The 127,199-nt window shown below is 42.8% G+C and overlaps 4 protein-coding genes, 1 non-coding gene and 1 pseudogene across 6 annotated transcripts; all 6 read left to right on the top strand.

Annotated features, from left to right (window-relative positions):
• Positions 1-7,053: 7,053 nt before the first annotated feature.
• zswim8 (zinc finger, SWIM-type containing 8) lies at positions 7,054-41,584 on the top strand. Its single transcript, XM_054599837.1, is given in 31 exon segments — positions 7,054-7,559; positions 8,118-8,246; positions 8,628-8,869; positions 17,996-18,149; positions 21,375-21,469; positions 22,314-22,486; positions 23,122-23,229; positions 23,446-23,527; positions 24,094-24,214; positions 24,968-25,169; positions 25,957-26,132; positions 26,556-26,832; positions 26,834-27,242; positions 27,245-27,858; positions 28,339-28,470; positions 28,791-28,970; positions 30,195-30,378; positions 30,930-30,944; positions 30,947-31,027; positions 31,270-31,394; positions 32,293-32,608; positions 33,551-33,706; positions 33,860-34,082; positions 34,960-35,249; positions 35,347-35,570; positions 36,808-37,305; positions 37,924-38,101; positions 38,255-38,428; positions 38,528-38,647; positions 39,461-39,639; positions 40,939-41,584. Coding segments are annotated over 29 exon segments (5,868 nt in total). The 5' UTR covers positions 7,054-7,559; positions 8,118-8,246; positions 8,628-8,691; the 3' UTR covers positions 41,143-41,584.
• Positions 41,585-47,200: 5,616 nt separating this feature from the next.
• ndst2a (N-deacetylase/N-sulfotransferase (heparan glucosaminyl) 2a) lies at positions 47,201-80,454 on the top strand. Of its 2 annotated transcripts, none has more exons than XM_054599977.1 (15): positions 47,201-47,318; positions 61,771-61,824; positions 62,058-63,598; positions 64,741-64,828; positions 66,087-66,241; positions 67,184-67,369; positions 69,712-69,840; positions 72,174-72,356; positions 72,465-72,561; positions 72,651-72,774; positions 73,253-73,427; positions 74,219-74,389; positions 76,247-76,356; positions 77,500-77,602; positions 78,296-80,454. In XM_054599977.1, exons 3-15 carry the CDS (start codon positions 62,525-62,527, stop codon positions 78,419-78,421), a joined length of 2,721 nt encoding a protein of 906 aa, XP_054455952.1. In that variant the 5' UTR covers positions 47,201-47,318; positions 61,771-61,824; positions 62,058-62,524; the 3' UTR covers positions 78,422-80,454. The 2 variants fall into 2 exon arrangements, with proteins under 2 accessions (XP_054455952.1, XP_054455953.1); XM_054599978.1 differs by lacking the exon at positions 78,296-80,454 and adding an exon at positions 76,812-76,848 and having other exon boundaries at positions 77,500-77,547.
• On the top strand, positions 49,994-50,101 carry LOC129092831 (U6 spliceosomal RNA). The gene has a single exon (XR_008531271.1). It is a non-coding gene; the product is annotated as a U6 spliceosomal RNA (small nuclear RNA).
• A 15,565-nt stretch (positions 80,455-96,019) lies between the features above and the next one.
• polr1c (RNA polymerase I and III subunit C) lies at positions 96,020-103,821 on the top strand. The gene is made up of 9 exons (XM_054600331.1): positions 96,020-96,103; positions 97,695-97,766; positions 98,635-98,742; positions 99,486-99,618; positions 101,008-101,139; positions 101,352-101,504; positions 102,608-102,757; positions 103,170-103,286; positions 103,439-103,821. Exons 1-9 carry the CDS (start codon positions 96,032-96,034, stop codon positions 103,555-103,557), a joined length of 1,056 nt encoding a protein of 351 aa, XP_054456306.1. The 5' UTR covers positions 96,020-96,031; the 3' UTR covers positions 103,558-103,821.
• Positions 103,822-107,386: 3,565 nt separating this feature from the next.
• Positions 107,387-118,588, top strand: fbxo28 (F-box protein 28). The gene is given in 6 exon segments (XM_054600501.1): positions 107,387-107,634; positions 110,876-110,985; positions 112,328-112,466; positions 113,590-113,785; positions 114,986-115,426; positions 115,429-118,588. Coding segments are annotated over 6 exon segments (1,140 nt in total). The 5' UTR covers positions 107,387-107,451; the 3' UTR covers positions 115,500-118,588.
• A 462-nt stretch (positions 118,589-119,050) lies between these two features.
• LOC129092789 (NLR family CARD domain-containing protein 3-like) lies at positions 119,051-126,336 on the top strand (annotated as a pseudogene).
• The last annotated feature ends 863 nt before the right edge of the window (positions 126,337-127,199 follow it).

The raw sequence follows: 127,199 nt of genomic DNA, 5'->3' as shown, positions 1-127,199 counted from the left end.
TTGTTTTCTTTTTCCACATCATTTTTAAAAATCATGTGTATGCCACTTTTAAGTATTCTCACAGTGTGAAATATTGCCAAATTCCCACATAGCAGGTGAAACGTGTTGTGTCATACATTGAGGAACCATAATGATAGGCTTACAGCAAGTGTTAAACGGTTGCTTTATTTAATTACGTGTTGCAGATTTGACATTTGCCCAAATTGCAATATGGCTTGACAATACAGGTCTTCATGGGTCCACAATTCTGGACCTGATCCAAAGTGGACCATTGGAAAAACCTGTGTGAACCCAACATGCATAAACACATATTGATTTATTGATGGGTACTATTCCGGATAGAGAATAGAACCTGTCCAAACAGAAATGATGGAAAAGAGAAAGACATTGACACACAGGCCCAAGACCTGTGGCAATCCAGTTTGGGTCGGGGTACTAGGAACCAAGATAACCCATGAAGACCTCAGCTGAGTACAAATGGCACAGTAACATAATATAAATAGTGCTATACTAAGCCTGTCAGGGATAAAGTTGAATGACATTGCACTAAATGAATGCCTTATCATCACGTGTACATGTAGACATTTCATTTGTTTTATTAAGTGTGCATCTCTGAACAAAAAACACAGGTCAAACCATTATTCATATTATTTTTACCATTAATTACATCAAAATGTACTTCCGTTTGCTAAATTGTAAGCAGTTACTGTCAACTGACCTACAGTAAAAAGTGTAATAAGTGCAGGTCCATTAATAGGCTGTCTACACATGAATTTGGGAGACTTATAACCAAGGCCGAATTACCAATCAACCATTTAATTAACTGTGACCATGTGTGGGGATATGGGAATTTGTATATTAGCAACCGATATGATAAGGGCCTCCTGTCTTGGTGAGGGACACTGTGTCAAAAAAAAAAGATTTAAAACCACCATCATTTCAGCTGATATTGTGGTTATGTGCTGAATAATCTGAAATTAATTTGTATTTATTTTTGGAATACTGTACACATTGCCTGTAGTTTAAATGCGGTATACTTTTGTTCTGTTCTGCATTGGCAAATGCAATTTCCATCTTTTATTGTTTTAATTTATTTGACTTGTTAAGCAGTATTTATTTAAGTGGTGTTAATTTTAACCTGGTCAAATTCCACTATGAGGAAACCAGTATTCAACCTCAAGCCACTTAACAAAGACTAGCTGGCTAGTCTCTATTCAAAATTGAAGCCTTTTGTTAATTTTTCACTGGTTAATTTATTCTGACAATTATACTTTATTCCGTCTCAATATTAAGTTGCCCTTTATGACAATTAACACTTGCTGATGCTTCAAACGGCAGTTACAGGGAGGTGATTAATGCCTTAATAGCTGGAAAACTTTTAATGTGAAACGGGTTGAGGAACCGTTACGTTTCAATCACAGCGAACAGCAAATTCTGCAGCAAAATCTGTATTCCTTGCCTTTTCACACCCAACAATACAGAGCTGGACTGGTCAGACACAAAACAATTACCGTATTTTCCGCACTATAAGGCGCACTTAAAAGCCTTTAATTTTCTCAAAAAACGACAGTGCGCCTTATAATCCGGAGTGCTTTATATATGGATTAATTCTGGTTGTGCTTACTGACCTCGAAGCGATTTTGTGTGGTACACGGCGCTCTGTCAACATGTTTTAGTAGACTTAGTAAACTACAAAGCCGCACCGCAGCAGCATCACGGCCACCGTAGTCAGGAGCGTCGCGGAGTAATACATACTGTGCTTCACCATCATATTACAGTGTGTGTGTATAAGGACCCAACATGGCTCCTGTCAAGAGACACGCTTACGACGCGGACTTCAAACTCAAGGCTGTCAGTCACGCAGTAGAACATGGGAATAGAGCAGCTGCGAGAGAATTCAACATTAATGAATCAATGGTACGGAAGTGGAGGAAGTTTGACTGACTGACTGTTTTGTTTCGCTTAATGCGCCTTATAGTCCGGTGCGCCTTATATATGAAAAAAGATCGAAAATAGACCATTAATTGACAGTGCGCCTTATAATCCAGTGCGCCCTATAGTGCGGAAAATACGGTATTTAATTAACTAATATTACAAAAACATAATTTCGGAAACTAGGGCCCTCTTCACACACAATCCCAAAACACACAGTGAAAATACAAAATATCTTACATCTTTTGGAAAGCTATATCAATTCTTCTAAGAGTGGTATATTTGCATCGCAACTTTATAAAAAAATACCAAATAAATAGCTCTCTCCACATGCCAATTACACACTGACGTGCTAAGTAAAAAACACTGTTATCTGGAGTCTTTGTAGCATTCTGTAAATGTAGACTATGAACACAAATGCAATGTGTTTATTGTGTGTTTATCTGCTGTTTGCATGTTTAAGTATCTTTGAGTGATAAATAACTAGTCACCTGGATCCTTTGCAACATTCCACTGCTCCTAAATGACTTAAAATGGTTAAATGTGGGGTCATATCGACCTGTAAACGTTTTAAATAAAGTTTACCTTGCTTTTGAAAAGTTTTCCCTTCACATAGATACTGTATTGTACCTTTAACTAAATACAGTAAGCGTTGTGCAGACCAAAAGTCCTATTTATAGTGATCAATCTCTGATTTTTAAGTGATCTAATTGGTAACAGGTGTTTTCGCATTCTGGGTGTAGGGGATGGATAACTGAGTGTGCTATTTCAAACAACACACACAGGCTTCTAGTTTTGAATGATGTGTATATTGTAGATAACTGTTTGTAGTTATTTGGAAAAGTGTGTTTTGCTATTTCAAACTTAGTGTAAAGCTGACAATGTGCTTCTGGTTCAGCAGACCTGGTCAACAGATATGAGTTAGTGCTTTCAATAAAGCTCACATCGGCCAGAAAAGGGAAACCGGGGCCCCCTTTATGGAGACAGGTTTTTGAGGGGAGATTGCAGTCAATTGTGTCTGTTGGCCCAAAAAATCTTCATAGAGCCGCCGCCCTGTGGGCCCCCACTCGGAGGGATAGACGTTGGGGTGCGGTGCAATCTTAGCAGGGCGGCAGGTCAGGGCACGGACATAGGCTTGCTTCAAGTGGTGGAAAAAGCACTTTGAGGAACTCCAGTAAAAAAGACATCCTCCACGATTCACCAAACCTCAATGAATCGGACGATACAAGGTTGTGGCACCTCGCCCGGAATAGGGAAACCGGGGCACCCTCCTGGAGCCAGACCTGGTAGGGGAGCTCGCCGGCGAGCGTCTGGTGGCCGGGCCTTGGCACATGGGGCCCGGCCGGGCCCAGCCCGAAAAAGCTACATCGTGCCGCCATCCTGTGGGCCCACCACCCGCAGGGATAGGCATTGGGGTCGGGTGCAATGTGAGCTGGGCGGCAGGCTGGGGCGGAAACCTGGGCGTGCTGACCCCGGCATCACAGACTAGCTCTAGGGACGTGGAATGTCACCTCTCTGGCGGGGAAGGAACCGGAGCTGGTGCGGGAGGTGGAACGCTACCAGCTAGATATAGTTGGGCTCACCTCCACGCATAGCACCGGTTCTGGAACCAAACTCCTGGAGAGGGGCTGGACTTTTTCCTTTTCCGGAGTTGCCCAGGGTGAGAGGCGCCGGGCGGGTGTGGGGATACTCACAAGCCCCCGGCTGAGCGCCGCTGTTCTGGAGTTCTCACCGGAGAACGAGAGGGTTGCCTCTCTGCGACTGGGAATCGCAGGGGGAAAGTCTCTGACTGTTGTTTGTGCCTATGCACCAAACGGCAGTTCGGAGTACGCGGCCTTCTTGGAGTCCTTGGGTGGTGTTCTGGAAAGGGTGCCGACTGGGGACTCCATATTTCTTCTGGGAGACTTCAACGCTCACGTGGGTAATGACGGAGAAACCTGGAGGGGTGTGATTGGGAGGAACGGCCTGCCCGATCTGAACCCAAGTGGTGCTTTGTTGTTGGACTTCTGTGCTAGTCATGGACTGTCCATAACAAACACCATGTTTGAGCATAGGGAGGTTCATAAGTGTACTTGGTACCAGAACACCCTAGGCCAAAGGTCTATGATTGACTTTGTAGTTGTGTCTTGGACACTCGGGTGAAGAGAGGAGCAGAGCTGTCAACTGATCACCACGTGGTGGTGAGTTGGATCAGGTGGCGGGGGAGGCTGCCGGACAGACCCGGTAAACCCAAACGTGTAGTGAGGGTGAACTGGGAACGTCTGGCTGAGGATCCTGTCCGCAAGGTCTTCAACTCCCACCTCCGGAACAATTTCTCGTGCATCCCGGGGAGGCTGGGAACATGGAATCCGAGTGGGCCATGTTCAAATCCTCCATTGTGGAAGCTGCTGCTAGGAGTTGTGGTCGGAAGGCGATCGGTGCCTGTCGTGGCGGCAATCCAAGAACCCGCTGGTGGACACCAGCGGTGAAGGAGGCCGTCAAGCTGAAGAAGGAGGCCTTTCGGGCTTGGTTGGCCGAGGGGTCTCCTGAATCAGCAGGCAGGTACCGGTTGGCCAGAAGGGCTGCAGCTGCGGCGGTTGCTGAGGCAAAACCCGGGTGTGGGAGGAGTTTGGCGAGGCCATGGAGAAGGACTTTCGAATGGCCTCAAGGAAGTTCTGGCAAACCGTGAGACGACTCAGAAAGGGGAAACAGGGCTTTTCTCAGGCTGTGCTCAGCAGGGGGGGAGAACTGCAGACCCGGACTGGGGATATTGTCGAGCGGTGGAAAGAACACTTTGAGGAACTCCTGAACCCGACCAACACGTCCTCTGTGGAAGAGGCAGAGTCTGAAGACTCAGGGGAAGTCTCGTCCGGAGGTAGCTTGAGGTAGTTAAAAAGCTCTTCAGCGGCAAAGCGCCAGGAGTGGATGAGATTCGACCGGAGATGCTAAAGGCTCTGGACATTGTTGGGCTGTCTTGGTTGACGGAAGTCGGGTACAGTGCCTGTGGAGTGGCAGACCGGGGTGGTGGTTCCCATTTTCAAAAGGGGGACCGGAGAGTGTGCTCCAATTATAGGGGTATCACACTGCTCAGCCTCCCGGGAAAGTTTACTCCAGGGTGCTGGAAAGGAGGCTCCGTCCGATTGTCGAACCTCAGATTCAGGAGGAGCAATGCGGATTCCGTCCTGGACGTGGAACAGCGGACCAACTCTTTACCCTTGCAGGTCTGTTGGAGGGTGCATGGGAGTTTGCTCATCCAGTCTACATGTGTTTTGTGGACTTGGAGAAGGCCTTCGACCGTGTCCCTCGGGGAGTCCTGTGGGGGGTACTGCGGGAATATGGGGTACCTGGTTCGTTACTACGAGCCATTCGGTCCTTGTATGACCAAAGTGAGAGCTGTGTCCGGATACTCGGCACAAAGTCGAGCTTGTTCCCAGTGCGTGTTGGCCTCCGCCAGGGCTGCCCATTGTCACCAATCCTGTTTGTGATTTTCATGGACAGGATTTCAAGGCGCAGCCAGGGGGAGGAGAGTTTCCGGTTTGGGGACCTCAGAATCGCATCCCTGCTTTTTGCAGATGATGTGGTTCTGTTGGCTTCTTCAGAACGTGACCTTCAACACGCACTGGGGCGGTTCACAGCCGAGTGTGAAGCGGTCGGGATGAGAGTCAGTACCTCCAAGTCTGAGGCCATGGTTCTCTTCCGGAAAATGGTGGATTGCACCCTCTGGGTTGGGAGTGAGTCACTGCCCCAAGTGAGGGAGTTCAAGTATCTCGGGATCTTATTCACGAGTGAGGGTAAAATGGAGCGGGAGATGGACAGGCGGTTCGGTGCAGCGTCAGCAGTGATGCGGGCGTTGTACCGGACCGTTTTGGTGAAGAAGGAGCTGAGCCGAAAGGCAAAGCTCTCGATTTACCAGTCCATCTACGTTCCAACCCTCACCTATGGTCATGAGCTTTGGGTAGTGACCGAAAGAATGAGATCGTGAATACAAGCGGCCGAAATGAGCTTCCTTCGTAGGGTGGCTGGGCTCAGCCTTAGAGATAGGGTGAGGAGCTCAGACATCCGGAGGGAGCTCGGAGTAGAGCCGCTGCTCCTTCGCGTCGAAAGGGGCCAGCTGAGGTGGCTCGGGCATCTGATCAGGATGCCTCCTGGACGCCTCCCTTTAGAGGTTTTCCAGGCACGTCCAACTGGTAAGAGGCCCCGGGGTAGACCCAGAACACGCTGGAGAGATTATATATCTCGTCTGGCCTGGGAACGCCTCGGGGTTCCCCAGGAGGAGCTGGAAAGTGTTGCTGGGGAGAAGGACGTCTGGAGAACCCTCCTTAGCTTGCTGCCCCCGCGACCTGGCCCCGGATAAGCGGAAGGAGATGGATGGATGGATGGATGGTCCAATGCCTTGCATAGAAATAACGACTCCCCAGGCATTGGTGGGGGGAATAAAGTGTTGGGGCGGAAAAAAATGACGCCCTGACTTCACAGCGGTATCAAACATTTGTTTACTGTTGGCCACCACGGCTGAAGTGCAATATGGCAAGGATTTGGCAAGATACACTTAAAATCAATCGAATGCATCATGTTGATAGTGATGAATTATGTAGTGAGACTGCCGCCTGTACTGCTTAGGGTGTCATCACTGGGCATGCTCCTAAATACTAGCACTCGTTAGACTGCAATGGAAAGTAAGGACAGTTTCTCATGTATAAGTAAAGTTTTGAGGTACTAATTCTTTACTTGAGTGTTTTAATTTAATGGTTCTTTAGACTTCCACTCAAAAAAATTCAGATTAAACAATAAGAATTGACTAATGTATAACTAATACAGTTCTATATATTCATTAAAAATTCAGATGAGGTCCATTTTGCATAATCAACCTTTACTTTTCTTCCCTACATATAGTTAATACTTATATTATAATTTGTGGTATTGCTACTTTACATAGTTAGTTATTTAAATAATATAAGTTATTTAACTACTGTTCAGATAACTATGGGCCACAGTCACTCACCATGGCTGTAACAGGGTATGCAGTGCACCTCAGGTAAGCAATGTGGCCAGAAGCTCTTGAAGGAGGATGAGGAATATTTATGGAGTAAGGTCATATAAAAGTAATCAAAAGACAAGAACAGGTTTGTACTGTCGGTGTATTTGGTCTGGTGACACCTCCACCCGAGCCGTGCCGTCTGAAGGACTGCAACCGGAAGCTGTAATCAGCTGATGGAGGAGGAGCCGCAAGCGAGGTGAGCCATCTTCCCCCGGCAGAGTGAGACACGCTGATAGAGTGAGACACGCTAACAGAGCCAGAGTGAGACACGCTAATAGAGTGAGACACGCTAACAGAGCCAGAGTGAGACACGCTGAGAGCCAGCCTGGGTTACGGACACGGGGAGTCATCTGGGAATCCCGGAGTCATCTGGAGACAGAGACGTTTACGAGACGCCGGACAGCCGGTGTCAGTCTGGAGGAAGACATCTGAAGGAAGACATCTGAAGGAAGACATCTGGAGGAAGACATCTGAAGGAAGACATCTGGAGGAAGACATCTGGAGGAAGACATCTGGAGGAAGACATCAGAGCCGACTGAGGAATATATCAGCTCCCAACGTCAGAGAGGAGGTTCCTATACTAATACAAAGAAAGGCAAACATTGAGCTGGTACGGGGATTAATATCGAGATATGCAGCTTATGTAACCTATGCAGGTGAGGAGGTCCAGGTGATATGAACACAAGCATGTAGTTCACAGTACGAAGGCTGTGTCTCGTCACCGGTGAATGTAAACAAACAGCTATTTAAGCTAGCTCAGGTTAGCCGACTGAGAGGGGGGTGGGGGTTAGCTTGCTATTGCTAATGCATATAGCTTAGCTAATACACGGTTTTACCGAAGCAAAGACGAAGGTAAACCGACCCGAACAAACATGTCTTCGGGTCCGTAAACACATCTGACTCCAACAGTGTCGTCTGCATCGGATGACATGTGTCTGTGGTGCCGCGGAGGCTATTAGCATAGTTAGCCTCCAGCTAACGGCGGCTAACTAAACGCTGTGTGCATTAGCAGCCCGGCATTGTAACATGAAACGAGCACACTAAACACCAGAACAAAGGAGTCACTCGGCCTCCACAACGCTACGTCTGTCTGTGTCTTAGACTGTTTAAGTGTTTGTTGTTGTTAAATACTTTGGTTGGGTTTGTGTAACTGTTCCTCTCCCGTCAGCGTAGAGCAGCTGATTGGCTGAAAGCAGCACAACGTCGGGATGAACAACTTCATGACTTCCTAAAGACTTCACATCAACACCAGCCGGCGTTGTGCAGCTCTGGTCTGTCTCAGCCTCACACCAGCAGGGTAGGTGGACGTGTCAGGTTAGCCTCTGTTGTGCTCGGTGTGTGACAGTAACGACTCTGGGCTGGGACTCTGGCCCCTCGTACCATGGAGCTTGTCTGAGGGCCCCGCAGGAAGCCTCTCAGCTGTGTGTGAGGGCCTCTCAGCTGTGTCTGAGGGCCTCTCAGCTGTGTTTGAGGGCCTCTCAGCTGTGTCTGAGGGCCTCTCAGCTGTGTTTCAGGGCCTCTCAGCTGTGTCTGAGGGCCTCTCAGCTGTGTTCTGGGTGCTAGTAGCCTCCCCCCTCCCCCAGTCTTGAGACTCTTGAGTCTTGACTCCCCCCAGTGTTGGACACCGTCCGCCGGTTCTCCCTTGATTTTTTTTTTTTTTTTTCTTTTTTGATCGAAGAAAAAGGAAAAGGCCTGAGAGTCGCAGTCGTCCGGACTCGGAAGCGGTTTAAAAAGTGGATGTAATGGAACTGATGTTCGCCGAGTGGGAGGATGGGGAGAGGTTCTCCTTCGAAGACTCGGACCGGTTCGAGGAAGACTCCCTGTGCTCCTTCATCTCAGAGGCCGAGAGCCTCTGTCAGAACTGGAGGGGATGGAGGAAGCAGTCCGCTGGACCCAACTCCCCGACTGTCAAGATTAAAGGTTGGGGAAACTCACTTGCACACACACATTTTTCATTCATTTTAAATACTTTGAAATGTCGCGTGGATTTCTGTAAAGAGTGTAAAAAGGCTTTGATGAAGTTTATTACAACAGGGCAAAAGTACATGATCAGTATGACCTGTTGCTGGAACACCTATGGTATCTTATTATGAAATGTTTATTCATATTTTTTGATGTACAGATCAATTAGAATGTTAGTACTATTCCAATCACTGCTGCCTTAGCTGACATTATTGCAGCTCAGTAAAAAAAATAATAAAAAAAGTCCATGTATCACTGCATGTGTTTCAAAGCAGGACTGATATGTTAAGTCACGTTCGGAATCAGTCAGCACACAGTTCATCATGTGTGTGCTGATGCCTCCCAGCAACCTCCTCTCTAAGGTTGTTCTCCAGAGACCCCTATGTGTTCCTGTTTACCAGAACCCATCAACAGACAGACAGCCATGTGTTGTAGGACTGCTTTTACATGTGACTGTTTACACATGCATGCCCATGATATCTGCCCCACTGCGCTGCGTCCACGTGGAGCTTTGGTTGTGCACGTCCTTTAGAAATCAACACTCTGTGTTGACCAGGCAGTGACAAAAATGGCGTACGTTTTGAAGACCAGCAAATATACCAGGTCCGCAATTACCCATATTTGTACAATGTGTCGTTGTCGTTGCACAGTGAAAAATATGGTTGTCAAAGTAGAGACAGATCAGAACTATTTTAGAAATCAGCGATTTAGGAGCCTCGCATATCATCTTTGATGGCGCCACTATTGCTTTTTCTGCAATGACCTCAGAATTAACAATATAGTAACCTTTTCCAGTGTCAATTTTATTATTGTTTAGTTCTCTTGTGCGCCCTCAAGTAGAATACTCCACTAACACGCATAGAACATAGGCAGGTTCATGAACAATAACGTTCACAACGCAGCTGATGGACTACGCCAATGCGCGGATAAAAAGCAAGTAAATCTCCAGCTTTAGCCTGAGCAAATAAAGCCTCCAAACATGACAAAAGTAACAATGCATGCAAGTAAGAAGATCACTGGCCTTAGCTATCGGAGTAAAATCAGTCAGAATAAAAATGTCTCTTGGATATGCCTCAGTCGAAAGAAAAACGGATTCAGTTCCATTTGAAAAACTTTCATAAATGAAAATTTGTCTTGTTAACTTTTTTCTTACTTATGTTCGTTGCTCACCTACATGATTTTTAGTAGTTTCCAAAAGCTTCCAAATCAGGATGTTTGCTGCAAATGGTTTTCCCGCCTTCATTTCATAAGAAGGGCTAAGAGAGAGTTTCTTTGGTAGGACACAACACACAGCAGCACTCTAACCACAACAGTACCAGTATGCTCGAAGCAGCTTCTTCTTTGTCAGAGGTTTTGCTCTTTTCCAAGAGCTGGGTATAGTCTTTGGTGGTTAGTAGCTGTCATAGTAGAACTAATATTTTCTACTGACTGAGACTATAAAAGGAAACTTTAAACAATTTTTTTTATTAAGAAAGCCAGTAGGGGTGGGGGAAAAATCGATTCAGTATAGTATGGCGATATTTTGTTTGGTGATCTTGTATCGATTCATGAACTCCAAGTAATATTCTTTTTTTTATATAAACTATTCATTATGCAATGAGGGATTTGGCCATAAGTGCGGTTATATAAGTCATTACTGTTTCATTACCATAACAATTGCAGTAGCAAAGTTATCAATGGGGTCCTGATTCTTGCGTTGGTACATGTTGTTTGTGTGTGCGGTGAAACCTACTCTTGTGCAGGTCCTGTAACACGTGTGTTTGCGCTGGTTTGTTTTGTGTCTTTGAGAGAGTCTTGCTTGTCACCTGAAGCGGTGCTTTAACTTTTTATATGGAATCAACGCATTTTGGATATAGAAAATCCCCAGGGAGTCATGTGATCAGAGTATTAATTACACAGTTTAACCATCATAGTGTGAAATCAATATGCCAATCATTATCGGCCTAGATTCAGTAAAAATATTCGATCTGTAGATCAGCATTGATGCTTTCCAGTAGCTGTTCTGATAATGATACATGTGAACAACAAATATGTGTTGAAATCGACAGGAGAGCTAGTAGCGTTGGTTACTCTGACAACTGTTTTTATAAAGTGCGGCGCAGAGCTGTAAGGAGGTTTCATTGAGTTGCACTGTGGTGCGTTCGAGCTCCATTCAGAAAGATTTGTATTGGACCAAAGTAAATTATCATGTTGTGTTCAATTGTAATCTTGTAAAATGTAGTTTTGGTGAGCAACTATAAATCCAGTTGTTTGACGGAGATGTTTTCACAGCAACATAAATAGATATTAGAGATGAATGATGACCTGTTTAACTTACAAACACTAGCTATGAGCACTTTATAATACACCGTTAAAATGACTTAAGTAAAGATCATTTATCAATAAAAATACTCTGGTGATTCCCACCAAGCCAGACAGCCAATTGTTTCAAACCAGGGCTTGAAACACTACTCTATGTCCATGCTCATAAAAGATGATTTCTACTGCAACATTTGATGCATATGTCCTTCTTATTTGTCACTTCAGCTGCATCACACCGATGGAAATCAGTCATCCACCAATTCAACATTTTGAGGAAATCCTCAACGTGTAATGTAACTTTAGCAGACATTCCCTTTTTAATTTTCTTAAAGCTCTATAGTAAAATAACATGAGGTTATTACATGGTCAGTGTAGACCGTGTCATTATTCATTCATCTCACGATAAATGCTTGAGAGTTGGCAAGCCTGCACAACATGTTTTCTGTTCTGTGCACAGATGCATGTAGAGCTGAAAAGTCCATACACAGATACCTTTTTTTATGCACTTCCAAGCCTATGCATGTGGTATTTTGAGCCCTGCAAACTCATTCTGTGCAACCAAACATGGTTCAAACCCCCTGAACTTCATTTTAAATATGAGTAAAGATCCCAGAGTTTCCAAAGGTACAAAATATGTCTGGCTGAGTTTTTTAAGAAATATGTCTGAAATGATGCCAGGCACAAAGGGCTCAACGGTGGAATAGTTGTTAAAATATGGCAGCCTATTCAAAGCGCCAAAGTCCCTGAAAAACTGTTCTTGCTGCCTACTTCAGTGCTCATAGCTCATATGCATTAGTGTGTCTGCCTTAAAAGATGAATTGCCTGAAAATAACACTTACACTATATTGATCCAGAGAGAGAGAGAGAGAGAGAGAGAGAGAGAGAGAGAGAGAGAGAGAGAGAGAGAGAGAGAGAGAGAGAGAGAGAGAGAGAGAGAGAGAGAGAGAGAGAGAGAGAGAGAGAGAGAGAGAGAGAGAGAGAGAGAGAGAGAGAGAGAGAGAGAGAGAGAGAGAGAGAGAGAGAGAGAGAGAGAGAGAGAGACTTCTGAATAATAAGTATAGACCTTCATTGATTTTGAAATAGCCGTGTTGCTGGGGGACTGTGGCTCAGTAGTAGAGCTCCTTTCCTTGGCCATGACACTTAAGTCACTCCTGTAGTCTGTGCCAGCGGTGTATGAAGGCGTGTGAATGTTAGTTAGTTCTGATGGGCGGGTGGCACCATGCATGGTAGCCCCTGTCATCAGTGTATGAATGACATGTCGTGTGAAAGTGCATTGAGTGGTCCGAAGACCAAAAAAGAAAATGAAACTTTATCATTTTGGTAATGAATGTTTATAGTAAAATGTTCCAGGGTGTCGGGTCACCTGCAGTTCTGATTATGAACACTGCTCCAAAAAGTGTTGCACGGCACTTTGATGTTCCCGAGGCTTGCAGACATTTAGGAATTCCCATATGGACACCTGCTCCATGCCTTGCATAAGTAACTGTCACCATCAGAGCCGCCATGGTCACTGAGCGTTATCCTTTAAAGCTGTTCCTAATACTACATTCAGACAGACTCGGGCTACATCCACACTACTACGCTCAGTTTAAACATGCATACCTTTTGCTATGTTTTTGCCTAGCGTCTACACTATTCCGGCTTGCAGGACCCCTTAAATGGAGACTTTTGAAAACTCTTGATTGTTGTCAATAATAGCCACTGTGGTTCGGTTTAATTCTACATTTTATAATTCTACAACTGAAGACATGCAACATTTCTTGACCCATAATCTAGTAAAACTTTGATTGTAATTATTCATTTTCAAAGTAAATTTGATGTGTGGGAGGAAGAAATACTTTTATTATTGGTACAAGGAGTACAATGATACTCTTAATAGTACTGTTGTATTTTCTATTACTAAGCAACCAATTTACTTATTGTTTACACCGGCACCCGCATGCACAGTGTACATGAATGGTCATGTGATATTTGTTTCAGGCATGTTAGTATGGTTCTGCCATGGGAAGCCAATGTGGAAGTGCCTTAGAACTTGCATTGTCTCTACTGAACTTGGGAAATTCAATAGTTACAGAATATAAAAGTAGCTAAAGCAGAAAATCCCATTCTAACAGTGTTGAAGTATTCTTCCTTCACGATAATCTATCCTGTGTGAACTCAAAAATCATGAAGTCTACGTGTGAGCATGTCCAAGCCGCTTCTGCCGAGTGAAGCAGATGAGGATGTGTCTTTAAACCTGCATTCTCTCTATTGTCCATCAGGGGGCGACTCCTCTGGTTGTATCGAAGTCTATGATAAAATGACTCTACTTCTCTCTTGATTTTTTTCCTCAGTAAACATTGTAAACATGAGTTTATGGTCTCAATCTCTAGTTTCAAGTCTTCTTCAATACAACTCGATGTTCATTTAGTAAATGATGGTCCATTTAGAGTCAAATAGCCCATAAAGCAGGGTATGCTTTAGGGCGGGGCTACACTGTGATTGACAGGTTGCTGACCCTATCTGAGCCATATATGGGGTCTCTAGGTAACTTCTCTCTGTACAAATAAAGTAACTTCCGTCCATGGTTTGCAAAAATAACCTCTATTGTATGATCAGTAAACCAGGGAGAATGCATATGTACGGACGGAGAGATGAAACTTTACTTTTATCTGCTGATTATCCAGATGTAATTCTTGAAGTGAAGTTCATGACCTACACTGCTGACTGAAGGATAACAGTGTGAGGGAGGGTCCAGTAGACTGGAGTCATACACACATCTGCAGTCTGAAAGCAGTATATGTTGACATGCAGGCTTGAGGTTTACCCAAACTACAGTAAGTTTCTGTTGTACAAAAGAGTAGATAAGGGAGAATAGTCTCAGCCCATGCAATGTTTTTAATTCTTAAAAAGGAAAGGGAGCATAACATTTGCAACATAGAGACAGAGCACGTTGCATCTTAGTCTGAAAACCACGGCCATCAGAGGGGAAAACATGTCCATGGATTGTTTTAGCACTCTGTGTCTACTAAGGATGACAACCAGTTGATCACTAAAATGATGATGGAATTGGACAAGTTAGCTGTTAGCGAGCTAATGTTAGCCATGTGTTAGTGAGTTTCTGTGGTTAGGTGAGGCGCCTGCAGACATAATACGGCATAGCTTTTTGATGTATTCACATTCTGTTTTAACACAAGAAACTGTCAGAATTCAAGCATTACTTACAGAAATATAGATAGCTTAGCATAGTGTCATGATCCCACAGCCCCCCCATTCTTCCTGCTGTATCCTCACATCTTATTGGCTGTATCCTCTGGGTTCCCCTGGCTTCTTTACCCCGTTGGTAGTGCGTCCCACCACACAGCAGCTTTAAGCATTTTTTTCTGGTTTGCTAGATGAAAGTAACAAGGAGGCACTTTCACACAAAACAAAGTCAATGGAGAGCGATGAACTGTTTTCTTCCCCCGGTGTGGGCAGAACTCAATTGCTCTCTGTATTTATAAGAGGGGCAGGTGTGTGCAGAGCATGTTGACCATCTGCCTGGCAGCTGAAAAAACGGTTGGGGGAGGGGAACGGTAACCAGTATGGTATGGGCAGGTAAATGCTGTGGGTTTTCATCAGGTTATTTGTCGTTATTTGACTGAGGAAAAAGGTTAACTTCCTTCCCACAACTGAAATTAAAGCTGTACATACAACTGTGTGCAAGTGCAACTTAACAAAGTGTGAAGGGTCATACGTTGTTCATACTCTTGAATCATGCAGTTCCATATTTCTATGGGCCAATCAGAACTTTGAGCTTGTCTGTTACGAAACGTTCCCTTGAAGGCATGCTGTGTCTGTGTTTACCATGATATATGTTTTAAAATACCCTTTTAAAGCGCTCTACTAAATAAATGTACAATTGTTATTATTACTATTTGTTTTTGGTACCAGCCTATGGCGCACCATAGATGAGCGTCAGCGTACTAATGAAGTGTACCCTGTGGAGATAGATGGACAGGAAGTGAATGAGGAAGGCAGTGAGACGCTTAGTGAACCTGTGAACAGAGTGCATGAGTCCTCGGCTAGGAGCAGCTGTCGTAGTGGCTTCCCTCTGTGCTCGCAGCTGATTGGTGGACAGCTTGCGGTTATTCATCTGCATCAGGCAGTGTAGGCTGGCAACATGATAACTACCCTGCCATCCAGTCGACCCCTCTCTTCAGGTTTTACCCGGCGTTTCACTTGACCCTGGCAAGAGGTCAATCCCATTGTTGGTCCAAGTACTGCGTTGAAAGCATAGGCTGTATATGAGAAGTGGACGTAGTCATCATGGCTTCACCCATTGGTTTTTAGACTGCCGTTATGAAGCCTTGAGATTAAAGCCATAAGCATATGTTTACAATGTTTACTGAGGGAATAAATCAAGTGAGAAGTAGAGTCATTTTCTCAAAGACTTCTGTTTGCAACCGGAGGAGTTGCCCCCTGCTGGTCAGAAGAGAGAATGCACGGTTAAGACACTTCCTCGTCAGCTTCACTTGGCAGAACCAGAGGTTGCCGCCTGGTTGAAAGGGAGGGGGGGGAAACAAAAACATTGGCTTGGACACGCTCACACGTAGACTCTTGAGTTCACACAGGATAGATTATCGTGAAGCAAATGCTTCAATATTGTTACAATGTGAATTTCTGCTTCTGCTACTTTTATATTCTGTAACTAATGAATTTGACAAGTTCATACCATTGAAGGAATCGCTATTTCCATCATGAGGTTGCAAAGCTGCGGCCTGTTTTTTCATCTAATGCACCCGGAGCGAGCATCTGTTTTTAAACTGAGGAGTGTGGGAGTAAATCAGCCAAGCCATAGTGTGACAAAATGCACACACACAACACATGAGTGATGCTGAGAGTCTGCTTGTCTTGATGGGCTCCCCATGCCCTGTAACCATGAGACCCTGAGCCTTTACAGCCAGGATGGCGATATGTGAATAGAGTGCTCTCCTCCATATAAGGTAAAGCAGCACCAGTAGTGGCTTGGAAGTGAAGGCTGTAATCTGAGACCCTTCACTTTTCCTTCTCAGCAGAAGACCACTGTGCTCTCAGTAAGACTCCTGTCGCTGTGGGTATGCTGCCCATTCTTCAGTAGACACGCTATTTTATTTTATTTTTTTCACACTTTTTTTTTTACCTTTTTAAAAAAATATTCTATATTCATTACTCCAACTATAGTGACATTTTGGATACAAAGAACAACATACTGATCATTGTGCTGTTCTTGGGGCCTTGCTAGAACGGGACTAGTCAGTCTTAGCTTTAAGTCAGAATAGATCCGGTGACATCTGTGATTGACAAAGTTCTACACAGGCTTTTTCTAGTTTGTTGCAGTTATCCTGCATTCACACGGAATCAGGCGGATGGTCAACACCCTCTCAGGACGGAGAAGGTGTTACAAAAAATGTAATAAAATATATTAAATGCAATTATTTTGTGTCCACTGTTTTAAGATACAAATTAAATTGGCTCTCAACATGGCGACTCCTAAGCCGGCAGCTCATAGCCATGGATGTATGAGGAGAACTGGACGCGTGTTGGAGGCGGCGCTCCGGTCATTATTATGAAAGTTTCTAAGAGGGGTGACATCCAAGTATAAATATCTGATGAAAGTTCCCGGATCCTCCTCATTATTGTGCCCATAAAGCAAGAACACTGTTGTGCATTTTACAACTCTCAGAACCTAATGATTTAAATAAGGGCTATTTCAGTGTTTTTACTGAGAAAATGATTCACCTACAGACTCTTTTAGCAATGCAAGTCTTTTAGGAAAAGTCTTTGTGGGCCCAATGTTGTCATGTGATGGACCAGGAAGTTGTACTCCCACCGTTCCACCGGCCTTCAAATTTACTCCAAAGCCTGGAACTTTTCCTGGGGACTTGCTCATAGCTAACGCTAGCAGTGCTAACAGTACAAACTACCATGCTGAGAGAGCTAACGGTGTTAACCTGAGGGATGCTATGCTTCCAGGACAAAACCGTATATCAATAATAATCTCTACAAAAACACTAGGTTCCTGACACTGATGTGTTTTTGCATTAACACATTTTTTTAACAAAATTAATCCAGATTCATAATGGATCCGAAGACAGTTGTTCCCGATCTTAATAATCCTGTTAAAATAATGTGTTTCTATTTTTATTATTATTATTATTATTATTATTATTATTATTATTTGCTCAGGCTTCTTCTCTTTTCTGTGTCGCTTAAAAAAAATACCTGCACTAATACACATACACAGATATGCTCTGCTTTAGAAACAATAACAGCTTTACATTTATAATAAAATAATATTTTACCCATTGATTTATTTGGTTTCTGTTTTTTTGCGTTTCGTCTTATGCTTTGTTTTGTTTCATCTATACTCCTGTGTCGATCTATTTCTTTGTCTTGTTTGTCACTACCCCTGTTACGCTTGTGCACCAATGAAACAACAGTTAAGCTAGTAAGCTCATTTTCCAGTGGCTGGCTACAAGCCACGTGAAGACACAAGCCAGCGTTCTTCAGGCCATAGTTCCTGACAGCCATGGCTTGTAATTCATTACTTGGTTAAAATATACTGTCACATTTGGATTCTTATTCTCTCAAAGACGTTTCAGAGGATGTATGGTCATGAAAATGTGCCTAAAAGTCATGGAAATGTATCGCTGAAAATGTGTCGGAATCATTCAACTTACAGCTCGCAATAATGTGATACTAGAGTGAAGATCAGTGAACATCGGTGCATACACTACCTGAAGTCTTTCTTCTCATCTTCCTCTCTTCTGCGGTCTTCCTCAGACGGTCAGGTGATTCCACTGGTGGAGTTGTCAGCGAAGCAGGTAGCGTTCCACATCCCGTTTGAGGTGGTGGAAAAGGTCTACCCACCTGTCCCAGAACAGCTCCAGCTCCGCATCGCCTACTGGAGCTTCCCCGAGAACGAGGAGGACATCAGGTGAGAACACCAATGACCTGGATTTGTTTCTTCACCTTTTTGTTAGGGATGTGCCGATTGACAATCATGTCCAATGTTTACATCCAAGTATCATTTTCTGATGCCCTGCTAGATGTGACATGTTTTTTCCCCATTTACTAAGAGAAGGGAGCTCTCTGAAGATGTTTTAGTAAATTGTTTAAAACACAGTGTGATCGTTGATTAAAAGAAAATTCACACACACTGACTCAACAGCCACAAAATTGGGGTTGGAGTCAATCAACAATGCTGTTTATTATAGCCGTGCACATGCATGTGATGTCATTATATCTGTACCAGTGCAGAGCACTTGTTGAATGTTTGGCCTGTGGTGTTGCTGCTTGCAGCTTGCTTAACCACGCATACACAAAACTTCACACTCATCACTGCTCTTCTCCTCAGCAACACATCTGACATGACAGAGATCAGTCACATACAAGTCAGGGCTCCTCACGGTCAGGAACACCAGTGAAATACACTAACAGTAAAACCACCATGGCCAGATTTTTACTGTTAATTAACCTGAACCTGTGGCCCCAACTAAAAGGGCCCCAAACTGTTATAGATTTATTGTGTTGTTTACTTTAATATGTTACTATTCTATCTCTTTGTACCGCAAAATAATGCAATATTAAAAGGCCCCTAGAGCACTTATATGCAACTCAACTGTGTATTGCTGTATACTTGTACTTCAACTGTTTATGTGGCAGAGTCACATTTGACACTCAAAATTATAAAAACTTAAATTAAAGCTGCAAGCAGCGATGAACGGGCCCTCGGCTCTTGTGCACATCGGGGGGACTGGAGGGATACCTGTTGACTCTGCTGAGCTTTTCTGTGAGCATCCAGCACTGCACGTTGGAATTCCATGTTATTTCGTGTGCCAAATGTATTTTCACTATGTGGCCCTACAGAACACACAAACTAGGTATAAATCATGTTAATGTATATCATGTGTAATCACGCCTCGTCAATTTCCTGTAAATTGGGTGATCTTTGTCACATAATGCTGACTTCCTGTTGTCAGTAGGTGGCGTTATGACTATAACTCACCATGGGTGTGTAGGTGTTTTTAGGCCTGGACTCTTATCCAGCATGTGAAAATGTTTCATACATGTAAAAGGTTTAAAACGGTGTATTATCACACGACTTAGGACAGCATTGTTCATGGTTTGATGTGGCGCCAAGTTTCAGTAAACCAATGGCGTCAAAAATGTGTTCAACGGCTAACGATTTAAATAATTAGTACCTTGAACATGAGTGCAAAGTTTCATGAGTTTCTGTGCATCCAAAAGTCCTCAACCACATGTTTGTAAAAATGAAAGTAAATGCACAAAATCCCACATGGCTGACTTCCTGCCAGGCAAACACATTAAAGAAGAGCCTTGCTTTTCCTTCGGTGCTTTGTTCAGCAGCGCTGTATCCATCCAATGTTCAAGTTTTGTGTTGAACGTCGAGCCTTTTATTTATTTTGTTTGCTATGAGTTTATTGGTTGTTTTAATCACGGGTGCTCCAGTCAATTGGCCACTGAGGGTTAACAGCCAATATATTTCCAATAGTTTGATCGGTGGTCTCTATAAAGGTAGATAAGAAGAATTCTTCATTCTGAATTGAAACCTTCACAATACTCACTTTCTTTCTGGCCTGCTCTTTAATTCCCCTGAGAGCGCCACAGACACCAACCTGTTACTGCTGATGGCTTACGATATAAAAAACCCATTTAGATTGTACACTGCTTTTTTCTGATTAAAAACAGTTCAGAGAGTTAGATGTTAAAGCTAGGGTTGGTAATCTGGAGAAACTAGCAAGAGTTTGCTAGATTTAAAAAAAATGTTCCATTAAAAGTAGCTAGCAGCACTAGCTCTAAAACATGCCAAATCTATCAGGAAGGTCTCCAAGTAGTCTACACTGACACCCTGCCCCTTCAGTCCTCCAGAGACTCCCCTTAAATGATCATTATGAACGGAAACAACCAACATGGCTGCTGTTAGTACTCACAGCTGTTAAGATAGACGCTGGTGACGAGGTAGGAGGTCAGGGGCAGAATACACACAAGAAGTTAGACAGGTAGACAGGTAGGTAGACATGTAAGTATACATGTAGGTAGACATGTAAGTAGACATGTAGGTAGGTAGACATGTAGGTAGACAGACATGTAAGTAGACATGTAGGTAGGTAGACATGTAAGTAGACATGTAGGTAGGTAGACATGTAGGTAGGTAGACATGTAGGTAGACAGACATGTAAGTAGACATGTAGGTAGGTAGACATGTAGGTAGGTAGACATGTAGGTAGACAGACATGTAAGTAGACATGTAGGTAGGTAGACATGTAAGTAGACAGACATGTAAGTAGACATGTAGGTAGACAGACATGTAAGTAGACATGTAGGTAGACAGACATGTAAGTAGACATGTAGGTAGGTAGACATGTAAGTAGACATGTAGGTAGGTAGACATGTAGGTAGGTAGACAGGTAGGTAGGTAGACAGGTGGGTAGACATGTAAGTAGACATGTAGGTAGATAGACATGTAGGTAGGGAGATAGGTAGACATGTAGGAAGATAGACAGACAGGTAGGTAGACATGTAAGTAGACATGTAGACAGGTAGGTAGACATACAGGCAGGTAGACAGGAAGGTAGTACTCTTATTACACCGGATTTTGCCTTTCAGTGAGATAAGTAAACAACGAGCTGTGGGAACCCAACCTTCACTTTGCATGTTGTTTTTCACGCACACTGTGAAAAACCCAGACACATAGACTCAGTTCTAGACGTCCCCATAGGAAATGATTGTCCACAGCTACTCTAGCTTTGAAATGCTCTGAATAAAAGAGTCTCAGGAAAATACAGGTAGAATCTCTGGGGAGGAAGTTGACATTTTTAGATAGTGAGAATGTCCTGAAGGACACACAGCAAGGAGGACTTTACACAGCACCAACTAACAAGGGGAAGCACAACAACGCTACCCAGCATCCATGTTAACACTCTGGTTTCATCTAATGTCTTTAAGGAAAAAGTTATCCAGAAATGAATGTTGATTGACCTGACCTATCCCAGAGCAGAATGGATTTAAATAACAGACGCATGATGGATAAACAGGACTCACCAGTGTGGATATGCTTAGTCTTTGTGGTTCAATTAATCAGTGGGTTCTCTTGATCTTCATTGTCTCTCTCTCTCTCTCTGTCCTCCTTCTGCTGCAGGTTATATTCCTGCCTGGCTAACGGGAGTCCGGATGAATTCCAACGTGGAGAGCAGCTGTACAGGATCAGAGCTGTCAAAGACCCCCTGCAGATCGGTGGGTTGAGGTGTCACTTTGACCATACTTGGGCCCCGTTCAGACCTGACATAGATATGTGTCTTGGTTGATCACAAGTACGTCGGTTCACACCTGGCAAAAGAACGTGTCTCCACTGACCGCTTGTGAACTAGATCTCACCTCCCAGCTCTATATGCCAAAAAGCACATTAGCCTGATTAACTTATGGCTAAAACAGCAGACTTTGCAACGTGACCTTACAGGAATGTCCGTCACAATAGCCTACATGTTTGTGAATTAAGGTATATTTTAAGAACCTAAAAATATAGGGTCATGCTGCATTCATCCAGCAATGCACTTCAAGTGCCTAGTCTAGTAGTCTGTGTAGAAATTTCTTATAGACAACATTTAAATATGTTGCTATAGTCTATAAAGAAAATACAAAGAAGCTATGCATTAATAAGCACAGAGCGCCTGGCGTTTACTCACTGAGTCTTCCTGTCTAGTGTACCTCATTGGGACCTCATTGTGTCTCAGGTACATTCACACCTGTATTCAGAGCAGTCTACTTGTTAATGCTAAGTCTGAACATATGTTAAACCATAACTATATACAGTATAGTTTTCCCAGTATGGAGTACCAACCATTAGATTTAAGCTTATAACAATGACTCTCTTTATTTATTTATTTTACTCTATTGACTTCCACTGTATCAATACATTTGTACATTACAAATTCAGTAATAGAATACTTACTAAATATTTCCAGTTGAGCGAGTTCAATAAAATACAGTGAAGCTAAGATAGTTTTTATGTCTTTGTCAACCCATTCCTTCCTTAATTCTGTGTTTGTATGTCTCTCTGTGACCGTCTCTCTTTGACCAGGTTTCCATCTCAGTGCTACCGTGGTGACCAGTCAGTCCGGTCAGTCCAAAGGGGCCTACAATGTGGCGGTCATGTTTGATCGCTGCCGCATCACTTCCTGCAGCTGCACCTGTGGCGCCGGGGCTAAATGGTGCGCCCACGTGGTGGCTCTCTGCCTCTTCAGGATCCACAATGTGAGTTTCTGTCCACACAGACAAATTCTATTAAATCTGGTCAGTGTTGTCATCGAATGAAAAACCAAACAAAAGTGTTACTAGACCACAGGATGTATCAGGGCCCAGCAGCAGCAGCAGCATCAGATGAGAAGGAAGTGAGCAGTGTCGTCAGTCTCAACACAGAATGAACTGAAATGAATGAATGAACACACACTGTTGTTTTCAGAGGAAAATGCCATAACAGTTCTTAAATGCTGATGTTTTCTATTTAATATTTTATCTATTTATTTGTATTATTTGATATGGCTGTAAATAGGATAGTATAGGGTTTCAGGCTGTTGGTCACACAGGATGAGCAATTTGAAGACGCATCCTTAAGACTCATGGAATGTGTGATGAGCATTTATTATTACATTATTCAGGATTTTTTTAAACTTAATGATAATCAGTTATTTGAAAATAATCAATATGATAATGGACAATGAAACAAGTAGAGCTGAGCTTGAGAGAGCAAATGTAAATGTGCCTGTGACACTCGTTTTTTAATTTGAAGAATGCACACAGGTGTGCTACATAGTTCACTTGTTCATTTGGTCATTAGGTGTTGTTGCTCATTGCAGTAAGTTTGTGCGTGTGTGTGTGTGTGTGCGCAGGCATCAGCAGTGTGTCTGAGGGCTCCGGTCTCTGAGTCTTTGTCCAGGCTGCAGAGGGACCAGCTCCAGAAGTTCGCCCAGTACCTCATCAGTGAGCTGCCTCAGCAGGTAACATCTATGTCCAGAACCAGTTGTTAACTTTAGAGGTATGATGTCTTTATGGATTATATGTCATATCAGGTTGCAACTGGCAACAATTTCTGAGAAATTTGCAACAAATTCCATCAATGGCAACCACTTTTTAACATATAAATATAGGGACAGCACAAGTTTCACCCCAAAATATGTACATATTTTTTTATATTTATATGATCTGTGTCTCAGATCCTTCCCACAGCTCAGCGGCTGCTGGACGAGCTGCTGTCCTCTCAGTCTACTGCCATCAACACTGTGTGTGGAGCTCCAGGTACAGTAGCAGTGATGATCACACTTCTATTTCCTCATGTAAATCAAGAGAGCAAGCTTCAGCTGGCCCGATGTCTGATATCATCACCACAGGAAAGCATTTCATTCAAGCTTTTGTCTGAAAATAAGACCAGTGTCAGCCTTAATGATGGCATGTTTCTGCAGCTAGGTGGCAGTGATGTTTCAGAGATATTTCCTGTGCAAGAGAGTGTCTGCTTACATGACATAGTTGTGAATGGTATCCATTGAGAGAGGTGTGTTATTGTTGTCGATTATTTTTATTTTTTTTCTCAGAATTATTGTTCATCTACAAAATGTGGCTGTAGCTTGAGGAGAGATAAGTTTTTCTTTAAAACCACAGCCGCTCTACAGTCTCCTCACATGAAGCTCTGTGATACAAAAAACAATATAGTCATGAAATCAAAAACCTAAAAATTAACTGGGTTATTAAGCAGGACAGATTTTCTCCGGATTTGTTGCTCAGAGAAAGCTCAAGTAATCACTGTAGGGTGTGTGTGTGTGTGTGTCTGTGTGTGTGCGTGTGTGCGTGTGTGTGTGTGCGTGCAGATCCCACAGCAGGCCCTTCAGCTTCAGACCAGAGCACTTGGTATTTGGACGAGTCGACCCTCAGCGACAACATCAAAAAGACTCTGCACAAGTTCTGTGGGCCCTCACCTGTCGTCTTCAGGTACGCACTACTTTTCTCACATGATGGTCCTTCGGGCATTTGAAGGGCCAGTGTGTTCCATTTCGAGGAATATGTTAAAAAGGGAATATCATATTAATAATTATCTTGGACCTCCGTTTCTTACTTTTCTACTCGTCAGTCTAAACCTGGATGTTATTGTCCTCAGTTTGCTGTCATCCCCGTTGTTTTTGTCCCTGTCTTACTTTCTATCATTTCTTGGGTCGTATATGTGTTAATGTACTTTTCTACACAAAAAAAAGAAAAGAGTAATACTGTGATACCTCCAGCCACTGTCTGACTTTTGTTGCTCTTCAGAAGAGTTATTATGGTAATGGCTTACCACGGTTTTGCACTCGGCGGCTCATGTTACCAGATGAAAATAAAGAGAGAACGGAGGGTTTCAGGTGGTCGTTAATTGCAGCCACAGTGATAAATGAAACCAAATACTAGAAATGGTCCTTTAAAGGTTTAACAGGAATATTCTTAACTTCAGGGCTGTACTCAAACTAAGCTCTTATAAACATGTGTTGTCCAGAAATGATAAATAATACAAAAAACAGCTATACTCATACTGGCTGACACATTTCTTCATTTTGATCAGCATAGTGAGTGTAGTTGCTCCTAACTTTATTCCCGCTATAGTATTATTACTACTCTGTCTGATTGATGTACCTCAGTGTTTCATGACTAAAGTCAGTGTTTTATTTATATATATATATGTGTGTGTGGTGTGTGTGTGTGTGTTATCGACAGTGATGTGAACTCCATGTACCTGTCATCCACGGAGCCGCCAGCCGCCGCTGAATGGGCGTGTCTGCTGCGGCCCCTGAGGGGCCGAGAGCCGGAGGGCATCTGGAACCTCCTGTCTATCGTCAGGGAGATGTTCAAGAGACGAGACAGCAACGCCGCCCCGCTGCTGGAGATTCTCACTGAACAGTGCCTCACCTATGAACAGGTACATCTGAAACATGACACACATCAGCACGTTGGTGCAAAGGAGGAGTTGAAGTAAAAACTCTGTAGACATGAGACTTAACCCGTCATTTTAACAATGGTCACATTTATAACTGTAATACATTTAGAATTATTTTATTGAGATCATGCGTCAGGCTGTGGGAAAATATTGCTAATAAATCCTTTAAGTATTGACCCCCTCTATCTATTCACTCATTCTACACTCTCTCTCTCTCTCTCACTCACTCACTCACTCACTCACTCACTCACTCACTCACTTTCAATTACATCAATTACATGAAGAGTATACAAGATTTCAATATTTACAGAGCTTAAATACATAGGCAGGTCTGGATCTGGACTTAGTCACAATCAATATGGGCCAGACCATATGTAACTAATTTATGGGCGGGTCTGTGACATTATTATTAATTTTTTATGATTCTGTAGTTCCCAGTGGTGTTTTGTTATGTATTCAAACCGGAACATTCACATTTTGGTCGAAGTACGTATGTTTTATCGTCAAAACGACCTGACATGGGTTTCTGAACCCAGAAAGAAGATAGTGTCGACCTTTTAATTAAACCTTCTATTACAATGGGATGAGTGTGCATTATGTGTTTGTGACATTATGGACTACTTGATGACTTCTGTTTACGTCGGTGCATTGTGCTGGGCCTTTTTCATAGAACTCATGTTTGGACCTTTTAATAAAAAGTAATAATGTTATATTCTGTACATTCTTTGACACACACACCTCACTGAGTTGTCCGACTGTGTGTGTTCAGATCATCAGCTGGTGGTACAGCGTTCGGACCTCAGCGTCCCACAGCAGCGCCAGTGGCCACACGGGACGCAGCAACGGCCAGTCGGAGGTGGCGGCTCACGCCTGTGCCAGCATGTGTGATGAGATGGTGGTGCTGTGGAGGCTGGCGGTGCTCGACCCCACTATGAGCCCCTGCAGGTCAGACCTCTTTAACCGACAAAGAATTTGGTCATGATTGTGAATGTTCTCTAATATCAGTCACATTTATCACTTAGTGATTGCATTAGACAACATATTTAAAAAGGACAGCTCACCCTTAATCCTAAAATACATATGTTTCCTCTTACCTGTAGTGCTATTTACCATTCTAGATTGTTTTGGTGTGAGTTGTGTAGTGTTAGAGGTACCCGCCATAGAGGTGTGACATCCAGTCCCATTATGTGAGGGAAGACGGACATCTCTGCTGATATCTCCAACTTTAGGCAGCACACACCAAAACAATCTACTTAATAAATAGCACTACAGCTTTGAGGGAATTTTTTTTTTTTTCTTTTGGGGTTGGCTGTCCCTTTTTAAGATAGGAATAAATATTAAGTAGAGACTGTGCATGCTCTCTTCCAGGCGTCTGGAACTAGCAGGCCAGCTGAAGCAGTGGCACCTGAAAGTTATAGAGATAGTGAAGCGGGGACAACATCGCAAGTCCCTGGATAAACTGTTCCAGGGCTTCAAGCCCGCTGTGGAGTCCTGCTATTTCAACTGGGAGGTGGCCTACCCACTGGACGGCATCACCTACTGCAGCGCTGATAAGAAGAGCGCCACATTCTGCTGGTCCAGGGCAGTGCAGCACCAGAGGGGGGTCAAAGCTGCTGCAGGGGCAGGCGGGGAGCCTCCTGAACCGGGGGAGGGGGAGAGGTGAAGGCGGAGCTGGAGGAGATTATAAAGGAAGAGGTCACTCGTCCCAACAGGAGGTGGCAGTGCGACCCAAGGAGACCATACTGACCAAGAGGAAAGGTCTGTCAGTGAGCGGAGGGGGAGGGATGCTGGTCCGTCTGGGAGGGGGCGTCTCACTGTCCCTGGAAGACGGAGGAGGGAAGTGCATGTACAAAGGGCCGGGCTCCTCCTCGGGCGGGAAGCTGAAACTGACACAGGGAGGCGGGAAGGGGGCATCTGTAGGTGGTCCAGGAGGAAGTGGAGGGACAGGAGGTGGTAAGCATGCTGGTGCCAAGCGGAGAACCAGCAGTGAAGACAGCTCCCTGGAGCCGGATCTGGCCGAGCTCAGCCTGGACGATGGTTGCAGTCTGGCTCTCGGGCGGAGGCCAGCAACACCTTTGAGTTTCTCCCCCCGCCACCCGAGATGCTGCCCTCCCCGAGCCCGCTGCTCCGAGACTCCCGTAAGTACAGCAACAGCAACGGGGGGGGCAAAATGTTTGAGGCGAAGCGTGTCAGCCATGCCTCAACTGCACTTCCTGCTGCAGAGCCTGCTCCACCACACACAGTGCTGGTTGTTATGGACATGCCCAGCGCTGCAGAGAAGGAAGCGGAGCCGGAGGTGACGCCTGCCCAGAACAAAGATGAAGATGTAGACTCGGCTGGCAGTAACCAACCTTCCACCTCAACCACCACGGTAAAATCAGGCACCACTCAACCGTCTGTCAAGCCACTGAGGGCCCGCAGAGAGGCGTCCTCTGGTGGAGCAGTAGCAGGGAGCGGGGCAGCAGCTGCAGGAGGACTGGTCAACCAAGGAGCGGAGGCAGCGAGTGGAGCTGCAGGAGGAGAAGCTGTGGGTGAGGACGACTATCAAGCGTACTACCTGAGTGCTGCCTCAGAGGAGGGAGCAGATAGACAGCTGGCTGAAAACCACCAGGAGGAGGAGCCAGACATCTTTGCAGGGATGAATCCTCTGGAGCAGGAGGAGCACATGGAGGTAAGGAAGGAAGACCAAGTGTTGTTCACTGTCCAGGCTTTCCAGGGATGGTTGTAAAGATTCTAATATATCATATATATATATGTCATTGAACATAAAATCATTGAACATAACATTCGATTTAGCATTTTTTAACACGCATAACACAGCTTGATTCACCAATTTAAATTTTTTTAACTTTATTAGTCTTTCTGTGACAGTGTCACTTATATGGGTTAGACTGTTGGTACAAACCCACAACGTTCGTACTCTCTTAGAAATAAAGGTGGAAATAAAGCCAACCAAAAGCTGATTGGCAGCCTGGGAAACACTTTAACAGTTAGTTTTGAGCCGTGTTAAATCCACCATGCATACTGTTGGTGTCCACTGTCTGGTGGAAGGCCTGTCAAGAGCACAAAAACCAGAGTGAGCAGCACATCAGTGAAAAACATCAGCTGTTTCTTACTAACCTAAATACTGTTGTGGTGTGTGTATGTGCAGGTGCTGTTTGCGTGTGCCGAGGCCCTCCATGCTCATGGTTACAGTAATGAGGCGTGCCGGCTGGCCGTGGAGCTGGCCAGAGACCTGTTAGCCAACCCTCCAGACCTGAAAGTGGAGCAGCCACAGACTAAAGTAAGAACCCCGAAACACATCATCTTATGTCTTTTCAGTTTCTCCTCTCTGTGTCCGTTGTACACGCTCAAGCTTCCAAACTCACCAGTCAGCATCCTGAACTGTGTAGTGGGAAATTGAGCCTTTCTTGAGGACAGGATGCCACCAGATTCTTCCAATTTCTGTTTCATATTGTGATAGTTGCTGTGCCAATTTATAAATGAGCCACAGATAGTAACTATTCACAGAAAATAAGACTTTCAAAGTGTAAATCTACTTGTCAGAAGTAAAATGGTGTTTCATGTCCTGACATCACTATTACTTCCCTGGTTGCTGGGTAGGGTAAGAAGAGCAAGGTGTCAACCAGCCGTCAGACGCAGGTGGCCACTAACACGCTGTCAAAGGCCGCCTTCCTCCTCACTGTTCTCAGTGAACGACTGGAGCTCCACAACCTGGCCTTCAGCACCGGCATGTTCTCCCTGGAACTCCAGAGACCACCGGCATCTACCAAAGCTCTGGAGGTCTGTCATTGTCACACACACACACACACACACACACACACACACACACACACACACACACACACACACACACACACACACGTATGAGCACGGGTTCTCGAAAAAATGAGTTAACTACATTAAAGGGTTTGCAGAGTTACATCTATTGTTATTTGTGTTGGTTATCACTTAATAATGCTATAAAAACAAAATTAAATGATACAAAACCAAGTCATTGCCAAGCATTATGTAACAATTATATCAATAATCATTAGTGTTTGGATCTGCAGGCTGCTGTCATTTGTAGATTGTTTTCCCCCACGATGAAACCCTACTACCTCGAGACATTATGCTTAGGCCCTGAACGGTGTGTTGAATTTTTTTTGTCGTTTGTGTTATCATAACACAAACCCTAACCTAATAGCTATTAGTACAGTTTATATTGAAAAAAAACCAACTGAATTCACAAATTCTTATTGTATCTCCTGCTGTTTTATGTTCAGATCACAGTAGCTACTGCTGGTAAAGACATATAGCGCTGGGTTTCCTGAAAAACTCTCCACTATGGGGAAAAAAACACTCATGACGTTTGCCACCGTTCTGAGTATATTTTTCAACTCGAGGCGTTCAGGGCGCTCCTGTAAAAACGGGAGGTGCATAGCAGAGCAAAAGCAGTTTGCAAAGCACTTTACTCTCATTTAAAACTATACCCCCCCCCCCCCCAGACACAGGTCCTAATTGAATAATTGAATACTTTGCGAGACATGGTTCCAGGTCCAACACGTTAACATTGGTTCCCTAACCTCCAGCAGCAAGCTTTTTTACTTTGAACAAATATCCAAACCCCATTGGGAGACCGAAGTGGACGGACAATTGTTTTTCTGACGGCCTGTTAGGATTGATAATAAATGAGGCTTGTAAAGAATAACAATGGAAAGAAGACTGCAGCAAATCTTTAATATTTATCGTTGTCTTTCACTTAATTCACCCGTTAACTGCCCAACATCAAATACATTTTTCCCAACCCACTTATTAACATCTGTATTTTCATTTTAACCATTACAAGCTTTGATTATGACTTGATGGTTTCGTGTGAGTCCCTCTGAATACAATTCCACAAATGAAGAGGGGAACAGAGTTGTGTTTTTGGATAGCTTCCTTACTTCTGTATGAACTCCATGTATGTCTAATGTATATGGTGTATGTTTACCACGCATACTGACTATGTGTGTGTGGGTTGACCAGGTGAAGCTGGCCTACCAGGAGTCGGAGGTGGTGTCTCTGCTGAAGAAGATTCCTCTGGGCCTGGTGGAGATGTCGGCCATCAGAGAGAGAGGAGAGCAGCTCCGAGACGGAAACTTCTGTGATTACAGACCTGTGCTGCCTCTCATGTTGGCCAGCTTCATCTTCGATGTGCTGTGCACCCCAGGTGAGCACCGATTGTTTGTTTGTTGGAACTCTGCTTAGACTAAGACTCTGTTTAACCAATTATACAAATGAAGATACTTTCAGTGTTTTTGACTTGCCTAGTTTTGGGTTATGTACACAAAGTGTATTAACTAGAGAGGGCACCCTTATTAACTGTTGCTTGGCCGAACGGCATGCTGAGTACAGCTGGCTACAGTATTAACTGTTGCACCGCCAAACGTCACCTTTTGCACCCACATGATAGGTACACTACCAGGATTCCACCATGTCTGGGCAGGTGTATTGCTCAGGTTACAAAGACATGAATCGCAGGTCGTCCATCAGGATCAAAGTGATGACGTTGCGGTTTCAAGGAATGCATATGTATACACCCATGTGTGTTTGCCACCTGATTCACTTTTCTATGGAGTATATTGCCTGATATTGAGCAAGTGGCAACTGAGAAACCGAAGAAGTTACACTGTTGTTTTTTTCCCACCAAAATCAAGTCATTTTCAAAGGGAACCTCAAGAATTAACATCAGTTTCACTTTTCTCTATATTGTTTGTGCAGTTGTGTCCCCAACGGGTTCCGTCCGCCAAGCCGCAACCGTAACAACGAGATGCCCGGTGATGAGGAGCTGGGCTTTGAGGCTGCCGTTGCTGCTCTTGGTAAATTAATTCTGGTCCCGTTCCTTCATATCAATCCGGATTAAATTCTGCCACTCTTTTCTTATCAATGTTTGTTTTTCCTCTCTTGAACACTTCTCTGACGTCCCCCCCACCACACACACACACACACACACACACACACACACACACACACACACACACACACACACACACACACACACACACACACACACACACACACGCTTCCTGCTGTAACATCTCCTCTTGCTGTGTGTCTGAAGGTATGAAGACCACAGTAAGTGAGGCGGAGCATCCTCTGCTTTGTGAAGGAACCAGACGGGTGAAAGGGGACCTGGCTCTGGCTCTCATGATCACCTATAAGGACGACCAGAGTAAACTCAAGAAGGTAGCCATCACTACTGTTATTGTAACCATTTGATTAGCACATGGTGTGACTGCTAACTATAAGATGTGCTCTTCCAGTGAGACAGGCAGAGCAGTCTGATTGGTTGAGTTGTTTGTTGTTTGTCGAAGCTGTAGCAGAGGATGAGAGAACGGCTGTGACTGGAAAACTGGGTATTCTTAACTGTTTCTATGTCTTAATTGTTTATATATTTGGTGACTTGGCATGTGGGCAAGTACTACACACAAATAACAAGATAGTCCAGCACTCCTCCAGAATGCTTCTATATGCATCTATAAAGAATTTTAGCACAGACAACAGTCTGTGGGCTGCTTGCCAGCTTTTTTCTTATTCATACACCTTGTGCTGATGTGTCAAACTCAGAGTTCCTGTGCAAGCATACAGACACAACCAGAAACAATGAGAAATGCCATATATTGAATGCATTCTGCTGGGGAGAAATAGAGCAGTAGTGAAACATTTGATGGCTAAAGAGACAGATATTTGTCTTGGGAGCTATTGGTGACCAAACCAGAGCTAAAAGGATCTGCACATGTTTAGTAGAAAGAAAATACAACTCCTGATGAATGCTTACGTTGCTTGCTGTGTTGCTTACCTGAACAACCCATACCAAAGTGGTTCAACCATCCAGCTGTTAGATTCAGATGTTCTAAACACAAACTTTGAAATTCCTAAAAATCAGACGATCTCACTGCTAATCACATCAACAGATTACCAAGAGTTAAAGCCAGCTGTAGGAGTTCAAGAGAGTCCATAGAGAGTTCATAAATACGAATACAGGGTGAAGTACATATTAAGCAGACATGTTGAAGTAAAGTCTCTCCTGTTTATTTCTCCCTCCCTCCTTCCTGCATCTTTCCTTCTCTCTCCTCATACTCAGATACTGGATAAATTATTGGACAGGGAGAGTCAGACCCACAAGCCCCAGACTCTGAGCTCCTTCTACTCCAGCAAGCCGGCAGCTGGCAGCCAGCGCAGCCCGTCCAAGCACACTGCTGCCGGCCACGGCGGGGCCGCGGGGGGAGTCTCCAAACACGCGCCTGCGTCTTCGTCGGCGACCGCCATCGCCACCTCTTCTTCCGGCTCTCCCTCTGCCGCAGCAGTGGCGGGTGAAGAGGCAGCTCATCAGGCCGATCTGAACACAGTGCAGAACAACAGTACAGCAGGAGAGAGCACTGCTGAGACCAGGGAGCACGGTGAGACCCTCCCCCCCTACCACCCGCTCTCTGGGTGTAGAGCCTCCACAGCAGCTTCATATTTTAGGCAGGGTTATTGGATGCTCTGGCTCATTGGGGAGTAACGCTTCAGTAATAGAACTATGGCTGTGGTTACACTTTAATGTGAATGATCGGAACTCAACTGCGTCCACATGTGTGCGTCCACATGTGTGCGTCCACATGTGTGCGTCCACATGTGTGCGTCCAGCCTGATCAGATAATCAGCATAAATATTGCATGGTCAAGAGACACATCTGTAAAACAGCGATTGGATACCTTTCATTTCCGATAAATTCTTCACAATAAAAGTTATTTTTGCTGCTTACTCTTCCCTCCCTGCAGTATTAGTAGACTTGTTTTGTTGAAGAAAAACATTAACCAAGCTTCACTAATTCAGTGATAAACACATGTTTCTACAAATTATTCACAGTGAAAGTCCTGCATTTATATTTGTTATTTCAAAGCTTTTTGTTTAGAAGCAGCAGAACCAGGAAATGTTGTTTTGATCACCAGTAACTAAACAGGACTCAGACAGCAGGTCTCAGCTGGGCTTCAGCTTTGGTTGTCCTTTGCTCCTGTGTGGGAGGAATATGATTGAGACCTGCGTTTGATTGATTGTCTGGATTTTGTCCACCGGCTGTTCACGCCTCAATGAGATCCAAACTCAACACTAGCCAGACCACCACATGTGGTCCCAAAGAGAACAAGATCTGATTTTGAAGCATACGGACTTGACAGTTTATGCGTTCTGGAACTAACAGATGACAAAAGTCTCATTGAAAACACAAGTGTAACCACAGCCAAGGATCCAGCGCTTTAAAATAAATCTTCTTTATGTGCCACCATAAATTAGGTGCTCATACTGTGGAAACCCAGTCCTCTTTGATAGAAATAGACCCCTGTACATTTTCTTTCTTGCAGTGTCAGATGGGCCTCCTTTATCGAGTGACCAGCAGAATGAAACGGCTCCTTTCAAGCTGGAGGCCACGGTGCCCAGTCGGCTGGCACTGGGGGCACGCTGTGGCTACAACCAGCGCTGCTGGGGCTCTCCTGTCCGGCAGAAGAAGAAACACACCGGTAAGCTCAATAACGTTACAGAATCAACCTCACTTTCTTCCACATGATCAGACAGGCTCTGCAGATTTGTATCCCGGCTCACATTTGTGGTATTTCCCATAAAGAATGAAACAACAAGCATGCAATGGTGATGTGTATGTGATGTTTGGACAGGCATGGCGAGCATCGACAGCAGCGCTCCGGAGACCACCTCGGACAGCTCGCCCACTCTCAGCCGCCGGCCGCTCCGGGGAGGCTGGGCAGCCACATCTTGGGGGCGGGGCCAGGACAGCGACAGCATCAGCAGCTCTTCGTCTGATTCGCTGGGCTCCTCCTCCTCAAGCGGCTCTCGCAGGGCAGGGGGCGGGGCCAGGGCCAAGAGCACCGACACCAGCAGGTAAACAAAGGCCCAATCCCAGTCTCCACCCACAGCGTCCAACTGTCCCACTGTCAAATCGTCGAGTGTTTGAGGGCTCTCTCGCAGACATTTTGAGCACTGTATGAAAAACGAATCTAGTGCGAAAAAAGCCTAGAAGACGTTCAAATCGCGGAGTAAGAAGTATAAAATAAATATCCACAATTTTATTTAACGTGATATGATGACGTAATGGCGTTACTTCTTTCATTCACTGGTTGGCACTGAGAAGAAGTCGTGTGGTGAAAATGTGTTTGCTAGATGTGTTACTTAAAATATTACCGAGCATTTCTTCTACTTCCTCCGACGTTGTCTTCACTCTGAACAGTAATCCTCCAGCATCAGAAACTTTAGCAAACGCAAGCAACCCCAGCTGACTAGTCACAGCTCTTGTGGTGTAGTTGTAGGCCCGCCTCCGGCCACAGCATTCCATCGCTGCGTCACCACAAGCCCCTATCATACAACTCTAAATCCACCTGAATAAAAGTGATGCACATCGCCTCCAAGCCCGACCCAAGCCAAACAACCAAACTGGAAAAGGTTGATTACAAAGCTAATGCTATGAGGTGTAAATGTCAGGACGACATGTTCAGATCTTTGTTATACTGCATACATACAGTACTAGAGCATGAGGTATGTAAACATGAGGTCTCAGGGAACGTTACAGTAAAAAAGAAGATCAGAGGTGAGGTAAAGCTGGAGTCGCCGAATGGCATGCTGGGTACAGCTTGCTTCAATATTAACTTTTGCACCGCCGAACAGCATGCTGGGTACAGCTGGCTACAATATGAGCTGTTGGTGTCTTTATTCTGAAGAAGGAGGAAATCTCAGTCACATGTGGTGTGTTTCCTGTGTCCAGGTACAAAGGGCGACGACCGGAGTGCCATGCCCCCCACGTGCCCAACCAGCCATCGGAGGCAGCAGCCCATTTTTACTTCGAGCTGGCCAAGACAGTGCTGATCAAAGCCGGAGGAAACTCCTCCACCTCCATCTTCACCCAGCCCTCAGCCAGCGGGGGCCACCAGGGACCCCACAGAAACCTGCACCTGTGTGCCTTTGAAATCGGCCTGTACGCTCTTGGCCTCCACAACTTTGTCTCGCCCAACTGGCTGTCCAGGACCTACTCCTCCCATGTGTCCTGGATCACTGGTGAGGGGGGCATGCGTTTGTGACAGAAAGAAGTTAGAGCGAACCATTTCTTTATTTCCTTCCTGCTCACACACTCAATCCTCTCTCCTTCTCTCAGGCCAGGCCATGGAGATCGGCAGCGCCGCCCTCAACATTTTGGTGGAGTGTTGGGACGGCCACCTCACCCCTCCAGAGGTGGCGTCCCTCGCCGACCGAGCATCGCGGGCCCGGGACCCCAACATGGTTCGGGCGGCAGCGGAGCTGGCCCTGAGCTGCCTGCCTCACGCCCATGCCCTCAATCCTAATGAAATCCAGAGAGCCCTGGTGCAGTGCAAAGAGCAGGTACTGTGGGAGTGTGGTTACAGTTCACTAGTAGAGAGGTGTGAACTCCTCCAGGTGTGCCTGACACCACCACTGCTGTAGTATGTGATTGACTGAATGCAACGAATGCTGTTAAGCTACATCTAACACACTTCATTCAAAATTTAAATACTAATGGCGATGTAATGTTATACAAGCGATTGGCTAGAAGTTTGTAAAGACAATTCATACAATTTGGCTAAAACACAAAGGGAAACTCACCGAGCTGTCCGTCCGTTGCACTGGTGATACGTTAGCCGTTAGCGTTTAGCCAAACAAGCATTCCACAACAGTAACAGCGTGCAAACCGTTACCGCTCCACTGGGTCTCTGGCCTCAGAGTAGTGGCTGGGTGTCTGCGATGCCGTTAAGAGAAGTGAGCGATGAGTAGGTGGTCATGGCAGGATAGAACAGATGATAAAATGTGTTCTGAGAAAGTGTGAGTCCCAGCAACCTTGAGTGGTCATGGAGATTGCAGCCATAACTGGATGCTGCAGCAGGATGAGAGATTAGCTCTGGACCAACACAGAGGTGACCACTCACCTGGGCAACTGGTCATTTTGGAAGGAAAAGGGTGGAATGCAAAAAGATGCACACCGAAAATAAGCTTTGGTTCTGATCTGTACAAAGTATTAAATTAGTAGACTTAATATTTCTAAAAGAATTGTTCCAGTTTCCTGTAGATCAGTCATATAAAAAACTATCTGAAGATCATGTTACTATATTCTGACTACTGACACAAAGTTGAGTCATCACGTTTTGATGAAGTAAACCTCAAAGTTCAAATAGTGGTATCAGAATCTACTACATCTCCAGCTTACTGTAGGAAAGCAAATGGACGACATGTGAGCACCATGTGACGCGTGTTGCTTGTTTTCATTGGATGACTTTATTCAGAGAAAAGGAGACGGGTGATCTGTGAGTGTCTGAGTAAAATCTGATTTTGAAATGAGTTCTGGCACCCTATCACAAACTTAAATCTTATTCTAATTTTGAAATGTAAATGTGTATTGAACACAGCAGACAGTGAAACTGAACCCATCCTGGTACTAGCAGCAGCGCCTTCCCATCTACAAGTCCACACTCTGCAGCTTCAACCCAAATAGCAGCTAAATGCTGTTGCCATAGACACCTTTGATGTTAAACTGCTCTTCTTTAGCTTTCTCAAACATGCTGATAACAGAAGCTGTCTGTCCCTGTCCGTCCCCGTCTCCCTGCAGGACAACTTGATGCTGGAGAAGGCCTGCATGGCAGTAGAGGAAGCGGCCAAGGGCGGAGGAGTGTACCCCGAGGTTCTGTTTGAGGTGGCTCACCAGTGGTACTGGCTGTACGAGCAGTCTGTGGGTGGGGGCTCAGGCCAGCAGCGGGAGACCTCCGGGCGCTGCGGGGCCAACGGGGGCTCGGGCAGGAGGCCCCCGGAGACCAGCTGCGTTGTCCTCGACGCCGGCGCCAACATGGATTCGGTGGGGGTGGCGACGGTCACGGCCTCGGTCACCACAGCGGCCGTCGTGCCCGTCATCTCTGTGGGCTCCACCATCTATCAGTCCCACGCCATGCCGGGGCAGGCCATGGCTCACCCCCACAGCCAGGGCCTCCACCCCTACACCACCATTCAGGCCCACCTCCCCACCGTCTGCACCCCCCAGTACCTGGGACACCCTCTGCAGCACGTCCCCCGGCCCACCGTCTTCCCTGTAGCTGGGGCTGCATATCCACAGGTCAGAACTCCTCTTCATTCAAGCGTTGGGCTTTTTATGCAATATGATCAAATGGTTAATCTACAGAAAATTAACAGGCCATTTGGTCCACAAAACATCATATAGTCATTTTTCAACAAAAAGGCTTCTCAGTTGTTTTTATGTGCTGCCTTTCTCAGGACTGTAAGAGACTAAAGTGAGTATCTTTAGCTTTGAGACTGTTGGTCGAACAACACAATCAGGGAAATGGCTTCTGAAGTGTCTGAAATTGTTTTGAGAAACTGTTTCTTGACATTTCACAGACCTAAGGAATTAAAAAAATAAGCGGCAGATTAATCGATAGTCTATTGAAACGTGTCATGTGGTCCCAGCAGACCACGTGACACGTGCAATACAATACACTGCAATTACAGCTTTAATAGTTTTTCTGTCTGTACATATAATATTTCAGTTATTGTGGATTTTTTACTGTTTTCTATTGCTTATTTATAATATTTTTATCTTGTCTTTCTTTTACTATGTCTCTTGTGTGCACTTTACCCTATGCTGCTGTAATCCTGCAAATTTCCCCGCTGCGGGACTAATAAAGGATTATCTTATCTCTTATCTTATCTTATTTGTGCGTGTGTGCCTCCTCAGGGAATGCACCCAGCCTTCATTGGGGCCCAGTATCCGTTCGCCATGGCCACTGTCCCGCAGCCTCCGATGACAGCCACGGCTGTGACCTTCCCCGGTGTCCCCGTACCGTCCATGACTCAGATCGCCGTCCACCCGTACCACGCTGAGACGGGCCTGCCCCTCAGCACCACCGTAGCAGGTCAGGACGACCACACACGCACTGTGTTTGTATCCAGCAGCTATCAATGTTTTTCTGCATGTCTTCTCCCTTATTGTGCTTTGGCATGATGGGATGGACTCATGTGTGTCGCTCTATGTTAAACAATAAAGATGTGCCTGTGGTGTTTTACAGTAGGCAGCGTCCACTCTGGCCCCACCATCCAGGCCATACAGGGGACGGCCATGCCCTCCCTCTCCTCCCAGCCCGGCTCATTGGTCAGCACTCCTTTCCCAGCAGAGGACGAGCAGCATAGTCAGCCAATCAGCCAGCAGGGCCTGCACTACCTGCATTCTGCCTACAGAGTTGGTGAGCAGTTTGTGTCCTAGGATTCTGTTTTACTTTAACCAATGTGCATATAGTGCAAAGGTCCACTGAGCAACTCTCTATTGTCTTTGGTGTGTGAAGGCATGCTGGCATTGGAGATGCTGGGCAGGAGGGCTCACAATGACCACCCCAACAACTTCTCCAGGAGCCCGCCTTACACCGAGGACGTCAAATGGCTGCTGGGACTGGCTGCGAGGCTAGGTGAGCTCCACATACATGACTGGACTCTAATTAGAGGGATGGTTTGAGAGGCCGATGCAGGACTGTGTAGCTTAGTTAACTGGTTTAAGGATCATTAAGGCATCCGGTACATACTTGAGTACTGCTGGAAGCACACACCGATGACGCTCAGTATCACAGTAACAAAAGGTATCACTCTCTGTGGACCGGACACACTCTTTATGCTAGCAGAAAGTACCATGCGAACGGTGGAGACAAAAAGAGAGACATGTTTGATGTTGTTCACATATATTTCCAATGGATATCGCTGGCCCTCTTCATACAAACCAATACCAGTTTCAGCACAGTGATCTCAAACAGACAGGTGACCAGGAGTCCCTACACGACCAAACCGAGGAACCGTCTCAGTCCAACTGAACACCAGTAAATAAGCAATATAGACTATTTTACATGCAACGCCATCAGAAAAATGCATGCGCATGTTGGCAACTGAAGTGCCGTTTTTGCCCCGATCATTCAGACAAGTTAGCAAGCTTTGGACGTTGATTTAACACTGTTAACAACAGACTCCAGAGTCCCGACAGAGCAACGGGTGTTTCAGTTTAACCAGTGACCATGTTAACTGGTGACTTACATCGCAATGGGTCTTTAGATAATAATAATTCACCTTCATGTTATGTTGGTGTTTTCAACAGCGTTGTCACTATAAGCAATGATGACTCAAAATATATTTTAGAAGCTCCTCTCCCTTATATATGCCACTTCCTCTTTTCCCCCATCTTCATATCAATCCTCTTCTTTCTCCTTCCTCCCTCTACCTGTCTGCTCCGTCAGGAGTCAACTACGTGTACCAGTTCTGTGTCGGAGCAGCAAAAGGCGTCCTCAGTCCGTTCGTCCTGCAGGAGATCATCATGGAGGCTCTGCAGAGGCTGAACCCCGCCCACATCCACGCCCACCTCCGAACGCCTGCGTTCCACCAGCTCGTCCAGCGCTGCCAACAGGCCTACCTGCAGGTACGCTGCAGCCCCTAGCTGCTCTCTGAAAGGGGTAGATGGACAAGCGGGCATGTTTTACAAATGGACAGCAAACTACGATATTGGACATAGTCTTAAACTGTCAAATGCAGAAGGACAGCTGGCAAAAACGGGTGAAGCAGGATGGCTCTCTCATTAGCTCCATCAGCAGCTCCCTGAACGTTATTGATTAAGACTTTAAGAGTTCAACATATCCAGTATATCTTGTTGTTATCTGGTTTAACTAACCCTAACAACCACAGGATCCAGTGAGACTCTGGTGGCTGACCTCACCTGCTGCTGAAGTAAATGGAGTTCATTAGAGAGTGAAACACATCAATGTGGTTCACTCTGAGAGCAGCGTTAAGAGGCTGGATCTATGAAGACCTTTGTGATCTTCTTCAAGCAGTGCTGGAATGTAACTAAGTACATTTACTCAACTACTGTACTTAAGTACAAGTTTGAGGTACTGGTACTTTACTTGAGTATTTCAGTTATGTATCATTACATCCACTAGATCTCAGAGGAAAACATTGCTCTTTTAACTTCACTACATTTATCAGACAATATCAGCTACTAGTTACTTACTTTACAGACTCAAATTATGAATAAACTTATAAACTATGATGTATTATTAAGTAGTTTATAGCCTATTTATTAGTATATAAAGTAGTTAAAATGAGCTCCACCTTTACCTGCTGCAACATTTTAAATGTAGGACTTTTACTTGTAACAGAGTATTTTTAAACTGTGCTCTAGTGAATAATTCATCATAAACACATGCGTTGTTTAGATATGACTGTGATGACACGGGTCTGGTGGTTTTCATTGATGGTCACAGACCCCCGTTAACAGTGGCGCTGTAACAGGCTCACAGGCTTTGAGCTGCGTTCCTGCAAAGCCTGCAAGGGTTTAGGGCTGTCCCACTGTCAAGTGTTTGAGGACTCCTTTGAACACTTTTCATAAGTCTGCATTTCTGCCGACTTTGCCTGAGGGGAATACCCACAATTCATAGCGTTGTGACGTTTATACTGTTACCAGTGGAAGCCAGAGACATAAAAAATAATAAAGATAAACAAAGAGGATTGGACGTGTGTTTAGCTTGGCATATTACGTTTCACAGGAACAGGAATGCAAACAGAGATTATATCACACAGCTGGTTTATTCATCAACCATTTGTTAACTTCCACTCACACACAGCTCTCATTGGAGTGAGAGGGCTGCCATGTTAGGATGGTATAATCCACCTTTATGACTCACACCTGCCTCTCACCCTCCCTCTCTCTCTCTCTCTGCAGTACATCCACCACCGGCTCATCCACCTGACGCCGGCCGACTACGACGACTTTGTCAACATCATCCGCAGCGCGCGCGGCGCTTTCTGCCTGACGCCCGTGGGCATGATGCAGTTCAACGATGTGCTGCAGAACCTGAAGAGAGGCAAGCAGACCAAGGAGCTGTGGCAGCGCATCTCCCTAGAGATGGCCACCTTCTCCCCCTGAGCAGCAAGCCCCCGGGGGAGAGCGTGCTGGGCAGGGGCCCCTGAGGAGCCCCATCCAGCCTCCAGCACTGCTACTGCCACTGGCCGCGTTCACGCCGTCTGGTTCTGTTGGGGTCCACGCTCTCCACTATGTGGACTCAAACGAACACAGCACACAGGCAGCACAATCAGCTCCCCCCCCGACCCACAGAGACTTGTTATGTGTGTTGGTCCACCCAGAGCTCAGAGGAGGAGCCGGTGTCACTGACTCCTCCCTTCCCGTTTTATCATGGTTCATGTTTGTGTAACTGTGGAAATTAAAGTGTACTCCTTCCTTTCTTCATCTTACTCGTCTCTTCCATTCCCCGAAACTGAGGACACTATCGGGGAACTCTCACCCTCCATCCTCTCAAGTATTTTTGTTTTGTTTTGTTTTAAATGAAGCCGCCGTGTTTGGGTCATTTTCATGCTGCAACATTCCTGTCCAGAGTGCTAGGCCACCTTCACCTTCGCCTGTCACTACGGATCTGAATCTTTGCAGTGTGGGAGGAAAAAGAAAGATTTGCAAGGAAAAAAAAAGGTTTAATACAAGAAATTCTATTGCGAGTATGGGTGAGGATTTTTTCAGTATTTTGTTTAATCTTTTTGATACTTTGTATAGAATATAACATGTATGCAGAGAGGAACGGGAAGAGAGTGAGAGAATGTTAAAAGTGCTGTTGGTGTTGTCCATATTAACATTACAGCCTGCCTGAGGGGGGACATGAGAGCCGGACCAAAACCAGAGGCAGCCTAACCAGTGCAGGGCCAGCAGGGCCTTAACCCGTCCTCCAACAGTCCTTTGACTTGTCAGTAGGGCTGGGTATCATTTTAAAATGATAATACATTCTTTTTTCGTAGCTTCTAAAGGCCAATAATACATCACATCACCAATAATTTGGTGATGTGTTTTTTTCCAATAATCTCGGCAAACTGTCTTAACATAACAAACTGCAAAAGGTCAGCTAAAATAAAATAAGGTAAAAAGATCTACATCAAGTGAACACAGAATATTCTTACATGACAAGAAACCAGGCATTCGGTGCCAGCAGTTTTTGATTCTCAGTGATACAAACGCCCAAACATATTGTGATTCCTTACCCAGCCCTTCTAATCACTGACTAGTTCAAATGCATAGACGGACCCAGATGCTTCCCATTGAAAGGTGTAGAGGAGCCTCTGTGGCTCTTTACAAATGTTTCTGTCAAACGGAAAACATGGCTGATGATCACACTTTACTCTTACCTTTGTTTAGCTTGTCCACTTACATGTTTGGGTGCAGCGTCCTCTTCACCTCATTCTGGTTCATACAAACATGAAGCCCCCTCTAAGACTACCACCGGGTGTTTTGTCCCCCGTCAGTGAGGCAGGGCAGGGATGAGACACTCTGGCCTCAAACAAAGTTAAACAAGTCGCACAAAGATGAGGTTTGTGCTGATTCTTAGAGTTTGGTATAACCGGAGAGAAAAGATGGTTGCGATTTAAGTAGTCGGTTTGTACGTGTTCACTGAAGCATCTGGGACTGTCCCACACCGGAGAAGACGGTCCCATACAGGACTCTAAATCCTCTTCAAAGTTCACACTTCAAAACTGAATATGCACTTGTTTATTCAGTGCGGCTGACATTTGCATCTTCTTGAATTTGTCCCAAAAGTTCCCAGAGTGCGGCTCACTTGTCTGTGTGAGTCGGTCTCCTCTGCAGACGGGGGACGGTGCAGCTACAGCTCTCTGCTCCTCATTTATCAACACCGCTGTGGTTCGGCTCTGGAAAGCCATGCTTCACTGAGTCCAAACAGTCACCCAGACCCGCTGTGTGTTTGAGTGTGCAGTCAGCTCGTGGACTTGGTGCTGTTACTGTAGGACATGTGGACGGTCCATCTCTGTCCGGCAGCTGCTGCGGTTCTGATCACGACCCTCTGATTGGCTCTGGACCTCACAGGTGAAGGCGACCTAGTAGAAAATGTACTGTGATATTTTTGTATTCCTCAAAGTGTAGCTTGATTGAAAAAGTTCTATATGTGCTGATGGCAAAGGTTCTAATTTAGAGTGAAATAATAACAATAAAAAAATAAAATAAAGCAATACTTTAAGTGTAGAGTTTACTTAATAAAGGTGATCAAAACTGTGACTTGCTGTGACTGTGTTCGATTCAGAGGTCAACAGGTCACTGAGCCTGCACGCTCTCAGAGGTGGCCACTAGAGGGAGCAGGATCATTTTAATACATCATCAATCCTCTCTTTTTTATCTACTGACCAACTATGTCACAAATTTGTGTTCCACATTCCTATTACATGTTAGAGGAATACTTCACCCCCTAAAATGATCATTTGTGTGTCTCTGACTCATCCAGTTACCTTGAGTTTTCTCTCACGTCTCCATGCTCAACGAATAATCTAAAAACAGAAAAGTTCTGATGAATATAGGTAAATATGGGTTTAATGACATTTTACAAACCAAAGAAGTGATATACATGTGTTTTTCCTCTCAACTGCAGTGTGCACAAAGCCACTGGCAGTAATAAGAACAGCACTGTTCACATCCTGTCTCTCACAGGCCTGCTCATCATCATCATCATCATCATCATTATCATCATCATAATCAACAGCTTCACCCTCTTAAGGTGCTCTCCCAGTAAAGATGTTCCCGTCTCTGTTTTCTTTTTGGAAGTAGCTGAGGAGTGAGCCATCTGGCTTCTTCCTCACCTTTGTTGAGAGTTGCACATGTGCGGTAGTGATCACACAGGATGTACGGTATCGGATAGCAAGTGACGTGTTGCTGTTGCTCCTGTGTCATCCATATGATAGAAACTGTGATACACTGTGAACACTATGATAGTGTGTGTGCGTGTGCGTGTGCGTGCGTGCGTGCGTGACAGACAGACAGACAGACAGACAGACAGCACAATTAACATCACTAAGATCTGTTCCAACACACCTGGATGAGTACACACACAGTTCCTGTCCCATCCCATTGTCTGTATACCACAGGACATTCCCTCTGTTAGCATGTCTCACTTCAGGGCTTTATACGTCTATCTGTGCGGCTGATTGGACGCCACATTCCTTTTTCAAACACACGGTGAGAATCTGTCGGAATCGTTCAAAGTATAGAAGCAGACGAATCACATGGGTGGACAGTCTGGACTGCTGCTCCATGAAGATCCAGGGCTTCACGGAGGACTCTGCAGCCTCAGCATGTCAGGCTCCTCAGACACAGTTATTTGGTAGAGCGTCCTGACTGTTTGACTATGCAATAGACATTGCAGAGGTCAAAACATCAGTTTGGAATCAGCTGACCTGGTTAACACGACCTGGACTGAAGGAGCAAATCTATTGCAACTGCATTCCGAGACAGACGTGATTTCTACACAACACAGCTGTAGTCCGCATACCTTGATTCAGGACTCTCTTCAGATCAACTGTGAGCTCTGGCACAAATGTGCACGCCACAGTACCAAGTTCACTCACTCACTTCATTTTGATTGAAAGATCTCCGCCTGTGTGGTCAGAACCAAGAGTAAATCCGTACCTCAATAGACTAGAGTATCAAAGCTTTGACTGGGACCAGCTGATCGTTGACCAGTTGGCTCCTAATTTCCTCAAAGGGCCTGTCCATTCATTTAGTACTGCAATTCCATAAAATCCTGACTTTCATAATGCACCTCAGCAGCATTTTTTTTGTTTGACCCTGTTTGAACTTTGCTTGCCCCACTCATCCATTGACACAGACCCATATTTACCATATTATACACCGCATAACGGATCAGAGGTGAGCGTCCTGTTACACTGAGCTCAGCCTGTGTCCATGAGCACAGATAGAAGGGGTTACAGCATGTCTAAGGGGGCACTCTGGGCCAGGAGCTGCAAATAATGAATCATGAGCACTAATAAGTCAACAGGGACCACCAGAAGCATCCCGGTGGAAGTCCCTGAGGTGGCTGGATGGTCGGCCCTGTGTCCAGATGTGTGCTGGTCCAACATGCAGACAGATAGTCCTGCAGATCCTCGTAGTAGCTCCAGTGTTGTTTTTTTTTAAGATATCTGCTCCTGTCTGGAGTTTAAACATTACACATCCTGGATTCTATAACCTGTTCAGACATAAATTGCTAAACTCAATTGAAAATATTAACTGTAAATTAATTTTATTTTGTTTACCAACAAAGTTAGAGAAGCATATTTGAACATAAGGATAAAAACAAATTTCAAAAAAATATATAGAATTGACATCTGTGAATCCTGTGTATTCTGTAATAGCTGCAAAGAAACCATTATATATTTGATGAATGTCAGTGTAACATACAGTATATTGCATACATGTATATTTGATACATTGTGTAGGACTGAAGAGGAGACTTAATGAACAGTAGAAATAGAAAACATCTGTGAGAACCAGAAGAAAACCACTCACAGTGGCCACTGGGAGGAGGTCAAAGGTCATCGAACAGGAGTCAGTGGAAGACCAGAGAAGATTGAGGAGAACATTCACATCTGAATATGATGGCCCCTGAGCCAATTAGATTTGCTGATGAAGACAGTGAGACGTAGTTGAAAGCCCTGGCAGAACTGGTAGGTGGACCCCGCGTCCAAGCTAAGATTACCTCAAAACGATATCTGTTTATTTGTTTAAAAAAATGAAAAACACTTTCCAATAACAGATATCGCTTCAAGTTGTCAGGAAAGTTCAGTCAATATTTATGAGCCAGAAACCAGAGAAGGAAGTCTCAACTGGTGATGTCACAAAGTAAGAAGTCAGGAGCTGCTCCATAGACAATGAGAGGAAAGCTGATTGTGTTGTTTGTTCCCAAATGAACCTTACTCTATTGGAGGGTTGTCAGTTGCGAAACAGTAAATGTACCATTTACTCAGAACCTACCCCTCACTGCTCTTAACCAACCAATTAATTCTCTCTCTCTCTCTTGATCTCACTCAATCCAATTCAATTTAGCTTTATTGGCATGACCAAAAATATGTTGTTGCCAAAGCATTTTACAGAATACACATATTAAATATTAAATACACAGATGTCATATGCAGGTTACACTGATACAGTCCAAAATATTACAATACTGCACACTGCAGTTTTCAACAGTTTAATACAGTGACTTCATATTGTGACTCTTTTAGTGACTGTGCGTCCCTCAGGCTGTAGCAGGCAGATACATATTCAGCTGCCAGATGAGTTGCTGTCCCTTCACCTAGAAGTCAGTTCCTCTTCTGGCCTTAACATGAGAAAGCTTCAGATTGTCTTTGTTATTTCCCCAAAGTAGATATCTCTTAGTGCAGAAAACCTCAGACAGAGGAGGAGGAAGTGCATCTCAGTCTCTACCTGCCACATACCCACCGGTCTCTGGACAGCCATGTCCGTCTGTGTCTGCCTGTCTCTGAGGTCACTGAGCCTGTGTCTGGACAGTATCAGTCTCTGTTCAGGGTGAAGATATTCAGACAATTTATATTCTCTGTTTAGGGTCAAATAACTTTTGTTGTTTCATTTATCCAATGTGTACATATAGGGACTAATTTCATTTATTTTATTCTTTTGTTTTGTCTTGAATCAGTGCTGATGGGAAACTGCGTTAGAGTGTGTGTGTGTATATATATACAGTACCAGTCACCTTCTCATTCAACTACTTTGAACTGGTTTGTTGAGCATTTGTTTGTTTACCACATAATTCCATATGTGTTCCTTCATAGTTTGGATGTCTTCAATATTAATCTACAATGTAGAAAAAGGTGTGTCCAAACTTTTGACTGGTACTGTATATATATATATATATATATATATATATATATATATATATATATATATAAAATATACAAAAGAAAAGGTACATCTTATTCTCGCACAGCATACACCGCCTTCCTCTGGGTTGTGTTCCGTGTAGATGAACATTCTGTGTGTGTGTGTGTGTGTGTGTGTGTGTGTGTGTAGATGAACATTGTGTGTGTGTGTGTGTGTGTGTGTGTGTGTGTGTGTGTGTGTGTGTGTGTGTGTGTGTGTGTTGACCCCCCCCCCCGGTGAGCAGCTTGGTTGAGTCCAGGGTTCCAGTAGATCCAAGATGGCAGACAAGCGGCGATGTGCTGAAGTTCACTGTTAACTTATCGCTGGAGCTTCTTCTCTCCTCTCTGCTGTCTGTTGGTGTCTGCTGAGGACGAATACAGGTGAGTCCACAAACCACTGACACACTTCACTGCTGTGACTGCCTCGTTAAGGTGCAGCGTTAGGTAGCGTTAGCATCAGCAGCTAACGCTAGCTGCTCTCAGATCCCAGTGGTCCCAGCGGCTAACGCTGTGGGACTGGGGGGACTGGGAACCTGTCTCATCGGCTTGGCAACGTATGGACACGTCCGCTCAATGGACGGAGCAGAACGCGAAGAAGGTCCCGGTCCCGGGTTCGTCCACAGGTCCTGGTCCTCTGGAGGCTGGTAGCTGTGCTAGCGTTAGCGTTAGAGACTAACAGAGCTAGCCGTTAGCATCTCCCCATCAGAGACCTGGTCTGTGTGACGGCACCGAGCTATGACGACACCAGGTGTACGTCAACGTGTGTGCTTCAGTAGTAACAACGACGGTCCACCTGGTGTGTTGTCAGCAGTGTGACGGTAACGTCAACGTCTCAGGGACGTCTGCTGACCGATACAGTCTGCATACATCTACAGTCTGCATACACCTACAGTCTGCATACATCTACAGTCTGCATACATCTACAGTCTGCATACATCTACAGTCTGCTACACAGTCTGCATACATCTACAGTCTGCATACATCTACTGTCTGCATACATCTACAGTCTGCATACATCTACAGTCTGCATACATCTACAGTCTGCATACACATACATCTACAGTCTGCATACACCTACAGTCTGCATACACCTACAGTCTGCATACATCTACAGTCTGCATACATCTACAGTCTGCATACATCTACAGTCTGCATACACCTACAGTCTGCATACATCTACAGTCTGCATACACCTACAGTCTGCATACATCTACAGTCTGCATACATCTACAGTCTGCATACATCTACTACAGTCTGTCTGCATACACTACAGTCTGCATACATCTACAGTCTGCATACACCTACAGTCTGCATACATCTACAGTCTGCACAGTCTGCATACACTACAGTCTGCATACATCTACAGTCTGCATACATCTACAGTCTGCATACACCTACAGTCTGCATACATCCTACAGTCTGCATACATCTACAGTCTGCATACATCTACAGTCTGCATACATCTACAGTCTGCATACACCTACAGTCTGCATACACATCTACCTGAGAGGAAGCTCACATCTCACATCTACTGAGCAACTGTTGCTGCTCAGTGACGAGTTCAAGCACTGGATGAAGTCAAATACTTGTGTGTGTGTGTGTGTGTGTGTGTGTGTGTGTGTGTGTGTGTGTGTGTGTGTGTGTGTGTGTGTGTGTGTGTGTGTGTGTGTGTTTATGCGTGGTTTCTAGTGAATTATTTCGAATAACTGAAGAGCAGCTTGTTGAGTGAGGCCTGGGGTGTATTTCTGCATTTCCACACCAGATGAAGTGTTATGGCTGAGTTCAGTTGCATGTGTGTTACTGGTGAACATCACTCAGTTCTCCTGTAGTGAGCAGTACCATAGGTTCTTGGGTATGGAACCTCAATACTTAGTGCCTGAATTTAGACCTGCATGAGAACTGAAGAGATGAAATTGTAAAAGTGGGCACCATGTGCACGGCCAGATTCTGTTCTGTTTACCTAACCTTTGATCAAGTCTTGCGTGATTTTATCGATCATTTTGAAAATGCTGCCCTGTATTCTAGTAAAAAGGATTGAGATAAATAAATGCTGCTCTTAACCAACCCATTCATTCTGTCTCTCTCTCTCTCTCTCTCTCTCTCTCTCTCTCTCTCTCTCTCTTGATCTCACTCTAATCCAATTCAAAATATGTTGTTGCCAAAGCATTTTACAGAATACACATATTAAATATTAAATACACAGATGTCATATGCAGGTTATACTGATACAGTCCAAAATATTACAATACTGCACACTGCAGTTTAATACAGTGACTTCATATTGTGACTCTTGTGCATCTCAGTCTCTACCTCCCACATACCCACTGGTCTCTGGACAGCCATGTCATTCTGTGCAATAAAAAGTCCCAAATTCCAATGTGAATACGGCTCAAATGATTTGACTCTGTCTTAGAAGCAATTCTCCTCTGTGGTAGAGAGACATGGAGTGCTCTCTCTTACAATAATTTGGCCCAATTGGACAAACATCCAGTTGACATTATGCATTTAGAGTCCTGCGAAAGCATCGTGCAGGTGCACAGAAAAAAACATTATACATCCTAATCCAAAATATAGCAATCAAATATCATCTTTATCTAAAAAACAGTGACCCCAACACCCCAAGAAAGGAGTCCCCTCACTAAGCTGGTCCTGAGGCTTAGGCTACTTTCTAACCCTGTTCAGTCCCAGGACCAGTCTGACAACAGATCCATTAGAGTCTACCAAATTATAACACAGCAGAAACAAAACTTCACAACAATTAGAACGCATAACAAAAGCACAAAGCAAAATGCATTGCTATCTGTCCCTAAAAGACAGTAGAGTGTGGCAGGTAATCTAACCACAGTGACTGACCAAGAACTAACTTTACAAAGTACAGACTCAGTGTGCACAACCTGGCCATCGAGACAGAACAATACAAGAAGTCGTATCTCCCCAAGGAGCAGCACTTTTGCCAGATGTGCAAGGATTACAATGTGGAGACGGAGGTGGACCACAGAAGGCTCCAAACTCCAGCCAGTTCCAAGTCAATATTTCCCTAAATTTGAATACAAACAGTGCTTGCTAAGGCAACACATATAATAAATTGGAAACAATACAGAGAAGATTAGCATGGCCCCTGCGAAAGGATGACATGCAAATTCGTGAAGCATTTCCACATTTTTGGCTGCACGGTGGTGTAGTGGTTAGCACTGTCGCCTCACAGCAAGAGGGGCCCGGGTTCAATTCCCGGACTAGACAACCTTCTGTGTGGAGTTTGCATGTTCTCCCCGTGTCAGCGTGGGTTCTCTCCGGGTTCTCCGGCTTCCTCCCACAGTCCAAAGACATGCAGGTTAGGTTCATTGATGACTCTGAAATTGAGTGTGAATGTGAGTGTGAGTGGTTGTCTGTCTATATATGTCTGCCCTGTGACAGTCTAGGGTGTACCCTGCCTTCACCCAATGACAGCTGGGATCGCGACCCTTAACTGGATAAGCGGTTACGGAAGATGGATGGATGGATGGATGAATACAAACATCCCAAATTTGACCCTTTTACCAAAAAATACCAAAATCCCAGTCCTGTTGGGAGAGCACACAGAGAGCTGCAGGGTGTCCTTACCTGCCCCACTTTGATGAACAGTGACCCCTCCCCCCACCATGCTTTACCGTGTTTGTACGGCCTTGTACAGTACAATGTGCTTTGCCAACACTGTGTCATAATATGGTCATGACAGTAAAGTCTCATTGAATTGAAAGAGAGAGAGACATGGACAGAGACAGAGAGATTGAAAGCAGGACAGACACAGACAGAGAGAAGGAGCGAGAGAGTGAGACACAGAGAGACAGATGGAGACAGAGACAGACAGATAAAGACCAAGATAGAGACAGACAGAGTGAGAGCAATGTTCATCTTCCCCCTTTAACTCTGACATGAAACATGAGGGCAGGCAGCAGCAGCAGCTTCTAAATGCTGTAAAAGGTGTCCATGTCCTCTTGCTACATTGAGACCGTCACAGTCAGATTCCTTCTGATATGAAAAGCACAATTCTCAAATTTCCCTGGCGGTCTGGAGACAGAAGACACAATGTTCTCACAGGGAAAACCCTGCAGAGGGTATGAAACCCACTGTGCAGGGGGCTTTGGTCATAGACTGTAAATAAGAAGTGGACCTTGTCACCTTGACGCCACCCATTGGTTTGTGGACTGCCATTAGTTCGGCATTTTGGCCATCGCCATCTTGGATTGTTTTTTGGCTGTTGCCATCTTGTGTGTAGGGTAATAGGGTACCATGAGCCCTTTAACATCTGATGGGGCCTGACTATTTAATGCGTTGGTGAGTTTAATTTAGTTATTGTCAGTACATGCATCGCATGTACTAACGTTTCTGCATTGTTTTGAGACAGGATGTGCCAACTTTCTGCATTTGTTTTATCTGGGAGTTAAAGGACTGCTTTCTTAAGGATCTTAGAGAGGAAGGGAAGGTTAGATACAGGTCTATAGTTAGCCAACACCTCTGGATCAAGAGTGGGTTTCTTAAGAAGAGGTTTATTTACAGCTAGTTTGAAAGACTGTGGTACATGGCCCGCTAGTAAAGACAGATTGATAATATCTAATAAATCTATTTGAATTCAGCCAGAGTTATTGCAGGAAGATTCTTGAGGCTTGTGATTCCATGTTTAGGAAAATTGTCCTGGATCAACAGGCATAACTACCATATCATAACACTTATCTTTTTTTTTTAATGTGGAAGCAGCCAAACAGTTTGGCTTTGCATATTTTTTGAGTCCTAATAATTGTATTTCATTTTAATATTATATTCATCCTAACAATTGGTATCCCAGTAGAATTCAAACAAGTTTTCCCTCTCTGACTTATTCATTTTCCCTCCTGAATGGAGACCCAGTTAGTGCTGACCTGTGTAGGCCGGCTTCTGTCCTGAGAGCATCTTACGTCTGACACTTGATGATTAAGAGGAAGGCCCGGGGTGGTTTTCACCGAGAGATAGTGTTTTGGTATGAGGACGAGAGTATTAAAACCCTGCTGCCCTGGGGTTAGTGGAGGATTTCACTTTGAAAGATTCTAAACCACCTTGTTACAAGTCCACATGTGGACTTAAACCTGCTACTGACGATGGAAATACAATGCAAGATTGGTGCATCTCTAGGCTCTGCAGGTTAGTGGTGTAATGGACCACTGTTGATCCGTGATCCGTACTGATCCCCCCCCCTCACGGTTCGTCATGTAAACCGTGTAATTAATTACACAGTTTAACGTTAACCATCACAATTGTTTTCCCCTATATTCAGTAAGATATGAGAACAGAACCATTTATGCTTTTCTAGACGCCGATCTCTGATGATGTTACATTGTAGGGCTGTAAAGTCCTAGTCGACTGGTCGACTTATTGGTCGATACGTTCTGGGTCGACCAAAATTCTGATTGGTCGATTTTTTGCCGTGTTAATTTCATAAAGTCGTCATCAGGAGGAAAGTACCAAGTGCTAATGGGGGTGTTTTCAGAGCCCTGTTTCACAGAAAACAGCCTGTCTTCAGAGAACACCCCCCTTGTTTTCACTATTTTGGATTAGCCCAACCCACTAGAGACAGGTAGATTGAAGAAGGTCCATGTTATTCAACGTCCGGTGGTTTAATTGCTGAATATTTATTTTTATTTTGAGCGTTTTCATTTTTCATTTCATTTGAGTCCTCCTCCTCTACCATCCATGTCACAGACATCAGTGAGTCCTCCTCCTCTACATCCATGTCACAGACATCAGTGAGTCCTCCTCCTCTACATCCATGTCACAGACATCAGTGAGTCCTCCTCCTCTACATCCATGTCACAGACATCAGTGAGTCCTCCTCCTCTACCATCCATGTCACAGACATCAGTGAGTCCTCCTCCTCTACCATCCATGTCACAGACATCAGTGAGTCCTCCTCCTCTACATCCATGTCACAGACATCAGTGAGTCCTCCTCCTCTACATCCATGTCACAGAATCTTTCCAAAATAGATGGCGGGAAAAAAGTCGAATGTAAAATTTGCAAACAACAGTTTGCATATCACAGCTCGACTACAAACATGGCGTATCATCTAAAAACGGTAATATTTCAATATTATAGCCTATTAATATCATATTAAACATATTTCAATATTTTAGTCTAATAATCGTTTATTCGTTTTATAACTGCAGGATCCCTCCGATACACCCAGACCAGCTGATGTTAAGCCTCCTCTATCATCCAAACGCAAACATGAGATCACAGAAGGAATTGTCAATTTTATTGCTCAGGATATGAGGCCCATTGGTGTCGTGTTTAATAAAGATAATTTTCCCTGAATTGCCTTTTGTGTTTAATTGCCTTCTTGTGACCAGGGATCTAAAAGTTAAATTTGCTCTCTTTTTTCTTTTGTGCTGATCTGTGGCTCTGATCCGTGATACGATCCGAACCATGAGTTTTATGATCCTTTGCACCACTAAACACGGTATAGTCAAAATTCATACTGTAGGGCAAATAGATACCCAGTCAGGCATGTGTGGTAAATAGAACTGAGCTGGTGATGGAAGTAGCAAAGGAGAGAACCATCTTCTCTCCTTCCAATCTCTGTTCAGAGCTGCACATGCTCAGTAGCGATTGGGCAGGCGTGTGGAAATGACTGTGTGGCATGTAGGTCAACTCCAAATTCCTTTACTTAAATTAAGATTTAACGTCACAATAAACTTTTGTCTTATAAATAATAATAATAAATAAAATAAAATTTGTGTAGGGGCAGGTAAAAACTGACTGTGGGCGACTAGATTTAGGACCCACTTACCCGACTGGACATGTGGAAAAGAAACATTAAAGCTGAACCCTTTCCTTAATGTTCTTAAAAAAAAAAATGTATTATGCCTGCGTGCCGGCAGCAGCCGTGTTTCAGGTTGTCCCCCCACATCCGTCTGTCCATTCCATTCTCATGAACTCAATATCTCAGGATACGAATGGAGGCAATATCTGAGTTTGTCAAAAAAGTCTACCTCAAGGAAGAACCGTTTAGAATTTGGTGGTCAAATGTAACCATTATCTCACAAAACACCTTTTTGGCCATAACTCAAGATATCATATGCTAATTGCAAATTTCCCCGCTGCTGGACTAATAAAGGATTGTCTTATCTTATCTTAATCTTGACAATTTCCGTAATATCTAATAGCGTAAAATGATGAAGTGATGTAATTTTGGACAAACATGGATATAAAATGTAACTTGACTAGTTTTTGTCCTCCAGTGTTTGTTGCTTTGGTGGACTTTGCCTGAGATTTGAATACACATTGAAATTAAGTGGCTCTTTTGTGAGTTATTAATAAATTACTATTATTGGCCCCTATACCGGCGTGCCAATAATTATCTGATTTTATCAGAACTGAGTGGGTCTGTATGGACAACAGTGCACACTTTTTGACAGAAAGTTGTTAAGTTCATAACAGCAATCATAAGAGGGCCTGGGCTCTAGTGCTAATATAGTGAAGACCGACAGAATGTCGTCTCTTAAAAACACTTGTTTTAAGATTAATCCTAACTTTACACCACATTCTCACCTCATTGTATCATGCTGCTTATCACGTCTTTTCCATTTTCAGCAGACTGACGTCTGTCCAGTCTTTGATGCCTACGCTTCCTTTGAATGAGCGTTGAAGGATGCTCCTATAGGATCTAGCTATTTTTAGATGCCACAGCCAGGTGTGGGTGTTAAGGATGAAATCACCACCATTCACTGTATGTCATTCTATTCTATTTGTTATGAACAGTAGTCAGTCATTTTCTGGCATTCTATAGTCAAACATCAACCAAATGAGAACGTCTGCTTTTTGCAAATCCAGGGAAATAAAAAAACCTGATGAACCAAGGCATGTTTTCACAATGATGTTCCGTAAATGCTGGTTGATTTGCATCATTGAAAACTTGCAAAGACGACAAATGAAGATTGCCACTTCTGAAGTGACACAATCAGTGCAACACTGAGGACAATAATATGATGAAAGTGGCAAAGAATTGTAAAATGGCATCTGAAAACTGAACTTGGGAGAATGTATGATGATAGATAACAGTGCGATAGATAACAGTGGGATAGATAACGGATTATAGGGCCATAGATAACAGTAATAATAATAATAATACTTTAATTTTATATAGCGCTTTTCTAGGTACTCAAAGACGCTTTACATAGGGCGAAGACAAACAAAACAAAAAATAACACAAAGGAGCAAACAAAACAAACAAACAGAACATTTTAGTAAAAAAGAAAACTGGAGAAGCTGTGCGGAATGAGTCATGTAGTGGAGGGTAGGGAGGGAAAGGGAGCAGGGGTTAGCAGGCGAAGGCGGGTTTGAAGAGGTGGGTTTTGAGGGCTTGTTTGAATGATGATAGTGTGGGAGCCTGACGGATGTGGATGGGGAGGGCGTTCCAGAGGGAGGGTGCAACAACTGAGAAGGCCCTGTCACCCCAGGTCCGGCGCTTGGTCCTGATGGTCTTCAGAGTGTTTGCGCGGGCGGACCTGAGGCAACGGGTGGGGGCGTGGAGGAGGTCTGAAAGGTAGGGAGGGGCCAGGTTGTTTAGGGCTTTGTAGGTGGTGAGTAATATTTTAAAGTCTATCCTGTATTTGACCGGGAGCCAGTGGAGGTTGCGTAGGACCGGGGTCATGTGTTCATAGCGGCGGGTGGAGGTGAGCAGTCGAGCGGCAGAGTTCTGAACATATTGGAGTTTATTGAGGATTTTGTTGGGAGGGCCATAACAGTGCCATAGATAACAGATAACAGTGCCATAGATAACAGTGGGATAGATAAAGGATTATAGGGCCATAGTTAACAGATAACAGTGCCATAGTTAACAGATAACAGTGCCATATATAACAGTGCCATATATAACAGTGCCCTAGATAACAGTGCCTTAGATAACAGATAACAGTGCCATAGATAACAGACAATAGTGCCATAGATAACAGTGCCATATATAACAGATAACAGTGCCATAGATAACAGTACCATAGATAACAGTTCAATAGATAACAGATTACAGTGCTTGTATACACTGAATAGAAACTATACATTTGGGGAAAAGTGTACAGAATGCTGTATCTATATTATCCATCCACAAGTTTCATCTTTCTCCTTTAACCCTCTAACACAACAAATGTAAGCGTGCACTAAGAGCTTCTGAATGTGTCTCTAAAACAATGTCGTATGACCTCCTCATCTCAACTTCAAGATCATAATTACACTCAGTGGCTTTATACCTGCCAACCTTGGGTACTTACAATGACTTGACTTATATTGGCAGTATGTTTATCAGCCTCTGAATAAATGTTTCTTCTCTCATGAAGAAGAAACCAGGGCCGAGGAACAGCAGAAACCACTTTTCAATGTAGAACACTACTCCACAACTTTATATGACATGATTCCAACCATCTGTTGGTATAGTCCACTCTGTACGTGATAACATTATTTTAGGTGTAGAGGTGGTAGAACCACGACGTAATGATGGCTCAATAGAGCTGTCTCTGACAATGGTGCTACATCAAAGACATATTGGGAAGTTATATGTGTTTCAAATGAGCCCAGTGACTGAACTCGTGTAGGCCATCAGTCTGTGTTTGTTTCAACAGTTGTTTCAGGGCATTATTGGGGGTTTCTGTGGAAAGAGTACCTAGAGGGTGTAGTGGGAGGGTGTGTTAGAACATGTCGAGACACGGCAGGTAGGCTGTAATGAATAGTTTGCGCAAGAAGCATGGCTCGGCCCCGCTCCCCCCCACCCTGACTGTCCTCTCAGTGACTTGCTCTGGGAAGGTGTTGCACTTAAATTACTCATTTTAGAGGTTTGGAAGAATGTTTTCTTTAATTTCATGGAACTGGGGATGTGTTGTGTTGGAGCTCAAGTTGTGTGTTAACTAAGATGATGAAGTGATTATTTATGAATGATTACTTTAAATGGGTTGTAGAATGGTAATGCTACAGGAAGTTTATAAATTCAATTTTCTAGTAGTAGTAAAGTGTAGAATATCGATTCCTCCCTGTAACACTATATTTTTCATCCTTAGGGATGACTGCAATCTTTGTTTTCTTTATTAAATTCACAGAGGACATCAGGAATGTGCTCAGTGACCACAGTGAGTTACCATTTTGGCTGTTTGAGCTGCATGGTAAAAACAATTTCTATTCATTTGTTAAGTGGTTGTCATTTTATATTTTATATGGCACAGGGTTCCACATAATTCTTGTTTAAATGATTGATTAGTCTATGTAATAGCCAATTAGAAAGTTCTGTTTGTAAAACAACTCAATCAAGGCTTTTGAATGACGTATTTTCAGGGATTTGCCATATTATCAGGTCTCAACACTAACTGTTTAAGTGGTTGCCAGGCTACCAGTAATCAGCTTTTGGTTTCTGAAACAGAAAATATGATTACCTCATATTTTGAGTAATTAAGATACTATGCAGTTCTTAATCATGTCACGTGTCATAAAAGCTTTATTACAGTAAGAAAAAAGAATTCTTTGCAGTTTGTGTTTTTTATCTGAACCTTTACAGAATTAGAATCTTTAGTGTTATCAGTAATGTTTTTTGACCCTTCACCACTGAAGTCTTGGATTGTTGGTCCCTCAAGTGGACATGTTAGTGCATGTTAGTGCATATTAGTGCATGTTAGTGCATGTTAGTTAGTAACGTCAGGAATTGCAATCGATCCGTGAGCTGTATGGATCCCCCCTCAAGGTTTTGGTGTGTGAACTGCAGATTATTTCCACACTTTTACCATCACAGTGTGAAATAAAGGTTTATTGATGATCGTCATTGAACCATATTCAGTAAAAATATATACGATCAGGAGATCAGCATTAATGCTTTCTAGTGGATCCTCATAATGGAACGTTGTGGACAACAAATTAGTGTTTAAATCAACAGGAGGAGAGCTAGGAACGCTAACAGCACAGTTGATAACAGCTAACACACGGAGGTTCCATTCCGTTACATTTTGATGCGTTCAGGCTCTGCTCAGTGAAGTATTGGGCGTAGATAAATTATAACACTATCATGATGTGTTCCAAGTGTAATCATGTAAAATGTATTGATTTAACAAAATGGAACCCAAATTATATTTGTCTGCCAATTTGGATCATTGCCAATTGACAGGTGGCAGCAAAAATAACGTGATCGGGAGCTCTTGAAGTTATATTTGCTCCTTTTTACTGTTTTTGCTGATACAGTCCGGTTCTTGACTCAAAACCGTGATAAGATCCAAACCATGAATTTTATGACCCGTTGCAGCCCAAGGTTGTATATAAGTAGTAGACATAGTCATGGTAATGTCATACATTAGTTTGTGGACTAAAGACCACATCAGACTGTTTTGAAGCCTCAAGTTCGAAGATTTGACTTTCGCCAGCCTGACTTTTTGCCGTAGACTTCTAGACAATCCCATCAGTTGGGACTGAACCAGCTGATTATTAATTTGCACTGACAAGGGGCAGGATTGCTTTCTAATCACTGATAGATTTCAGCTGGTGTCTTGCCTTTCCATGCCTTTTTGCACCTCCCTTTCTTTATGTTCAATACCTTTTCCCTGTGTCATTCCATTTTATTACACATAACTTAATTTCTGAATTTATTTGTTTTGTTTTCTTTGTATGTATGGATTACTTTGGTTGTTAACACGAGGTTGTTCACAGTTTCACCACACAGTTTGAGTGCAAAATGTTGCTGCTGTTTGGTCACAAACGCACACCGTCACTAGATTCCTGTAATATACTGATGGTCTGTATTCTTACTGACTGTTTCATAACACTTCAGTTCATATAATTCATAATTCATAGTTCATATAATGTGAACTAAAAGGTGGCGCTGAATGTGGAAACGGAATGAAACAATGAAACGTAGCGACTAAAAAGTATTGTCTGTGTGTCTGTGTCATTCTTCAATTAGATGAAAAACAGCTGAACACTTTTTCAGTTCTAACACTCCAACGCTAGCACATGTTAACGTAGATCCAAACGCACACAGAACACATTGTAAACGGAATGTGACCCGATTGTTCAGACCACATCAGACAGATGACATTGTGACTGGATCTCAGCCATGCACTCATTCCATACAGTAGGACTGCCGCTGTATGGAGGTGAAAGGTCACCGGACTCAAACGCTATAAGGAGTGATTTAAAGAATATATTATATCTGCCCATGGCTTTACTTAGCCTCCCCACCTCACTAATTAGCAGGCAGAATCCAGGTGTAAAATCAAAGGGGGCTGGTTGAATGCCTGGATCTGAACCCACCCAACCTGCAGGCTGTGGGTCAACCCGCGGATGATTTTCAAGCTAATAGAAGTGACCCAGTTGACATTCTTTAGCTCATGTAAGTTTATTATAACCAAGCACATAGCCAATGTTACTGAAGGGTCCTGTTCTACGGTACCTTGAAGCTCTTTTTGCACTAGTTCCATTAGTGTGGATTAATAACTGGATGAGCAGTTAGTGTATGGCTGGAGTGTTAATGGACACTCGGTGGTCCCTCTGTGATTTGTTACCTTCAGCTGAGGTGAAAGCTTCCCCCTTTGTCCTCCTTTAAATCCCAGTCTGCACAGGTACAGCTTGACACACACTTAAATGAGGATGTCATTCACTAACTTTTTTCTGAGCTCACTGTCTTCTTTCACACGCTCGAGATAAACCTCATGTTAGCAGTTCAGGAGCACAGTTCACATAAATCTGGAGGACATTTTACCTCCCAGACTTTTATCGCTCCAAAAGTAGCTAATGGGTGTGAGAGCACGAGTCAGTCTGAGACTGTGATGGACCCTGTTTCAAAGGAAGCCATTCTTTTTACACATCCAATTTTCAATTTTCAATACTCATTGGCTCCATTTAGAGTGACCTTTGAATGAAAGGCTTTCTGTATCATACACAGAGTTGGATAAAGGTTACTTTCACTGAGTTCCTCTGAATATTAAGGCCATTGTTTAGGAATAATTCAGCTATCATAAAACCACTACCTTACCTGAGCAGTGAGCTCCTTTACAACAACACATAGTGACCAATAACATTAGTACTCCTGACATGAAACCTGTGAACACAGCTCAGTGTCCCTGTACTACTCCCCTCCTTTTAAAGGCTGAAGCTATAGGACTTTGAAACTGACGAGTGAATATTTTATAGCTTCATTTATTTCTCTACTCTGGTTTCTATTTTATCCCTCTTAATCCTCCTCCCTACCTCAGTATCAGTAAGCTGATGAAGATGATGATTCTGCAAAGATTGGTTGGAGATGGGTAGGTGGAGGGGTTCACACCGTCATATTCTAAAAAGAGACAGCAGCAAGATGATAGGCTAACGATTTCATGTGTCGCTGTGATATTGGATTGAGGAGATCCGCTGATCAGAACAGCTGATATCATGATTGACAGCCCCGAACAATGGCGGCAAAGACATTATGAGTGAGTATGCGTGAGAGGAGTGAATGGTAGATGTATGAGAAATAAACTACAAGCTTAAGCATACGAGAGTATCGTCTTCATGACTGAACTAACGCTAGAGCATATATATATATTTATACAACTATCAGAACCTGATGGGCAGATTACCTTGATAACTAATTGAACACTCCCCACAGGATGTGTCCATTTGCTCAGCACCACATTATCTGGTTCTGTTTGGTTCCCCCAGTGTTGCTGCTGCTGGCTGTTCTGTGTGGACCCAGAGGAGTGTTCAGCTCGGCTCAGTTATCCATCAAACAGCAGATCTCATTATGACCACAGTCTCTGGGACTCCCTTTATGATCTATTCCTCCCCCCATCCTCCTCACCTTGAACCCATCCGTCTGTCTCTGTCTAGCGTTTCATTATGCAGCACTGGTCCATGTTAAAATGGACTACCTGGGACTTGGGACTTGGTAGTATTTCGAGGCTGTGTGTGAGAGGACAGTGTGCTGTTCCAACTCTGCAGTAATTGATCTAATTGACCTATGTGAGTCTTGATGGACTCTGATGTGAGCAAAGCTCACACCAACTATATGTGAGTCCAATGAAGTTGCCATCTAGTGATTCAAATGGCTTGCCCAATTCCATGGTCTCCCATTGTTTGTGACTGATGCAGCAACAGTTCAGAAAGTGTCTCTTTGGGTTTTTGGACAACAAAAGGTGATGACAGATATGAAGTGTTGTATCAAATCAAAGATTTACTAGATTGTGGGTCAAGAAATTTGGTCAACACATGTCTCTCACTCGTTTCCTCGGTTTCATTGTTGTCTATGCCAGGTGGCAGAAGTCCCTGTCTCACTGGATAGGATTTATGCTTTTGTTCCTTTTCATCTCTTTGTGAACTTCACAATTGTTGTGCAGAACAAAATAAGCATTCATAATAAAAATAAGTCCTTCTTCAGGTCGTTTCACACCGCTGGAGTTTCAGCTCAAAGAATAAGGTTAAGACTGTCATACACGCCAATACAATACATCTAAGCAACACATTAACGGCTTCCACTCAATGCATCCTGGTAAATGTAGGCACAGCAAGGATCCCCGGCAGTACTGATTATTCAACCAGGAGGGTTTCAAGCCCATCTTATCCTTGAGCTGCTCCAACTGTCTGCCAGCTGTCTACTAAGAAAATGAATGTGACTTTTTCTCCAGGCCTCCCTGAATGACTCCTACGTTCTTCAAGTAGAGAAGAGACAGGGCCTCGCTTGTTCTCATGTTAAAAGTTCTGCTCCTATTATTCAAAACCTCTTGGATTTGTTACTTGAAATAAACTGAATGTAGCTTTATCAACATGTTTTCTTTTCTCTCTTTCTTCTCCGCCCTCCCCTTCTGCTCTCCATCTCTGTCTCTAGCAGGGGTCCCCCAGATCTGGATCACGGGGTTTTCAGATCTACAGTGTTTTCCAGGTGAGACTTGGAAACCTTTCCTAAATCTAACAGTCCAATAATTCTAACCAATGAATAACCCTTTTTTCCAGAGGGAGGGGGGGCATCTTGATTGAATAGTTTGCAATGCTTATCAAATATTATTTTTGCTTATTATGCTCATCCCTATTAAGAACCAGTTGTTGATTGAAAACTTACTTTTCCTTCTTGTTCTTCTACCCCTCCCCTAACTTTTCATTGTCTTCCTCCTCTAGGTGTCTTTCTGGGATGTCCAGGCTAGGTGCCCTGAGGGGGCTCAGCCCTGAAGCACAAACCACCAGCACGGACAATTTTACTGCTGAGAGATTACACAAGCCTCTACAGATGGACACATCCACATGTAGAGACACCTGCACAGCTGCTTGAGAGGGAGAACCCTTTTTCCCTCTTTGATCGCCCAATTTACATTCCGTCCATCCGACAATCATCCACCCTGCCCTCTTTCCATTCAGGCGTCTAGAGTGTACTATGCGCTGCAGAGCTAGTAGTGGAGAGCAGGTAATGGATGATGCTAGCCATGGTGACCTAGTGTAAATGGCTATTCCTCAGCACAGCTCAGTGCCGGTATCTACTGCTCAATCCTCCGCCCCCCCCTCTTCTCACCCCTACTCCACCTCTCTGCTCTCCTTCCTTGTTTACCGCTGCTGCTTGCCGTCCGGTCCCGCCTCTCCCCTCCAACACCATGGTCGGTGCAGGCTTTGGCGTGTGGAAGCTAATGCGAGGTGTCCGCCAGCTGGAGCTCCACCGCCTTATCCTGGCACTCATCATCTTCTGCTTGCTGTCCATGGCCTTCCTAGCTTACTACGTCTCCAACAGCCCCAAAATCAAGGAGGCCCCCCCTTTACCCTTCAGTGACTGCGGCGGAGGAGGGGGGATGTCGCTGGGAGCGAGCACCGGGGCAGCCGGAGGTGGACCGGGCGTCCAAAGGGCACCGCTTTTCCTCCCCCAGCGACAGGGCCGACTACGGCAGGTAAAGGCGATGGACAATTCCAGGACAGAGCCCGTCGTTCTGGTGTTCGTGGAGAGCATCTACTCCCAGCTGGGCCAGGAGATTGTAGCCATATTAGAGTCCAGCCGCTTCCACTACCGGACAGAGATTGCTCCTGGTAAAGGAGACATGCCCACGTTGACGGAGCATAACCGTGGGCGCTACACACTGATCATCTACGAAAATGTGTTGAAATACGTCAATCTGGATGCGTGGAACCGCGACTTGCTGGACAAGTACTGCGCCGAGTATGGAGTAGGCGTCATTGGATTTTTCAAAGCAAACGAAAACTCTCTCCTCAGTGCACAGCTCAAAGGTTTCCCCCTCTTTCTACACTCACACCTGGGACTCAGGGACTACCGTATCAACCCCAATGCTCCTCTACTCTACATCACCAAGCCCAACCAGGTGGAGCAGGGCTCTTTACCAGGGGATGACTGGACCATTTTCCAGTCCAACCACTCTACCTATGAACCAGTGCTTCTGGCCAGTACCAAGTCCACGGAGGCACTGGCACATTTTGGACCCAGCCCCTTGCGGGCCCTCCACGCCACCGTGGTCCAGGACTTGGGGCTCCACGATGGCATTCAAAGGGTTCTCTTTGGAAACAATCTCAACTACTGGCTTCACAAGCTGGTGTTTGTGGACTCCATTGCATACCTGACAGGGAAGAGACTGTGTTTGTCCTTGGACCGCCACATCCTTGTGGACGTTGATGATATATTCGTGGGCAAGGAGGGAACCCGTATGAAGGTGTCAGACGTGGAGGTGGGTGAGCCAGAGTCACACAAGAGACCACAGATGATCAGAAATTAGCTCTAGTTGCCTCTCACTTTGTGTGGTGGTTGAATGTGAGATGTTGACACATATACATGTCCATGTAAAGAAGAAAGAATGAAAGAAGTGGCACACTGAAAGAGTATTTAAAAGATCCTTTCAGTTTGTAGGATCAGCAATGACTATTGTTGAGTACAAGATCAACTTAAGAAGTGTTATCAAGGTTGTGTTCACTTGTCTGAGCAGAAACAAGTAGTGGCCTGAAGAAATCTGTGGTTGTAAGCTTTAAAGGATCGTACCAAATAACTGCTATCCGCCAACACCTTTCATCAGAGCCAGTCGTTTCAATTTGCAATATGACACGTTTAGGTGATACACGCACTTTACGATTCAGTGCTTCAGCTGCCTAAATACACGTGCGGATTTATATCTCACAGTTGTAATGATTTCACTCACAAAACAATCACATGACTCATGAGCTATTAAGTCTTAATAGCTTTTTGTCAGCTGTCTGTAAAAGTGAGAAGCTAGACCTATAACAATGACACTCTTGTAGTATATTAATTTGTCAATTGCTGAACTAAGATCGGAGAAATTTTCACCACATGGGTCTACATTAAAGGCTTCCACTGTCAAAAGACACCCCGGTCAGATGAATAGCAAGCTAAGTGTAAAAGTGTTCCTGTGATAGACCCGGCCTCGATGTAGCCCATTGCATGCATGTTTCACTCTTGGATTTTCAAAGACACCATGGTGAGGCCATATCTATCATAGGAGACGCCCCTGAAATAGGACACAGCTAGTGTGTCTCCATCTGAGAAATATGTACATAAACACGCGGTTATACTTGTGTGGATTTATCAGAATATTAACTCTTACACCTCCATGCTGATCTGTAGAATGATTATAGAAATGCTTCTCCTGTGAAATAACATATTGCAGAAAACGGCATTAATATATCTGTATCTGAAGAATTTGTTTAAAGTTTTTACCACATGTGCCTCTGAGCTTTTGGGATCATAGAGGTGAAGCAACAAAAGTTCTAAAAAAAAAAAAAAAAAAAAAAGATAATCTTTCACTAAGAATAATGCTGCCGCTGATTAAGAGAGGTGTGTTTTTTCACCCTTTCACAGGCATTGCTCAACACACAAAACAAGCTGAGAGCGCTGGTCCCTAATTTCACTTTCAATTTGGGATTTTCCGGAAAGTTCTATCACACAGGTAAGGATCATCTAACTTTGTGGTTCTTTGTGTTTGAAACTTGATGTTCTAGTACTGCTCTGGATCTTTGTCTTTATATCTGTAAAGAGCCAGTGTTAGGTTTGTCCGTTCTGGGCTGCCGTAGAAACACAGAGGTTCGAGATAGCCAGGGTTCATGGAAAACCTGGAGAACAGTTGACCACAATACCGGTCATTGAAAGCATGTGGAAAATGAGAGGAAAAAGTCAAATGTCCTGGAAAAGGATTTCAACATTCTATTTTCCTTTAGCTGAGAATGAACTTTCTGTCATAGCTAGATCACCACTGGAAACAATCTCTGAGAAAGAGAGGGAACCCTGAGATCAAACTCTGTGAATTAAACCCGCTCCCTATGTAGATATAAACAACAACACAACATTCTTAGTTTCAGGTTCTTATACACTAAAGAAAACAGTTATAAATAGTATACATTTCTGCCGATAGATCCCCCTAAATCCTACACACTGAAGCTTTGAGTATAAAAATGAAATAGTTGATATGGCTTTAGGACTTCCTTTCCCACAAATTGTCCTGGTAATAGAACTGTAGAGGCTCCTGGCTACTGTAGAAATACTCACCGCTGCCTCACATTGACTTGAAAAATTAAACCTCTCTCTAATAAAACTATTTCAAAAACTCTTTGACTCTGAGCTGAACAATGAACAAAATATATATATACTGATTGTGATATGTCATCTCAGGCTCTCTGCCCGTATTGAGTACCAATCTGAGTCTTTCACAAATAAAGATCTTTACCCAGGGTAGAAAGCATGCCAGTACAGTCCAGTAACCAGTAACACTAAGAGATTCAGTGCCAGTACGCAGTACCAGGAAGAAGGGACAGCAGCTATCTGCCAAAACCACATCAACCCGTCCTGATCGCATTTAAACAAGTAAACACACCTGCTAACGCTAAGTCAACATCCAGTTAGTTAGCTTCGACAAGGAGGTTATGTTTGCAGTTGGTTTGTCTATTTGACTGGGTGTACACACATTTCACTTACATTAACACTGTGAAATAGGGCATTTGTGCTGCAAACATGGTGGTGTGCGAACACTGACATAGATAGGATGTTTATTGTGGATCAGGCCACATTAGTCATCGTGTGTGTGTGTGTGTGTGTGTGTGTGTGTGTGTGTGTGTGTGTGTGTGTGTGTGTGTGTGTGTGTGTGTGTGTGTGTGTGTGTGTGTGTGTGTGTGTGTGTGTGTGTGTGTGTGTGTGTGTGTGTGTGTGTGTAGGAACCGATGAAGAGGATCAGGGAGACGACATGCTGCTGCAGCACAAGATGGACTTCTGGTGGTTCCCTCACATGTGGAGCCACATGCAGCCTCACCTCTTTCACAACGTCAGCGTCTTGGCAGAGCAGATGAGGCTAAACAAGTTCTTTGCTCAGGTTAGCGGCTCTGGTACTGCAGACACGGCCAGTGACACTGCATGGAAGGTGGAAGGAGCATGATAACAGAACATACATGTGTGGCACCGTATTCCTATAGTGCTATATGGCTACAGGAGTAGTGTCGGCTTTGACCTCTTACCACTAGCAGCTCAACAGTAGATACCACATTAAAGTGGTTTACACCATCAGAAAGCTGGGAAGCTGAAGATTAATTTGAGAAGCAGCTCTGCAGTGAGTGTTTATATATTGGAAATAAAAAAGAATAAATGAAGTAGTTAAAAAAATTTGTGAAAGTGTATAAAGCCTTAGAACATTATAATTGAAGGTTATGCTGTCCATTCCCATGCTCTATTATGTCACATAAGTTGTTGCAGCAATGTTTGAGTTATTAGTAATATCTGGGTTGATAGTGTCTGTTTCAAAGATTGGATGCTTAACTTAGTTTGTTTTTTTACCACTCGAGTATTGACAAGAACGATCAAAAGGACCTCCATGGAACGACCTCTAGCCCACCTGGAGCTTTTCTGGCGATTTGGATGGCGATAGCTTCTGTTGTGTAAACTACTCATAAACCCCCTTATTGACAATATATGTAGTAAAGCCAGTCATTGTCTGATGCTCTAGGTCTATAGTTTGTGGTTGTTAAGTTTCATGATGCTGTGATTATCCTAGAGGTCACAACAGGTCATTTGATACAGGGAAGTCAACTAGTCAATACAGTTGGACTCGTTGGATCCGCAAGAGTCTCAGCCTTCCAGTCAAACCCAATTTATTCTATTCAACTTTAAATTTCTAGTATCATATGACTATATCTTCACTCTAGCTTTAAAGCTGTTCCAGCCTCTGAAAGATAACGTGTTGTTGGGTTGTGGGCTCTCTAACCAGCTACCTCCTCATTTGCCAACACCCTGTCCTCCCTCCACATCTCCTTCTCTCCAGGAGCATGGCATCCCAACAGACATGGGCTATGCAGTGGCTCCGCACCACTCTGGAGTTTACCCAGTTCACAGCCAGCTCTATGAGGCCTGGAAGTCTGTGTGGGGCATCAAGGTGACCAGCACTGAGGAATACCCTCATCTGAGGCCAGCTCGATACCGCCGTGGCTTCATCCACAATGGGATCCAGGTCAGTCCACAGACTACTCGCATTGCAATAATGTTCCCATTTGTAAACCTTTCCCCACAAAGACCCACTAGGTAGATGTGGAAGTGATAATGGAACGTGTCCTTTTCTGTGCAGTGGAGACAGTTAAGCAGAAAATAGTTTTCACAGTTTATGGATTCACCTGATAAACAGCAACATTATTTCTGAAAGTCACTGAGAGTTATTCAAATGTACATTTTAGATGCATCGAGCACCACACATGAAATTCCATTAACCTCCATTCTATTAAGCCCAGTTCAGACCAAAGGAGAGACGAGTTGGAACTTGCAATTGCTTGCAATGCGGCAGTCTGCCATGTTCTGTCAGTTTACACCAATCAAGGGAGCCTGGCAACAAAATGACCATATGTACGTCTGGCACGCTCCCAACGCTCTCGGTCAGGATCATATGGATCATCTTGTTTATCCTGCTGTCATATGTTTTCCACACCAGTTTTAGATTTGGACAGATGGTTATTGTAAACATTAATATGCACTTATCCTGTCGCCTTGATAGTTATCAGTTACAAATTAGTTTATCTGTGGTTGAGAGCGCATGAAACGTGTCACGGCCAATGCGTGAGAGTTGGCAGAGAGAAAGGACATGATGGAGGAAGACGGTTCCTCTTCCTCAAATAACTTGATGAGGCGATCCTCTCTTTCCTCTGTCCAAAGATCTGCCAGTTCATACCGGATGACCTCGCTGCAAGCTCGTCGCTAATCTTTTGTCTGAACTGGGCGGAACTTCACTGGAATCATCACACAGACAAAGTCATAGGATAGCATCATAACAAGTTTACAGGGTCACATACTCAATCACTCAATATATAAAAAGAAAAATTCCTTCCACTCAGTTGGACAGAGATAGCTGCATACAGTGCTTAGATGCAGTCCTTGAAGCCGGATGTGGTGTTGGACACCAGCCAGAGGGCAGGACAGTTCAGTCATGGAGAACACATGAAAAATGAGAGAAACAGTGAAATGTCCTGGATAATCTTGGGCTGTCATTGAAATGTATTTCCACATTTCCCTTGAGAATGAACCACAAGGCTATCAACCAGCGCTCCGCTGATGCTGTTCAGGATCATATTAACGTTCATAGTAGTCTATGGGTTACGGTTAGGATTTCCTATTCATTACTGTGTCGGCCCACCAAAGTCTATTTTGTCCTGCCACAGTTTCATAATGAACTGAACATATTTTGACTCCTCTCTATGGTTGGGCTGGCCGGACCTCTCAAGGCACGTTTCAACCACAGCAGTACGCAGTGACCGGCTCTAGTACGGCTCAAAGTGTCCATTTAGAGATACTTATTTCACTCAATCAAATGCAAATCAATTTATAACTTTTATATGATGTGATCTTCTGGATTTATTTGTTGATATTCTGTCTCTCACTGTTAAAATAAATTAATAGACCGTTCATTTATTTGTCATTGGGCAAACTTACAAAATCGGCAAGGGATCAAATAATTATTTCCTTCACTGTATATATATAATATCATTATAATTATTGGTGCATTAATGTGTTCATCACTTAAAAGTTGCAGCAGCTAAAGGTGGAGCTGATGTTAACTTCTTTATATACTAATAAATAGGCTATGAAATACTTACTAATACGTATTAGCTTATGAGTTGATTCCTATTTTGCATTTAGAATCTAAATCTGTAAAGCAACTAACTACTGACAACTAATCTTGTCAAATTAATATAGTGAAGTTAAAAGAACAATGTTTTCCTCTGGGATCTTTTGGAGTACAAGTATAAGTGTACATAAAACTGAAATACTCAAGTACCTCAAACTTGTACTTAAGTACAGTAGTTAAGTAAATGTACTTCGTTACATTCCAGCACTGCTAGAACAAGATCACAAAGGTCTTCATAGATCCAGCCTCTTAATGCTGCTCTCAAAGTGAACCACATCCCTTTCTAATGTTTAGATTTAGTTTGGCCTTTCTGCATCTCCAGCAATAACAAATAAAGTTCAAATTATGTTTTCAACCAACAGCAGAACTTCAACAACATGAAACACTAGCTAAATCTAGCTGAAATGCATGCTGAATAAGTGAGTTTTACCTTTGTGAAGAAAGACACATTATAGAGTGCTGGTTCCTGTTTAGATATTCTGAACGCTGTGCAGCTTCAGTGTTTAATGGTTCTATGGGGCATTTGAGAGCAGTACTCAGAGCAAACAGACGGACACAATGGCTTAAGCTGTACCTTTGGATCATAGAAGTCCAGTCTTCTACTGGCTAAACACTAAAGAACACACACAAGCATACACATATAAATCACCAACTACTAATGGTCTCTTTGTGTGTTTTAGGTGTTGCCCAGGCAGACCTGTGGTCTGTTCACCCATACAATCTTCTATAACGAATACCCAGGAGGTTCCAAGGAGCTGGACAAGAGCATCAGAGGAGGAGAGCTCTTCCTCACTGTCCTCCTAAACCCTGTAAGTCCTGAACTGGTCTGCAGTGAGACTCCACTGACTGTACAATGGAGTGCCTGAAGACTCGACTTGAGACTTGAAGGCGAAAGGAAGGTTTTAGAGGAGATTTGACTTTGTGACCCGGTGATATTGCCAATGCAAGGCTGTGATTAGTTTTTTCCTTTTGTGGCCAGTGTTATTATGGTACACTGAAACTAAAACTAAAATGAAATAAGTAGTGCTATATGTTGTCGTAAACTGGAACTAAATAAAACAATATCCATCCAGAAAAACTAAAATGAGACAGTATTGCGTGGTGAAAAAAGAAAGAATAACAATTAATTAAAAAGGAACGCAAGTTAGTTTAAGTATTAGTTTTTTTTAGCTGTAATAAATATATCACTACCAAAAAAAAAGAGACAGTATGAATTTAGGCAATCGTTCCAGGAGATGGCACTATGCTGCAATTGCTTCACAATTTATCCCTGTTGTTTTTCACAGGCAGTCCCGTCAGTTAAATAAGAAGGGTGTGATTAAAATATTGTCATATGTCAAATAATGTTACATACAGCCGTTCCTACACACTTCTCCAGCCAAGTATTGAGAATGTATGTGTAGCTACAGACTTCTGAACATGTTACCCGGTCCTAACTAAATGAAAACTAATGAAACATAGAAAATCTAACTTTTCTAAAAAACTGAGACTAAACTAAAACTACTAAACTAAAACTACCAAACACACTGAAAACTAACTAAAAGAGACCAGTGTTGTGCAGTGAGAGGTTACTCAGTAACACATTACCATTTCACAGTTATTAATCCAAGTAACGCTCGGTTGCTGTGTTAGTGCGGTTGTTTGTTATGTTACCATGACGTTAACACACGGCAGATTAGTAGCATCTTCGCATCGCATCGAGTTTAGTGTTGGTGAACTCCAGCCGTGTGTGTGACCGTTCCCCAAGCAGAGGAAGAGACTGGTCTGGTTCTACGGGGGTGCAGGAACATGCCTTGCAACCTCAGTTTAATATCTTCCACCCTCAGCTGAAATTTGAATGATAAAAGCCAAGTGTAAGGTGGCAGGAGCACGGTCTCTGTGGACATCTGCATGTGCACTTTCTATTGGTTAATGTCTGTGCTCAGGACACTGATGGTGAATACTGATCAGCAGGTGTGCTGATTATTAAATAATCACATCACTGCTCTCATGGGACGCACATCTCCTAACGTAACAATTTCCTATTGATACCAAGTAATAAGTAAAGTAATTGTATTACTTTTTTAAGCAGTAAAAAGTTAAATAAACATATAACACTCCCTGAGTTACTTCCCCAGCACTGGTATGAACTAAACTAGTGTACAAACTAGTTGAAAATTCAAAACTATCATAACTATTAATTCATTTATATGCCACTTCCTGGTTTCAGTTATCAGAGAGCTCAGTTTTCATTTGTCAAGTATTTGATATTATTATTAAAACGTCCTGTTTGTAACAAGATGTTGTGCGATGCAGCTTACTGCCCTTAATGCTTTAGTAATGCTCCTACCACGTGCCTCATAATCTAAATATACAAACTTAAATCAAGCCACAATAATGTCTTTGTCTGCACCCAAACCAATTTGCAGTTTGGGGTATTTTGTCCATTATGACACAAGCCGGTGTGCCCATCAGTCTAAACCAATAAGCCTCACGTAACTTCATGTTGGATATCAGTACCGCTGTCACCACAGACAGAGCTCTGCATTACACTGTAAAACACTCCCACTGTCAGAAAGAAATATGCAATATGTAAAGAGGAGTGACAACAGGCTGAATACTGAATAGTTTGTAATATGTGTGCATTAGCTATGATTTTAAACATAGAGAGATATCTGAAGGACAAAAAAATCTAACTTAAAATTAACTGTTGAGTTAAACGGACAAGATCTGCTGGCTCAGCTTATCTTCCAGCAGTCTTAATTGAACTGCTTTGTATGTCATTGTAATATGAATTTTGTTGTATTGTTCCGCATGTTTATATGTGTCACTTTATTTCTGTGTGCTATAAATATTCTGGATTGCCCCTCCACAAAAGGCACTGGATCAAATTTGTCCAAATGGGGTCCAATCGGTCCACAAACAGACGTGAAGACAGACTCGCTTCACTCAACCTGTTGCGTCTCTGGCTGTCTGTGTCATGAACAGCAGGACATTGTCTCTCACACTCACTATTCATATTGTCTTGATTTGAGAGACCTCCAGTATTTTGCACACTGGTCTACTCTCCTGCTGGTTCGACCTGGAGGACTTGTTGCTCTGACAGCAGCTGCAGGCGAATGATAGAACTAACTGGTGGAGTACACTGTGTCCTCTCATCCAGATCAGCATCTTCATGACACACCTGTCCAACTATGGCAACGATCGTCTGGGTCTGTACACCTTTGAGTCTCTGGTGAAGTTTGTCCAGTGTTGGACCAACCTCAGGCTGCAGACGTTGCCCCCCGTCCAGCTCGCCGACAAGTACTTCCAGATCTTCCCTGAGGAGAGGGACCCACTTTGGCAGGTCAGAACAGTGATTTGGGGTTTTGGAAGCTCACACCTTTGCAGATGAATCCCAATGTTCTTTTGAGATTAGGGAAAGACATTGAGTCTTGATGTGGTCTTTTTTCAGAACCCTTGTCATGACAAGAGACACAAAGACATCTGGTCTAAAGAAAAGACCTGTGATCGCCTCCCCAAATTCCTCGTCATTGGACCACAGAAAACAGGTACCACTGTCTGTCTAAGTCCATTCTATCATTATCTGTGTCTGTATGTCTCCCTCCTGGTTATTCTAAAGGTCTCATCTTTACTCAAGGCACTACAGCGCTTCATTCATTCCTGAGCCTCCACCCAGCCGTCACCAGCTCCTTCCCCAGCCCCACCACCTTTGAGGAGATCCAGTTCTTCAGTGGAGCAAACTATGACAACGGGATAGACTGGTAAAATATACCGGCTTTATACGCTGTTTTCTGCAGCGTCTCTCGCGTCTCTGCTTTTTTAACGTTATCGTTGAACAAGTCTGTCACTGCAACAACCTTTTAAATGAGGCCTCGTAGATATGAGTAAAGATTCAGCAACTGGATTTTGAGATTTCTTAACTCAAACGGATTTCTGGGGACTGCTTAAGTGAAATAACTGAAAGTTTACTAGCCTACTTGGCTTGTTTACGAATCATGCACATAGGATTGTGGGTGTTTAAGGAGCACAGAGGATACTCCGAGCAGCGTTCCAAATCCTCCGTAGAATTCAGAGGATCCAGGACATTGAAACTGCTGTTCTTTCAGAGAACCTGATCAGTTTAGCAAGGCTGCCAAAAGTGTCTAGAGAATTCTGTGTTTCAAACGGTAACACAGTAAAACATAACATGGATGATGCACCAGCTAACTAGTCCTTGTTGTTTTAATTTGTGATCCTCAGGTACATGGACTTCTTCCCATTCCCTTCCAATGTCAGCACAGATTTCATGTTTGAAAAGAGTGCCAACTACTTCGACACAGAGGCGGCGCCTAAGAGAGCTGCTGCCCTGCTTCCCCGAGCCAAAGTCCTGGCAGTGCTCATCAACCCGTCGGACAGGGCCTACTCCTGGTACCAGGTTAGAACCATCATCTCTCCATATGTTTAGGCTATGCTTATATGGTATACATCTTGATATTTTTTCTAAAATAACATAACTGTTTGATTTAACCCCTTGATGCGTGCGATCATTCAAGTAAACGCATCTGAATTTAGAAGACATTTTAGATGGATTTCTCAGTGACACTCTGAGGTGCTCTGCATGGTCTTTATTTTATAGAGGAACTAGTCTGTGGATACAGGAAGTTTCTCAATGACACTCTGAGGGGGTGAACTGTCATTTTGAATTCAGATTGGTCTTTAAAATGTGTTCTTTAGTATTTAGTTTGACTATTTATCCACACAATTGTCATTAAATTATTATTATTATTATTGACAGCCTGACTGATTATTTTGAAGTCAGTCCTAACATGCTCCTTCCATAATGCCTAGAATATAAACACACCGCAAAACAAGAGTCATATCCCACGTAGAACAAGCCACAAAACAAGAAGTGTATTCCATATATGGCCCAGCCCTACATCACACACTGTGCAAAACTGTACACACATCCAGTGCTGTGCTCACTGAACAGGATCCTCAAATCCCTTCAAACCTGTGTTAGAGGTTCTTACTGGTAACTGTGTGTGTGTGTGTGTGTGTGTGTGTGTGTGTGTGTGTGTGTGTGTGTGTGTGTGTGTGTGTGTGTGTGTGTGTGTGTGTGTGTGTGTGTGTGTGTGTGTGTGTGTGTGTGTGTGTGTGTGTGTGTGTGTGTGTGTGTGTGTGTGTGTGTGTGTGTGTGTGTGTGTGTGTGTGTGTGTGTGACCACAGCACCAGAGGGCCCACCAGGACCCTGCAGCCCTCAACAACACTTTCCATGCCGTGGTGACAGCAGGCCCCTCCGGCCCCAGGGACCTGCAGGCCCTCCAGAGACGCTGCCTTCACCCTGGGGCCTACGCTCCCCACCTGGAGCGCTGGCTGCAACACTACCAGCCCAGCCAGGTACGTGACATCATGGTCCAGCCTGCCTTATTGTAACAGGCAAACAGCTGGTTTCCATTTATATAATAGTACAATATAATTAATGCTTCACAGAGCATGTTTATGCTCATTCGAAGACGTTTACTTTGTGGATGATTTCTGTGCTAAATGGAGATGCTTTTTATCAAAAAAATACTTATAATATAAGGTTGGTTTCACAAATTGGTTTTCTTTAATTCAAAAACTCTCTGGTGGCACTCATTGGAAAAACATAGCAGAAATCAATAATTTAGATAAAGTTACATCTGCATACCAAACATCAAACTCACCGTGTTCCCTGGTGAAGACCTGGTGATAACATTGTGACATTTGTAATTCAACTTACGGTAAATAAATAAAGTTTTAGTGTACTTCACAATCACAAATGAACCATAGGGAACAACACAATAATAAAACAGCAGCAAGAAAACATCTGAAAACTGATTTTTAACAAGTCATTTAATAATATATATAGACCATCCTTCTGAGATGTGGCAAAGCAGGAAAAACCAAAAAATGTGAAGTAGTTATCCAGTTGGCATCAGTCTGTACTTTCACATGGTTAATCTTCAGGCGCTTATTGTGACAACTGACAATGTTTTTAAGGGCTTAAATATGCAGCAGTCTCTATTCAGCCAACGAAGAGCATCACATTCGCCGTCTCAACCATGCACTGGACTCTGCTGCACCCTACTGTCCAGTTATAGATATGACATTATATGGTAGGGATGCTGAGGAGTATGATCAGAGAATGTCTAATATGAGGAGAACTGGCACTCGCGGGTTAGTTCCGGGTTTCCGGACTGGTTGCAGTAATAATCTTTGACCATGCGGGGCGCTCGTAGGCGAGTCCAGAATGAATGGGAGCCAACGGGGTTTTATCCTCAGAATCCACTTTTCTCACGATGTAATTTTTTGTCAAGTAATTTGAAAGTTGCTATCAAAGGGTGGGGCTAAAATAATAAACTCAGCTGAATATTGCATTTTTTAAGGTCACGTATCTGTTCTAAAAAGGTGTTCAAAAAATGCGATGACGTCACACTGTCAGAGGTACTGCTTTACGGCAGTTTCTGAATCACTTCGGCACTTCCTTTTATTAACATATAATAGTATAATATATATATATATATATAATATAAATACAGTACGCAAAAATAACTTCGACGGAAAGTCCTCCTTAAGATAATGTTTCCGATGCGCTTCAGCTTCAGATGCCGTCAAGAGGGGTCTCTGGTCGTAATCAGTCGCAAGTCCGTCCCTGACCAATCAGCATTCATTAGCAGAATGCTAGCGTATACGGCCAACAACGGCCCAAACTGTAAGAAATCGAAAGGACATAAGTACTCACTCATTTGACTTTTGAACCATAATCTATATTGAACTTGCGGAATCTACAATAAAATTTGCGATATTTCAACGACAAGCAGGTGAAAGAGGCATAATTAGCCGTTTAGCCCGATAGACTCCCATTCAATCTGGACTCGCCCGCGATCACCCCCAGTGGATGTCTCATGGAACTACAACCAAAATCGGTACAATGGGGCGTATAGGGAGTGCCCAGGCTCTTCGTAGACGGGCTCTGGTATGATGGGTTTTGTTGCAAGACATAAAATCGCTCCCAAGTGTACTGATGTTTTCTTACAGCCCGACTATAAAGTATTGGAGCAATCAGGGGACTGTGATGTCAGTGGTCAGCTGATACTTTTATCTCCTGTGTTGCTGTTGGATTGGTGTTAGTTTAGTAGTTGCATTGAAGCAGCCGTAGTTGCTCCTCACATTTAAATCTCATGTACCACTGTGGAGACGGTTCCTGGATGACGCTGCCTCTGTTTGTTGCAGTTGCACATCGTGGACGGGGCCCTGCTGAGGTCCAACCCGGCACTGGTGATGGAGGGAATCCAGAGATTCCTCGGTGTCACTCCCATCTTCAACTACACCCAGGCTCTGATGTTTGTCTCACACACACACACACACACACACACACACACACACACACACACACACACACACACACACACACACACACACACACACACACACACACACACACATACTGTATATGTTGAATCCGGTACAGAAGCTAAGTAATGTACTGCTGTGTGGACATTAGCTCAGTGGTTCTCAACCTTTTTAAATCGTGACCCCCCCAGAACAATCAGGTTGGTGTTCACGGCCCCCGGTTTAGTGTAGTTTTAATAGCTAGCACCTAGTGTTCAATGTGCTCGTGGCTCTGTGGTGTTTGGATGCTCATGTCCAGCCACACTTTGACACTCACAAACACACTCAATAAAATCTATTCTGAGGAAAATTATATCACTGGTAGATGTTGTATAATAATAAATTTACCCCAGTCCAAAATAAGTTCTTTTATTTTTAGTATGTTCTTTTATTTTTCTCTCCACAGCCTTCTGGTCCCCTGAAATTATCTTGCAAACCCGTTGGTTAGTTTGGATCTGAAATTCTCACAATACAACAAACTAAAGTAACAATGCAGCTGTAGACCAGCAACTCCTGTGTTCTGTGAGCTAACACAGAACACAGGAGTTGCTGGTCTACAGCTGCATTGTTACTTTAGTTAACGTTTTTGTCCACGGAGTCTAGTGTCATTGAGGGGAGTACTATAACAGTGTCAGTTCCCTCGTTAAGAAGTACTGTCTATTCTACAAATAGTTTACACTTAAACTGATGTAGATTTTTTTGGGGGGTAGCTAAAATACATCTTTCTGCTGCTCCGGCCCCTGGTGACTTTATCTTGCTTTCTGATGAGGAAAGGAAGCCGTCATGTCGCTCTCTTCAAAGCCACAAGACTCCATTGACAAGAACAGTCATTGTACCTCACAGAGGAGTACACATAAAACCCCACTTCAAGAGATCTATACTAACTCTCAGTTATTTCCAAACTTAGCAAGGTTAACGTTCACATTATTCATAACATCATTGATTAGCTTACTGTGGTAATCTACGTCGTCTGGAAGGGCTTTTCCAATTATAAAAACCCATGAAAGAGCGCAGACAGAGTCAACCTTTAACCCAGCAGCGTTTCCAGATACCACATGTGAACGGTTTTAAATGAACCTACTATGTGTCTGCAGGTACGATGACAGCAAAGGTTTCTGGTGTCACCGGGTGGAAGGAGGTCGAGCCAAGTGTCTGGGGAAGAGTAAAGGCAGGAAGTACCCCGAGATGAGTCCTGAGGTACATCTACATTTCACACGGTCATCACCCTGCTGCCCTATCTGAATACATAAAAAAAAAAAAAAAAGGAGAGAGAAGATCAGTAATGATTACATCTCACTGCTTCCAATGGCATTTAGTCCAGGCAACTGTAAGTGGTTTTGGGCAGTGATGGTCTTGAGATCCTCTGCACTTAATCCAATCCTTGTACTTTCTTCTCTGATGTTGATGAGTTTATTTTTGTCATAAATGTAGGAAAGTCTTTGGGAGCTGGAGAAAATCTACTGTTGAGTGCACATTGGCCTGTTCTGATGCTAACTAATGTGCTGCAGCACCCACTTTAGGAAGCACTACAGTCAACGTATGATATCTGAAGAAAAGTTACTTATTACACCTTCTCCTGCGAATGTCCAGCAATATGAGAGATCAGTGCGCCTGCTTAAATCTGAAACTTGAGCTGCTTTTAAGGGCTGTTACTGAGAACCACAGACAGGGAAGGGGGGGGTGTTTACAATGAGAATAATATTCAACAACATCAGAGAATAAACACTGGAGAAAGTTAAATGATACACTATGTCTTCTTTATGTTCTGTACATTTTATTCTCTAGTTCTTCTGATCTCTGACCTTTCCCGATCTCTATGTGTGTGTGTGCGCGCGTGTGTGTGTGCGCGTGTGTGTGTGTGTGCGTGTGTGTGTGCGTGTGTGCGTGCAGTCACGTGCCTTCCTGGCTGAGCACTACCGCGAGCACAACATGGAGCTGCTGCGTCTGCTGAATCGGCTGGGCCATGCGCTGCCGTCCTGGCTCCGCCAAGAACTCCAGAGCACAAGCTGGAGCTGAGGCCACACCCCCTCACTCACACAGACGGACAAACACACCACAGAGAAAAGCCAGGACTGAGTCTGGATGAGCCCACTTTGGCTCTGGATTAAACTGGACAGCTGGAATCTGGAACAAACGGCAGTAAAAGAGCTGATGTTACTGGGCTGTTCCACAGGAGGTCTCTCTCAAAGTGTTGCTCACTGTTTGAAAAGGATCCCAGCCGACTCTCCCTGCAACTCCTGATCTGTTGCCAACCTCCTGCCAGCACTGACAGCCCTCAGCCTCAGTCAGTGTGTGTTGGATGGGCTGGGGGGCACTGACACTGAACGCTTCAGATTGTTGTAGATCCAGAGGACTGTGGGACCAGCAGGTTTGGGGCATAAACAACAGATCAGTCGGCCTTAATGTGAGGAGAGAGAGCGTGCAGATGTGGAGTGTATGCGTGGATACAGGACAACCCCACACACACACACACACACACACACACATGTCCACAAGTAAGATTGTAAAGCATCTTTCAAAAGCAGGTGTATTGGTTAGGTTTAAGGGGCATCAGCCTGAAGACCGTTCTGACAGACAGTCCACATCCTGGTCCACACACACACACACACACACACACACACACACACACACACACACACACACACACACACACACACACACACACACGTGTCTACCTACAGTCGTTTCCTAGTCTGCTTACTGAGGAGACGGACACTTTAGAACAGTTCAGATGGCAGGTCGTGTAAATATCATGTGGTTCAGTAGGTGACTGGAGGCCAGGCGTGGTCCAGGCTCCGCCCATCACAACACGTGATCCACGTTGGATTATGTCAGTGTTTTTTTAAGATAACTAGCTTTTAATCTCCATAGCCTAGTTTTATTTTTATTTTTTTAATATATCATGTTGGAACCATGCTGCTGAGCAAAGCTTGTGTCGTAGGACTGGATTTTTAGTTTTCATAGTTCAGGACCAGAACATGAAAGTTCAGGTTTCACTTCAGCTCTCATCATTTAGTGATGAAGGGGTTTGGTTTTACTGGTGTTTCTGATTTCATGGCTCTGGCTGGAGGCTCCGCCCTTACAACAGCTGCTGAGGCTCATAGGTACTGTAGTACATATCAAGCTAAAGGGACGACACAGTGAAAATGTACAACTGTTGTCTTGGTTTAAGTTCCCAAGAGACTTGAGTACCATTATTATTAAATGATTAAGGTCCACAGAAAAACCTCCAGTTTCCACTTGTCATAGAGATAACGGTTACCTTTAAGGAGTTTCTAAAGATTTATTATTGCACTTCTATAAAGTTAGGAAACTCCCAAGAGACGGATTTTAAAAAACGGTTAAAACTGAAGCAGGAAGAGGCTGCTGAGATATTCTGATACTCTTCCTGTCTGGTAAATTACCCCATCTTTCCGTCTCCAGGCTGAGAAAACCAACAATGACTAAGCTCCTCCATAACCACAGAGACCTCATACAACTGACTCCACAGACACCAGAAACGACCATGACCAGCACATGGACCTGGATACCAATAATACAGAGTGGACTTAACCAACAAGGACTATGGGAGCAGTGTGACTTAGTCTTTTTTTGGTCATCAATCAGAACGTGTTCTCACCGGTTTCATAGTGATAACGAGTTAGCAGCTGCACAGGGATCCTGACGTGATGTGGTTTTCAGACACAGTCCTGGACCAGAGCTGTTGGAACCCACTGTGGGTTTGTGAGATTCTGTGAGGGGGACAAGAACCTCGGCCTGCAAGAGAAAAGAAAACCTGTTGGGTATCTTCTGGAAGAGCAACACAGAATGCTAATCACACACACACACACACACACACACACACACACACACACACACACACACACACACACACACACACACACACACACACGCTTGTCTCCATCTGAGGACAGTAACCCACATGGTCCCAGGACAGAGGACGGAGCCAATATGGAGACAAATCAGAAGCTGCTGTCTTGTTGTTTGTTTTGTATAAATGTCAAAAAGGCCAACACTGTATCGTCTCTAATAAACAGAGAGGTTGGAGAGCACGGCTGACATGTCTTTTTTACCTCACTCACCACCTCAGATTGAGTAATCAGATTACCAAAGAGAGTAATTATAATCAACTCTTAACATTTGAAAAAAAAAAAGTGTAATCCGATTAGAATCCCATTGTCATGGCTGGTTTTAGTGAGGGTCATTTGATTTGATAAATGCTGAATATGATCTACATCAAGGGGAACTCCTCGCAGGTTGCCAGTTTTGTTAACAGTGACTTTACTGATGTTAGTTTAACAGTGATTTATATATAAATATGTATGATTCATTTTTAGTTTTTTACATTGAAAATGGAAGGTGGGCATTTTGAGTAAGTGCTTCTCTTGTTTTATGAGAGCAAAGTTCTCCATGTGGCCTTTGAGTTAAAAACAACAGCTATAAAAACGTACTTGAAGAACCCCCTCCCTCACGTTGTAGAACACACTGTAAACCTGTAGTTTTTATGAGAATCATTTGATTTCACCAATTATAAATGCTGTTTTATTTGCGCTGAAAAAGACCTGGTGGTTGACAGACTGGATAGAGGGACAGTTGTTTGAGGGTTCCTCCATCACACCTGGCTCATCTGACAATTTGAAATGACTGGACAATGGTTTGTTTACAGAAGGAAAATATATATGTGTATATATATTATTAAATACATATACAAAGAAATCTCACTACTGGTAAACGCTGTTCTCCTCTCACCAAACTATATAGCATTCCCCCTTAAATGAACACACACACAATCCGACCCTGTCATCGATCATCTGTTTGTATTCGTGTAGCTGTCTTTCTCTTGTTGTATGTAGACCGTTTGCTTCCTTTGCATTCTTTATGTTCATGCAAATGTAAACCCACGACTCAGCTCCATAAGATGGAGAAGTCCTGCTTCAGGGGCCGCTCTCAAACTAAACCAGTGTGAATTTGAGGGCCATCACACAACGGAGAGACCGGAAGCGGCTATAGAGAGATATTCTACCATAATTCAAATGAATAGTACTCATTTCATCTCTCTGTTTCAAACGTACTAAAGACCTTCATCATCTTTACAATGAACCCTGGTTTCTGTCTTCTGCAGGAAACTCGTCTTTAAAACAAAATGGATAGACCAAATGATAATATCATTCTATATACTTTGTAAACGTATATACCTTACATATAATAACACCACAATAATAGAACCAGAAAGTCGTTGTGTTAGACACATAAGAAATGTTGAAACAACAATAGTCAATATTTATGCACCTAATGACGTCAATCCAACCTTTTTTCATACAGTGTTTTCACATCCCAAAGATTTCTGATTCAGAAATCATAATAGTGGAGCATCTCATACAATCCTCAATCCAAAACTACACATGTGGAACCTGGAAGCACTCACAGAACATAGAACTCATCTGATGTTGTCAAAAAGTGAATTGGTGGCCATCAATGGTGGCCATGAACCCTTTAAACCAACCCTTACAAAAGTTGCTCTCTTTTTGACTAATTGTTACCAAGTAATTATATTATGTTTCCAAATAATAGTTCAGAAATTCATCCAACAAAGATCTCTTACCATGGCCAAGTAAGAATCAGTCTAGTACACAAAACCGCCCCACCCCCCTCAAGTTGGTGGCATTCAACAAAGATTACAACAGTTTGCTCACCAGAGAGTGGACCTACTTCATTGATCTGATTGCTCAAACATGACTTAGATCCAACCCTCACATATAAGCCTGATTGACTGTGGCCTAAAAACAATTAACCAACAGTTTAGAATCTGTCGTATCTTCACTGATCCATCCAGACCAAACAGGTTTAATAAAGGATACTCGTCCACCTACAGGCACCATTTATCAGTCTATCCCAGAGGAACCACCTCAACACCATCATTACATTACTGGAGGCAGGAAAAGGCCTTGCATAAAGTCAACTAGACGTTTCTTTTCATAACCTTTAAAAATTTGGTCAAGGTTAAAGTCTCTGATTCAGTGGATTAAACTACTTACAACTATTTACATCATACTATAACAACACAATACAATAAAATCACACCGCTCATCGCGTCACAGTGCAGTGGGGCACAAGAGAAGGTCGTCCACTTTCCAATACTGTTTTCATCAAACCTCTTTCAGCCGCCATTCCACCGAACACTCCAATCACAGGCATTCAGACATGTTCTCCACAAAACTAGATTCTATGCAGATGACATCCTTCTTTACCTTACAAATCCATCCTAAATCACAAATTCTACCACTCATGTAAAAACACATCTCACAACAACTTGGTATCAGTTTTTTTCCCAATAAGTCAGAGCCAATCCTTCTGAATCACGTTCCAGTTTTAAATGCATTAACAACAACTTTTCCATCTGACTAATCAGAAGCATAACAGTAAAAAAGGCCAAAATATAAAAAATAAACTATATTTTTTTCTTTGACCCTTGTCCAATTTACATCACATTTGTTCAACATGTTAGAATCTATCATGACAAAACTCTACTGGAGCCATATGAAAACATAAATGAAACTATCCACTCAAAATTTCAGAATTCCAAAAGACCATAGAGGCCAAGTCGCAATCACATCGTTATTGATCAAGAATGATCGTCATTCTTCAACCGTCAACGTTCATTTTCCGCAGTGTTCCAGTCTTCCCTCCTGTACGTCTGCTAGGGGAACTCTCCTCATTTGAACCGCCACTGAAATATGATCGACCCATACTAGTCACCTTAATAATCGCTAAAACATTATTACTAAACTGAAAATAAAGAAATAACCTCTCAACGTCCTAGTGGCTCCTTCTACTGTCCGAGTGCATTTCAACAAAAAGACAAACAGCATTAAAAACAACCAAATGGTTTCATTTCACAGATGTTTGTCCCCATTCATCGACATCACTCAGCTGCCTGTTTAAACACAAACCACTGTACTTACAAACACACATGGACATGACTTCACCCCAGTAACAACCACCCACTACTGCTGAGGACACCAATACTATTTTTTTTCATACTACTACTAGTGTTCATGTAAAACCTCAAACACACATAGGCACAGGCACAAGCACACGCACGCACAAACGCACACACACACACACACACACACACACACACACACACACACACACACACACACACACACACACACACACACACACACAATACATCAAACAGTTGCTTTAAAAATGGCTGCCGCTGCCTAAAGAAGACAACATCCAACATGATTTATCTGCTGGTTCCCTGGTGTTCATGTGTTCATGTTGGTGTGACAGTGACTAAGCAGCTGGCCCTTGTGGACGGGCTGCAGAATGTGTGTGTTGTTTGTGAGACTGTTACAAGTCAGTTCCAGGAGGTGCTTTTTTCTTTTTTTAGTCAATGTGTTTCTGTAGATTTTTGGATTACATACACTATTCATTCTATTGTATTTGTAAAGCCAAAAAATCACAGATCACAAACTCTCCTTAAAGGGCTTTACAATCTGTAATCCTCTGTCCTGGACCCTCGCATGAGAAAATAAAAACACAGTGTAAAGATGTAATGTGTCAAAGACCAGGGTACCATAAAGCTGGTAGGTCCATAGCTGATTGCAGGGGAGAGAAGACATTCCTCTTCTGTGGTGTAAATGTAGTGACTCCTTAAAACACCCCTCTGGCTCTAGTAGAATGGCACAGTCCAATTATCCAGGATAATATACTCAGTCTTCTGCCAGGAGGATGGTCGGCCACAGGTAACTGACAGGACAGCTGTTGACACTTTTATTAACCTTCGATTTTACTTGATTTTGTACACTCAATCTAGAAAAATAAAGTTGGCCAAAACAAGTGTCTTTATGTCTTGTATCGTGATGTTTAAACTGTAAGAACTGGGCAACATCACTTCACTATGCCTGGTTGATGGTATGGCTAATAGTTGCAGCCCCCACATAATGAATGGACTCCATGAAGTGATTTGCATCAAAGGAGGAGCCGAATGAGAGTCTCTCCATTTAGAACACACAGCATGTTGATAAGTCGACTCATCATGGTGGGCTGAGCCTGCAGAGCTCCGTACTGAAACAAACAAAGCAGTGATCACACAGCACAGATTGGGAAGGATTAATCCAAGAGTAACTACACACACCGCAAACACACAGAAATATACTGGAATGCTGTGGACACCATGGATTACAAGAATTTGACATTACACACACACACACACACACACACACACACACACACACACACACACACACACACACACACACACACACACACACACACACACACACACACACACACACACACACACACACACACACAGAGAGATGCTCCAAGACAATCTCAGTCTTAATCTGTGCACAGCTGTTAGCCACCCCAGCATGGATACATAGAACACACCCTCCTGTTCCCCCTCAGTTATATTCTGTTAGCTGAAGACATTTACATTCATTTGGAGTAATCTGCACCTCCAGATTAACAGTTCTGTGTTCGAAGAGGTGGAGCACAAGCAGCCTCAAAATACTAGCATTACTAACATGGTGTTGATATGTGTGAACATTACACAGTAGAGCGAGGTATATGTGTTTTATGTAGTCTGGGAAGCAGTGACCATAGCATTAAAAAAAACATTCTCATCCTGGTTTTTCAGTGATTGATGAATGATTAAAACTAAGTTTTCTGATGTTTAGACCAGCTCGTAGCATTTGTTTGTAGGGGTAGAGAAATCTAACTTCCCAGTCTGAGATTAACTTTAGTCTCTACTCTGTGGTGTCTCAGTAAGAGGAGAGGACAGCAGGTAAGAATTGGCAGAGGCTGCTTGGATGTATTCCAGTATCCTCCATCTTTCCAAGTGGCTGTCTCAGAAGGAGACCGGTCTCCTCCAACAACAGCATCACTTAGCCCCAGACTGATGGAGCTCAGCAGGGGACTAAGAAAGCTCTCACACTGGCACAATCCTGGTTCATTCTAAAAAGGGTGCTGACTTTAGGCCAGGGCTGACTGGCCCTGCTCTGTAGCAGGGTTAGCACAGAGTCTGCGGGGTTATCCCCTGAAAATTGACTAAAGGTTCCAGTGTGAGACAGGTCTGAAGTAAATTGTGGAATATTTTAAATTCTAGAATGTAAACAGTAGTGATGTGGTTAATGGACGTTTAAGCCAGTGCTAGTAGAAGTGCAGTGTAAATCCTATTGTCCTGGGCTTAGGTTAACCCTGGGTCAATAATGTGTGCATGAAAAGGGACTAAGTTAGCCCAGGGTCAAGTCTTAGCCCGGGGCTGAGACTATGCAGTGTGAAAAGCCTTGATAGAAAAGTCAGTGCTTCTATTCTAATGCCGAACATGATGGATGGAAGCCAGAAGGGTTAACTACAGATAGGGAGTCTGCTTTCTCAGACCTCTAACTTGATGTGTTTCATATTTTAATTGTTCCTACATGAAGAACCTCATAAACCAATGTGTCTTGCAACAATCCACATAGAAATGAATGAGAAGTGTGTTTCAGTCTGACAGCACCATGGGGCTTGAAGAAAAGCTTGTGTTTTGTGGTATATTTGAAGTACTGACAGGCGATGGCAGCCAATCAAATTCAGCCATGGCGGTAACCGCTCCTTTAACCCCTGCTCAGCCCCGCCCACGCTTTCCTCCCACTTGACCAAATGGAGATTTTCATGCTCCAGTAAAGCAGCTGGTGGTAAACATGACTGTGGGTGACATCGCACAAACTACGTATGTGTTCTCCATAGTCAGTGCCTGTGCTAGCCGTCTGCTAGCATGTCATCATCATGTCTTCCACCTTTTCTGACATATATGGAAATGAAAAGAGATGAGTTGGTGTGTGAAACTGGCTGCACCTGTTTCTTTGCTGTATGAAAACAAAACAAAAAAGCAGGCCCATTGAGTATTGCAGTTTCCATAGCAACAGGGATAGTGATGTGGGTAGGTGTTGGTGGGGGGTTGACAGGGATGGGGAGCGTCACAGAGTGTAAAACTACAGCGGTATCAGTGGTCAGAGTGTGAGATGAGTGAGGATGAAGAAAATGAGACAGAGAAATAGGGTGTTTCCTTTATTTCCTCTCTCGTGCACACATTCATTCATGCATCCACTCTCTCCTCTCTCCCCAGGTGGAGGGACAATGACGCTGGCTGCCTATCTCCCCTCATTATCATCCCCCCACCCCCTACATCCGTCTCCCACTACAGCTGGGTAAGCCAGCCACTCACTAGCTCGACTCTCTCTCACAGAGCAGGGATTTGAAGATTGCATCCTCACATTTGTAATCAGATGTAGGAAAGGATTATTTCAAGGTCTCCTCCATCTTGTTCACAGCTGGGGGGGCTGCTGAGACAAAGGGAGGGAGAGCGGAGAGGGATTGCACACAACTCCGTGAATGGAGTGTAGTTAAAGATAGAGAGAGAGGGGAGAGGTCACCTGTGGATGTGAGGAGGGGGAGGAGGAGGAAGAGGATGAGGGCTTTCTAAGGATCTGCACCCATCACCCGACACATCCGAAAGGAAAGAGGGGATCTCACTGTGAAAGGTAAGCTGGTGGGTGAAAATGTTCAAATCCTCTTTGCTCCTAGAATGCACTGATCATATGTGTGTGCATGTATGCTTTTCTTATTGCATGTGTTTGTGTCTGATGTGTGTCCATGGGTGTCTATCTGATTGTGAGAAAGGTGTGGCAGAAGGATGTGATGTAGTCTCTGGTTCTGGTTGGTAGGGGTTCAGCCCACCTCCTGAGGTCCTTTTAGCACCCAGAGACGCTGCACATTGTTTCCTTGAATGAGTCCAGGAAATGTCCCACACAGGTGTGCTGTGTGCCAGAATCTGGTAAATCTCATTCAAAATTTGAAAATTGTTGATCAGGTTTTGAAGCTCAATTTAGCAAATCTGGCTTCTGAAAAAAAAACATTTACAAAATTTTCAATTCTTTGAGATCAAGTTAAGAAATTCAGATTCAAGTCACTGGGGTGCTTCATGCAGGGATTTACCACACCTTCAGACACTGACCTGAGAGCACTGACCTGTTGATGTCTGGGTCCAGTCACTTGCTTCATGACCTCACTTTACCACACAACACATTCTCATAATGTAATGTCAGCCATCAGAATCTCACCGCAACTATTTTAAAAATATAATTCAACATGAATCCCTCACAGTGAGATTAGAAGAACAACATTTCTGTATCTTTTTTTTTTTTTTTTTTTTTTTAAGTGACCAGCCTACAGTTTAAAACATAAATGTCACCGTGGATGCACAGTACAAGATTTTAGCTTTAGGCTAACTCACACCATTAGTTCCTTGGCAGGTGAAAACAAAGTAATCAGGATAAAGAAACAATACAGAGTAAAAACATTAGACAAAGTTATACAAAAAGACACAAAAGACAAAGCTATAATTACAAATGTATGTATGGTTGTCACCTCGTCAGCCAGGGTGTTCCAATAACTAAGCAGACAGTGTGGGGAAATGGAATGGTTCAGTCTGGTTTAGATTTTCAGGAGGATTCAATAGACTCTTTTGCAGCCGACGTCATCTGAAATGTACGTGACCATGGTGACAACAGAGGTGACTTTTTGCCCCGACCATCCAGATGAGTCAGAGGCTTTACACACTGGTTTGAAACTGTTGCCAGCATCAAAATGTCTGGTTGTTGTGTGTTTGGTTGTCAGAAACGATTTCAACAATGGACTAGAATTCTAAAGACTTATGAGAGGATTATGACGGAGTGAATGTGTTAACTTGTGACTTTCAGCTGAATGAGTCTGTGGTTGCTTGTAGTATCTTAGAATGAGCTGTAAAGTGTTGACTTGGGTAAAAAATCCAGCCGTACATGCTGCCTCTCAACTCCTCCTCCATCCTCACATCTCAAGACATAATCGGATTGTTACCAATGAGCAGTACACGGAAGAGGAAGTCTTGTTCCGGATATCTGCTGCAGCAGAACTCCAGAAATATAGCTCCTTGACCTCAGAGGCTTATCAGTCACCAGACAGATAGACAATGGGTTCAGAGATTGATAAAGCTTTTGTGTTGCAATCTCTATGGTTGAAGATTTTCCTGTAGTTACTTATTATAATTAACAATTCTGTTGAGTATGTCTGAACTTGATCTCTTTGAGTTATTTTTTGCAGCTTTATTTTTTATTGATTCCTGCAGAAATGCAGACAGAGGGACCAGAGGATAATAAAGAGGCTATATATTGTCTTCTGCGGGAGCAAATAAATGCTGAAAAACAGTCTCTTGAGTCATCTCCTCCAATGCCCTATCCACCTCTGTTACACATATACACAGTGCTGCAGATAAACTGTGATAAAATGCTGTATTTGTTAGCATTCTTTACAGTCAGTTTTTCTCCTATGGGTTAGTTGTTCCACTTAAGCTTTAGCTGCCTTTTGTGTTTTATCTTAGAGATCTGAGCCTCTTGTTGAACCACCTGCACATTTAGTCTTGTATTCACAGATTTTGCACAATGCATCCTCATTATTCTAACAAAATTCAGCCAAACGTATGAACTGTTAACAGTTACAGGTTGGAAGGTTGCCTTATCCTGTGTAACATTAATGTGGTTTGGAGGAGACAGCTGTGGTTTGAGTGCATATGACAGTCCTCAGCATGTAAACACACAAACACACCATCATACAAGCACATGTGCTGCTTCCCCACAGCTACTCTAGCCATGACATGAAACAGAATTTGTCAATAAAGTTCCGATAAAAACAGGAAGTCCATTTTTACAGGGTTAATTTCTAATCTTAATTGGAAGAACTGAGTATAAAGAGTGAAGATATTCATGATGCTATTGAATTATGTACGTTATTGCACACTTGGAGGATGCTGTCTCAAGTGTACAGCAGACACTTAAAATAACCTCAGAAGCCCATGTGACATAAAAAAAGAATTGCAGATTTGTTAACAAATACAAACAAATTAAAAATGTCTGTCTATAAAATAACAATTATTATACTTATTAAAATCATATTAAAAACAAGTATTCCATGATGTTTTTTATTTATTATTGTTTTTTATTATTAAATTGTTAAAGGTAATACAGTGAGCAATTGTTATTCTTACACTCATGACTCAGAATTGGCAAATTATAAAGTGCAAGGACTACTGGATTTTCTGTGTTCTAAGTGTGAGACATCCAACCTCACTACTTTTATTTCTTGTTTTAAAGGTTTTCCATGGCAGAAGCCGGGCATCCTGTGTCAGAGCAGCTGGAGCCAGCGGGAGCTGCTTCCTTGGACTCTACCCTCTCTGATCCATCTCCCCATGACGCCTCCAAGAGCTCTACACAGACAATAACACTCTCCAGACTGGCAGGAGGACCAGGTAACACCTCCCAGGAGGCCATCAGGGAGATCTGTAACGCACATTCAGCTACTTCTCCGACCAGAGAAACCGGCTGCAGCAGTCTGAGGGTTGGCGAAGGGCCTTGCAACCAAGAACGAAGCCAATCTAAAAGGCTTGCGCCGCCCAAGGCTTCAACCCAGCAACATGGTCTGGCTGAGACGCATACACTCTCACATCGCCATGAGACAGTAGTGAATTCAATCAATGACAACCCTGGGGCTGGTCGGACAGCGCAGAGCATGAAGCTGGCCTCCCTCCCTGTTCACGGAAGCCACTCGGACACTTCTCCTCTGGTTCAACAGGGAGTGTCCTCCCAGGCTCCAGCCAGAGGGACTTGTGCACCTGCTTACCGTGGTGGAGATAAAAGTTTCCAAGAGGCCGAGAGTCACTCCATGTTAGCCTGCAAGCAGCCCATGCAGCTGCAGCAGTGCAACATCACCACCACCGTTTGCAGAGGGGCCATCGGTGGAGAAGGTGGAGCACAGCAGCCTCAGAGCAGGTGCGTCTGTGTCTCGTCCCCCAAGCCAGCAGCCAGAGTGCAGGGTGTAGAAAAGAAGAGTCCTCTACCACCTAAATGTGACATGGCACTCTGCTATGGCTCTTATAACCATCATGTTCATTTTGAGGACACTTTCGCTGCCTACTGCCACCCCCAGCCCATCCCAGCCCCCTCCCAGCTGCTTCCACGCCCGGCAGGCCTGGAGCCAGACTGTGACATCCAGCGTGAGGTGGCACCTCCCTCAGAGATGAGCCACCTCACCTTACCTCGCCTTATCTCCTCCGTCAGCGAAACGGGCCTGGACGCCAAACACCTGCTGCGGTGCTGCAACCTCAACTGCTCTTGGATCGGCTTGCTGCCTCCAGGAGGTGGGCCACAGTCCCAAAGACACTTTGGTGGTGAAGAGTGCTGCATCAGTCCCATTAGCCGCGCCAGAACCATAACTCGGGACACGGGGACTATGACGGCCCACAAAGAGCTGAGGGATGTCGGGGTGCAGACAGGACAGATTCTCACATCTCATGTGTTCCCCCAGATCTGCTTGGTCAAGGAGGGCAGGAGTGAGACTTCGTGCGGACGGACTCTGAAGAAGCCGGGAGGTGCTCCCAAGTCTCCAGTGAAGGAGGTGAAATGGGATGCAGAAGGGATGACGTGGGAGGTGTACGGGGCCTCTGTGGACCCGGAGGAGCTGGGCTTGGCCATCCAGAAACACCTGGAGCTGCAGATCATGGAAACAGCGAGCCATGCGGCCAAGCTGTCTCGTCAGGACACCGACGCCTCCCAGCAGGTCAGGAACGCCGGCTCTCAGAGGAAGAGGAGCAGGATGATGAGCTCCATCCCAACCCCAGCCTGCTGCACTCGCAGCACTACAGCTGTCGACTAAGGGGACAGAACATGTACGGCGTTCAGCCCATTGAAGATAGAATAATCTGCATACAAGAACCAATGGAAAGGCTTGTTAGGAAATGACGATTAAAGATTTGTGGTATTTAAAAAGGGAAAAAGAAATGGCACTGAGAAGGAAACAAACAATGAACTAACAGCAGCGTTATATTTCATCATTTGTTGGCTAATGGTTCAACTTTTCAACTATTGGAATCATGAGTCCTGCAGCTGTGCACTGCCAATGTTTTCAGAGCACCACTCCATTCAGGTGTGCCTTCACAATAAACTACTAAAAGGATACCTGTGCTGTGTACAGCAATCTGATCAAACAGTCCTGCAATAAATGCTACTCTTGTAAAGATTATAATGTTCGGCTAAAACAGCTTAGCCGAACATTATAATCTACATCATAATCTACGGAAGTAATTCCCATGATATCATGAGGCCACTCCACTTTCTTGTCACAACTGTGTTACTAATGTTATACAGCAAATATCAGTTGATAAATGCCCAGTCAAATATTCGAGACAGCAGTAACGGAAAATACATAATTAATTATGAAATAAGTAAATCAAACTTTGTTCACTTCATAGAGCAAAGACAATAAAGCTCCACACAGAGCCACACATTAACCGCTGTGGAACTCATCAGCGTCATCTGTGAATAAAGCAGAGACTAAGAATGAAATGTGATTGTGCATTAAGTGTCTAACACACTGTGAAACACGAGCATATGGTCCAGTATTCCTCCTACTGGGGAAAATCCTGTTTGAGAGACCTTTCTGTTCATGATGCCATTACTTTTTACTATAAAAGAACACGTATATTAATGAAACATGTGGACGTTAAGTTATCAGTAAAAATGTTTTAGTTTACTATATACCATACTACGGTATACTGAATGTCAGTTCCAGATATATCGTCTTCATCTTGCTTTCTTCAGTGATCCTCACTTCCATCATTCATATTTCTTTATGTTTGTTTAAACTTGTGTGGAGTTCAATTCATAGCCAGAGGAAATGTGAAGTCATCAACTCTGTTGTGTTAGTTCAGTGTAAAGCTATCTGAAACAGACTGGACTTAAGGCCCAGACACACCAAGCCGACATGAAAGAATAAAGCGGCGACGAAGTGCGACTATTGTGTCGCGTCACGTCCCCTGTGTCGGCCAAAAGGTTGCATTTGAACCACCAGGACTTCAGCCACACGGCCATCTAGCACGACGTTCTGCACCTGCGTGAAAGGAGAGAACTCTCAAACCAGCAGGTCTTTGTCATTCATAAAGGGAACCGGGAGGACCTGGGACTGAGATATACAAGCCCTCGTTATGACACATACGGGGGACTAAGCAGTGTTTAACAACCATTTTAGCTTCATTCCAGAAGGTCGCTTCTTTGTGTATTGGAATGATCCGATGAGATGAAGATGAAAAGTTAGAAGAGCTGCTGTGTGTGCCCTCTTGCAGTTGTTTGTTTGCTTTCCTCACTTCTGTTTCTCTACTTCTGCACTGATCCGCTTCAGCCGAACAGCCAATCAGAATCATTTCTCTCTCCGTCGAGCTCCGCCGCAGTTTCAACACACCCAATTGGTGGAAAATCTGTGAAACTGATATCTGCTCTTGTGGCCAACTGAGAAATTACATTATCATTACACTGGACAACACAATGTTACAGTAGAGCTGACATATAATATGTTCTGTAATGTGTTGGGTTAAACTTTGTTATTTAAAATTCCTATGTTATATAACGTTATGAGGAACTAAACGCTGTGTCCACTGGTAGAGATGAAGAACGTCTGTGAAACTGAGGTAATATTTAACGAGAAGGCCTCTTTGACTCACTTCTATTTTCTTTCTCTCTTCTTGTTACGTTTGTGTAGAGGCCCTCGATGATCATATTTTCAGGTTCCACACAGGAAATAACGCAGAATGTGAATGAGTGTTTGTCAGTTGAAAGTCTTATTGTCTAAATTGAGTGGACCAAGATTAATGTGTCCAAATCTTGATGCCAGCAATAAATTACTGAAACTCTGTGGTGACTTTGTCTTGGTGGATGAGTGCAAAGGTCAAAGATTCTCAAACACTAAACTTCCACTTCAGTTAACGTGAAGTGGCAACAATTTGTGAAATCTGATGCTTAATAATAAAGCTGAAGCCATGTTGTTCAGATTTGCACAAAGGCTCATAAATTAGCATGAACAGTTAAAGACCATTAAGACCGGTGCGCATTTCCCAATGATGTCAGTGACAGGTTCTCACTCCCAGCTCATCAAATGCCGCTGCTTTGTCTCCGACCCTGGGCATCGGAGATGGATGCGAGGAGGACCCCTTTAGCAGCTGTATGAGACGCAACAAGCTTTAAGCGCTCTCCAATGTAAACCATCCTGCTGCATTCGTGGACAGTTAGATCGCCTGACGTAGTATAAGGCGTCTGAGAGTCTGCTTAGGTTGGGCAGCGAGTGCCGGTGGACCAAGCGTCTGTATTTGACAAGTTAGGAGTGAGAATGAGCTGCATGAACAGAGTGTACAGGGTATGAACACAGTAAATACACTGTGGTGATGTAGTATAAACATGAACAGCACTTCCTAGTGTAAGAGGACACGGTAAAGGAAGAGGAAGTAATGATGTAGATGATCCTCTGGTAGTCAGAGCAATAAAAAGCGGCCAAGAGCTAAATAGATTCATACACCTGCTGAGGTGTAGTCTTTGGTTACCATAGGCAAACGTAGGTCACCAGGTGATACCCAACCTTTTCAACACTTTACCACTATACACTCCCATTGGTTTCCATCTTCCCTCCTCTCAACTACTCCATGTCTGTCAGGAGGCCGTCCTGTCCCACTCCTTTAGTCCCGGTACACACTCGATAGCAACAGCCATTCTGATTTGACTGAGAAGCCTCTGCAGACGATCTCCACAGGAAACATCATGCCTGCCGTCCGTTGTCCTTACAATCCTAAGAACTAAGGGCTGGTCCTTCAATGGGCCTCTTGGCATCCCTCCTCCCACAGCATTGTCAGCTCAACAAGAAGGAATTTCCGGTCCTTGGTTGACCCCAATACAATATCTGGAGACCATTCAAGGTTGTGTGGTCTACTTCCCTTGTAGACGGTCACCTTCCAAGACCCAGCAGTTTGCAGCAGGCGACTGTGCCGCCCTTGAGTTAGAGATGTTTTACACCTGAAGTCTCATTTGTAAAACAGTGTGTAGGATCCACATTAAATGTGCAGACAACATTGATGAAATATTAAGCAAAATTTGATTTGAGGTTTGAGGAAATTTATATATTTTACAATTGAAATGAGCTTATAGTTATAGCTCACTAGTACAAGCACAAATAACACTTCTGGTTTGACTGTTAATGATAAAGAGAATGTATAAGTGCAAAGTAACGTGTGATATGAAGTGAAATGAAATGTATGAGAGGCGTCATTATATGTGTACTGATGCCTCTCACTTTTACTTTCTACAGTCTGGCTTCAATTCACCACCTCATCATCTGTGTCGTACCCATGGGTCAGAGGTTCCATACAGGTGCACACAGTTTCCTGTCACGTTCATTTTCATAGATCACAACAAGAGCCTACACCTCTTTCAGACCCGTTTCGTGCATATACGCAACGGTTTTAAATGAGACCCCAAATCTCCACATCAACAGCATCAACAGCAAAATAATACAGTAGGCCTACTGAGTATGGACACATGGATTTTTTTTCATTTGCTTATGTTATTAACTATACAGATCAAATCAAACACAAACAGAGGAAATACACATAATTGTAAAAGACGCTGAGAAGTGTTTGACTGACAATTCTATGCTGGGAACAAATCACCAAAAGGCTTAAATCAGATGGAAACCTGATTAGTCTTAGTGGAAATACAATGGACCGTGCATTTTGTTCAGAATACGAAATAAGAAAATAACAAATCAATTGAGAAAAGTTGTAGCAGCTATCTATTTGACATAGAGAAGGCCAATGACATGATGATGAAGGTGGGATTATCACACAAGGTCCAACCAGTGGGTTCAAACCCAGAACAAACTTTAAATTGGGGTTTGATGAGAGAACAACATGCTGCAGACATTCACAGAGTTACTGACAGATGTAAGAAAGAGTTAAAAGAGATGAGATGTCTGGTTGGAAGCAAATGAGGGGCAGAAACAATAGAGCATTACGGACTGTTCATATTGGGTTCCCACTGAGCAATAGACATCATTTCAACATTGCCACTATGCTATAGCTCGGTAATCAACCAGGATTTGCAGACTATTTAATTTGAAACCATACTTTAAAAACATTTCATATTTATCCATTAACATATTGACTGCAGATCCCAGCATGTACAGTAAAACTGCTATTTTTTGTCATAAACACAGATTCTATTCACTCATATGGCGATGAAGGCTGAGACTGTTTAACCTGGCATGCCCTTAATTTAAACTAAACATCTACAGCCATGTGGTGTTTGGATCTACAGCAAGTAGCCTATACATTATCTGAACAAAGTTGCAGAGTTTGGGGAAAGGTTGCTGAATTTGAAACAAGAAGCACATTAATATTCTAGTAACCTAAAGACAGAAATGAAGAGTGGCAGAATCAGTGGGAAGAACACAGGACGGGCGGTGGTTTTTATAGAATTCTCTACTGACTCAGAATCTGCAACCAAATTATGAACCAACAAATGATGTGTTTATGGCACATTATTGAAATAGGAAAACTCAACAAGGAAGACGTGACTTTGGTTGACGAGAAGAAACTCTCGATCATACGTTGACTGAGATATGAGTTGAGGGTTATTACACTCCATACCGGTAGGTGGCGCTAGTGCGACAGCTGACCACATGTGACGCATTCAAATGTAGGCGGAGCTTAAGAGTTTTGGCAAAATGGCAGCGACCATGAACAGCGTGGAAGAAATTCGGAATCGAGTAATACTGGGGGAATATGATGTGAAGAATGTAAGTCCGTTTATTTTATTGTTTTATGAAAACATCAGAGTCCTCTGACCCGCTCACTGTCACCTACCGAAACACGTAACGTAATGAACATGAACGTATCTTAACTTCTATACTACACCAGTAAATACTAATGAACATGAACGTATCTTAACTTCTATACTACACCAGTAAATACTAATGAACATGAACGTATCTTAACTTCTTTACTACACCAGTAAATACTAATGAACATGAACGTATCTTAACTTCTATACTACACCAGTAAATACTAATGAACATGAACGTATCTTAACTTCTATACTACACCAGTAAATACTAATGAACATGAACGTATCTTAACTTCTTTACTTCACCAGTAAATACTAATGAACATGAACGTATCTTAACTTCTATACTACACTAATGAACATGTATCTTAATACTAAAATACTAATGAACATGAACGTATCTTAACTTCTATACTTCACCAGTAAATACTAATGAACATGAACGTATCTTAACTTCTATACTACACCAGTAAATACTAATGAACATGAACGTATCTTAACTTCTATACTACACCAGTAAATACTAATGAACATGAACGTATCTTAACTTCTATACTACACCAGTAAATACTAATGAACATGAACGTATCTTAACTTCTACACCAGTAAATACTAATGAACATGAACGTACTACACCAGTAAATACTAATGAACATGAACGTATCTTAACTTCTATACAATACCAGTAAATACTAATGAACATGAACGTATCTTAACTTCTTTACTACACCAGTAAATACTAATGAACATGAACGTATCTTAACTTCTTTACTACACCAGTAAATACTAATGAACATGAACGTATCTTAACTTCTTTACTACACCAGTAAATACTAATGAACATGAACGTATCTTAAAGTCTCTACTACACCAGTAAATACTAATGAACATGAACGTATCTTAACTTCTTTACTACACCAGTAAATACTCAGTGAACATGAACGTATCTTAACTTCTTTACTACACCAGTAAATACTCAGTGAACATGAACGTATCTTAACTTCTTTACTACACCAGTAAATACTGAACATGAACGTAAATACTCAGTGAACATGAACGTATCTTAACTTCTTTACTACACCAGTAAATACTCTGTGAACACTCTGACCTGTCTGAATTGTCAGATAGGTCATGCAAGGCATCAGTCCACACAGTAATCAGGACCAAATGATCAAAGATCTTCCTCTGTGAAACCAGCAAATAAACCCAACCCACAATTTGACTCCAGTTTGATTTTCTCATCAGAACATCAGCCCTGGTCCTCAGCTAAGTTTAGTCCCTATCAATATGTTGTGACTACTGCTTTTTTAAAACATCTTTTGTTCTCTCCATGATATTTATTGTCGTAATATAACTTTTTCTCAAAACCTTATGAGTTCTCAGGGAACAGACAGGTGGGATATGTTTTGAATGATCAGAATATTTTGAACATAAGCAGAAACCTTCCTGATACACACATGACTCATTAAATTCCAGGTTTTTATTAATGCATAAAATGAATCAATGTGTCATGAAGGTGAACATTGATTATTTGTTGCTTTTAGGTTCATACATCAGATTACCCCGGAAACTACCCTGGCTATGACGACACCTGGGATATGCAGAAATTTCAAAAGGTACTTCTTTGTTATTTTAGACCTGAGGGTGGCTGCTGGTTATAGGGGAAGTGTGTTGGGTCTGTAAATTATTATTTATTTTTTCATACTTTTAATTTGTGGTAAATAAGATAAAATAATCCTTTATTAGTCCCACAGCGGGGATATTTGCAGGATTACAGCAGCAGAGTGGACAGTGTAAAGAAACAAATAAGAGACATAAGTTTAAAAAAAAAAAACAAGATCAAAACAAGTATAATAAATAAGTAAAAAAAACCAACAATGACTAAATAACTATTTGCCTTTGTTGTAATAGTCAATTGTAGATTTTTAAGATTCCACTTCCTCTGATTTCCCTAGTTGCCCCCTCCTCTCTGCTCCTCTGTCTGTACATTCACCATCTTGACTTTGGAGAATGGTTGTTTGTGACAAGCTAAGTTGTTTGTCCACAACTTAGCCATCCAAGTTCAAACATGTAACCTGTTCTTAATCTTCATGAGGACATTCTTAAAGTATTTATTCTTCAGACTTGCATCTGTAAGAGAGGACAGACGCAGTCTAATATTCAGCTCCTCTCCTCAAGGGCCAACACAAGTCATTGGTTAGAAAGCACTTTATATCCATTTTACTTTACATGTGTATTGTAACCTTTAGGGAAATGTATATGTACATCTATAAAGTGCATTCATACAAATCTATACGAAGCTAAGAATGGTCAAACTGTATAATTATTTCAATTTTTATATCCAGAAAGAACTTATGAAGTTGCTACTTTTAGTTTATTTTCAGTCAGACTTAGTTAAAACTATTGAGTGCTTTGAACCAATGAGCACTCTTAACTGGTATGTGATCCGCTTCTATTAAAGGCAGATCTTCTCTCTGTTTGCAGAACTTCAGAATTGACGTAGTGCATCTGGATGAGAGCAGTATGGAGTTTGACATGGTGGGGATAGATGCAGCCATCGCCAATGCCTTCAGAAGGATCTTACTAGCAGAGGTAGGACTTCCATTTAGCAAAATGTTGACACAACAAGTCCTTTTAGGTGTAAACTTTTTTTAGGGATTTTTGTTTAAGTCCTAATGTGAATACCGTATTTTCCGCACTATAGGGCGCACTGGATTATAAGGCGCACTGTCAATGAATGGTCTATTTTCGATCTTTTTTCATATATAAGGCGCACCGGACTATAAGGCGCATTAAGCGAAACAAAACAGTCAGTCAGTCAAACTTCCTCCACTTCCGTACCATTGATTCATTAATGTTGAATTCTCTCGCAGCTGCTCTATTCCCATGTTCTCCTGCGTGACTGACAGCCTTGAGTGTGAAGTCCGCGTCGTAAGTGTGTCTCTTGACAGGAGCCATGTTGGTCCTTATACACACACACTGTGATGTGATGGTGAAGCACAGTGTGTATTACTCCGCGACGCTCCTGACTACGGTGGCCGTGATGCTGCTGCGGTGCGGCTTTGTAGTTTACCAAAGTCGTACTAAAACATGTTGACAGAGCGCCGTGTACCACACAACACCGCCTCCAGGTCAGTAAGCACAACCAGAATTAATCCATATATAAAGCGCTCCGGATTATAAGGCGCACTGTCGATTTTTGAGAAAATTAAAGGCTTTTAAGTGCGCCTTATAGTGCGGAAAATACGGTAAATTGTACATTTTGTGGTGGTTTCTAAGAGAAGGGAGTCTTGGGAGATTTTATTACATGCAAGTTGCCTCATTCTTGGTTGTAGGTGCCGACCATGGCTATAGAGAAGGTGTTCATCTATAACAACACATCCATCGTCCAGGATGAGGTCCTGGCCCACAGATTGGGCCTGGTCCCCATCAAAGCTGACCCTCGTCTGTTTGAGTACAAGAGCACCGGTAAACCAACACAGTGAAGCACTCACACATGTAACCGTGGAGCTCAGTGCTCTCTTTTACTCTGCTGCAATGGATCACCTAAAAGCCACATGAGGAGGTTTGAGGTTGAATCGTCAATATCCTGTATTGAATCTGCTTATCCAATCAGAATCTCTTCTTATCACTTGTTGAATCTAGTTTAGTTTAGCTTTCAACATTGGAGAGTAGTAAAGTTATAAAAACCTAAAACTCAAAGACTGTTTAAGTGTGTAATCTGTAATACAGGAAATCATCTTATTTCTATAAGGTTGAGGGCCTGAAGCTCCAACTTGACAACGGAGTGGATGTTGATGAAGTACATGAACAAGTACTTACATTTGTGTACTTTCCGATACCAAGTACCAATATGAGTACTTAAAAATAAGACAATGGCAGTTCTAACATTGACTTTGAACCCATGTTTTCTGTTCACCCGAAGCTCCTCATGATGATGCTGTTGCAGACATTTTAACATATAACTTTGTTTCCTGATACAGAGCATAGTTTGCTGTGCGGATGTTAATATTTAAATGATCATTTTGACCTATTAATGCTTTCATGTAATGCTAAGCTAGTTTTTGTAAACTTTAGAAGCTGTCTGTCCGTAGTTTACTGTTTATTTGAGTTTTTTCTTGTAACTTCTGCTGACAGGAGGAAGGAAGGAAGTACTTATTTATAACTAAATAATAAATAACTCCTAATATTGTTCTGAATTTATTAGTTTTTTAAAATTCTATAAATGTTTTTAAAAGCCATCATTTAGTTATGAAGAAGAGCAGAGTATTGATAAAAGTAGCTCCTAGTCGTAATAAAATCCTAAAGATACCTATCTCTACCTGAAAATGACCGTAGTTCTCTACACACTTCAACATCCAAACCAACTACATGACCATCCTACAACGGAGGGCCATGTTGTTGGTTTCAATCGGCATCTCGCCACTAGATATTACCTAAATCTCACACACTGTTCTTCTGAGATTAACCTATACGGCTACATCAATGCGAAAATCTGAATCTCACTCCAAATTTGAGGGGAATCGTTCCACTATGTGGGACACCACGTCCCTAAATCATAGTATCACATTCATTACAGATATTAGGCAAACAGTTGAAATCAAAAGCTATTATCATTAAATTACATGCATGACCAATGAGCTGTTGGGAGCTACAATGCTACAGGAAATATATGACCCGCCAAGACCATACTATGAAATAGGTTAAACAGAATGGTATCGAATCGCAGGTGAATCAGATTGTAGCAAAGTATAAATATAAATTTGATCAAATTGGTACATAGACCATATGTCAAGATATGTATTGACTCTTTTGAGAGGGAAAGTTACACACCCCGGTTATGTTTGATTATTCCAGGTGAAGAGCCTGCCGAGGAGGAAGGTTCAGAGATAGACACAATTCAACTGCAGTTGAAGATTAAGTGCAGCCGGAACCCCAGAGCCAGCAAAGACTCCGCTGACCCTCGAGAGCTATATCTGAACCACATGGGTAGGTTTTCAGGTGACACCACATGAAAAAAGGACTCGCTGGTCTTGTATGCAGGTAACGACTCCCAAACGAGCGGAGACCAGGCCATGCACACAAACCAGTGATGATTGAAAATGCTCAGTTTAGGGAAGGACATTTTCCAAGGCACTGATGACTAAGTCAGAAAGAACATTAATTTTTTTCTCCTCCCCTGTCCTGTGCTGTTCTCTCAGTTTATTCCAGGGACATCAAGTGGGTCCCGATTGGGAACCAGGCTGACGTCTTTGCAGACTCCGTCATCGGACCGGTGCATGACGACATCCTGATAGCTCAGCTACGACCGGGACAGGAGCTGGACGTCGTCATGCACTGTGTCAAAGGAATTGGTAAGAGCTCTTGAGTGTCTGGATGAGCGACTAGCCAGCTCAGTGTACAACATACAGAAAGGAACAAGTTTATTTTTCTGGCCTATATGTGTTTCCAGATGTAAAAAGTACTTAAGCATGAAAGGTTATTTCTTCCCCTGGGATATCTGTGTAGGGCCCTGTGAATTTAATTTAATTTTGTCACAACTTCAGTGCTTTTCATTTAAATTTTTCCTGAATTCTCTGTTTTGCGATTTAAGCATATTTTGTCACCAGAAAGAGTGTCTTATCATGTGGTGGATAAAAAAAAAAAATTGATGAAGAACTTTGCAATGTTGTTCCTGCAGTGGTGGAATGTAACCAAGTACATTTACTCAATTACTGTATGCAAGCACAATTTTGAGGTAGTTGTATTTGAGTATTTCCATGTAAAGTAACTTTATGCGACTAGTCCACTATATGTGGACTCATTGTACTTTTAACTTCACTAGGTTTATCAGACAATATTAGTTACTAGTTAGTTACTTTACAGATTAAGAATGTTACTACAAAATGTGAATCAACTTATAAACATCGTTGTATTATTAAGTAGTTTATAGCCTATTTAATAATATTTAAAGTGGTTAAAATGAGCTCCACCTTTACCAGCTGCATAATTCAAGTGATGAATACATTAATGCACCAATAATTATAAATCATTTAGCTTATATTATTCTGAAATGGGCCATTTGGCATCATGAGTACTTTTACTTGTAAGAGAGTAGTACCAGATATTATATGTACTGAATAATATATTTTTTGGCAACTTAAAGGTTGTAGTTTACTTTTCATGAAGTGAAAACGGCAACACTGAACAACGCTGTGGTAGAGACCTGTCAATCACATTAAGCCCGCCCTAAATCATACCCTGCTTTATGGTTTATTTGACTCTAAATGGACCATAATTTATTATTTTTCAGTATGTATGAGTTATTTTCTCATAGACTTCTATACAACCAGAGTAGTTGCCCCCTGGTGGACAGTAGAGAGAATGCACTTTAGCATTGGCCGCCTGGCCCAGACACTTTTTACATTTTCTAGTCTGTATTTCTGCTGCCTTATACTGAAGTGTGTTCTCTGTTCAGGTAAGGACCACGCTAAGTTCTCTCCAGTGGCCACAGCCAGTTACCGTCTCCTCCCAGACATCACCCTGCTGGAGCCGGTGGAGGGAGAGAAGGCGGAGCGCCTAAAACGCTGCTTCTCACGAGGAGTTATAGACATACAAGATGTTAATGGTAAGAGAGCACTAACCTTACAAATTTGAAATGAAATAGAAACCTGCTCTTCAGAGGGCATGATGAAACAATTAAATACTATAAAGGCTTTAGGTCTGAGGAGAGAACTCTTCAAGCATGCAGAACATTTCCTCGTTTTCTTTTATCTTGGGTGAGGCTTTTAAACAGATGCCCAGCTATACAGTATATGATGGAAGGGTTCAGTAAAATGTAGGAAAAATGTGGATAACCTTGGTGAATAAAATATTCTCACCAGTTTCATCATTTATATTACATGGATTTCCACTGTATGTGCCAAAGCAAGAAAGGAAAGTTGTTAGGACGGCAGAGGATTTCAAATCTTGTTCAGTCTGTTGTGTGTCCCTAAACTGTGAGAATGTAGTCATCTGACTTCTTTTGTTCCTCTCCTCAGGGAAAAAGGTTGCCAAAGTAGTGAACAGTCGCTTGGATACATGCAGCAGGGAGGTCCTCCGACATGACGACCTGAAGAATACGGTGAAGCTCGGAAGACTAAGAGACCATTTCATCTGTAAGTTCTTAGACCTCATTCATGTGCAAACTGCTTTAAAGACGGACCACAATCAGAAAAAAGCACCGAACAAATCCAAGTTAATGAAAAAGCAAAATTAATTTTGTCATGTGACTGTTTGGATCGTTCATGGAGCTCTTCCTCTCATTCAGTTACCGTGGAGTCGACTGGCATCCTGCCTCCAGATGTGCTGGTCACAGAGGCCATTAAAGTCCTCATGGTCAAGTGCCAGAGGTTTCAAAATGAACTGGACTCTACTGACCTGGAGTGAATCAATGACTGAGCATGCTCAGAACCACCCCGGAGGACGTGCCGTTGGAACCTGCACTACAACGTGTCTATCAGGGCTTGTAAGCTTGATTACGTGCTCTCAGTGGCTCTTTTAGAACATGGCTGTATTGATAAAATCTATTCTGAATTTTCATAAAGCAGGTGTTGCCATGGAGGTTTGTCTTTCTTGTAAGTATGTATATACTGCTGTCTCCAGTATTTTGTAAACTGCTATTGATTCGTCAAATAAACATGTTGAATCAAATAAACATCACTAGTAATATCTACCTGCCCAGATATGCACTAAATGTTTCTGTAAAGTTATCTGCCCATGAAAACACATTTTACTTATTAATGTATTACTGGACGATCAATATTTATAGTTTAAAACTTAAATATAAAACTTTTAAATATAAAACTTGGGGGGGATTGTGGGTCTAGCATCACCAGCACTTCACAGGAGTTCTGCTGGGCGTCTTTTAAGGTGGCAACCTTTAAGGTGAATGTGTGCATTCTCAAAATTTGGTGAAGTTCAAAGAGAGTCGGGCAATAAAATGAAAATAATTGGATTATTTTAAAATACACAAAATCACATGTTTTAGTATGGCGTTTTGAACATGTTGTTCTGATCACAAAACAGAGTGAACTGTTCTGCTGCAGTGCTTTATACCAACAAGGAAGTTAAAGAACTTCTCAATCAGCTATGACAACAAAAATAACCACGCTTAACTCAACAGTTATTTTCTTCTGAGGGTGGCGCTCCATCCCCACTATAAAAGGCTGGTACATGTTTCTTCTGCTTTTCAGAGGTAGACTTCATTGATGAAGGGGTTTTGCTTTAGTATGTTGAGTCTATCTTTGTATCAAAGAAACTTGAAAGTGATAGTCAGTAGTGAAATAAGTATATTTAACGTAAGAATTCTACAGTTAAAAAAAACTTAGAAAGGTATGCAAAATCGTTAGGTAAAAGTACAAAAAGCTAAGCATGAAATACTGTAAAAGTAGCAATAGTGAAAGTTTTCATTATGAAGAATGGTCCATCTCTGAATAATGTATGAGGTATTAATAGATTATAATAAGTGATGCATTTATGAAAGGTGAAGCTAGATTTACTTTGTATGCTGCTGAGCAGCTTAAAGGAGTGTTGTGTAGGATTTAGTGGTGAGGTTGCTGGTTGCAACCAACTGAAAACCCCTCCGCTCACCACCTCCCTTTACAAGAGTATTATAGAACTCGCTGGCCTTCAGGTAACATAAAAATATGAAAGTCTCTTTCTAGAGCAAGTGTTTGGTTTGTCCCTACTGGGACACTGTAGAAACATGACGGTACAACTTGACAGACTGTGGAATAGGACCCACTCACTATGTAGATATAAATGGCCTTTTCTAAGCTAACGAAAATGCAACCATTCTTAATTTCGGGTCATTATACACTAAAGACAGCATAGATGGATATTACATCCCAATTCTCCCAGTTCATTCCTCTAAATCCTAAATATTGGACCTTTAGCCCTATTACAATGCATCATAATTTATAGTTGATTTATAATTTGCATTAATAATTGAAATCTGCAAAGTAGCTGAAGCTGTCAAATAAATGTGGTGGGGTACATGTTAGGCTTCCAGGGTAGAGGAGTGGAAGCAGTTATTTTTTATTTGGGGGGTTGGACCCTGTTCATGCTCCCCGTGGGACAAAGGGCAGGAATCCGTCTGCTTATTCAGCCCACAGACAGCAGTGGGGATTTATCAATACGCAACACATTTAAATAAATGCATGTTTATCAATACCCAGCTGTTTCTGGGAAGATGTTGCATCACCCTCAGTCAGATACAGGATCAATGAGTCAGACAGAATTCAATTTAGCATGAAAGGAAAATACTCAAGAACGAGTAGTCAAAATTCTACTTAAGTACAGTTCTAAGCTATCAAAAATATTTTTGGGGGGGTTGCCAGGTTGTGAACAATTTCTCACTTTAAAATAAACTGTTAAGTACATAGTTATAACTCTAAGTAAGTCATTATAGCTCTATTCTATAAAGTCGGAGATAAAAACCTTCCATTTTGAAGACCTGCTGAAAAGGTCAAATAAGTAGGTCTTTGTGGCCATGGACTATTTCACAAAGTGGCCTGAGGCATATGCAGTGCCGGACCAGAGCGCCAGCACGACAGCAGAGAAGCTGGTGGAGGGGATGTTCGTCTGCTTCTTGTTCCCTGCCGAGTTTCACAATGATCAGGGGATGAACTTTCCTGGGTCGTCAGTGAGGTCAGCTAGGGGTGAAGAAGAAGAGGACCACACTACTCTATCCCCAAAGCGACGGGCTGGTGGAATGGTTTAACTGCACCCTAGCCCCCTAGCTCACCATCCATCATCAGCAGGACTGGGAAAGCCCTGGTCCTGCGCGCCTTCCGCACTGCTGTCCAGGAGTCCAGCAAGTGCACACCTGCTGAGAACCTGAGCTTATGGAAATGGTTACTACCGTGAAATATAGCCTACAGGTGGTGCATATCCCGACTACACCCACCAGGCCCAGGCCAACTCAGGGGTGCGGGAGAAAAGGGCCTACGACACACAGTTCCGGGGGCCCAACGATCTTGTTACAACACATGTGCCATGTGTCACAACATTGTCAGCTCTGATCAGTGTGACAATGTGAGGCCTGGGCCTGGTCATCAACCCTGAACATCTAAGGTTCGGCCCCACGTAGCAGCCGGCAGGATGAAGTCGCACCATCTATTGTGTTATGACCTGTTGAATCCCATATTTTACCTCTCATGTTTCTATCACCTCCGATATTTCCATCCCAGCAACAAAGATATCTGTTATGCCTTTATCTCCTCCAACTTATTACTGGACTGTGTTATGGACTGCCACTGTTGTAGTTTAAGTGTGTTTTACTGATGTTCTGTTCATGTTTCTGGTGTGTATTTATGATATGTGGGATTGAGTGTTTATCAGTATAGTGTGTTCAGCAACAAAAGATATCTGTTGCTCTCATCTTAAACTATAATATAAAATATCTTAGATCTATATAAATGTACTTCTATTGCTTTCTAAGTAGTTAGAGTCTCAAGAAATAAACTGAAGTCAAACATGTTTTGATGAACTGTCTTGTGTATTTACGGCCCACCGGTCCGGTCCTCAGCAGTCCTCTCTGGTGGCTGAACTCTCTGTAGATGTGTTTTGATGGAACTGTCTTCTGTATTTATGGTCTTCAGGAGTCCTCTCTGGTGGCTGAACTCTCTGGAGATGTGTTTTGATGAACTGTCTCCTGTATTTATGGTCCTCAGCAGTCCTCTCTGGTGGCTGAACTCTCTGGAGATGTGTTTTGATGGACTGTCTTCTGTATTTGATGGTCTTCAGTACTGCAGTCCTCTCTGGTGGCTGAACTGGATGTGTTTTGATGGACTGTCTTGTGTATTTATGGTCTTCAGGAGTCCTCTCTGGTGACTGAACTCTCTGGAGATGTGTTTTGATGGACTGTCTTCTGTATTTATGGTCTTCAGGAGTCCTCTCTGGTGGCTGAACTCTCTGGAGATGTGTTTTGATGGACTGTCTTGTGTATTTATGGTCTTCAGGAGTCCTCTCTGGTGACTGAACTCTCTGGAGATGTGTTTTGATGGACTGTCTTGTGTATTTATGGTCTTCAGCAGTCCTCTCTGGTGACTGAACTCTCTGGAGTCCTCTCTGGTGACTGAACTCTCTGGAGATGTGTTTTGATGGACTGTCTTGTGTATTTGGTCTTCATGGTCTTCTCTGGAGATGTGTTTTGATGGACTGTCTTGTGTATTTATGGTCTTCAGTAGTCCTCTCTGGTGACTGAACTCTCTGGAGATGTGTTTTTCTCGCTCGCTTCCCTCTGAATCGTCACTTCCGTCTCCTCCTTAGCGAAGCAAGATGGCGGCCGTCGTGGAGAGAGTGGATGGATGTGTTGGATCCTTGGACTCAGACGCGGTGTCGCCGTCCAGCCCTCCGCCGGACCAGCCGCACCAGAACAACCCGCTGCTGGCGCTGCCCATCGTGGCCATCGAGGCCATTCTCAACTTCATGTCTTACGACGAGATCAGCCTGCTGCGCTCCGTAAGAACAACAAAGCTAATGCTAGGGCTAACATGCTAGGGTTAACATGCTAGGGTTAACATGCTAGGTTAACATGTTAACATGCTAGGGTTAACATGCTAGGGTTAACATGTTAGGGTTAACATGCTAGGGTAAACATGCTAGTGTTAACATGCTAGGGTTCACATGCTAGGGTAAACATGCTAGGGTAAACATGCTAGGGTTAACATGCTAGGGTGAACATGCTAGGGTGAACATGTTAGGGTGAACATGCTAGGGTTAGGGTTAACATGCTAGGGTTAGGGTTAACATGCTAGGGTTAGGGTTAACATGCTAGGGTTAGGGTGAACATGCTAGGGTGAACATGTTAGGGTGAACATGCTAGGGTGAACATGCTAGGGTTAGGGTTAACATGCTAGGGTTAACATGCTAGGGTACACATGCTAGTGTTAACATGCTAGGGTTAACATGCTAGGGTTAACATGCTAGGGTTAACATGCTAGGGTTAACATGCTAGGGTGAACATGCTAGGGTGAACATGCTAGGGTGAACATGTTAGGGTGAACATGCTAGGGTGAACATGCTAGGGTTAGGGTTAACATGCTAGGGTTAACATGCTAGGGTTAACATGCTAGGGTTAGGGTTAACATGCTAGGGTTAACATGCTAGGGTTTGGGTTAACATGCTAGGGTTTGGGTTAACATGCTAGGGTTAGGGTTAACATGTTAGGGTTAACATGCTAGGGTTAACATGCTAGGGTTAGGGTTAACATGCTAGGGTTAACATGCTAGGGTTAGGGTTAACATGCTAGGGCTAACATGCTAGGGTTAACATGCTAGGGTTAGGGTTAACATGCTAGGGTTAACATGCTAGGGTTAACATGCTAGGGTTAACATGCTAGGGTTAACATGCTAGGGTTAACATGCTAGGTTAACATGCTAGGGCTAACATGCTAGGGTTAACATGCTAGGGTTAACATGCTAGGGTTAACATGCTAGGGTTAGGGTTAACATGCTAGGGTTAACATGCTAGGGTTAGGGTCAACATGCTATGGTTAACATGCTAGGGTTAGGGTTAACATGCTAGGGTTAGGGTTAACATGCTAGGGTTAGGGTTAACATGCTAGCCTCATGCAGCATCTCTGGACTGCTGGTGTTTAAGCTCCACGTAGACAACATGTGTGGATAATATTTAAAGCCAGTGTTTAATGTGAAAGCCGTCCGACTGCAGCGGTGTCCGGCAGTGCAACACACACACACACACACACACACACACACACACACACACACACACACACACACACACACACACAGAATGTTGACTCGTTGATGAGGGAAGGATGGACCGAACTATCTGGACTCGTTTAGCTGCTCCTGTATCCTGTGATGGTGTCCCTGCAGTGCAGACATCGGCCCTTTAGAGGTTATCTGGTCATCCACTGGTCAGCATGCACTCCTCACGTTATTCTGCTAACGTCACATGCACAGTTAGAGCTTTAGACCAGGCTTCAGGTCCTCAAGGTCACTAGACCGTGTTAGAGCAGTTCCTTAGTGCGATGCAACAGTGTAAGCCTCAGCCAGTGCCTTCCTTGGGTGGATCAAGAGCAAAGACAGGGTCCAGGCCCGTCCTCCACATTGTTCAGGACAGATTTTGCATGTCTATGCCTGGTGTTTTGTAGGTTTACCGAAACCCTTAAGTTATGTTGTTGGTTGAAATCATGGATGCAAGTGAAGCCAATGCAGAAGTGTCTTTAAACCTGCATTATCTCTCCTGTCCACCAGGGGGCGACTCCTCTGGTTGTATAGAAGTCTATGAGAAAATGACTCTACTTCTCTCTTGATTTATTCCCTCAGTAAACATTGTAAACATGAGTTTATGGGCTCAATCTCTAGTTTCAAGTCTTCTTCAATACAGCATGATGTTCATTTAGTAAATGATGGTCCATTTAGAGTCAAATAGACCATAAAGCAGGGTATGCTTAAGGGCGGGGCTACCTTGTGATTGACAGGTTGCTGCTGCTACCAGAGATGTATACGGTATTTCCACATCACTCCTCCACATTCCAAATATGGACACTTCTGTTCACCGTTTGCCAAAAGGCCAGATGGTACGGCCTGATTCAAAGATGGCAACAGAGAAATCGCCAAAAGGCTTCATAAAGGCAGTACACAAACCAATAGGTGATGTAACGATGACTACGTCGACTTCTTTTATTAGGGCCCGAGCACTGACGTAGTCAGAGCATAGATATGGAGCAGTGAACATAATAGGGGCGTGGCTTTGTACAACAACACACATAAAGTGAAAACCGTTTGGCCTATCCTCACGAAATTTGCAGAATATGTCGGCATCGCATCCTGTAACTTACCCTGACATTTTCATTCCATTCATCCAATAGGGGCAGCTATCTTAAGACCTTTCAAGATGAAAAGTTATTAAAAGCTTTACTTTTGATCGAACGGCCTAGATGTAGCGGGACTGTGCAGGGAGCACTCCTGAGGACCTTTTTCGACTCTGTGGTGGCATCAGCCATCTTCTATGGAGTGGTCTGCTGGAGCAGCAGCATTGCGACAGCCGACAGGAAGAAACTTAACAAACTGGTTAAGAAGGCCAGCTGTGTCCTGGGGTGTCCACTAGATACAGTGGAAGTGGTGGGAGACAGGAGGGTGATGGCTAAACTATCATCCCTGGTGGATTGTCTTATTTTATGTAGGTCAGTACAAGAACATTTACTCAATTATATTTGATCCAAACATAGTGAGTGAATGGGTCAAGGAATGCACACTCACCTTGTTAAATGGTGTTAACTTTCCAGTAAATTTCTGTAAAATTCCCAAGGGAAGTTAAAATCGTGAATTCCTATTTTATTCTCGTTATTACTCATAAATATCTAACAAATTCCTGTTATTTCCCAAGGAAGGTCTACCTGAATATTACCATAATTGTGGGAAGTGAGAAGATGATATTGAACATGCCTCAAAGACCATGGAAAAGATTGTTAACAAAGCAGCCTCCAAGTGTAATCATAAATGCCAAGGTGTCAACTTGTAAAAAATGATGAGGCTAGAGGTACAGACCTCCATCCAAACTACTGGTTTAAGAACCCTACCTAGGCAGATGTCTTCCTGCTGAAAATGCCTTGAAAAAGATGCCAAACTCCAGCAGCCTCACAGATCTGCTGCTGGAAGCAGAAGTGCAACTTTGTGTCTCTTAAGACGGAGTACCTGTTGTTCACCTTTTTTCCTTTGTCCATCTTCTCCAGGTGTGTAAGCGGATGGACACGATCTGCCAGCGTGTCCTGAATCAGGGCTTCCTGAAGGTGGAGCGTTACCACAGTCTGTGCCAGAGACAAGTCAAAGCCCAGCTGCCCAGGTCAGTATCACGCCAGTACAAGCTCTGTTGGAAAAATGTGTTCACTGCTTTGGAGCCTCTTATGTCTCTGTTTCTGAAGGGACATTTCAAAACAGGATTGAACATCTGCTGAACCCTCATGGTCATTTTTTAAATACATAAGTATATGTAGTATATTTACTTCTACGTTTCTTCTCATTTAACATGTCATTACATTTCTAAAGGAACTCGATGTCTGTCTCACATATGTTTCTCATGTCTCATGCTGACGGCAGTTAAACAAGTCTGGCGCTGAGCTTACGTCTTGTCTTCACTGGCTGAGTAGTGAAAGCAGCATGTCAGCAGCAGCTTCACTCCTCTCTACACTGGATGTGTTTGGTACATAGACTATAAGAGCTTAATGCCCAATAGAGTATTGAAAAGAAAATGCACTTGAAGCCTGAAAGAATGCTTTAGCTCAAACATATTAGGAATGTAAAGGAATATTGGTGTTCACAGCTGTGCTGATTTAAAACTGACCACCGTACCTGTTCCTTCATTCTCTTACTGCAGGAGGGAATAGCCACACCTGGCTGGCTGCTTAGTTTATATTTTAGATGTATTCAACTGGCTATGTGGCTCGAATGCTCATCACAAAAAGGGTCCAATACTCAAAAAAGTTTAGAAGCACTGGGTTAGGATATGTTTGTCTGAATGACCACTGCCTCACATCAGCTCCAACCCAGAGTTTTCTGATTCCAATAAAGTGGCAAAAGTTAACTTGAGTCAAAGCTCTACAGAAACCTTAATGCATACTTTAAATCCATTAAATTTAGCCTCACTAAATTATTCAAAAATGTGTTTTTTGATATCCGCTCTCTTGAAGGGTAGACCTAACATTGTTATGTGTGACAGCATTGTTGAAAGAACTCTACAGGGAAATAAAACGCTTCTCTTCACCTTTCTGTTTGCTTTATATCTATTTATAATTGTGACAAAAGTTTCTTATCGTCAGACATGTCTTTATAGTCATGTTGGCAATACAAACAAGGCATCTCAATATTTTCGTCACATAGAATGCTAATGAAACCAGTCAACCTACTGAGCCAGCTTAGGTGGTTTTGGGAACCCTCTTAACTAAAGTAAAGAGAGAATCTCGATTCTTCAACTTATTTTCCTGCCCAATTAAACCAGATGGAAAGCATGGTTTGTGATATTGAGAATATTCCATTGCATTGTGGTAAAGCTCAGGAAGCTTATTCAGTTTCTCAAAATTAAAGCGATGAATAAAGGTGTTGATGGGAAGATACCTTTTAATAAAAGTTCTCTGATGTAAACCAGTGACCAGGGCTTGACCAGTGTGTTTATTATGAATTGTCTGCAGGCGAGAGTCGGAGAGGAGAAACCATTCACTGGCCCGTCACGCCGACATCCTGGCTGCCGTGGAAACACGCCTCTCTCTGCTCAACATGACCTTCATGAAATACGTCGACTCCAACCTCTGCTGCTTCATCCCTGGAAAGGTTAGCTCAGCTGCCTCTGGTCCACAGAACGGCAGCAACAGTAGTCTGACAGACAGGACCGGTGGCAACGCTTCAGATATTATTATATTCCTTTATTGATCCCCATGGGGGAAATTCGAGTGTTGCAGCAGCTCAACTACACAGACACAGACAATAAATACACATACTATACAACTACACAGACACAGACAATAAATACACATACTATACAACTACACAGACAATAAATACACATACTATACAACTACACAGACAATAAATACACATACTATACAACTACACAGACAATAAATACACATACTATACAACTACACAGACAATAAATACACATACTATACAACTACAGACAATAAATACACATACTATACAACTACACAGACAATAAATACACATACTATACAACTACACAGACAATAACAACATACTATACAACTACACAGACAATAAATACACATACTATACAACTACACAGACAATAAATACACATACTATACAACTACACAGACAATAAATACACATACTATACAACTACACAGACAATAAATACACATACTATACAACTACACAGACAATAAATACACATACTATACAACTACACAGACAATAAATACACATACTATACAACAAAATAAAGATAGAGATATAGATATCATTGACATTTCCTCAAAAGCAAAAATAATGTTTCAGTTAATATCCTCTCAACATGAACATTCCTTCATGTTCACCATGCTTCCTTCATAACCAAATATGCTCTACAGTTGTTAAAAACAGAAGAGTTGATTATAGAGTACAGAACAGGAGGTTAGTGAGGGTGATTTAAAAAAACATCCAGAACATCAGTGATATTTTGATGACAAGAGGTGCCTGCAAAGGGATATTAAAAGACAAAACCCGCCCAGCCACAACCTGTTCACCCTGCTGTCATCTGAAAAGAGATCCAGAAGTATCAGCTGCCGTAACCCCAGAATTCTCAGACCTGGGCAGCAGGAGAGCCCACGGAGACAGTCAGGGGTTTGAAAAAAACCATCAGTGTTTTCAGTCTCCTATCAGGCATCTCTTTTCTGTGTGTGCGTTCTGATTCCCTGTCCTATTCGCTACGTCACAGGCCGTTGTGTTTTGTCAGGTGATAGATGAGATCTACCGTGTGCTGCGGTATGTGAACTCCACCCGAGCCCCACAGCGAGCTCACGAGGTCCTCCAGGAGTTGAGGGATATCTCCTCCATGGCCATGGAGTACTTCGATGAGAAGATCGTCCCCATCCTGAAGAAGAAGCTGCCTGGGGCTGACCTGTCCGGCCGCCTCATTGGCTCCACACCAGGTAATGGACATGTGTTTCTGCTGACTTGTATACTCAGAATCTCAAAAAAAAAATCCCCCTAATGCAGATCTCTATACTGCTGCTCTCCATATGACAATATGAGATACAAATGTCAGCTCTTGTGGTTTTGATCAAGATTTAAATCCAAAAAATGGACTTTGTCAAACGTGTTTGGTTCAAAGCTTCACTGTAAGATGCTGAATGTTTAGATAAGTAGCACTAGATGCTTATTTTTACATTAAAAAGAAGTAGTAATATGGTTATCTGAAAAGGTGAACTTACAATGAACTGTGGTGCAACATGTTGGGCATAAATGTGACCATGGTTCCAGTACAAATAACTAAAGCACGTATGTGCAAAAGAATTCCAAAGTAGGATGAGTAGCTGGTTCTGGTTCTGGTTTTATGTGGGGAGAAGTATTTCTCCCCACATAAAATTCCCATTTATTTCAGAGTCCATTAGTGATTGTTAAATGTTCTTCACCACGGAGACACAGGAGCCTCATTAATCATTGAACCATACAATAAGTTGACGTGTACTTGACCTCCAGTGTGAAGTTATTAACTTTGTTTCTGAGAAATTTTCTGTAGAGATGCACCAAACCTACTTTTTAAGTCCCCTTCCTAATGTTGTTAAACAAAATGGAACAAATAGATGCATAGATATAAATTGACGGAATTGTTAATTTTTTATTAAAATAATAAATCTTATACTAACAACTTGGTAAAATAATCTTAAACATCGATAGAAATCACAATTCAAGTGTACCTGGACCAGCTATATAAGTCGGTATTCACCCGAATTCACCTGATCCGGTAACAGGTCAGTTTGTTATGGAATAATACCTATGTTTATTCTGATAAATAATTAAAATGAAATGTCAAGAACGGAAGTATTCGCACACGTATTTTTATTATTAAACGGAAAATAGAACTGCACACCTTCTGCATTTTTCCCTAGTTAATGTTCGCTGTTAGCTGCTGGTAAGTTTCAGCTGGAGACTGAAGTCATTGAAATAAAACTTCCACAGAGAGGAAGTGAATGGAATGATTCCTGTCAAACAGCTTGATCATCGATGAAAAAGATCTATTGAAAAGGCTGGGACCTTGATACATTTTAATATTGTATGTGAACTAGTTTTTAGTAGCAGGTGATTCACATTAAATTCCTGAAGTCTCAACCTTTGTCCTGTTCCCTCAGTGGCAGGCCCATCTACCTCCCTGACCACCATGTCCCTGTTGGCCAAGAACACGCCGTCGCGCTCAGAGATGACCAAGGTGCAGCAGCAGGTGAAGGTGAACGGGGCGTCGATGACGGTGCTGCGGAGGGAGATGCAGGAAATCCGGGTCAAGCAGCTGGAGCAGCAGAAGCAGCTGCAGGACCAGGAGCAGAAGCTGCTTGAACAGACCCAGGTGATCGGTGAGCAGAACGCCCGCCTCGCCGAGCTGGAACACAAGCTCCGCGAGCTGATGGACAGCAGCACCGCTGCTATGGGAGGAGCCAGGCCCAGCGCAGCCGCCCCCTCCACGTCCAGCAGGGCCGCCGTGTCTTCCACCGTTGGCGCCGGCGCATCAGGCACTGTGTCGGCGAGTGGCAGCGTGGCGGCGGCCTCCCTATCCAGAGAGCCGGAGGGTGAGGGGGGTTGTCGCTCAAACGCACCAGAAAGAGCTCAGACCTTCCGCGACAGTCCAAACGGCTGCGCAGCAAGAAATAAGAGACTCAGTGTGTCATTTAGTTGAAGCTTTCTCCTTTTGGTTTCCAGGTCCGACTGATCACATCTTCTCCCCCAATCCCCTGAGTCCTCCCCAACCCTACCAACACTCATCACCTGTACTGTCTGTGAGATGACGAGTACCTTCCCCCAACCCCCACTAAATCAGAATATAGGCAGGTGGCCGCCCTGTGCGAGACTATTTATTGAAGGTTACATTAAAATGACTGTAATGCTTTTTTAATGTAAAAGCTTTTCTAGGAGGCTTGTATGCTTTCAAAAACATTAGTTTGTCTAAACAGAAATTCAGATGGAAGGTAAATTTGGTTAACAGAAGTCAGGTGTTACGATCTATTAATGCAGTTCCTGTTTCTAAAAAAAAAAGAGAGATTTAATTTCAGAAACGTACATGATTAAAAGAATGTCACAGTAAAAATACAGAGTCATGAAAGTCCAGACATGGCACATCAAGTTAGAACCCAATAATACACCTAACTGAAGTTGCATGTTATGGGTAACCAGTGATCTCCTTTCCATTTTTCACATGGGTAGGATATCTAAATCCAGCGAGCATTCATTTCATTCACACTCGCTTCTTCTTACTCTGGTTAAGTGCAATAAAAGTCATCTGGAAAGTAAGACGTAATTCATATTCCTTGCCAGTAGCACGGGTGGTCTGGTCAATCCGACTGGTTTGTGAATCAGCTCACAAAGGAGGGATGGGGTCCTTAAAGATGGAAGAGGAAGTAAAAGTGTTGACTCTTGTGAAAACCACCCATAATGTAAAGGTTTCCAGTGAGAGCAGACCCCAGCTCTGTGGTGTTCATGCTTCTCTGTTACTGTGTGTGCTGTGACACTAAAGAACTGCTCTCCACTGTCCTTCAGGATCGTACCAGTGTTCTCACACATTTCCGCCCATTTAATACCAATAATGCACAGCTCAGTACAGCTAAACATTTGATTAATTACAACGCTTACAGTACCTTCAATGTGTTGTTACTTCTTTCTAGACAGCCGTTTGTTTCCATTATTTTCACTGCAGAGACGTGCACTTCATGACTTGCCTTAGTTATCAACTGATAAACAGAAAACATGGCAGCTGTTGCTGGAAACGTTCAAATTTCTCCTCTCTGCCGATCAGGTGATCAAGATCAGAGAAATGGTCCACCTACTAGCTTTTTCCAGAGCCACATCCCCTAAGTCCCTACAATTGGAAATACTAGTTTATATTTAAGATTATTTTGCTAAATTGTAAATAGTTTGACGATTCTTTTTAAAAACCCAAAGTCACTTACAAGCTTCTTTTTGACACTTTCAACGATATTCAATTTATTTTGTAAAGCCCAAAATCACACATTTGCCTCAGGGGGCTTATCTCACTGTCTTCTTACAGTATGTATATGATATGACAAACTTAGCTGCTAATGAAGACCTTGAGATGCTGTTGGAAGCTCTCAAAGTAAACTAGTATGTCAACCTTTTTATTTATATTTTTTCCATCAAACTTCTACTTTCTCAAGATCTACCTCCTAGGTTTCTTTCAGACTTTTTTTAGCCTCATCTCACAGCCTTCAGTGGAGTTTGTATCCACGGTTTGTAGAGACTGTGGCTGTGTTCAAAATCACATACTACTAGTACTAGAAGTACTACATTCTGTCTTTAAATGGACAATTAAGTCATTACCAGCAACAGTTCACACTAAAGTACACCCATGTCTTCTCTGTCTCATGTGACTGTATGTGACACATGTGGTCATGTGATCGATTAGATCGTTCATGGGACCGTTCATGGGACTGTATCAATCACTACCTTACCTGTCCGGCTTACTGTCGAATGAAACTTGTCTATCACAAATGTAAATCAACATGACATCTTTTACTCATTTCAAAATTGTACAGTTTTATTCTTGGGCAAAAAGGATTAAATATTTTAGTGTAGGAAAATGTTTTCTACAGTACATATACCTTAACGTCACTCGCCATCATTCCTTATTATTTTATCCAATGTTAATTATGTAAACCGTCTGACTCTCTATCCGCCATTGGACAGTTTGAAGAGCAGCAATGCTTTTTGGGACGGCTGACTATGTCCAATAAACTCGTGTCACACTCAGATATTCTTGATAATCTCGTATACATCCACGCATTTCTCATGTACACTAAATTCACTGCTAGACTCAGACACTCGGGTTACCGTTGTCCCCTCTAATTATTTGTAGTAAATAGGTGGAAACAGAAAACACTTGTATGGTCCTTAAAAGTCAACTATAAAAGTACCCAGTGTATGTACTGGCATTTAAAGGCTGCGATCACCTAAATGACATATTTGCTCACTTCCTCTCTAGTAACATTCAGATTGTTTTCTGTTTTTCTCATCCATCCATGGACATGTCTGTTTCTGAGACTTCTGCCTCCAGCCAGAAACAAGGGACCGACATGGGGTTGAACCCAACTGCATGGTTAGATGTCACCAGAGGGAAGTGAGGAAATCAGTTTCCGACCCTTGAGTTGTTGTCATCTTTAAATGCTGTAACACCAAGTTTGAAATTGAAATCTAAAATCAGCCCGTTGCCATGGGAGTAAGGGAGAACTTAGAACACTAGAACTTGTGACTGGTGTGCAGTGACCGTAGAGGGGTGCATTTGTGCTCCACAGAATGGGTCAGAGTAAGTTCCCCCACCTGTCGCTGCTCTTCCCCTCCTGTATGAACCCGGCTAGGTTTAGTATTCTTAGTTTAAAGCTCTTCAGTTGTTCGGATGACCTAAAACCACTGGTGAGCATTAACTTTTGGTAAAGAAACCGTGGAGATGCAGTTCACATCTTGGTGAACACTAGCACTCATTCTAATGACACTGGGCCAGAAAAACACAAGAAGATGTAAACTAGTGGCTTAATTTGAGACTGCGTCTCAGTTTAGAAAACTGTACTGTAATCTCCATGTACTTTAAAGTGTAGATTGTGAAATATTCTGTATGTGTATACCAAGAAAACTATCTTTTGAGTTGGCCAACTTGGGGCTAACTGTCTGGTTTGTTGCACTCATTGCTGGTAAAAAAAATGTACAAATGAAACCTATTAAAAACTCAACTTATCTCACACATCTCTGTTTACACACATTTTGAGCTCTGCTTATACGGGCAACTTCTCTGGTTCATTTCTATCAGTTGGTTTTTACTTTAGTAGATATGCAGGTTTTAAAGCTGTGCGCTATTATGTCGTCAAGTCGATGGGCTTGTGAGATGCACATTAACAAAAGACTTGCAGCCTAGATCCATGCAAGCACCTCAGTGAGGTTTGGTGGTGCTTTGTGCTAATGCTAATGCAAAGCAGGTATAATTATCATGGTCACCATCGTAGTGTGTTAGTGTGCCAACACAAGCAGTTAACAGCTTACAACTGAGGCGGAAGGGAATGCTATTAGTTTAGCAGATATTTGGCCATTAACCACAAGCTTTTGAAGAAAAGTCAAGACGGTTGTTACATTTCATCCTGTACTGAATACATTCAATAGCTATAAAACACTAAAGTGCAGTGTATGGCATCCAAATCAAAGCGATGGAGGGTGAGATATCTAGACTTTCCCTTATAAGGCTGAAGCCCAAAAACATGGGATCATACCTTTCCATAAAGCAATGCTTCAGGAGTTACAATCCAATCATAATCTGTAACCGCTCATCGTTTAAAGCACTAGTTACCCTCTGAGAGCTAATTTGACTGAATGAGAGATGCTCATAGCACCAAGTTGTACATCACAAACAGCAGACAAAATGTCTCTTTCTTTTATGCTCCTTTCATAGCGTTTTATCATATCGCCTCTATTACAATCTGCCTTTTTGTGTTTGTTTTGGACGTGCGCCACCAAACGAAGCCTCTGCTGCTGAGTCACAATGAACCTACTGAAGCTAAACTTCATGTGTTTGGACTGTTGGAGGAAGCTGGAGAAAACAACCGCTAAAACAGGGACAACATTCGATCTCCACACAGAAGGGCCCGACCTATCCGGAAGGGTTCCAACCCAGAACCCTGTGAGGCCACAGTACTGACCACTGAATCCCCGCACAGAGTAACTATAGGCCTATCTACCATTCTCCAACTTGTAATATCCAAGTTGTAATTATAACTGGAAAACATGGCTCAAGAAAATTAAACTCAAATTTCATGGACATAGTGTCATATGTCATTATACAGTATGTTTAAGCCTGTTATGATCAGGCCTGCAATCATTCTTACGTCTCCACCAGAGACATTATACAACTATTTTCCCTTTTAAAGGATTCTCAGTGAAGGTATCATTCAAATTACATGTCGTCATTATACATGTTGTTAATCAAGAGATAATGATAAGTGCAATTGGTTCACTGGGTTCTGGGTTCTGGGTTGGAACCCTTCTGGCTTGTAAAACAACTACATATATGACATAAAACAATGGCGTATAAGTACCAGATTTATAGTGACAATATTACATTTCAATAGAATGAGAAGAAGGACATAACATTTGAGCTTTCAAATTCATATTTATTAACATACCATCAAAGAGTCCTTGTGTAGACTGTTGTTGCTGCATGCTGCATGTTTGCACCACGAACAAACCACATTTCCGGGACGTATGTGGGACAAAACATTTAGCATATAGGCTTCTGACAAATTTTCTTCAAGTCTGATCTCTTGAATATCCATATTGGCACTATAAAGGACATCAACGGCCCTGAAATAAAGAAAACATCAGGCTAATGCCCCAGCTATGTATATCTCCAACACTATTACAGGCCTACGTATGCCCATGGACACACAGGCACACACATTACTGTATGGCACCCTTCTGTTCCTGTACACAGCTCATTTAAATCATTTCTGTTTCCCACACACAAACGCACAGATATGCAAGGGCTTCATCACAGTTCATGTTTTGTTTTTCCAGGGATTTTCTCTTCATGGTAAGAGGTCAAAGGGAAAGAGGCAACATCGGGGATCCTATCTGCCAAGTAGAGTCACAGTGATATCTATAGCAGTGCTCTCTGACAATTACTGGATGGACATAAAAGACCCTGGGAGCTGAAATGTTGAAGAAAAAAAACCATTTAGAGCAATTTACTACTGTGTATCAGACTGATGGGTTGTTAAAATGCTTTCATTCGTCCCACTCACCTCCCTCTCTGTAATCATCTCAGGTCAAAGAAAAAGTCTTAGATCAACATGAACATGTAGGCTCTTGAAGTTGTCAACGTCTGTAGAGCCACATACCAGAGGTGGATGAAACTAACAGGCTATCTAACTTATCAGCTCACTAGGCAGCTTATCAGTAAAAACATCTGTCTACCTCTGGTGCAAGCTCAGTGTAACCATGTGAAATTCTCCAAAACAGTGGAAAGTAAAGCTGGGAAGAAAACAAATAAAGTTGTATCCGCATGCAATAAAAATGTCATAAAAAATATCACAGTATAGTATGTCATAAAATGGTCATAAAAACATGACATAAATAAAAGTCGAAGTATAGCATTCCATAAAAATATACAAATACAGTATTTATTGCCATGAGAGTCATACAAAATGTAATTAAAGGTCACAGCCATAAAGATGCCATAATATATTGTCACAAAAACATCATAATTTAGTATGTCATTAAAAAATAATATTATAGTATGCAATATTAGAAGAAATGGCATAGTATAGTAAAGCATAAATTTGTCAAAAATATATAAAAAAAAAAACTATTCTATGACTTTTCTCGTCAGGCTATAGTATGACTTTTTCGACGTTATATACAATACCTTTTTAGTGTTTTTTTCAGCATACTATACTATGACTTTTTCAACATACTATAATATGAGTTTTTGATGACTTTCTTCGGCATTCTGTACCTATTACTTTTCCTAATTTTTGTCCTCATTCTTTACTCCTTCTTATGAGTATTTTTCTACATACCATACTATGCCATTTTAGACATGATATACTAGAATATCAAAAAGTCAGAGAGGCTAACACGACGTGGACACTGGACTGCATGCACTCCGAGAAGCCAGGCAGTGTGGGAGAGCGCACGACAGACTGTATTTGCTTTTGATTTATTCGAATAAAGAACCTTTGTTGAACATTACCTGCTGAAGCCTGCGTTTATGTTGAGGGGAGCTGAACTTGATCAAAGATGAGCAGTACAGTCTTCTGAAGCTGCTCCATGTTTTCAATCCAACATTACAGAAAGTCACAGCAGAGAAGCTCTCGGTCTGTAAACTTATTTTCATCTTTGATGGTCTGGATGAAAGCAGACTTTCATTGGATTTCCAGAAGAAGAAGGTCCTGTCTGATGTCACACAGAAGGCATCAGTCAATGTGCTGCTGACAAACCTCATCGAGGGGAATCTGCTTCCCTCAGCTCTCGTCTGGATAACTTCCAGACCTGCAGCAGCCAATCAGATTCCTCCTTCACGCGTTGACAGGGTAACAGAAGTACGAGGCTTCACGGACCCCCAGAAGGAGGAGTACATCAGGAGGAGATTCAGTGATGAAGAGCTGTCCAGCAGAATCATCTCACACATCAAGACATCCAAGAGCCTCCACATCATGTGTCTAATCCCAGTCTTCTGCTGGATCACTGCTAAAGTTCTGGACCACATGCTGACTACAGACCAAAGAGGAGAGCTGCCCAAGACTCTGACTGACATGTACTCACACTTCCTGCTGATCCAGACAAAGAGGAAGAAGCAGAGGTACCATGAGGGACATAAGAAGAGTCCACAGGAGCTGACGGAGGCTGACAGGGAAGTTCTTCTGAAGCTGGGGAGGCTGGCGTTTGAACATCTAGAGAAAGGAAACATCATGTTCTACCAAGAAGACCTGGAGCAGTGTGGTCTTGATGTCACAGAGGCCTCGGTGTACTCAGGAGTTTGTACCCAGATCTTCAAAAGAGAGAGTGTGATCTTCCAGAAAACAGTCTACTGCTTTGTTCATCTGAGTGTTCAAGAGTTTCTGGCTGCAGTCTACATGTTCCACTGTTTCACAAACAGCAACACGGTGGTACTAAAGGACTTCCTGGGAGAAGACTACAAGTGCTCATCCCTAGATGACTTCCTAAGGAGAGCCATGGAGAAATCCCTTGAAAGTAAAAATGGCCACCTGGACCTGTTTGTCCGCTTCCTTCATGGCCTCTCTGTGGAGTCCAACCAAAGACTCTTAGGAGGCCTGCTGGGTCAGACAGACAACAGTCCAGAAATCATCCAGAGAGCCATCAACAACCTGAAGGAGATGAACAGCGATACAATCTCTCCTGACAGAAGCATCAACATCTTCCACTGTCTGATGGAGATGAACGACCTCTTAGTACATCAGGAGATCCAAGAGTTCCTGAAGTCGGAGAACAGATCAGAGAGGAAACTCTCAGAGATGCACTGCTTAGCTCTGGCCTACATGCTGTAGATGTCGGAGGAGGTTCTGGATGAGTTGAACCTGGAGAAGTACAATGCATCAGAGCAGGGACGGTGGAGACTGATTCCAGCTGTGAGGAACTGCAGAAAAGCAATGTAAGTCCAGATGTGATAAACTTCATTAGCCTTATTAAGCCTGTGCTTCTCTGGCCTCAGCTCTGAAGTCCAACCCCTCCCATCTGAGAGAGCTGGAACTGGCCTACCTCCACATGCACGATTCAGGAGTGAGGCTGCTGTCTGCTGGACTGGATAGTCCACACTGTAGACTGGAGTCTCTGAGGTCTATTCACTGACTCTCTTTTACTGTTACAGAGCTAATATGTTTAATTAACAATCAAGTCTAATTTATGTTAGTACATAATTTATATCCATAACGTGTTAAATTCATTCTGACTTTAGTCACTAGTCACAAAAAGTATGTGTTTTAAAGAAACTTTAGAGTCAGCAGCATATTAGTCTGTGTTGACATCAATAGGTATATGATGTTTATATGTGGATGATGTCTGAAGAAGGTTGACATTATGATGATCCTCAATAACACAATAAAAAAGAGAAAAGCTCATTGATTAGGACATAGTAATGTTGAGCTAAATATTTAATACCTGAACACATCTGATCAGATTATAAATAGATTTTTATCTATCATTTGTTTTTTATTCAGATTCAGTCACTGCACTTTGTCAGAGATCAGCTGCTCTTCTCTGGCTTCAGCTTTGAAGTCCATCGTCGCCCATCTAAGAGAGCTTGAGCTAAGTGAAACTAACCTGCAGGATTCAGGAGTGAAGCTGTTGTCTGCTGGACTGGAGATTCCACACTGTAGACTGAAAACTCTGGGGTCAGACATCATTTTTTACTTCTGTGCTGGGATAGAAATTGTGTGAAGGTTGTGGTGACAGACATAAGGCTGATATTACACTGAGTATCTTAACGCTATTGTCTGTTTTCTTCTTCAGTTTAGTCCATTGACTGTAGCAGAGCAACGTTGAGCTAGAGTTTTAAAACCTTAATACATGAGTAAAACGAGAAATAGAGAAAAATGAGAAGAATACTACACTGGATAATCACTCTATAACTCTTAAACACTTAATTTCGTTTTATATTCCACTTGTTCTTTTAAAATACATTTTAATCAAAATATATAAATACAATGACTAAATAAATAATCTCTATATCAACTTTAAGAGAATAATGAATACATTCAGTATTTTCTGTTTCCAACATCTTTCATGAAGCTATGTAATGCAAGATGATATGACTTGATAACATAAACATAAAACATAAAATAAATAATGTATATGTCTTTTGTTCATCCTGACATATTTGACATCTTTGGAAACTTGAGTGGAATCTTAAATCAATTTCTGTGGGTTTCTATTTATGTTTGGCTGCACAACACAAGTTTTATATAGATGGAGCTACTTGTGGAGCTGAGTTTAAGAGGTGAAGTCACTACGCCTTTATTGAAGCAGCAGCAAATTGTCAGTTATAAGAATGAGAGCTCTTTTTCACTGTTGCATCTTGTTTAGTTAAGGTGTTTGGATTTCCTTTCCCCAAACTTCTACATTCTTAACCTTCTTTATCTCTGAAAAGATGAATACAAATTGAATGATTTCATGAAGGAACATTGTCTTCTAAAGTTATATAATTTATTATTTATGCAGATTGAGGTGGTGCAGTTTGTCAGAGATCAGCTGCTCTTATCTGGCTTCAGCTCTAAAGGCAAACCCCTCCAATCTGAGAGATTTGGAGCTGAGCTACAACATCCTGCAGGATTCAGGAGTGAAGCTGCTGTCTGCTGGACTGGAGAGCTCACACTGTAGACTAGAGACGCTGAGGTCAGTTCACTGACTCCCTATTACTGTTATAGATCTTATATGTTACATTTGCAATTCACCCTTATTTATGTACAAACATAACTTAAATCCATTAGGCTGTTAATTTACTTTAGTCCATATTTTCATATTTCTTGTACAAAATTATGTCTGCACTCACAAAAGGTAAATGGTCACATCTGAATGGAGAAGGTCCTCTGAACTAATATTTATTTGAAAAAGAAAAAGTTTACTTAATGAGCTAGAAATATTTATTTGGTTTCTGTTAATTTAAATGTGTTTTCACAAATTGACAATTGATGCTTTCTAGTAGCTGTTCTGATAATGATACATGTGAACAACAAATATGTGTTGAAATCGACAGGAGAGCTAGTAGCGTTAGTAACGCTGAAAGCTGTGGTTATTAAGTAGAGAGCAAAGCCATATGGAGGTTCCATTGAGTATCATCATGGTGCATTCAAGCTCCATTCTGTATAATTAATTATTGGATGAAAGTAAATTATAGGGTTATCATGATGTGTTCAAATGTAATCTTGTAAAATGTAGTTTTGGTGAGCAACTATGAATCCAGTTGTTTGACGGAGATGTTTTCACAGCAACATAAATAGATATTAGAGATGAATGATGACCTGTTTAACTTACAAACACTAGCTATGAGCACTTTATAATACACCGTTAAAATGTCTTATGTAAAGATTATTTTTATCAATAGAAATCCATTTTTTTAATATCCTTATGATTCGAATTGTGTGTTTTTATGTAAATAACCACAATATATGACTTAAACAAATTAAAAGAAAATAGTTGATTATAATAAATATTTTAGTTCATTGGCTATTTGTCTAATTGAAAAGGACTGAAGTGAGAGTGAAAATGTTACCTTAGTAGATAAAACAGGTATGGACAAACTGCATAATTTGCAGTTCATAAAAGGTCATACATCGCAATATATCGCAATGTTTGATATCGAAATACTCAGCATATGGCAATTATCACAATAATATAATATCATAACTTAAATAGCGTGATAACATTTCATTGTAGTGCCTCTGGGGATTCCAACCCCTAATCAAAGCATATTTACAAATTCAGACGTACTGAGCTCAGCAGCATGTTATCAATCTGTGTTGACATCAGTAGGTGTATGTATGTTGTGGTGACATCTGAATGATGTCTGTAGAAGGCTGACATGATGATGATCCACAATAACACAATGAGAAAGAGAAAAGCTCATTGATTAGGACATAGTCAAGTTGAGCTACACATTTAAAACCTGATTTCATCTGATTGGATCATAAATAAATAAAAAAATGTATATTCTTTTTTCAGATTCAGTGACTGCAGTTTGTCAGAGATCAGCTGCTCTTCTCTGGCCTCAGCTCTGAAGTCCAACCCCTCCCACCTGAGAGAACTGGATCTGAGTAACAACAACCTGCAGGACTCAGGAGTGAAGCTGCTCTCTGATCTTGTGGAGAGTCCACACTGGAGACTGGAGACTCTGAGGTCAGTAGAGGGTTGGAGTCAGTCCATGCTGGTGTACTACAGATACAGTATTTCCTGTAAACCTCCAACCTTCTCAGTGAAGCTGTGAGATGAACGCTGACAGGCTTCAGGATTAGACAAAGATAGACAATCAGATCAGCCAGAAGCTTGTTATGATTATGTGTTTGAGTTGCAATAATGATGCGTTCATAAACAGAGTTTATTTCCACTGTGTACTGAAGAGAATTCTGCAGAGTAAACAGACTTGCTTCCCAAAGTGTCTTCTGGTGTGTTAGCTTGGAGCTCAGTGTGTGAAAGGAAGCTGCTACAGACTGAAGTCCCTGCTGCTCTCTATACTGATGAAGGGAGTCTCTGTTAACACTGGTTTATCACTTCTGCCCCCTTCTTCTTCTCTCATCAGATGGATGAGATGAGAGCTTCATCCTGCAGTGACTGATTGAGGAACAACATGAAGAGATGACAATCAGTGCTTCAGTCTGCTCTGAGATCAGCTCCACTGTCAGAAACAATGTCAAGTTCCTCTCGATCTGATCAGAGAATCCTCAGTGTTTCTGGACTCTGTGTCTCCGCAGATAGGCTTTATCTTTTTTAGAAAAGTAATTTCACATTTCCACATTTTCACCAATGCTTTGCGATTCATTTCAGCTGTCAGCATTCCCTTTTTCTAAAGGAAATGCATTTTCTAGTTCTGGTTTGATGATTAACTGGACTTCATTTTATATTCATTAGTCATGTACACACTGGAAAATATGAAACCTGATTATCTTGTTGATTTTTTGTTGATAACAGTTTGATCTTTGACCCTGCTAATTGTCACGTAACATGGCTGAACACAGACACATGTTGTTGAATCAGTCGTTATCACCACAGTTCATGATCTGTAGCTCCTGCTGGAGCTGATCCCTGCCAGCAGATGTCCCTATTTCACTGATTATTTGAAAAATGTCCATC

Source organism: Anoplopoma fimbria, chromosome 6 (assembly GCF_027596085.1).
Source record: "Anoplopoma fimbria isolate UVic2021 breed Golden Eagle Sablefish chromosome 6, Afim_UVic_2022, whole genome shotgun sequence".
NCBI classification, from domain to species: domain Eukaryota; kingdom Metazoa; phylum Chordata; class Actinopteri; order Perciformes; family Anoplopomatidae; genus Anoplopoma; species Anoplopoma fimbria.
Note: the sequence above shows the minus strand (reverse complement) of the source record. Positions and strands in the feature narration are given on the sequence as shown.

Excerpts from the sequence above, each read along its gene's own strand:
- ndst2a (XM_054599977.1), top strand. The coding sequence starts at position 62,525 with ATGGTCGGTGCAGGCTTTGGCGTGTGGAAGCTAATGCGAGGTGTCCGC. Across the intron at positions 69,841-72,173 it reads TCACTGTCCTCCTAAACCCT|ATCAGCATCTTCATGACACA; the intron begins GTAAGTCCTGAA and ends CCTCTCATCCAG. Across the intron at positions 72,562-72,650 it reads CATTGGACCACAGAAAACAG|GCACTACAGCGCTTCATTCA; the intron begins GTACCACTGTCT and ends TCTTTACTCAAG.
- polr1c (XM_054600331.1), top strand. The coding sequence starts at position 96,032 with ATGGCAGCGACCATGAACAGCGTGGAAGAAATTCGGAATCGAGTAATA. Across the intron at positions 99,619-101,007 it reads GTTTGAGTACAAGAGCACCG|GTGAAGAGCCTGCCGAGGAG; the intron begins GTAAACCAACAC and ends TGATTATTCCAG. Across the intron at positions 101,505-102,607 it reads GCACTGTGTCAAAGGAATTG|GTAAGGACCACGCTAAGTTC; the intron begins GTAAGAGCTCTT and ends TTCTCTGTTCAG.